Below are 144,179 nucleotides of genomic sequence, written 5' to 3'. Positions count from 1 at the left end.
TACAGAATCAGAGGATACTCCCCCTTGTTTTTTTTTTTGTTGTTGTTGTTTGTTTGTTTATTTCTCTTTGCTTCCCTTCACCTTTTTTTTCTTTTTTTCTTTTCTTCTCTCTCTTTTTTCTTTTTTTCTCCTTTTTTTCTTTTCTTCTTCTCCACCCCAAGATTGCTAGAACTCATACAGCAATTTGGTAGCAAGGCAGGACACAAAATCAATGCCCAGAAATCAATGGCATTTCTATACACTAACAATGAGACTGAAGAAAGAGAAATTAGGGAGTCAATCCCATTTACAATTGCACCGAAAAGCATAAGATACCTAGGAATAAACCTAACCAAAGAGGTAAAGGATCTATACCCAGAAACTATAGAACACTTCTGAAAGAAATTGAGGAAGACACAAAGAGATGGAAAAATATTCCATGCTCATGGATTGGCAGAATTAATATTGTGAAAATGTCAATGTTACCCAGGGCAATTTACATGTTTAATGCAATCCCTATCAAGATACCATGGACTTTCTTCAGAGAGTTAGAACAAATTATTTTAAGATTTGTGTGGAATCAGAAAAGACCCCGAATAGCCAGGGGAATTTTAAAAAAGAAAACCATAGCTGGGGGCATCACAATGCCAGATTTCAGGTTGTACCACAAAGCTGTGGTCATCAAGACAGTGTGGTACTGGCACAAAAACAGACACATAGATCAATGGAACAGAATAGAGAACCCAGAAGTGGACCCTCAACTTTATGGTCAACTAATATTAGAGAAAGGAGGAAAGACTATCCATTGGAAGAAAGACAGTCTCTTCAATAAATGGTGTTGGGAAAATTGGACATCCACATGCAGAAGAATGAAACTAGACCACTCTCTTTCACCATACACAAAGATAAACTCAAAATGGATTAAAGATCTAAATGTGAGACAAGATTCCATCCAAATCCTCGAGGCGAACAGAGGCAACACCCTTTTTGAACTTGGCCACAGTAACTTCTTGCAAGATACATCCACGAAGGCAAAAGAAACAAAAGCAAAAATGAACTATTGGGACTTTATCAAGATAAGAAGCTTTTGCACAGCAAAGGATACAGTCAACAAAACTAAAAGACAACCTACAGAATGGGAGAAGATATTTGCAAATGACATATCAAATAAAGGGCTAGTTTCCAAAATCTTTAAAGAACTTATTAAACTCAACACCAAAGAAACAAACAATCCAATCATGAAATGGGCAAAAGACATGAAGAGAAATCTCACAGAGGAAGACATAGACATGGCCAAAAAGCACATGAGAAAATGCTCTGCATCACTTGCCATCAGGGAAATACAAATCAGAACCACAATGAGATACCACCTCACACCAGTGAGAATGGGGAAAATTAACAAGGCAGGAAACTACCAATGTTGGAGAGGATGCGGAGAAAAGGGAACCCTCTTGCACTATTGGGACTGTGAACTGGTGCAGCCACTCTGGAAAACTGTGTGGAGGTTCCTCAAAGAGTTAAAAATAGATCTTTCCTACGACCCAGCAATTGCACTGCTGGGGATTTACCCCAAAGATACAGATGCAATGAAACGCCGGGAGACCTGCACCTGGATGTTTATAGCAGCAATGTCCACAATAGCCAAACTGTGGAAGAAGCCTCAGTGTCCATCGAAAGATGAATGGATAAAGAAGATGTGGTCTATGTATACAATGGAATATTACTCAGCCATTAGAAATGACAAATACCCACCATTTGCTTCGATGTGGATGAAACTGGAGGGTATTATGCAGAGTGAAATAAGTCAATCGGAGAAGGGCAAACATTATATGGTCTCATTCATTTGGGGAATACAAAAAATAGTGAAGGGGAATAAGGGGAAAGGAGAAAAAATAAGTGGGAAATATCAGAAAGAGAGACAGAACATGAAAGACTCCTAACTCTGAGAAATGAACTAGAGGTGGTGGAAGGGGAGGTGGGTGGGGGGTGGGCATGACTGAGTGGCGGGCAGTGAGGTGGGCACTCGACGGGATGAGCACTGGGTGTTATTCTGTATGTTGACAAGTTGAACACCAATAAAAAATAAATTTATTAAAAATTTTAAAAAGAAAAATAAATTTAAAAAAGAAAAGAATTTTGGTACTTCACATTCTTGGGGGCAGTCCCTGATTAAAAAAAAAAGAAGAAGAAAAAGAAATATTAAAGAGTATCCTGTAAGCAAAGAGAGAGCCCAAAAGGAACATAGACCAGAAAGAAACAGAGACAATCTACAAAAACACGGACTTTACAGGTAATACAATGACATTACATTTATAACTTTCAATAGGTACTCTGAATGTAAATGGTCTAAATGCTCCATTCAAAAGAAACAGAGTATCAAATCAGAAAAAAAGCAAGACCCATCCATAGGCAGTCGACCAAAGACCCATTTTAGACCCAAAGACTCCTCTAGATTTGAAGTGAGGGGGTGAAGAACCATTTATCATGCTAATAGACCTCAAAAGAAAGCTGCAGTAGCAATCCTCATATCAGACTAATTCTATTTTAAACCAATGACTGTAGTAAGGGATGAAGAGGGACACTGTATCATATTTAAAGGATCTATCCAACAAGAAGCTCTAACAATTATAAATATTTATGCTCCTAACTTGGGATCAGCCAAGTATATAAGCCAATTAATAACCAAATTAAAGAAACACATTGAGAATAATACAGTAATAGTAGGGGACTGCAACACCCCACTCACACCAATGGACAGATCAGCTAAGCAGATCAACAAGGAAACAAGAGCTTTGAATGACACATTGGACCAGAAGGACTTCACAGATATACACAAAGCATTCCATCCTAAGGCAACAGAATACACATCCTTCTTGAGTGCACATGTAACAGTCTCCAGAATAGATCACAAACTGGGTCACAAATTAGGTCTCAACTGATACCAAAAGATTGGGATTACTCCCTGATCTCTTTCACACAACTGTGCTTTGAAATTTGACCTCAGTCACAAGAGGAATTTGGAAAGAATTCAAAAATGTGTACGTTAAAGAGCATCCTATGAAAGAATGAATGGGTCAGTCAGGAATTAAAGGAGAATTTTAAAATTCATGAAACAAATGAAAGTGAAACCACAACTGCTCAAAACATTTGGGATGCATCAAAGGCAGTCCTAAGAGGGAAGTACATAGCAATACAAGTCTTTCTCAAGAATTAGAAAAGTCTCAAATACACAACTAACTGCACACCTCAAGGACCTGGAGAAAGACTAGCAAATAAAGCCTAAACTAAGCAGAAAAAGAGAAATAAAGAATAGAGCATAAATCAATGAAATAGAAGCCAAAAGGACAGTAGAATAGATGAATGACACTAGAAGCTGGTTCTTTGAAAGAATTAGTAAGATAAACCTCTAACCAGACTTATCAAAAAGGAAAAAAAAGAGAAATTTTATTAATTTTCAAATTAATAAAATCATGAATAAAAGAGGAGTGATCAAGACCAACACCAAGGAAATACAAATAATTTTAAGAACATTATGATCAACTATATGCCAACAAATTAGGTAATCTGGAAAAGATGGACACATCCCTGGAAATTACAAATTACCAAAACTGAAACAGGAAGAAATAGAAAACCTGAACAGGCCCATAATCAGCAAGATAATTGAGGCAGTAATAAAAAAATCTCCCAATAAACAAGAGTCCAGAGCTGAATGGCTTCCCAGGGGGATTCTACCAAACATTTAAAGAAGGACTAATATCTATTTTTCTGAAACGGTTTCTAAAAATAAAAATGGAAGGAAAACTCATCTTATGAGGCCAGCATTACCTTGATCCCAAAACCAAAGACCCCATCAAAAATGAGAATTACAGGGACACCTGGGTGGCTCAGTTGTTGAGTGTCTGCCTTTGGCTCAGGGCATGATCCTGGAGTCCTGGGATTAAGTCCCACATCATGCTCCCTGCGAGGAGCCTGCCTCTTCCTCTATGTCTCTGCCTCTCTGTGTGTGTCTCTCATGAATAAATAAATAAAATTGTCTAAAAAAAGGAGGATTACAGACCAGTATCCCTGATGAACATAGGTGCCACAATTCTCACGTAGATGCTAGCCAATAGGATCCAACAGTACATTAAAAGGATTATTCACCATGACCAAGTGGGATTTATTCCTGGGCAGCAAAGGTGGTTCAACATTTGCAAATCAATCAGTGTGACAGATCACATTAATCAAGGAAATGACAAGAACCATATGATCCTCTCAATTGATGCAGAAAAAGCATTGGACAAAATATAGCATCATTTCTTGATTAGAACTCTCCACAGTGTAGGGATAGAGGGAACATTCCCCAATATCATAAAACCCATCTCTGAAAAGCCCATAGCAAATACATTCTCAATGGAAAAAACTGAGAACTATTCCCCTAGGGTCAGGAACATGACAGGGATGCCCACTCTCACCATTGTTGTTCAACATAGTACTAGAAGTCCTTGCCTCGGCAAGCAGACAACAAAAAGAAAAAAAAAAGGCATTCCAATAGGCAAAAAGGAAGTCAAACTCTCACTCTTCCCAGATGACATGATGCTTTATGTGGAAAACACAAAAGACCCCACCCCCAAATTGCTAGAACTCATACTGGAATTCAACAACATGGCAGGATTAAAAATCAATGCACAGAAATCAGTTGTATTTCTATACACTAACAATAAGACAGAAGAAATAGAAAGTAAGGAATCAATCTCACTTACAATTGCACCAACACCTTAAGATACCTAGGAAAAACCTATCCAAAGAGGTAAAGAATCTGTACTCTAAAAACTACAGACCACTTATGAGAGTAATTGAGGAAGACACAAAGAGATGGAAAAAGTTCCATGCTCATGGTTTGGAAAATAAATACTGCTAAAACGTCTATACCACCCAGAGCAATCTACACATTCAATGCAATCCCTATCAAACATCAGCAGCTTTCACAGATTGGAACAAAGAGTCCTAAAATTTGTATGGAAATGACCTCAAAATAACCCCAAATAAAACATTAGAGAGGGAGACAAACCATGAGACACTCCTAACTCTGGGAAACAAAGGGTTGCAGAAGGGGAGGTGGGTGGGAGGATGGGGTAGCTGGATGACAGGCAATGAGGAGGGCACTTGATGGGATGAGCACTGGATGTTATACTATATGTTGGCAAATTGAATTTAAATTTAAAAATATAAAAAAGACACAGCAAATAGCCAGAGGAATGTTGAAAATGAAAACCAAAGTGGGGGGTCACATTTCTAGACTTCAAGCTATATTACAAAGCTGTAATCATCAATACAGTGTGGTACTGGCATTAAAACAGACACATAGATCAATGGAACAGAACAGAGAACCTAGAAATGGACCCTCGACTCTATGGTCAACTAATTTTCCACAAAGTAGGAAAGAGTATCCAATGGAAAAACGACAGTCTCTTCCATAAATGGTGCTAGGAAAATTGGACAGCCACACGTAGAAGAATGAAACGGGATCATTCTCTACACCACATGCAAAGATAAACTCAAAATGGATGAAAGGCCTAAATGTGAGACAGGAATCCATCAAAATCCTAGAGGAGAACACAAGCAGCAACCTCCTCCACCTTGGTGCAGCAACTTCTTTCCAGACAAAGGACACGGGATTTCCTCATCTCCAAAGACAAAGGAAACACAGGCAGAAATGAACTACTGGGACTTCATTAAGGTAAAAAACTTCTTCACAGCAAAACAAGAAAAAAAAAACAGTCAGCAAAACTAAAAGGCAACCTACAGAATGAAAAAGATATTTGCAAATATCAGATAAAGGTACAGGCACCCTGGAAAATGATATGGAAGTTCCTCTAGAAGTTAGAAATAGAGCTACAATATGATCCAGCAATTGCACTACTAGGTATTTAACCCGAATACAAATGTAGTGATCCGAAGGGGCACCTGCACCCCAGTGTTCATAGCAGCAATGTCCACAATAGCCGAACTGTGGATAGAGCTGAGATGTCCATCTACAGATGAATGGATAAAAAAGATGTGGTGTATATATATATAATGGAATATTACTCAGCCACCAGAAAGGATGATTAATTACCATTTACATCAACGTGGGTGGAACTGGGGGATATTATGCTGAGTGAAATGTCAATCAGAGAAAATTATGGTTTTACTCATGTGGAATATAAAAAATCAGAGAGAATCATAGGGGAAGGGAGGGAAAACTGAATGGGAAGTCATCGGAGAGGAAGAAAACCATAAGAAACTTTTTTGTATTTTTAAAGATTTTATTTATTTATTTGACAGAGAGTACAAGTAGGCAGAGTGGCATGCAGAGGGAGAGGGAGAAGCAGGCTCCTCACTGCTTTGCATCAGCCTCACTGATGCGGGACTGGATCCCAGAACCCTGAGATCATGACATGAGCCGAAGGCAGATCCTTAACCGACTGAGGCACCCAGATGACCCTCATGAGAGACTCTTAACTATAGGAAACAAACTGAAGGTTGCTGGAGGGGAGGTGGGTAGGGGGATAGGGTAATTGGGTGATGGGCATTAAAGAGAGCACAGAATGTGACGTACAATGGGTTTTATATGCAACTCTAAATCTGAAAATTATGATGTACTATATGTTGGCCATTGGATTTAAATTAAGGGAGAAAAAAGGAGCAAAGGCTCCACTTGATCATGGACACTCCCTGACCCATCTGGAAAAGAATGTCAAAACAAGAATGATGGACACCACACTGGTCATGAGTGTTTGAGTTGTTACTGGTTACTATCCCTAAATTAAGTAGTTGATGACATTCAATCATTTTTTAGGGCTGATGGTGATAGTGTTATTAATATACTACAATATGCCCCTGATCCTTTTTTTAAGTAGGCTCCATGCCAAACATGGGGCCTGAAATTATGACCCTGACATCAAGAGTCAAATGCTCCCCTGACTGAAACAGCCAGGAAACCTCCACTATGCTTCCAATTCTTATTATATTAGTGTCATGTCCTGAAAAGTGACTATGCCATGACACTGACCATCTCTCTATCTCAGCTGTACAGGAATAGCAATGAGGATAGTGAATACCAAGCTAACCATAAACTGATACTCTGAGTCTTACTTTTCAGTGCCCCAATGGTAGACTTACAGGATTTCAGTATTATGAGGGCTCACTCATACTGGCAATGCCATCAAATGAAAGAAATTCCCCAATTCTGACCAGATTGAGGTCAGATGCTGAGGAGTAGCCCAAAACTAACAGAGTTTGACCAGGGTGTCCTAAATGGTGCCTCCAAACTCTCAGAATCTTTGAACTGACCAGAACCCTGGCTTTGAACTGACCATGCTTTGGATTTCCTTTTCATATGAATTACCATGTCAAGATCTGTATTTTTATGGCTCAAGAGCTTCCCTGGGCAATCTGACCACTGAGACTACCCCGTAATGGTAGACAGTGTTGGGATTCCCCTTGCATCACATAATTCCTGACATACAGATGCTAAAGCTCCTTTGCACAGTAACCAATGATCCCATGGTTGAGCAATCACTACAGTTCAGCTCAGTAATTAGAGCATGAGCATTGGGACTATCAGCTTGGGTTCATATCCTGGCTCCTTAATTCAGAGTTCATGAACCTCATCTCTGTGCCTCTGTTTCTTCACTCGAGGAGGAGGGAGAGTCAACAAACCATCCCATATGTGTGTGATGAGCATTGAATGAATTGATGTATGCATGGAAAGTACCCAGTATATAGAAAGTGGTCAGGAAGGTTAATTAGAGGGTATATATCTTGTCTGATATCTCACAATTTCATAAGTTCCAGAGCTGGATTCAAGCCTGGGAGTCTGAGTTCCCAGACCATTGCCTTGTAACACACAGCTGCTTTGCCTAAATATAAGCATTTTGCCTCAACATAATTTAGTTTTGACAGAATCAGAAGCATAAAAAAAATATATGAATGACTTCCTGAATCCATTCTCTGGGGTCCTTGACGAAAAATACACATGATTCTTCTCTAAAATTATCCAGTTGCCTGATTCATGGTCAGCATATCAAATGAGATGAATACCAGCGTACAGGAAGGAAGGATCACTCTCATAAAGCCTTGTGTTTTAAAACATGTCAAACAATGTCATCGTGAATTATTTATTCCTCACACAAATATAAGTGCCTCAAAACAAAATAGTAGTTCCTGAGACCCTTGGCAAGTCAGAAAAAAACATAGTTTCACTTTTGGAAAGAGATCTGGAAGAAAGGTCAGAACTAAGAAACAAATTACATCAAAACCACTTTAATGAGGGCTCATTCTGTTTTCAAACGACAATCCTATATACAAATGTATGCAATATCTACATATATAAAATGACATTTCTCTACTCATATGTACATCACCTATTTTTCTTTGTGCATTACTAACAATCTATGTACTTGGTTATCTAATCATTAACCATTGGTTAAATCAATTCATTAACCAATGACAATTAACCATTGGTTAAATCATTAACCATTGGTTAAATCAATTCATTAACCAATTAACTATCTTTCACTGAATGTTGAAAGACTAGCTATTCATTGGGTTAACTGAGAGAAAAATATTGTATTTTCACCTTCATACCCCATGGATGCTGAATGGGAGGAGTGGTAGTATATAACTGATATCTCTGTAAAATGTAATTTCAGATAACACTCGAGGTATAAAAGTGAATGTGTGTTTGGGGGTCACAAATTGACACATAGACTCTCATATTCTCAGAGTCTCTTTTGGACAACTATTTATATGAATGAAGCAATATGTCCCCCCAAATACTGAACTCAATACCCATTTTGGCATAAAGAGTATATATATATATATATATATATATATATATATATATATATATAGGGAAGGCATATTTTTAAAAAGAACAAATACCTGAGGAATATTACTCAGCCATTAGAAATGACAAATACCCACCATTTGCTTCAATGTGGATGGAACTGGAGGGTATTATGCTGAGTGAAGTAAGTCAATCAGAGAAGGACAAACATCATATGTTCTCATTCATTTGGGGAATATAAAAAATAGTGAAAGGGATTAAGGGGAAAGGAGAGAAAATGAGTGGGAAATATCAGAGAAGGTGACAAAACATGAGAGACTCCTAACTCTGGGAAACGAACAAGGGGTGGTGGCAAGGGAGGTGGGTGGGGTGATGGGATGACTGGGTGATGGGCACTGAGGGGGGCACTGGATGGGATGAGCACTGGGTGTTATACTATATGTTGGCAAATCGAACTCCAATTTAAAAAGTATACATAGAATAAAAATTAAAAAAATAAAAATGACAACCCTCCATATCAACCATTCTGGATTCACAATAAATTTCTGGAATGAATAATTTGAATATATGATTTTGGAGGTTTAAAAAAACTTAAAATAGACATTGTCACATTTTCTGCCTATGAGGACATAGTGGTGACAAGTGAGGGGTGCAGGATATAATAGGAAGTAATATATTTTTCTAGAGACAAAAAAATTAGGTTAGCTAGCTTGGTAGAACAACCAAAATTAGAAATCATGGAATAAAACAAAACTATGAAACATATTTATAACTCTGGATGACAAATTAGAGAGAGGAAATTTTAAACGATGAGAAAATTAGTTGGAGAAAGAGTTAACTATCTAGTTGGTAGCAAACAGCATTCAGAAGATCTTTAGGAACCTACCACTGCAGCAGCAACAATTCAGATTACCCATCTTCAAAGATGCTAGGTGGAAAACTGAGAACTCACTCACAGATTTGAATTGCTCAGCTTAGAATGACAGTTGGAAAGGAAGGCAGAGGTGCACTTCTCATCACCATGGTGATGTGTCATCATAGACCCTTCAGAGTGAATGCAGCTGCACACTGGCCAACTGTCTAGACCAGTGGCTAGTGTGTGTCTAGTCAGGGGTGTGTCTACACAGACATGGGTGGCATTTGAGAGCTAATGCTTTGTTTCAATATAACCCAGGTCTCACAATTCTCATCTCTGTTTTTGAAAATAAATGGCACAAGGGGAGATGACCTGCCCCCTAAATATAGTGACTAGTCAACATTTCATGGAAAAGAGGGAGAAAACATTTTGAGAATAGAGACTTGATTTATTATTTTAGATTTATTATTTTAAGATTATATTTCTCTATTCATGAGACACAGAGAGAGGCAGAGATGTAGGCATAGGGAGAAGCAGGCTTCTCGCAGGGAGCCCGATGTGAAACTCGATCCCCGGACCCAGGATCACACCCTGAGCAGAAGGCAGATGCTTAACCACTTAACCATCCCGTGGTCCCTCCATTCTTTTTTATTTTTTAAGATTTTATCCATTTATTCATGAGAGACAGAGAGAGTCAGAGACATGGGCAGAGGGAGAAGCAGGCTCCCTGTGGGAAACCTGATGCAGGGACTCGATCCCAGGACCCCGGAATCACAACCTGAGTCACCTAGGGGTCCCTCGTCACTCCATTCTTGATTTAAAACAGTATCCCTACCCATTTATACCATCCTGAGTCACCAAACATTTCTAGAACAAAGTTTAAAATTGTCCCAGATTAAATAAAAAGCAGCATTAACAGAAATTCAATTTTTAAAGCCATATTTCTCTAAGAATAGACTAACGCAATTATATCACTCTCTCATTGTATATGTATATACTACCTACTTTTTCTCTGTGTGTAGCTAAGACTGGGTACTTAGTTATCTCTCAATATTATGAATTCATTGAGCAATTTTTTTAAGATTTTATTTTTTCATGAGATACAGAGAGGCAGAGGCAGAGGGAGAAAGCAGACTGCTCGCCAAGCAGGAGCCCAATGCGGGATTCAATCCAAGGACCTGGGATCACGACCCGAACCAAAGTCAGACGCTTAGCCACCTAGCCACCCAGGGACCCGTCCCCTGAGCAATTTCTCAGTCACAGTGTGTATGAAAAGCAGAGTCTTCACTGAGCAATTAAGAAAAAATATCACTGTAATGTCTCCACTGCATTTCTGCCAGAGTGAATGGATTGAGGGAAAAACATACCATTAATACCTTTCTAAACGAAGTATTTTATTTTTTAAAGAGATTTTATTTATGTGTTAGAGAGATAGAGAATAAGCAGGGCAGGGGAGGAACAGAGGCAGAGGGAGAAGCAGGCTCCTCACTGAGCAGGGAGCCTGACATGGGGCTCTAATCCTAGGACCCTAGGAGCATGACCCAAGTGAAAGGCAGATGCTTAACCAATTGAGCCACCCAGGTGACCCAATATGAGATATTTTAAATATCCCCCAGTCTATAGGATTAAAGGTGTGTTCTGGATCATAAATTGACACTCCACATACACATTGTTCTGTTCATGAAAACTAGCAATACAAAGGGAAGTAACCAGCCCCCAAATACATGAAACAAGTAAAAATTGCAGAACAGAAACAAGAGACATGTCATGTTTAAAATCAAGCAATTGTCCTTTGTGGTATAAAATGCTATACAGTCAGGGCACTTGGGCCACTGAGTCAGTTAAGTGTCAGACTCTTTATTTCAACTCAGGCCATGATTTTAGGATTATGAGATTTGAGCCCCACTTCATGCTCTGCACTCAGCTTGAGTCTGCTCGAAATTCTCTCTCTCCCTCTCTCTCTGTCCCTCCCCCCATGCCCAGAGGCATGCCTGCTCTCTCTACAAATAAATAAAATCTTTAAAAAGAATAAAATAGAATGCTATACAGTACCAATGTCTATCAATGTTGACTCACTGCAAGCTTCTAGAAATAATCAAATAAGATATTAATGAAGTAGAAAAATAGCATTAATATGGTTAGGGCCACATTTTCTCCAAAGAATATCAATTGAGGAACTAGTTGAACCCATATGGGAGGAAACAGGTAATACTACACTGGAGAATTAAAAATGGAGAATTTTGGCCCCAATTTGATGGGAAACTTCTTAAATATATAAATAAATGTGTACAGAAATATGAAGCAACTAGAAAACAGGTTCACACCTCTGAATGCCAAACTGGGGGAGAAAACGAAATAGTATTAAGAAGTTTGTAATGAAAGAAAAAAGAAGTTTGTAATGATGAATATCCACCATTTGCTTCAACATGGATGGAACTGGAGGGTATTATGCTAAGTGAAGTAAGTCAATCAGAGAAGGACAAACATTGTATGGTTTCATCCATTCAGGGAATATAAAAAATAGTGAAAGGGATTAAGGGGAAAGGAGAGAAAATGAGTGGGGAAATATCAGAGAGGGTGACAAAACATGAGAGACACCTAACTCTGGGAAACGAACAAGGGATAGTGGAAGGGGAGGTGGGTAGGGGAATGGGGTGACTGGGTGATGGGCACTGAGGGGGGCACTTGATGGGATGAGTAATAGGTATTATACTATATGTTGGCAAATCGAACTCCAATAAAAAAAAATACAAAAAAAAAAAAAGAAAGAAAATGAGTGGGAAAAATCAGATGGTGACAAAACATGAGAGACTCCTAACTCTGGAAAATGAACAAGGGGTAGAAGAAGGGGAGGTGGGCAGGGGGATGGGGTGACTGGGTGACAGACAATGAGAAGGGCACTTGATGGGATGAACTCTGGATGTTATACTATATGTTGGCAAATTGAATTTAAATTTTAAAAATGTTTAAAAATAAGTAAATCAGGGCAGCCCAGGTGGCTCAGCGGTTTAACGCCACGTGGCCTTCAGCCCAGGACTTACTTGATCCTGGAAACCCGGGATTGAGGGTCTCCCTGCATGGAGCCTGCTTCTCCATCTGCCTGTGTCTCTGCCTTTCTCTCTCTCTGTGTGTGTCTCTCATGAATAAATAATATCTTAATAAATAAATAAATAAATAAATAAATAAATAAATAAATAAACGAATAGAAATAATGCATATTAGCACAGATCTTCTGTCACAATAGTTAAGCAGTTAATCACTAAAAATGTTTAAATAAGGGATATATAAGCAATACCAGACATAGGGGGCAGTATGGTTTTTGAATCCTTAACTTTTTTCCCCTCAGGACTACTCATATCCTTTAATCAAACTGTTAACACACACATTAGGATTATTACTGATTTCCCCACAAAGCTATGAAAAAATGACAGGATTGTGTTACATGTCTTGTGAGGGAAATCAAGAGTAGAGATAGGTGCTTTCCATATGTAATAGAGATTCCACCTAAGGTTTGGCGTAGGTGGCGGGGGGACTTTGCACAAGCTCAGCAATCAAAAGCCCAAAGGAGGTGGGAAAGCACTGGGTAGGAAGAGTATAACAGTTGGTCACGCCTCCAAGGAATAGATGGCCCAAAAGAAACCAGTGTGTACCAATAACTGACTCTGCCCAGTGGCTCACCTGTGCCCAGAGCAGGACTCAGCCATCACTCTTTATCAGAGACCTACGAAGTCATTCTACTCTACAGTTAGGATTGAAGGTCATTGGTGCTTAAATTGCCAAAAGTCAGGTGATTTCTGCCTTTAATGGTGACCAACTGGATATCAATGATCTCTGAGTCCTTAGTGAGGAAGAGGGCGGTGGGGATCATTTCAGCATCCATGGGTTCACCTAGAGAATAGCTCTCAGCCAGGGTTCCAGATCCTTGATCTTGGAAACCAACTTCTCCTGCTGCCATTTGAGCCTGATTCCACTCTTTCAAGAGGTCACAGATCATAAAGGATCCCATGGGGGGGGTTCTTACGTAGTAAATTGGTGCAGTGGAGGTAGCAGATGTGTTCATGTTCAAGCTCGTGGGTGTGAGATATTTCCTGACACCGACCACAACCAATTCTCCAAATTATCCAACTGAGTGTCCAACAGTTCAATTCAATTCTGACACTAACCACCCAGAGTTAGTGTTAGATTCCACAGACCTAAGGGCTCAGTCCCACAAGACATCCCCACTGCAGATGCCAGTCACAAATGGAATATTCAAGCTACGCACACTTCTGTCTGATCACAAACTCAGGTATTCCCACAGACACCCTCTTTGGGGTTGATAATTTCGCTCGAATGACTCACAAAACTTAGGAAATCACTTTACTTACATCAACCAGTTTATTATAAAGGATACAACTCATCTATGGAAGAGATGCATAGAGCAAAGTAGATAGGTAGGGGTGAGTAGTAGTGGAAAGCTACCACGCCCACTCTAGGGAAAATCACCTTTCCAGAATATTAATTTGTTCACTAACCTGTTATTATAGCCCAATATTCAGCCCCCTTCCCTCACAGATGGCCAGTGGGTGGAGCTGAAAGTTCTAATTCTTAAATTGCAATTTGGTCCTTCTGGTGACCAGCCCCATTCTGATCCCATGTCTGAGATCACTTCATTAGCATCAGTTCTGGAGCAGTCTGTTGGAGAGACTCTCCTATAACTCAGGAAATTTCAAGGATTTTAGGAGTCTTGTGCCAGAAACCAGGGACAAAGAACAATTTATTTGTATATATTTTATACAAATATATATACATACATATATATATTTTTTTATATTTATATATATATATATATATATATATATATATATATATATATATATATATACCACAAAGCACTACTCCAGCAAGGCTAGGCACCTAAGACATTTGCTTGCCTCTTCAAACTATATACTTGTTTCCTGAAACCCTTTCATCCCTAAAGTGGAAATGTGTCCTAACTAAAGGTTCTTTCTAGTGCTAAGCAAGGAACCCACAAAATAAAGGGTACATGGTCTAAACCTAGAGACATCTGAAATGCCAGTTGGAATCAAAGTCTAGAATCCTCACTGGGCTTTGAGCTGAGATGGAAGAAGGATCCAGACTTAGGAGGATCTCCAGCTCTGCCTAGCAGTCCTGCCTGGTCAGGACATCAACCCTGAGCAGGATTGATTTAAGGAGGCCCAACAGGTCAGAATTATCCACCTTCTAGATCAGAGTTCTCCAATAAAAATATAATGCAAGGCACATATTAGTTTTGGATTTTCTAACAAGCATATTGGAAATAAGAAACATTAAAACAGTGAAGTAAATGTAAATGATGCTTTGGGTTTGGTTTTGTTTTTTAAGTAGGCTCCATGCCCAGCATAGAGCCTAACATATGGCTCAAATTCATAACTTTGAGATCAAAACCTGAGCTGAGATCAAGAGTTGGTTTCTTAGCTGACTGAGCCCCCCAGGTACCCCTAAATGATGTATTTTTAATTCACTATATCTCAAATGTGAAGATTTCCACATGTAATTCATGAAACGTGGCCACATTTCAAGGTCTTGAGAGCCACTCGCTGCTGGTTGCTACCGTATTGGACATCGCAGATATAGATCATTTACAAGACAGAATCATACTGGACAATGCTATTCAGGATATCCCAGGTTATCGGCATTTTGATTTATGAACATAATGAAATAATCTACTCCTTCAGACTGAGTACTGAGAGTCACACCCATGCCTGGTATTCCCAAACACAGAATCAGTGTGTGACAAAATTACATTCACGTTGCCAGGCATGGATTGGTTGGTGGTGGCTCAGTTATGGTTTAATCAAGAATGTCTAAATTCTCCATCTTGCTCTCTCCTTTGCCACCCTTTTTAGAATGTGAGCAACCAATTAATAGAATGAACTATTAATCATTTAAATTAATTAAAATAAATTAATTTAGGGCCCCCTTCTCCTCCCCTTGAATACTGGCCTCCAGACATATACACCGTGATGAAGCTTACATTGGAGTTCTCTCTCTCTCTCTCTCTCTCTCTCTCTCTCTCTCTTGCTCTCTCTCTCACTCACTATATTCACATCCTATCAATGCCTCTTTAGTCTGATGTTATTTTTACTTAATTAAGGTACATAATAGATATTGTACCTGGAGAGAATATCTTCCCAGTTCTCTGGGACATGTTATATTGGTTTCCAGGGGTCCCCAACCGGGGAGAATTTTGGACTCCAAGGGACATTTGGCAATGTCTGGGTATATTCAAGGTTGTCTACTGTGAGGAAGAGTGCTACTGACATTTGGTGGGTGGAGGCCAAGGATTCTCCTCAACATTCTAGAAGTTACCCTGCAAGCTCCCAGAGTTACCTTGCCCCAAATGTCAACAGAGCCAAGGTTCAGAAACCTTGTCTTAAGCTATATCTATTTAAGTCACTTTAAGAAAAATGGGGACTCCTAGGGGTGCCTGGGTAGTGCAGTCAGCCGGGCATCCAACTTTTGGCTTCAGTTCAGGTCACGGTCTCAGGGTCCTGGGATCGAGCCCCATGTTGGGCTCTGTGCTTAGCACAGAGTCTTCTTGAGATAGATATTCTTGAGATAGATATTCCCTCTCCTTCTGCCCCTCCCACTCACATTGTCTCTCTCTCTCTAAAATAATTAATCTTTTTTTAAAAAGAAAGAAGGGAAAAAAAAGAAAGAAAAATGGGGAGTTGTCCTGATCTCTTTTAACCAAATATTAAAGGATTGATATTCATCTGTATGGAATTAGTCACAGACCTTACTGATGTAAAAGGAATAAACATATTCTTATATTTAGACTTTTAAAAAGTAGCAAAAAGTGTTTTTGAGATGTGTTCTCGGAGAACTCACTCTATGGACCCAGTCACTTCCCCCCAACTATTTTTCTCTGTAATTGCAAATACATATTCTCAAGCAATATTAGACAAACTTTAACATGTTAAAAGCCACCTGATTGGACAATAGTCTTTCTTATTTGAAAATTTTTCTAGGGGATCCCTGGGTGGCGCAGCGGTTTAGCGCCTGCCTTTGGCCAGGGCGCCATCCTGGAGTCCCAGGCTCGAGTCCCACGTCGGGCTCCCGGTGCATGGAGCCTGCTTCTCCCACTGCCTGTGTCTCTGCCTCTGTGTGTGTGTGTGTGTGTGACTATCATAAATAAATAAAAAATTTTTTAAAAAAGAAAATGTTTCTAGAGAGTATAATAGAAGTGAGACATCTAATGTTGTCATTTCTGTGTCTTTTATCCAAACTAAGATTCATATTCACATAAAAATTATTACTGGTCATCCATTTTGCATGATTTTTCACCCCTTGTTAATCCTAATAAAGTGTATGAGTTTTGAATCTGTTGGTGGTTGACAATGTATGAACCCACAGCACTTACAGCCTGATAGAAGGGTGTACCTCAGAGTCAAACACAACACCATTTCTCAATATTGGCATTTTATGAATTTCATATTTGCTTTCTTTTCTTCACCATCAGTTTGGAAATGTTTGAAAATGTACAAAAATAATGAGAACTGTAGATTTTACTTCTGGAAGTTACAAATAATCTTTATATACACTTAATATTTCCCCTTCTTGATGTACCACAACCCAGTAAATTTCCTTTGTTTTATTCTTTGCATAAAGTACAGTCAAGTTTTCTCACTTCAATTATGTTACATTGTTTGACATTACCCTAGACAACCAGAAAAGTGTAGGGAGGATGAAAATCAGGAGATAATAAAGGAAATCTGATTGATTTCATGCTATTAAATTAAAACTATACGTCAATCCAATAATACTATTTGTTGTCTACTTTTTGCTGGATACTCCTTGTATGTGATATCCAAAATCAAGACCACAGACCCAGGTCTTTATTAAATTTGTCTCATTAAAGAAAATTTAAGACCACATGCAAATAAAAATAGTAATGGATTCTATTAGAAGCATTTATAAATTAGGGCACCTGGGTGGCTCAATCTGTTGGGCATGGATTGTCAGTTTTGGCTCAGATCATGAACTCAGAGTCCTGGAATCAAGCACTGCATCAGCTCCATGCTCAGTGAGGATTCTGCTTCTCTCCCTCTCCCTTTTCCCCTCACCCTACTTGTGCATGCTCTCTCTCTAAAGTAAATAAATAAAATCTTGGGACGGTGGTTGAGCATCTGCCTTTGGCTCAGGTTGTGATCCTAGGGTCCTGGGAATGAGTCCTACATCGGGCTCCCTGCATAGAGCCTGCTTCTCCCACTGCCTGTGTCTCTGCTTCTGTGTGTCTCTTGTGAATAAATAAATAAAAATCATTTTAAAAAATAAATAAAATCTTGGAGGAGGAGACGAAAAGGAGAAGCGTTTATAAGTTTTCCTGGAAGAGCAACATAAAAAAGGGATTTGTCTTGGAACAAAATGAAAAGTTCCTACAGGTAGGAACAATTGAGGGGACATTGGATTTAGCAGAGTTTTGCCATGCCATTAAGGATTAAGTTTCCTTTGGCACTCCTGGGTGGCTCAGTCATTTAAACATCTGACTCTCAGTTTTGACTCAGGTCATGATCTCAGGGTCATGAGAGTGAGGCCCTGCATCGGGCTCTGCCCTCTGCTGGAGTCTGCTTAAGATTCTCTCTCTTCACTGGTGCAGCCACTCTGGAAAACTGCGTGGAGGTTCCTCAAAGAGTTAAAAATAGACCTGCCCTACGACCCAGCAATTGCACTGTTGGGGATTTACCCCAAAGATTCAGATGCAATGAAACGCCGGGACACCTGCACCCCGATGTTTCTAGCAGCAATGTCCACAATAGCCAAACTGTGGAAGGAGCCTTCGTGTCCATCGAAAGATGAATGGATAAAGAAGATGTGGTTTATGTATACAATGGGATATTCCTCAGCCATTAGAAACGACAAATACCCACCATTTGCTTCAACGTGGATGGAACTAGAGGGTATTATGCTGAGTGAAGTAAGTCAATCGGAGAAGGACAAACAGTGTATGTTCTCATTCATTTGGGGAATATAAATAATAGTGAAAGGGAATATAAAGGAAGGGAAAAGAAATGTTGGGAAATATCAGGAAGGGAGACAGAACATAAAGACTCCTAACTCGGGGAAACAAACTAGGGTTGGTGGAAGGGGAGGAGGGCGGGGGGTGGGGGTGAATGGGTGCCGGGCACTGAGGGGGGCACTTGACTGAGTGAGCACTGGGTGTTTTTCTGTATGTTGGTAAATTGAACACCAATAAAAATTAATTTATTAAAAAAAAAAAAAAAAAAGATTCTCTCTCTTCCTCTTCTTCTGCCCCTTACCTACCCAAAACAGGACTAAAGGTTTCCAGAAAGAAAGAAGTCTGAACATTTTCTTATGAGTTTAAACGGCTATAATTGTAACAGTCTTGGGGAGAGCGGGTGATGAAGATACCCCTAGTTATCAGAAGACAAAATGTTTACTGAACTGAGCAGATGCAGGATCAGGTGGGTCCTTGCCCTCTGGTGGGCATTTCAGGAAGTAGGATGGATGCAGTAAGCCTGGATGAGGACAGGGAAGAGGGAAGAACTTTCCGAGTCTTTGACATAGCTCCACCTAGCGGGCAGCTGTGTTTATGGCCACTACCTTCACGAAACCTTCCATTTGCCTGCAACACTCACTCAAGAAATAAAGCCCTTGGAACGGGAGGGTATTATGCTGAGTGAAATAAGTCAATCAGAGAAGGAGAGTCATCATATGATTTCAGTCATACGTTGAATAAAAGAAATAGTGAAAGAGGTTAAAAGGGAAAGGAGGGGAACTGAGTGGGAAAAATTAGAGAGGGAGACAAACCATGAGAGAGACTCCTAACTCCGGGAAGCAAACTGTTGTGGAAGGCAAGGAGGGTGGGGAGGTTGGGGTAACTGGGTGATGGGCAATGAGAAGGGCACTTGATGGAATGAGCATTGGGCGGTATACTATATGTTGACAAATTGAATTTAAATTTTCAAAAATGTAATAAAAATTTAAAAATCCTTCAGAGTTTTCTCTATTTGAAGAATAAAGGCCAAAATAAGTAAGACACAAAAATAAAAACCCTTCACAATTATTGAGGCTTCACCAATAAGGATATTTACAATATGTATAATTTATGAACTGTTGTTATGTCCTTCCCATATTTTGAAATTCAAATATATTTAAAATGAGCTTCATGGTTTTTGATACACCTATATTTTTATATTTCACTGTGCAATAAAACATGATAGCAATGAGTGATTTCTTTTTGGGATCCCTGGGTGGCTCAGTGGTTGAACATCTGCCTTTGGCTCAGGGCGTGATCCTGGGGTCCTGGGATGGAGTCCCACATCAGGCTCCCCGGAGGGAGCCTGCTTCTCCCTCTGCCTATATCTCTGCCTCTCTGTGTCTCTCATGAATACATAAATAAAATCTCCCCCCCCCCAAAAAAAGAGATTTCTTCTTCCTAGTCACTGAGTTACAATAAAATCAAAGAGAAGAATCTATCTCATAGGATGCAAACTAAGCATAGCCAAATCCTATCCCCCCTTGGCTTGGTACCCAATGATTCCTTATCAAATAGGTTATGTCCATCAGCCTGAACCCACATATTCTAAATAGTTGAGCTAAAATGAATGAGAATTTATATTAGATATTAGTGAAGGATGAATATTAATTAGTAAAGCTGAAAGTTTTAATCTTAAAAAATATGAGTCAAATTAAAATGGGAATTTTTACCTCCCATGGTGTAGTTTAAAGATTAAGCATGAATTTTCTACAAATATACACATGGATTAATATATATGTAGTAATAGACATGTAGAGTAATATTAATGAAATTAAATATACATGTCTGATTTTGTCTAAAAGACAAGAAAAAGTACAATTACTGGACACAGGCAATTCTTGAAATTTGTAAATACTCAAATTCAAATTTTCTGAAAGTGTAGTTCCTTTTGAAATTTTGGTTCAATGTTGAATAGAAACATCCGTGGCAACCTTTCTGTCATCAGTAAAAATCTTTTCTCCCAGAATTAAATTAAAATATAATCATATTAAAGAAGTGAATGCTGGTAGAGTGGGAAGAAACCCTTTAACATAAAGAGCCCCTGTGGATTAATCTCATTCCAGAACTGAGTTATCTTTGGAGGGAGTTGGGGACCAGAGAAGAATCTCATGGAGGACAAGTCCAATTTTGTGCAATTTCTTTTTTACATCTCAGAGTTCTACAAAAGGCAAATATAAGAGAACAAGGTCTGGGGAATGAAGTATTTTATTGACACTGCGTGTGTTGGGACGCCTGGGTGGTTCAGTGGTTGAGTGTCTCCCTTTGGCTCAGGGTGTGATCCCCGAGTCCCAGGATCGAGTCCCACATGAAGCTCCCCACGAGGAGCCTGCTTCTCCCTCTGCCTCTTTCTATGTGTCTCTCATGAATAAATAATAAAATCTTTTTTAAAAACATAACCTCCTGTGTCGTATTACAGTATGGTGCTAAAAATGATTAAATTCAGGGAAATCCCTTAGAAAATAATTGTTGCTTCTTGAGTGCTCTGTAAGTGTTCAAGTAGTGGCTGCCTCCAGAGAGGGGGCTTGCACGGCCACAGAGCCAGGAGAGTGGAGGTTTACTCCTCATCCCTTGCACGGGGAGGATGCATTACCACTCCTACGGCATATTTATTGTCATCTCCTGTGACCTCCATGTCAGCCCTGTAGCATGTAACTCACACTGTAGAGTTCATGGCAATGAAATTTGGAGATATGCAGAGATTCACAATACTAATGTGTGAGGAGTCTGGGACAGGAATATAGTTAATTCCCTGAGGACAGGGGTCCCTGAACACCCAGGACCTCTAGGTCATGCCCTATACACAAACGAAGGGCTCCTCTACTCTTTCTCAAAATATTCTGCCCCAAGATTTCTACAGGAGACAGTTGATGACCCAAAAAAGTTTTCTGAGCTGAGAAAAGGGCTTAAACCCTGACTCAGCCTCCCACTTCTAGGTTTCAATCCCTGACCCAAAGCACAATGCAGTTATCCCCAAGTGAAGCCCCTCAGAAGGGTCAGGGGAAGCCCCACTATGGCCCTCCTCCCCAGTGTTCACGCTACCAGCTGTCTCACATGGAGCCTTCTCGGGGACCAGCTGACCGCTCTCAGTGACCAGTGAGTGGTCTGCTCAGCTCCCAACCTACTCAGAATCCAGGACCTTCCAAACCAACCTTCACACGAGGGCTCTGCCAAGAATTAGCTTCCCTTCAACTGACCAGCCTTGGCTGAGCAGCTACTGTGAATTAACCAGGAAAGTGGCCACCTGGGCTAGTGCTCTGATAATTTAATGAGTGGAGTCTGGGACCCTCAATGGCTCACTGACTATTGATCTGAGCAACCATCTGAGCAGCCTGGACTAAGATCTGGCTGACAGCGGGAGTGGGCTGCACTGGCTCTGAGTGGGCACCTCCTCTGCTCCTTCCCTCCTCCCCAAATCTAGTTTCTACAGACTCCTCATCCTTCCCTGGACCCTGCAGTGGCAGGGCACAGAGCCCCATCTCATATTAGAGGGACCCCTCCACCCTACCCCAGGACTCTGCTAATCCTCCAGACCCTGCTTCCTCTGTCACCGACAGGTATTTTTCCAAAGAAAACAAAAACACTAATTCAAAAAGATATAGGCACCCTCATGTTTATTGCAGCATTATTTATAATAGCCAAGATATGGAAGCAGCTCATGTCCATCAACTCAAGTGTCTACACACACACACACACACACACACACACACACACACAGGAATATTACTCAGCCATTAAAGAAAAAAAAACTCATGATATCTGCCATTCACAACAACATGGATGGACCTAAAGGGTATTATGGTAAGTGAAATAAGTCAATCAGAGAAAGACAAATACCATGTGATTTCATTCATATGTGTAATATATGGAAACAAAACAAACAAACCAGACTCTTAAATACAGAGAACGAACTGATGGTTGCCAGAGGGGAGGTAGGTAGGGCATGGGTGAAATAGATGAAGGGGATTAAGAGGTACAACTTCCAAATATAAATAAATAAGTCGGGCAGCCCAGGTGGCTCAGCAGTTTAGCACCTGCCTTCTGCCCAGGGCCTGATCCTGAAGACCCGGGATCGAGTCCCACGTCAGGCTCCCTGCATGGAGCCTGCTTCTCCCTCCCTTCTCTCTCTCTCTCTCTCTCTCTCTCTCAGTGGTTGAGCATCTGCCTTTGGCTCAGGTTGTGATTCCAGGGTCCTGGAATCGAGTCTCGCATCAGGCTCCCACAGGGGAGCCTGCTTATCCCTCTGCCTATGTCTCTGCCTTTGTGTGTGTCTCTCATGAATAAATAAAATCTTTTAAAAAAAGAATTATCAAATCAATATGTTGTGCACCTAAAGTTAACATAACATTGCATGTATATCAATTATATTGGATGTATCTCAATTATATTTCATAATAAAAAAGAAAATATATAAGATGATGAATTATAGGCAGCCTAGTTCCCGATTTATACTAGTGCTCTAAAACATCTGAGGGGGACACTTGATGGGATGAGCACTTGGTGTTATGCTATACATTGGCAAATTGAACTCCAATTAAAAAAATAAAAATAAATAAATAAATAAAATAAATAATATAAAAACATCAAAAACATAAAATAAAACAAAACATTTGCTAAAAACAAGATTTCAGGTTAGCCATTGTCGATACTGGAGTAAAAAGGAAAAAAAAAACTGGAAAAAGATGGTAAGCTGGTGATCTCCCTCACTGGTAAGTTCCAAAAGCTGTTCACTAGGTCACCTTTTATGTCTTTAACCCTAGCATCTGGATATGTTTCTGAGGTCAGAGAAGCCAAACCAGGGCTCAAAGTCTGAGTCAGTCTGCCAAATTCCTGTCCCTTAGTGGAGAAAGATATACTCTGGGGCCTGAGCTCAAGGACTAAGGCAGACAGAACATGCTAGTCTCCATAATTGCACTTCTAATCCTGACCTGCCCTCCAGCTAAATGTCCAGGCCATTCAAACAGGCAGCATCTCTTTGTCTTTGGACTGACTACCAAATTACCAAAGGATTTGCATCAAGCCTAACTCTGCAGAGATGAGACACATGGCGTTTCTAGTCTTTGTCATCACATACAAACCAACACACATAAATACGAATTCACATCCTTACTATAATGAACCCTGACAGTCAGGAGGGAGGTTAAGCATACAACTGACCCTGAAGTGAGTTTTGGGTTTGAGAAACACTCGCCACACATGAGCATCATCTCATTTGGCCTTTGCAACAGCCCAGCGAAGCAGAATATCTGTTATCACATCCGTCTTACAAAAGAGGAACTCAAGACCCATAGAGGTTAAGACACATAGTTAGAAAGAAGGGAAGTGAGAATTTGACCCCTAGCATCTTGGCTCAAGAATCTATATTGTAACCACCTTATTCTACTTTTGCTGGAGCAGTTCAGAGCACAGAGAGGAAAATAAACAGACTTTCCAAAAGGAAAGTTAGAAGCATGTGGTAAGGAAAATGATGGGGTCGTGGCGGCTTTCCAGACCCTAGAATGTACAGAGCAAAAACTGTGGCTTCAAGTCACATAATCTAAGCATGATGCAATCATTGTCAATTCTGTTGCATTGCAAATGTCTCACTTAACTCCTTCAAATCTAGATTTAGGCGTCCCCAGTTCAGTGGAAGAGTTGATATTTAGAGTCCTGAGGCAAAGACAAGTACCTATCACAGCCCCTAAGGAAATACTGAGTATCCAGCAAATGTAAATATCAGGGTAACTTTCCATATAATCCCTTTCACTATTTCTTATATTCCGTGTATGAGTGAAACCATATAATGATTGTCCTTCTCCGACTGACTTGTAAGGGAAAGGAGGGGAACTGAGTGGGAAAAATTAGAGAAGGAGACAAACCATGAGAGACTCCTAACTCTGGGAAACAACAAAAGGTAGTGGAAGGGGAGGTGGGTAGAGGGATGGGGTGACTGGGTGACCGGCACTGAGGGGGGCACTTGATGGGAGGAGCACTGGGTGTTATATGTTAGCAAATCGAACTCCAATAAAAAAATATACTAAATAAATAAATAATAAAATAAAATAATTTTTAAAATCTTGACAGTTTCAAAAATATATATACATATGTATTTTAATTTTAATATATCTTTTTTTAAAGATTTTATTTATTTATTCATGAGAGAGAGAGAGAGGCAGAGACACAGGCAGAGGGAGAAGCAGGGTCCATGCAGTAAGCCCAACATGGGACTCAGTCCTGGGTCTCCAGGATCACGCCCTGGCCGAAGGCAGGCGCTTAACCGCTGAGCCACCCAGGGATCCCTAATTTTAATATATTTAATTACATATACAATTACTCTGATACATATATGTGCATATGTACATATATAATTATATATATAATTACTCTGATACGTATATGTGTGTATATATATATATATATATCAGAGTAATTTCTTCAAAGATCCTTTACCCTGCCCTTGCCTACTCCCTGGACAAGAGCCTTTCCACACAAATTGCAAAATGTAGAGAATGAGACAAACAAACTCGCGTTTGTTTCCTGTTGATTGGAAAAAAGTGTTTGGTGACAGGTTCCAAATGGTTTACTTGTTGTTGGAGTTAGTTCCCAAAGCTTAACACAAACTTTGAAAGGGGATTATTGGGAGAAAAAAAAAAAGGTTCATTTGCACAGTAAACTCCCTGGCCAGGGACACAAGTTTCTGGAACACAGTTGTGACTTGGTGTCACCAAACAAACAAAATGTGTAACTTTAGAAGTCCTCAAAGTAGTTGTTCTCAGATTGACAAAAGGCGAAAGCTGCCAGAGTTGATGGTTTTAAAATGTTCACAAAAGTAAATTTCACCCTGTCTCAGGACACAAAAGCATAAACATGATTCTGTGTGAGGAAAATTTTTAAAAAGGCAAAACCCTAATCAACAACAGAAGGGACAAAAAAAAAAAAAAACAGAAAGGACAAATAGTACAGGAGAAGCTTCTTAATTCTCTGTTCTAAATGTAGCTGAAATATACATTTTGCAGCTGTATTTTAAATATATAACTTTTTTGGAAGCCAGCCCTCTGCCATCATCTGACACTCCACTTCTGCTGGAGTTTTAACATTTTCAAAATGTAATCTTCAATCCCCAAGTAAGAAAAATAGTCTAAAGGACATGAAGGCCATATGGGGATTCCTGTTTCACAGCAACATGAACTGAGATGAACTGCCAATGTCAGAGGGAGGAGGCGAGAGTGCAGATGCTTGTGTCAGACGGTCAACAACCGAGACAGCCATCCCCTTGGCTAAGATAACTGGAGTACTCTTCAGCTTGGGTTTCTCTGGATCCACCATTGTCAGGACTACCCAACTCAGCAGATAAGCCAATGCAGAAAAAAAAAAAAAAATGATAGGCTTAAGTGACTGCATGATTGCAGTCACTGCAAAATCTAGCCCGGGAGTCCTGGGCTAGATGCTCCATGTAATCGGACTTCCACGGTTTCCACCACCATGGTTATGCCAGATCTCTCTTCTTCCGTGTTGGTTTCATCATTCCAACAGAGGCCCAGAGTGGCTTTTAAAAACTCAAGCAAAAAAAAAAAAAAAAAAGTATAATTTGGGTATAATTCCCGTTGGTCTAGCTCAGAGTCACATGCTCAGGGATCTGAACATATCACTGTAGCCAGAGGGATGGCTGATGCTGATTGGTCACATCTGGGTCATGTGTTCACTGGTGGAGCTAGGAACATGTGTATTGCCCCATAAGCCTGGAAGGATGGGTGATTCCCCACAGGTCACCTGCTGTAATTGGAAGGAGGGAAATAGATCTTGGGCAGGCAAAAACAGAATTCATTCTATCTTCAACATGGCGTGTCCCAAGCTTTTTAAAATACAGCTGCAAAATGTATATTTTCAGGTACATTTAAAGCAGAGAAGCAAAGGTTTTCTCTTGTATCATTTGTCCCTTAAGGGTTTTTTTTAAAGATTTTATGTATTTATTCATGATAGAGAGAGAGAGAGAGGCAGAGACACAGGCAGAGGGAGAAGCAGGCTCCATGGCAGGAGCCTGACGCAGAACTTGATCCAGGGACTCCAGGATCACGCCCTGGACCAAAGGCAGGCGCTAAACCACTGAGCCACCCAGGGATCCCCATCCCTTCTGTTTTTAATTATGGCTTTGCCTTCTTTATTTTCCCAAGATGTTCGCATCTCCAGTGGTTCTCACGATGTTCACTTCCTCCTCAGAACTTCTTCTGTGTTTTCCTGTGATTTGCTCAACACTCTTAAGGCTGCAATTTTGTCTTTCACCTGAATCACCTCAACAATGGACACTCCCCCCCCCTTTATTGGCCAAAATGGCCCTATTATGCATTTTTGTGCATAATTCCTGCTCTGGGATGATTATTTGTGTCCCCCTCAACTCATATGTTGAAATCCTAACCCCCAGTGTGATGGCACTGGGAGGTGATTAGGCTATGAAGGTGGAGTCCTCACAAATGGGATTATAAGAGAGATCGCACAGGGGCACCTGGATGGCTCAGTCCATTAAGAAGTCAACTCTTTTTATTTTTTTTAAGATTTATTTGAGAGAGAGAGTGCATGAGCACAAGTGGGAAGGAGAAGCAGACTCTCCACTGAGCAGGGAGCCCAACACAGGGCTTCATTCCAGGAACCTGGGATCATGACCTGAGCTGAAGGCAGATGCTTAACCAACTGAGCCACCCAGGCACCCTAGTTGTCAACTCTTGATTTTGGCTCAGGTCGTGATCTCCAGGTCCATGCTCAGCACGGAGTCTACTTGAGGATTCTCTCTCTCCCTCTGCCCCTCCCCCCACCCAAATAAATAAATAAATCTTTTTTAAAAAGAGAGAGGGGACAACTGGGTGGCTCAGCACTTGGGCGTCTGCCTTGGGCTGAGTGCGTAATCCCAGGGTCTTGGGATTGAGTCCTGTTTCGGGCTCCCAGAGCCTGCTTTTCCCTCTGCCTGTGTCTCTGCCTCTCTGTGTCTCTCATGGATAAATAAATAAAATCTTAATAAAATAAAGAGAGAGAGAGAGAGATCTCACAGAGTTCCCTTATCCCTTCCACCATGACAAAGCAATGAACAAGGAAGGGGACTCTCACCAGAAAATGACCATGATGCCGTAGACAGCACTCCATCTGGTCTTAGGGTTAACTTGCTTCAAGTGAACATACTCTACTTGTTGACCTAAGGCCCTTGACCTGTAACAAAACTAATTTCCTTGCCTTGAGATTTACAAGCCACTCGCCTTAAAGAATAAAGAACCAGAACTTTCCCAGGGCACAAAGGCTATATCATACATATAATATATATAATGAAAAAACATATATATATATAATGGAAAATTACTCAACATAAAAAGGAATGAAATCTTGCCATTTTCAACAACATAGATGGATCTAAAGGGTATAATGCTAAGTGAAATAAGCCAGTCAGACAAAGACAAATACCATATAATTTCACTCATCTGTGGAACTGAAGAAACAAAACAAAGAAAGAAAGAAAAAGAGACAAGCAAAAAAACCAACTCTTAAATATACGGAACAAACTGGTGGTTGCCAGAAGGGAGTTGGGTAGGAGATGGGAGAAACAGGTGATAGAGATTAAGATTACACTTATCGGGATCCCTGGGTGGTGCAGCGGTTTGGCGCCTGCCTTTGGCTCGGGGCGTGATCCTGGAGACCCGGGATCAAGTCCTGCGTCGGGCTCCCTGCATGGAGCCTGCTTCTCCCTCTGCCTGTGTCTCTGCCTCTCTGTCTCTCTCTGTGTGACTATCATGAATAAATAAATAAAATCTTAAAAAAAAAGATTACACTTATCATGATAAGCACTGAGTAATGTATAAAATTGTTGAATCATGGGTCACCTGCATGGCTCAGTTGGTTAAGTAGCTGACTCTTGGTCTGAGCTCGGGTCTTTTTCTTTAAGATTTTTATTGTTTTTATTTTTATTTTTTTTTAATTTCTGTGGTTTTTTAAAAAAATTTTATTTATTTATGATAGTCAAAGAGAGAGAGAGAGAGAGAGAGAGAGAGGCAGAGACATAGGCAGAGGGAGAAGCAGGCTCCATGCACCGGGAGCCCGACGTGGGATTGGATCCCAGGTCTCCAGGATCGCGCCCTGGGCCAAAGGCAGGCGCCAAACCACTGCGCCACCCAGGGATCCTTCTTTAAGATTTTTAAAATTTATTTCACAGAGAGCCCAAGCAGGAGAAGCAGCAGAGGGAGAGAGAGAAGCAGACAGCCTGATACGGAGCTCTATCCCAGGGCCCTGGGATCATGGCCAGAGCCAAAGGCAGACACTTAACTGACTGAGACACCTAGGCATCCTTCGGCTCAGGTCTTGATCTCTGGATCATGCATCTGGGCCCCACATGGGGCTCCACACTGGTCATGAAGCCTACTTTTAAAAAGAAGAAGAATTGTCGAATCGTTATGTTATACACTGAAACTAATATAACACTGTATATTAATTATACTGGAATTTAAAAATAAATATGTATTTTTTTAAAAACTAGTGCCTCCCAGTGCAAATCAAAACCACAATGACATACCATTTTAAAACTACTAGGATGGGGGCTCCTAGGTGGCTCAGGCAGTTGGGCATTGGGCTCCCGATTTCAGCTCAGGTGATGATCTCAAAGTCATGAGATCAAGCCCCATATTGGCTGTAGAGATTACTTAAATAAATAAAACATTTTTTAAAAGAAATATATATAATGGAATATTATTCAGCCATGAACAAAAATGAAATTTTGAAGTATGTGATCATATGAATGGACCTTGAAAACATGCTTGGTGAAATGAGCCAGACACAGAAGAACAAATATTAGATGATTCCATTTACATGAAGTACCCAGAATAGTTAAGCTCATAGGACAGAAAGTGGGATAGAGTGACTAGGGGAGGAAAGAAGGGAGAGTTATTGTCTAATGGGTAGAAGTTTTAGTGGAACATGATGAATAAGTTTTAGATATACATAACAGTAATGGTAATTACATGACATTATTAATGTATTTAATGCCACTGAACTGTACACTTATGAATAATAAAAACAATAAACATTATGTTATGTATATTCAACTGCAATATTAATTAGTTGATTGATTGATTGATTGGCAACTCCCAAAATTTTGTCATTTTTGCTTTTGTTGTTGCTTTTTTTTTTTTTTTTACAGGAAAAAGCTATAAATAGAAATGTATTGGGATCCCTGGATGGCTCAGCGGTTGAGTGCCTGCCTTCAGCCCAGGGTGTGATCCTGGAGTCCAGGGGTCGAGTCCCACACCGGGCTCCCTGCATGGAGCCTGCTTCTCTCTCTGCCTATGTCTCTGTCTCTCTCTGTGTTTCTCTCATGAATAAATAAATAAAATCTTAAAAAAAAAAGAAATGTATTACCTGAAATGTAGGGACTTGGATATCACATATTAATACTACAGTCTGTGATCGTGCAAGTATTCATTACACAAGCATTTATTGAATACCTAGTGTGTGCAAAGCATACACCACGTTAGGAACTTAGGGAAGAAGGGTACAAAAATAAATGAGTTTCAGATTGTGCCCTGAAGATAGAATTGTTATATTTAGCAAATAAAAACAAAGGATTGGGATCCCTGGGTGGCACAGCGGTTTGGCGCCTGCCTTTGGCCCAGGGCGCGATCCTGGAGACCCAGGATCGAATCCCACGTCGGGCTCCCGCTGCATGGAGCCTGCCTCCCTCTGCCTGTGTCTCTGCCTCTCTCTCGTTCTCTCTCTGTGTGACTATCATAAATAAATAAAAAAAAATTAAAAAATAAATTTAAAAAAAAAACAAAAAAAACAAAGGTTTGCCCAATTACACTTGAAGTTCAGGTAAACAACAAATATGATATCCCATACAATATTAGGAATGTCCTTTTACTAAATGTTATTCATTGCTTATGTGAAATCAAAATTTTACATAATGAAATTTGTGAATTTTGTGAAATTTGTGAATGTCCTGCACTCCTGATAGAAGAAGTTTATCATCCAATTAGAGAAATAAGACATTTACAATCACCAGAATACAAAGTACAATGAGCTGAGCATCAAAAGGTCAAGGGCTGTGGGAATTTGGAGGTAGAAATTATATTTAATTGTAAATGGTCTGATATTTTGGTTTTTTTTAAGATTTTATTTATTTATTCATGAGACACACACAGAGAGAGGCAGAGGCATAGGCAGAGGAAGAAGCAGGCTCCATGTAGGGAGCCCAATGTGGAACTCAATCCCAGGACCTAGGGATCATGATCTGAGCCAAAGGCAGACACTCAACCACTAAGCCACCCAGGTGCCCCAATGGTCTGCTATTTTAGTATGTACAAATATATGTGAAGTTACTAAGTGGAGAAAACAAGGCTATTTTCAATACTTTGTTTTTCTTCTGCCCCTCGCTTTTTTGTTTACTCAACATTATTGCTGCTCCACAACCATCCGACAGATATTTGAGAAAAACTTTCCTGTTCCCAGAACTGCTCCAGGCACCAAGGGCAGACAGACATTGTCCTACCTTCATGGAGTTCACAGTTTGGTGGGGAAGACAGGCAACAACAGAAAAAAGTCAAAGAACAGAATTACTTGAGATAGTGATGACAACTATACAGAGAAGATGGGCTGAGTGTGGTGGCTGTGTCAGGGACTCCGGAAAGGGCACTCTGAGGAATGGACCTTGGGTGGAGACTTCAATGGTGTACAGTTGCCTGCCATGCACATGTGCCAGGGAAAAGTACTGCAGGCAAAGGGAAAAGTAAAAATCCTGAAGCAGAAACAAAAACGAAGTCAAATGCCTGGGGCATAATTACATGTCATACATTATCATTAAACAATTGCTTATTCTATAAGAAATAGTGAAAGGGACCATAAGAGAAAGGGGGGGAAACTGAGTGAGGGGAAAAAATTAGAGAGGAAGACAAATCATAAGAGACTCCTAACTCTGGGAAACAAACGAAGGGCTGCAGAAGGTAAGGAGGGTCGGCGGATGGGGTAACCAGGTGACAGGCACTAAGGAGGGCACACGATGGGATGAGTACTGGGTATTATACTATATGTTGACAACTTGAATTTAAGTAAAATTTTGTAAAAAGTTAACCGAGGATGAGTTTAGAGGGATAGAAGATGAAAGAGGCAACAGGGTAGGGGGAGTGTATGTATGTTGAGCAAGTGGAAAGGTTGCAATTTTAGAAAAGATGTCCAGGTAAGGGCTTCCTGAGAAGGAGGCATTTGTCAAAGGGTAATACAGTGTCTATTTCTTGGGCCTGTAGCGCAGATCTAATAAGAAAATGCACGGATTCATAGAAAAAGAAAAACCTTTGATAGGCCCAAAGTGGACCCAAGAGACTCCTATGGAAGGATGCCCGCCTGAAGCTCACAAAAGGGGAACGTAGTCACGGCGGAGTGGTGATCCAGAGGGACGTTGCCCCAGACAGAAGGGCGATCCCGCTGAAAATCGGCCCCGGCGGAAACGTTCGCGGAGAAGGACGGTCGCCGCGGGAGGAGCCCCAAGCGCCCAGGGCGTCTGGTTACCCTGGCAACAGCGCGTGCTGGGTGGGCGGAGACAGCGGCGGAAGGAGGCGCGCGGGCGGGGACGGAGGCGGGGCTTTGGGCGGAAGTGCGCCCTCCGCCGCTGCGGCCCGAGAAGATGCTGCGCCCCGTGTGCTGGTGGCTGAGCTTCGGCCTGGGGAGCTTCCTGGCGGGGCGGGCGGAGGCCCCGAGCCCCGCAGAGCCACCGGAGCGGAGCCGGCCCTACGCGGTGCTGCGCGGGCAGAACCTGGGTGAGCGGCGGGGGCGGGCGGGGCGTGCCTCGCAGTGGGCTCCCTGCACCTGCGCGGTTGCTTCAGCGACCTGGTGGCCGGGCCCCTCTTCTCTGGCTGCGTGGGCCCAGGCTGGGCCACAAGGGTCCTTTAATGAGAGAGCTGAGAATTGCAGCCCTGATTTGAAGGTGAAAGTGAAACTCAGGGAGGTGAGGTTACCTGCCCCCGTGTACACAGCTAGGATAGCGGTGCAAGCCGGGGCTGGTACCTGTCAGCCTACTTTTCGGGCGTTCTCGTTATTCCCCTTCGCTCCTAGGAAAAGACCCGAATGAGTATCTGTTTTCGGTAACCTAAAGAAACCCGAAGAGGATTTTTCGCTTTTGCGAAAAAAGTGAAAAGAGCGATAAGCAGGTTTTTTTTGCATTACACACCCGGAGCAGCCAGAGCGGCCCCACCAAACTCTGTCCCCGAGAGCGGCACTCGGCATCGTAGCATCGCGGCGATATAGCTTTGAAGTGTGTCTGTATCTGTTCCTGTTCTCGATTTTTTTTAAGGTTTATTTATTTATTCATTCATTTATGATAGAGAGAGAGAGAGAGAGGCAGAGGCAGAAGCAGGCTCCATGCCGGGAGCCCGACGCGGGACTCGATCCCAGGACTCCAGGATCGCGCCCTGGGCCAAAGGCAGGCGCTAAACCGCCGAGCCACCCAGGGATCCCCTCCTTTTCCGGATTTATTCTGGGTATCCTCTCTTAGCTAAATGTGTCTTAAGGTACCAGAAAAGCCTGAGGTTATTTTGGGGGTCTGGGAAGGCCAAAATTTTTTCCTTGTAAATTAATGGTAACTTTTTTCACTTTATGCCATTTCTGCTTACTAAAGCTTTCATAGGCACAGGATGTTCAGTGAACATGGGAAACCAGTACTAGACCTTAGGTTTTAAGGAGCTTGAAACGTACCTTTTGGGAGGAGCCCTAAAAGACACATATATAGGGGGATCCCTGGGTGGCGCAGCGGTTTGGCGCCTGCCTTTGGCCCAGGGCGTGATCCTGGAGACCCGGGATCGAATCCCACGTCGGGCTCCCGGTGCATGGAGCCTGCTTCTCCCTCTGCCTGTGTCTCTGCCTCTCTCTCTCTCTCTGTGACTATCATAAATAAATAAAAATTAAAAAAAAAGACACATATATATATACATATGGGTACTATACATGGCTTTGGAAGGGGTCTTGGAGCTTAAAGTTTGACAAAATTCACAGTAACCCTCCCTCTCATTCTGCCAAAGCCGCCCTTTCCACTGTGCCTCATTGATACATGTACCTCATTGATAACGTGTGTATCTCTATGCCACGTAGTGTCATTTTTGCATTATCTTGACTCTACATGAACTCTTGTATTGAATTTATGTATTGAGGGCAGCCTGGGTGGCTCAGCGGTTTGGCTCAGCGGCTTAGCGCTGCCTTGGGCCCGGGGCATAACGCTGGAGACCAGGGATCCCATGTCCCATGTCAGGCTTCCTGCATGGAGCCTGCTTCTCCCTCTGCCTGTGTCTCTCTCTCTCTCCTCTCTCCGTGTCTCTATGAATAAATTTAAAAAAAAAAAGAATTTATGTATTGAGCACTTACTGTGTACCTAGCACCCTGCTGAATGATTTCCATGTGCTCTGCTGCTCCATCCTTTGGAGCAGTTTCTCCACCAGGGTACTACTGACATGGTGGACCAGATGGGTCTTTGTGGACGAGGTGAAGTGAGGCACAGTATCCTGAGCATTGTAAAACGTTGAATGGCATCTGCGGCCTTTATCTGCTAGATGCCAGGACCACACTTAACTCCCTGTCTGGATAATCAGAATATCTGAAGACATTATCAGATGTCCACTGGGGGCAAAATCCCCCTGGTTAAGAATGACTACTGCAGAACAATACTATTCGAAGAGTGGTCTGGGGGGGACACCTGGGTGGCTCAGCGGTTGTGTCTGCCTTCGGCTCAGGGTGTAATCCCGAGATCAGGATCAAGTCCGCCATCGGGCTCCCTGGGGGAAGCCTGCTTCTCCCTCTGCCTATGTCACTGCCTCTCTCTCTCTTTCTGTCTCATGAATAAATAAATAAATCTTAAAACAAAAAAAAGCAGTCTGCAAACCGATGGGGTGTCCATACTATTTACCTGCAGAGAAAGGACCACAGACATTAAATGTTTAGGGATTTAACAGTTTGACACTGTTGCAACATCCAAGCAAGTAGACACCAATCCTATAGGAGCCCTGGACTGACAAGGACTGCTTACTAGTCATGCCCATAGTAATGGCCCGGGACAGGCTACAAGCTATAAACACTAGTCCTTTACCACAGATAGTTTGGGAAACACTACCCTACACCATCCTGTGCAGTGGGTGTTTTTGTCTCTGTCTTTACAGAGGAGGAAACAGAGATTGTGGAACTTAGGTGAGAACACAGCCTGTCAGTATAGATAGGAACCCAGAGAGTCTAACTCCAAACCCTGAATTCTTGACCACTGTGCTGTGCTGCCAGTTTTGGTCATAATGCCTTCATCTATCATGTGCATGTTATATATCCACACTCTAATGAGTGCTTTTCATAGGGTACCACAGTCAGGTTTCAGGAAACCCTTGTGAGGTGGGTTTCATTTGCCACTTGTGTAGATGTAGGAAATGAAGCAATGATGGGAAGTGACTAGTAAGGAAGGACCTAACTAGTCTTAGGTTCAGCCTGAGCCTGCCATTCAGGCAACTAATACCATGTGCAAAGTGTGGGAGAGGTAAAAAGATGAAGGCTGGGAGAATTTATCAATCCCCACATGGACATTATGTACCTAACAACCCGTGATTTTAAGCCTTTTCAAATGCTTTTTGAGGTTCCATTCTCCACTTCTAGTCCCCTGCATTACCTGCTTTGGGAGTTTGCTTGGGTTTTGGGAGGCGGTGTTTTCTTAAGAGCCCTTTCAGAATGTCAAATGCAAGAAAGTGGCTTAAAAGGAATAAGGCAACTTGAGATCCATTGCAGTGAGAACCTTAGAAATTCATAGAATTCAAGATTTTGATTTTAAGGGCAGGTTTTTAGGTAACAAGGCCTGTTTTGAGATGGGACATTTAGCGTGTATGAGTTGTAGGTTGTCTTTGTCACTTCCTGTGTTCTTTCTTTCCCTTCCTCACCAAAAAAAGTTTTTCTGTATGATCAGTGTTTAAGTAATAACTGGGTTCCATGTGGGGGCATTCTGTAGGAGTCACAGGTATCTCCAAATTACTGATTTAAGCAAAACAAAACTGTGGTCAAATCCTTTTTTTCAGTAGCCACACTAGAGAACAGCCATGGTTAGGCTCCCACTGGAACCTGGGATGGGCCCACACACTTGCAAACAAATGTACATTTGCTTGGTAAAAGGTAACATTTTGAACTCTCATAAGAGCTCTGAGGCAGTCACACAAAAGGGACTGCCCTTCACTTCATTGGGTTGCTGGTTATGTTAAAACCCCAGTCCTTGTGTCTAGTCTTGTACTGAGGCTCAACCAGAGTGATCAGTTGGAGGTCCCAGTTCTCACCTGAGCACTCTGGAGATTTTAGACGTGAAATTTACTCCAAATTGTCTCCAAGATGGAATAGATTTGTGACGTTCATTGCTTCTTGGATTAGAAGGCCTTTGTCTCATCCAGAGATTGAAATGCTTTACTCTTTTTTTCATCTCCAGTTTTAATGAATGGCTTTAAAAACGTTGGGTTCTCTGCTTCTGTTTTTGTCCCCTGCAGTCCGATGGTTCTCCATACAGCAGCCAGAGGGATCTGTTTTCCCAGCTGAATCAGATCATGTCATTCTTTGCCTTCGGCCCTCTCTCTAAACTTACAATAAATCCATGTTGCCCTCATGGTTTACAAGGCCCTGGATGAACTGGCTCCAGCCTTCCTCTGGCTTCATTTCCTGCCTTGCTTCCTTCCCCCTCAGCTATGCTTGCCTCTTTTCTCTTTCTGGGCTTGTCTGGCCCTGAGTGCTTTCTTTTGCTGACCTGCAGATCTTCCCATGGCTGGCTCCCTCTTTTCATCTTGGTCCCAGCTTGCATATTACCTCCTCAGATGCTTTCTCTACTGCCCTACCTACTATTACCCACCCCCCATCACCGTCACATTTCTTCAACCCCCAAAGATGCTCTCACTTGTTTACGTCTCTTCCCCCATGTATGTGGAAACATCCCAAGAGAAAATCTGTTTGTGACCATTTCCCACACACCTGGTGCTGTGTCTGGCACTGAGTGGCATTTGGCAAATCATCATCAATGAGTAGATGGAAGACAGGACCTGAAGCTGCCATTAGGAGGTAACATGTTTTCCTTTTGCAGTGTTGATGGGAACCATTTTCAGCATCCTGCTGGTGACTGTGATCCTTATGGCATTTTGTGTCTACAAGCCCATTCGGCGTCGGTGACAGCCAAGCAAACAAGTTCTTCCACAAGTACTGGAGAAAAGATCAGTTGTGTTGCATGTGGGTCATTGGAGAAGTTGGAATCAGAACTCTGCCACTTGGAAGTCCGACCACTTCAGTCTGGACAGTTGGTAAATGTGAAATGATTTAGAAAAAATATTAGGTAGTTTTTTGTTTGTTTGTTTGTTTGTTTTTTTCCTAACACTGTAATGTAAGTAACTGGGTCTGCCTCTTAGTGTTTCTTTGTATATCTGGCTACATTCAACACTTGTTACACCTTAAGACCTGAACCTCCCAGTTTCAGTGTAAAGATGGGAAAGCAGTTAACTAACTATGTGAGTGGTGTGAAAACCACACAGGAAAGGACTAATCCTGAATGTTGGAAAATATTCATAAGAGGAAGACTTAACATGTAGACATTCTATACTGGAGACCCATTTGGTCACAGTGGGGTTAAGAATCACATATGTTTTTAGTTATATTGAGTTGGCTTGGAATGCCCTCGTCGCAAAGCTGTGTCAGCTGTGGGGAACTTGGGCCACCACTCCTCATGCTGCATGTGGCTCTGTGCTCCAATGCCCCCAGTGAAGTCAGGGTCACATCAGGTAGGCCTATGACCATGAGCACCCTGGGGTTGGAAGGCTCTGAGTTGGACTAGAAATGTGACTGAGAAAGAACTCCATCCTGCTGAAACACGTTGATCTTCCTGGGGCTGCACTCAAGCCTTTCCAGCCCCTGGCCTAAAACATGTGGCAGCTTTTCAGATTTGGAATCTAAAAGAAATTCAGCAGGAACTCTTTTTAGCCCTGGGTGAGGAGGTCCTCAGAAGTATATGTTCTGGTAGGAGACCGAGTGGCAGGTGGGTGTGTGTTTACACAGATTTCATCTCAACCTTGAAAATGCTGCTGTTTTGCAATGTTGAACTGGATTTTTTCTTTCCTATTGAAATGATACTTTTGTACTTACAAAGTGGTTGTTATCAGTATTTATTTTAAAGATGCTAGGTTTAATTTGTTATTAAATTGAAATGCTTATCTTGTATTCCGTTCAGTAACTGCACTGACTTTTTTTTTAACACCCTGCACTGAATGTGAAACAAATTAACATGGGATACTGTAACTGTTGAACTTAAGGATTTTGTGTGTAACCCTAACATTGAGCCATTGAAGTGTTCACTGTTTTGTGCTTTGCACCAAGTGTCAATTAAAGTAAAATCTTACATGCTGTTTGACTCCTGGTGATTTTTTTTTTAAGATTTTATTTGTTTAGTCATGAGAGACACAGAGGTAGAGACACAGGCAGAGGGAGAAGCAAGCTCCACGCAGGGAGCCCAACGTGGGACTCGATCCAGGTACCCTAGGATCACACCCTGGGCTGAAGGTAGGTGCTAAACCACTGAGCCACTCAGGGATCCCCTGGTGATTATTTTCTAAGTGTCTAAAATGCAGGTGTGTGTTGGCCTTTGATCTACTCTCTCAGAGAAGCGCCGAGAAGTTAAATTTTTCTTTTTTTTAAGATTTATTCATGAGACACAGGCAGAGGGAGAAGCAGGCTCCATGCAAGGAGCCCGACGTGGGACTCGATCCCAGGTCTCCAGGATCATGCCCTGGGCCAAAGTCAGCACTAAACCGCTGAGCCACCCGGGCTGCCCAAATTTTAAAATTTATGTGTGAAATAAGACAGTTGCCCCAAGGCGTGAGATATTATTTCGGAGACTGAGCCATAAGTAATCTCCCAGGCCAGCCCAAGGGTCTGAAGACCTGGATTTGTGTCTCCACTCTTAACTACAAACAGGCGTAACTTCTCCAGAGCCTCAGTTTTTTCATCTGTAAAGTGGTGCTATACACTCCTTATCTTTCTTAATTATGGTGAAGATCAAGACACTGTGAAACCAATACCACCAGGGTGGGGTCGCCATCTTTGGCCTGTCCCTTAAAAGACCGTGGTTATTGATGGACTGCAGGGAGGAGGAGCAGGTGGGATTCTGAGAAACTGGCAGTGACAGCCAAGTCCCAAGAGTGCACAGCCCCACCTCATCTGGAGTGCCATGTTTTGATACACTGCCTAAAAATGTATTGCCATTTTTAGGATTTTAGAGGGGAACAGTAAAAACTTGGTAGGCCCATAAACCAACCTGGTAACCTACTGTTTGCTCAGGAATCACTGTGCATTTTACTTTTCTGAAACAACCTTGTGATAGTTACTCCATATACAAATCCAATACCCAGCCTACCTCTTCATTCCAATGTTACTGTCTGTTAAGTATGAGATTTCAAGCTAAAGTCAGGCAGAGTAATCTTTGTAGAAAAAGGCTTCTTGTAGAGATGAAGAAGGGCACAAACCTCAATTCTGGGAAGAGAGAATTCTAAAAACGTTTATGCACCAGAGACTGACTAGTATTTTTCAAGTGGCATTATTTTACCTTCATCTCTGGGAATATGGGGTATGGAGGCAGCCTAAACCTCATAAAATGAACTGTGCTCCGAATATTTACCGTGTACCCAAATGAACATATTCACTTCATTTATACCAGTCATGCAAATGACTTAGCATTAATCTTCACTTTCTTTAAATTTGAGATTAATAAATCTGCAAGTGCTTTTTGGGATCTCGGGGCTCAGGAAGTCTTAATTTTTTTCAGCTGGACCTCAATCTGACATCCACACATTTCCAGACATGGGCCTAGTTTGGATTTTGAACCCGATCACTTAACTGCATGTACTGCAAATAGTCCCATAAAGCAGTTGTCACACAACTTGTCCTCCTTGAAGTCTTCTGTGTTCAGCAACAAATTGGTTGTTACAGTAAATCTCTTTCCCATCATTTAGATTGGACTTCCCTTCCTTGACAGGCAGACATCTCATGTTATGTGTGGTGTATTGGACATGCTCATGGTGCAGTGTCAAGCACTTTGTTAGACTTAGTTCCTAGTAATGTCTTATAGAAATGGCTCAGTTTCCTGCTGATAACTGAACCACCTAAACTTTAGGGAACCTAAAGGTGAAGAAGCTATAGTTTCTTAATAATCCACAGGTATTCCATCTCTTGGCCTAAGGTGACTGAGTTTTCTTCATTATGCCCCACTGGCTTAGAGTATTGTGTACTTTCCCCCAAAGCATAGCAACTCCCTCACATCTTCCTGGAAATGCCAAGGCCTCATTTCTGGAGCCCAGATGTTTTTTACTGGTCACTGCTTCCGTTTTGTTTTTTTTAGAATTTTTTGAAATTGAAATAGCACAAGTTGGGTGAGGAACAGAGGGAGATGGACTCCCCACTAAGCAGGGAGCCCAGCACGGGATTGAATCCTAGGACCCCGGGATCATGCCATGAGCAGAAGGTAGACGCTTCACTGACTGAGCCACCTAGGCAACCCTCTCCCCTTTTTTGTTTTAATACCAAAGTAATTGGGTGTAGGATAAATCTGGAAGCCTAATTATCACCTGAACTTGTAAGAAAAGCCTCACAAGGACTTTACCCTCAGAGGGGAGAGCAGATTCAGTCCCACGAGAGATATGATGTTGGTGTGGCTTCCTGGACTCAAGAGGCAGCAGGATGACTGCCATCTCCCAGCAGCCCTGATGCTGGCTGGCTTTTTGTTTCTTGTGTGAAACAAGTAGCATGCTGTGTGCAGATTTTATGACCCAGGTGGGAAGACTGAGAGGAGCAGGTCACCTTTGTAATACGTGCAGAGTGTTGTGAGGCACTCCCATGTGCCAGTCACATACGTAACAGGAAGTATGGGGACATTCAGTGACTAGAAAAACCACATAAAAAGGAAAAAAGACTAAAAGGCTGTCTAGGATATTGTACAAGCACCCTCTTGGGAAGCAATCTTTATTTGCATTTTAAGAGAGTGAACACATATATGAAAAACGCTGCAACAGTTGACACAACACTCAGTCCCTTTTAACTGGCTTCCTGGGGAGTCCAAGACCTCAGTAAGCAGGACAATGGAATGCAAACATAGAAATCATTGATGATACACCTCAGTGTGTAAACAATGTGGCCTGACTGCAGCCATTCCCAAGAAGTGTCTTCACTCAGGGTAAACACAAAGTAAACAGAATGCCAAGCTGTGTATTTGAAACAAATGTGACACCACAGTATACTGGCCTTGTGTGCGCAATAGAAGGAATTCTGTCTGGTTGGACCATGACATAAAAGGCAGATAGATGGTTATGTGGAATCCAAAGCACAAATCTCTGTGACTAAGAATATTTTACTGGCAACACTAACTGGAGGATACAGATGCTAACTGCAGTGTAGCTTCTGTCTCTCTTCCTATCCTGAAAGCAGCACAGCAGACAGGAGACAGATGCAGAGCTGAGGAGGCCATTGTTACCAGGTTATGTCAGTGCAGCCTGTGGGAACGAATAGATGGGCCAGAGTGAGGGCGCCCTCAGCTCTCCTCCCCGGGATCTTCCGTGTGGTGTGCGGTTCTTATTTACAGAAGGGTCAGATAAAATCGTTGAACTACTAAAGGTATCCAAAAAAGGCCTGAGAAAATCTGGTTAAAATGTATAACCTTGTATTGCTACTGATGGGAGTAGTTGTTTTTATATCTTTCAAAAATAATAAAAAGATTCTGTTAAAAAATATATTTATCCAGAAAGATGTTGATTTTAACTCTAAAAAGCAATACAGAATCCTCATTTTCCCTTTTGAATACAGAGCTATTGAGTTCTGCTTGTAGCTCCCTTTCTAACTACAAGGTCACCCCTTCCTCTCTAGTGAGCCTAGGCCTGTAGTGGGGTCTTCCTAGGCGTCTCCATGGCAATCTGTCACTAGGGAAGGCGTGGAACATACTTGGTTTGGTTCCGTGCTGTCCAATGTTTTGGCCAGCCTGCCTGCTTCGAGAACAAGCCTCAGGCTCTCCTAGCTGCTCCTTCAGGGCCAGGATTAGCTGCCTTGGATTTAGCCTGGAGGATCCTGCTCTCAAAGGAACGGCCTTTATAAATTCAAATCAGACCCCTCAGTAAGTGGAGTGAGGTGGTTTGAAACTATTGGTAATTTTTAAGGCTAAGGCAACATCCGTGGTCATTTGTATATCCTAATGTGATGCAAGTAGTTAAGCCTAATCTAAAACATATCCTGTACATGTCTCCTCTTTAACTCTAGCTGGGGATGGGAGGAGTGGAGTAAGGTGGAGGAGGAGCAGTGATGGTGTTCTAGAAACCCTGTATAAAGGTAAAAACAAAAGAGTAGATCGGCACAGATTATCCATTTCTTTGGTGAACTGTAAAGAAGTGCCTCATAGATTCTCATAAACCATGCTCTAAAAAGGCTGCTGCTCTCATATAAAAGCACCCTGACTCTGCAATAACTTGTTTTGTTATCACTCCTTGATAAAAATTAATCTACAAACTTGCGGGGATTGGGGTGTTTGTCTAAAGCTGGTAGTAAGAACGTGACCTGCAAGCCAATACAGCTAATGGAAAGTGACAATGCTCTCCTCCCCTTAGCCTGGAGGCAGGGCGCCTGACAGTCCCCAGACCCACCCCCCCGCCCCCCGGGGAGTGTCATGGATGGGCCTGGGAGTTCCTGGTCTTGCACCTCTGTGTAAAAAAAGGGCAGCTGCTGTCTGCTGCATACATGCGAAGTGCGGTCCCTCAGCCCCGGGGCACTAGTAATGCAGCACTCCCGTGCAGCCTAGAACCTCTGCTTTGTGCAGCCCGTGAGCATGAGCAGAAAGGTCTATTTCTCAGTAAGAGACAGCTGTAAGACTTGCTGGAGCTCCTCCTCCTCCTCCCGGAGCCGGAGCTCCCGCTCCTCCAGCTCTCTGGCAGAGAGCTCCATGGCTAGCTGCAAGTCGCTGTCAAAACGGCTTGTCTCACTTGAGACACCAGGGCACAGACCTTCTGAGCTGGTGAGCAGGCTCTCCTGGATGGCCCTGTGATGGAAAAAAGCAGAAAGAAACCAATGACCAGCATCATCAGGCTAGCGGCAGCGTCCACATATAACCGCTCACAAAGAGCATACCACACCAGGCACCGGATGTGCACTCCATGGGCACGCTACCGTTCAATCCCATAGGACTCTAGAGGTGTGGGTGCTGCGCACACGTGAGATACTCAAGGCTCAGAGAGGTGAAGAAATCTGCCCAGGATCACCCAGCTGCTAAGTGATGGTATTAGGAACTGAACTTGGATCTATTTTAAAGCAAAATCCAAGTTGTTCTTCAATAAGCTTGCACATATGCCTGGAGTATGTGAAAATACTTCACAAAGTAAATCTTTGCAGTCTTTACCATCCCCTCCTTTGAAAAGATTATTTACTCATCTCTGTAGCTGCTCCTCAAAGTCCCCTCATTCTTAAACTTGTATATACTTCCCACTGAGGGTATCTAGACCCTGTGTGAGCATACATTCTTTGTAGAGGAACCAGGCCAATCAAAAAGGTGTCGTTTTCCCAACGGCACTGGCCTGGGAACTAGTCAACAACTGTATTGACACTAAGTGCCCGTGTTGGCCAAAGCTTAAGCCTTAAGAGTCATGCCAATTACCTCTCATACTGGGCGTCATAGGCATGTGTCTGATTGATCCCTCCATTTGAAGCTGGTCCTGAAAGTTCCTATGAAAAATAAACAAGATGGGCATGAATACCTCCTAGAAGGAACAGGCATCATACCATTAAGGAGATCAAAGCAGTGTGTTATTGATAGCACTGCATGAAAAACTGATAGGGACTTAGGCTATCTCAAAAATGACACCTAATGTCAGGCAGTATATGGTACACTACCCTGCTTAACGGCCACAGCCTCTCACGGCCACAGCCTCTCACGCTTGACACAGAATCTATCAAAAACAGCCCTGGGCAAAGTTTAAATGAATAAGGCAAGTAATTCTTGTAAAGCAAGACTGCAATACATAATTCAACATTTGTCATCTTTGGCCACTCCCCTTTGCAAAATTTATGGTCAATACATGCAGATATCAAGGGGGAAAATAAGCTCACCTACAGAAGGGAAAGAAAGGTGCACTGGAGGGAGGGACAGTGAGGTCCAGGGGCTGGGACTGCTCCCAGGAGGCCTCCCAAAGGGAATATGCTGGCTCTGGGTCTGGCCCTTGGCCCAGCAGCTTCAGAAAACTAAATGGTTCAAAGAATGGATTGATGGGAAGTGCAAGAGGGATAGGGCACACAATGCCCAACCTCAGAGCCTCAAGAATAAAACCAGAATACCAAACCTGAGCTTGGACACTGGAGTGTGGGTACCACTCTCAAAGCTTAGTGGGCCTATGAGTGCAGGGGCTGAGGCTGCTTCACCAAAGAATCCCTACTCTGCAAACACGTGCCAAACAAGTGACAGAAGGAAACAAGAAACCAATGAACAGACAGACAGCAGAGCCCAGGACACACCAAGAGGTAGTGGACACAGAAAGAGCCTCCACTCCAGCAGAGTCAGGAAGCCACAGCAGGGTGGAAATGAAAGGAGTTGATGGGTGGTGGGGGTGGCGGGGGGGCGAGGGGGGGGGGAAGAGCTCAGGCCCTGCACTGCCCCCAGGCAGGTGAGACCTGAAGGAAGAAAACACCAACTATTCTTAACGCTGGTCTGTCTGCTCTATCCTTAGCTCTACCCTTAGCCAGATACTCTGACAGTTTGGGATTATACCCCTTGCAACAGAATAAAACATAGGAGTAAAAAACAAATTTAACAAGGAATCAACCACCATTTTCATCGCACACTAAACAGCCATAACACAGTGATTAGTCTTTCTTGGGGAGGAAGCTGCGATTCAAAACCCATATGCCTTCTTACAAGACTATCAACACATGAACAGTATTTCAGAAAAAACAGGATGATGAAAACAAGCATGGACCTACAGTTTCAGTACCAGCAAATTGGACAGCATACTCCCAAAAATATGACTGTTGGCTGCATGGGTGAACTGAAGAGAAGGACAGTCTGTCAGGAAACATCCTATGAATGATACAGACTAGGGTTGTGCACATGGTGTCACATAAGAAGCTTCTGAGAGAGACCAGGTACAAAAAATAGAATCTCTCTAACACCATGAATACGTCCAATGTATGATGTACAGTGAGTCTTACAAGCCAGCTACAAATTAAACCCTCCCGTGCCCTGCCATTTGTTCTGCTAAATGCACCTGGCTCCTGCTGGACTCCAGTAAACTCTGCTGGATGGCAAACTGCATTATCTCGTAATCTTCATCTTGCAAATGCACATTTCTGCCATTGTCCTGAACGTGGTAAGATTCCGGAATTTCAAATACAGACTGATCAACCTCAAAGTTTGTGACGTGGGAAGCTGAAACACAAAAGGTGACAGTCCAGTGCCTCAATCAGTAAAATAAATTTCTCCTTCAAACTTATAATTTAAAATTTATAAAAATTTTTTCAATTAACAAAAGGATTAAAATGATTAAAATCAAGGTTTGCTACTACGTGAGAGTGATTTTGAGTAAGAATAACCTTGCCAGGGCAGCCTGGGTGGTTCAGTGGTTTAGCGCCGCCTTCAGCCTAGAGTGTGATCCTAGAGACCCGGGATCGAGTCCCATGACGGGCTCCCTGCATGGAGCCTGCTTTCTCCCTCTACCTATGTCTGTGCCTCTCTCTCTCGTGAATGAATAAATAAAATCTTTACAAAAAGAAAAAAGAATAACGTTGACACAGAAAAGTACCAAAATACAGCCATTTTCTTTTTGTCTTGTTTTTTTTAAGTAATAAAATTAACTCACAGTCATAAAAAAATAAAGATCTCTCTCTCCCTAAACTCTTTCTCTTATTTCCAAAGTCCAAAGGTAACCAGTGTTTCCTGTTTGTTTTTGAGGAATGCAGTGTATGTACATAACCACAACAAGGTCTCTTTGTATTTTTCCTTTTTATTATGAAATATAATAAACACATAAAGGAAAGTATATAAGATGTCTGTAAACTAAAATAAAAATGGTAAAATGGGGCACCTGGGTGGCTCGGTTGGGCATCCAACTCTTGGTTTCAGCTGAGGTCATGAGATTGAGCCCACTCTCATGTAGTAGCAAACCTTGATTTTTAAGCCCAATGAGGGGCTTCATGCTCAGCATGGCTTGAGATCCTTTCTCTCCCTCTGCCCCTCCTCCACCCCACTGGAACCATGCTCACTCTCCCTCTCTCAAAAACCAATAAAACAAATCCCTGTGTATCTTTCAAATAGTCCCAAACACAGAACAACATTTACCACAGTAAAACAAAACAACTAAAAAAAAAATTCAGTTATGTTTCCATATACTACCAATGACTAACTGGAAAGTAAAATTAAGTAAATAATCCATTTACAGTAGCATCCAAAAGATAATTTGGATGGACTGCAAGGGAGCCTGAGGAAATTTTGTGGGGTAATAGAAATGCTCTGCATCTTGATTGTGATAGTGATTACCCAGGTACCCACATTTGTCAAAATGCACTGAACTATCACACTTAATGTAGGAGAATTTTATTGTATATATGGTACACTTCAATAAAGTTGGCTTTTAAGACTATGTTTCCTTTAATACAAGTGGGGTCATATTCTCCATATGGTTTTTTTCACTGAATCTAAATGAAATCTAAAATTTTCATTCAGTGCAGAGATCTACTTCATAAGATACTCCAATGTCAAACTGAATAATTAGTATACTAACTGAATGTGTATTTTTCTTTTAAATCACAAAGCCCAACTTTTTTTTTTTTTTTTTTTTACCTGAATCAGGCTGGGTCCCTTCAACATTTTGAGATCCAGTTTCTTCAGCAGTGCTACAGCCATTAACATTTCCAAATGTAATCCGTGCATTTAAGACATGAAACAAGGGAATTTCTAACAAAATAAGAGCTTTTATAAATAAACTTTATGAGAATAACAATAGCCATCATTTACTGAGTGCTTACTATGCTAGGTCCATGTCAAATACATGAACATAACAACCCTTCCCAATATACAGATGAGAAAACTAATATTCAGAGGGGTTAAGCAACTTTTCTAGATCACAGTAAATAATTGATCAAGACTGCGCTGAATAATGTCACAAATATGCAACTATCCAAACTGTAACTCCCTCACAGATTCTATGTATTGTTTATGAGATTATGCATTCCAGTGCAGGCCCTAAAACATACTTCTGTATCAAAGGATCTTGGTGTCAACGGTCTTCCTCAAAAACAATCTAATTTGATGCTTAAATAAAGTGTGACATGAAAACAATGAATGCTCACATTTTTTATGCCTTTTTACATCTGTTAGCACCATCTGTGAATAGAACTGATGATCTCCTAATTTTGATATGGCAAGTGAACCAAAAGCCATATTAAACTAGAGCATCATTGTGACCTCCTCTGTTATGTCTACTCTCTGCTACTTTTGCCTAAAATGTTCTGGTGTTTCGAAGCACAATCTGTCACCCACAGAAACAGGCAGAACCTACAGGTGCTCCTGTGGTTTGGTAGAAAGTACCTATCTTGACAGGAAATCCAGGCGGGAATTCCAGTTTGATGAAATCTCTCAGCCGTGCAAAATGAGCGCTGGTTCGGGCCATGAGGTCAATGATAGGAATGACCTGCTCCACAAGAGAGAGGGGAAAGTCCTCACACATCCACAGCATTGCTTTAAACCTACAAGACGGACCAAGACAAGAGTGAGGCCATCACCCCCAGCCAGGGAAACTGAATGACTTCTATGCAGCCAGCTAGACAGCACTCCTCCTTACGCAGCCTTCCCAGCCACCGTACTTCTCTTAATGCGGAGCAGGAAAGAAACTAGACCCACACAACATTCCGATCACCATAAGATCTGGCTGTCAGGAGAAATGTCCTACAGTCTGACCTCCCCCTGCAGCAGCCAGAATTGAGAGCAAGCATGAAGGAATCAAGAGCTGGTGGATCATTTTATCTGATCAGCTGAAGCTTGCTGGCAGTAAAAAATACAAGGAATTTTATATCCCATCTCTACTCTATTTGGAGAAGGGCTAATTAGAAGGTGGGCAATTGGGATGCCTGAGTGGCTTAGTGGTTGAGCATCTGCCTTTGGCTCAGGGCATGATCCCGAGGTCCTGGGATCGAGTCCCACATCAGGCTCCCCTACAGGGAGCTGCTTCTTCCTCTGCCTGTGTCTGGGCCTCTCTCTGTTTTTCTCATGATAAATAAAATGGAAAGAAAGAAGAAAGAAAGAAAAGAAAGAAAGAAAGAAAGAAAGAAAGAAAGAAAGAAAGAAAGAAAGAAAGGAAGGAAGGAAAGAAAGAAAAGAAAGAAAGAAAGAAAGAAAGAAAGAAAGAAAGAAAGAAAGAAAGGAAAGAAAGAAAGAAAAGAAAAGAAAAGAAAAGAAAGAAAGAAAGAAAGAAAGAAAGAAAGAAAGAAAGAAAGAAAAAGGTGGGCAATCTGCTATTCGTTTTTCTCAGATAAAGTAACTTCCAAATTATTTTTAAAGGAAGGGGACACAAAAATGACAACATGACCCCATGAAACAGCAAAACTTCTGAAATAAGAATCCATCAGTTGAAAATGGCCACTGAGCCTCTTACTTTTGCGTTCTAATTGTCAGCTCTTTTGGCCTCCCGATGTCCCGGTCCTTCAGATCAAACTCTTCATTAAAATACTCGTCAGGCGTGATGGCTGTGGGGTTGTTGGCGGTGGCACATTCTGTGGTGAGGTCCTGCCGAGCCAGAACTCAGGGATATCAGAAATGCCTAATGGTGCTCACAAGTGGAGACCTACAGCATTCAGCCTCTGCAGTGGACACACTAACCAGCTATAGATCAGGAAATTCTAGTCATTTCTCCCCCAACCTCCACCCCCGACTTTTTTAAACTAAGTTACTGCAAAGAACAAGAAAATCTACAAAGGTGTGAGGATATGACATAGGAAGCCTAATAGGTCTCCATGTCAAACATTTCTCCACTCTCTTGCATTTTTATCTCCTGACTGTAGAAAAGAAAAAAGAAATACCTTGAAAGCATGTAAGATCTGGAAGACCTGGAGTTTAAGCTCCAGCTCTGTCAGGCTCTCACTCAGGACACTGGGAAGGAAATCTCATTTTTCTAACCCTCTGACAGCCATTATACTAACTCTACATAGTTCTCATAGGGATCAAGTAAGAAAATGTTTGTTAAGGTGCTCAGTTAAGGGGCGCCTGGGTGGCTCAGTCAGTCAGCATTTGCCTTTGGCTCAGGTCATGATCTCGGGATCCGGGGTCAAGCCCTATGTTGGGCTCCCCACTGAGTGGGGAAGTCTTCTCCCTATCTCTCTGCCCTTTCTCCTGCTTGTGCTCTCTTGCTAATAAATAAATAAAACCTTTAAAAAAAAAAAAGTGCTGGTCAAAATAGAAAGTCCTGAATCCTTTTTAAGTTTACAGATGAGAGAGAAAGCACCTGACTTCTATATCATGACCCTCCTCTAAAATCTTTAGGTATAAGACTCATCTGTTTCTCTTCCAAAAGAGTATCTCAGATTTCAGCTTGGGAATACTCTTCAGGCTTGCAGACAGAGTGGCCTGTTCAGATTCAGTAAATGCCATCACAGCACAGAAAAGTCATGTCCTTTCTTGAACCTGGGAGCTCACTTCTTCCACTTACCCCTTGAGCTCCAAACTGGTGTTCCACAGTTCCCAGCAGAGATTCCAGTGGGTTCCTGTCCGCTAAGAAATGGGGGGAAAGTTTAGTGTCTAATATTATACTTCATTTGTGACTACAGAAGGAGATTCTCATCCTATTTTCAAGTTCTGGATCCCAGCTACCTATATTAGGAAGTCTGTTTATGGACAGGCTGATAAAATCATCTACAATAACCATCAGCTAATCTATCCCTTACAAGACACTCTTTATTAGGGTCTCTAACCTAGATGAATAAGAATTACAAGAACTACAGCAGAAAGACTTTGAGTTTAGGACTGAACCTGGATGGGCCACAGAGTCCTCATCTGTCAAACTGGAGTCCTAGTAACAGTGGTGGTGGAGGTAGCCAACTACTACTGCGTGCTTGCTGCACTCTGCAGGAACCTTCCAAAGGTTTGCATGAGGAGACTCAACCCATTCTCCTGAGCACCGCCATTTCACTGCTAAGGAACCTGAGCCACAAAGGGTAGATAAGACCACATCACTGGCCACTGGTGGGTGGAACTGCCATAGAACAACTACGTATTGGTTGGGCTCAGAGCCCAAGTTCCATCCAGATCTTTCATGGTCAGAGTTTGGAATGAATCACTTATTCCAGTGAAAACTAGTCTCCAATACCCTCATCTACCGTTCCGGTCAAATCCATCTTTAGAACACAAAAACAAACCCTCCTGAGTGGCTTTAATTCCACTTGAAGCCAACTATAGGTAATACCTACAGGAATGGGCTGGACTAAGGAAGTTAGTTTTTCTGTAAAAAGGAAGTTAGGGTTAGGATGACCCTGACCTGACCACATTAACCCCAAAATTTGGTGAAGCCAATGAAGGCTCTCTCTTAGCTAAACAAAAGGGGAAGGATTACCTTTATATCTCTTTTTTTCTTCCTCTGTCAGATGTTCTGTCCGGATTTTGGTTATCACACTCACATTGTTTACTGTGTAAACCTTGAGAGACGTGTGCAAAAGAAAACAGTGACACAGGGAATCAAAACTCAAAAAATAAGCATAGCAAGAGCAAGAATGCTGAAGCCAAATTAAAAAAAAAAAAAAGAAAGAAAGAAAAAATTTCAGCAAAATAAAAATGGGAAATGGTTGACAATCATTAGGATCCTTCAGAGAAAATATACAAGCTATCAACTTAGAAATGCATCAGCAGTTAATTTGCATCTCTGACAGTTTTAAATACTGAGGAGTGAACAGGGACGCTGTGTCTTCCCGCCTGCCCTTTGTGTAACTAAACACCCTCAAACAAAGGTCCTGATACTTAGGCTTCCCAGCTGGATTGCTATCATGCTGAGGCACCCAAACCTGTATCCTGGGCTTCTGCACTGATCTGTGGTAATCTTATAACAGGACTGATTTAGCCAGCCATCTGCTGAAAACGGAATGAACACAAGGTTCTCTATACCTGCAAGACTTAACGAGGAAACCAGCAAATCACTAGGTAAAAGCTACTCCGTCTATGGACAAAAAGGTATTTGTCACCACCGGAGCCAGTGCTCTTTTCTCAAGGCCACCTGAGGAACATGGGTGGGAGTGGGGGGTCTGGAAGACCGACTCTCACGGTGAGCAGAATTAAGTGTACGTGCCGTACGTGGATTCCCCAGGATCAGAGACTCGAGGAAACACACGCAGCACCGGAGCCACTGTTTCTAAGTGCATCTTGTTGAGCATGATGGAAGCGTCTTGGCCCACTCGGGTCACCAGAGGATCCTGCAGCATCCCGCTATGGCTCCAGGAGCCAGCAATCCCTGCTGGACAGCAGGGCTACCTGAAGGCCAGCAAACAGAGCACTCCGGCTGACAAGATGGCGAGGACCCAACTGACAGCTGTCTCCACCCTGATGACTGTACTCTTAATGCACTGATGTCATGTGAGTGGGCTGTCAAGCCACTGGTTACAATTAGGCTGACTACGAAAACGGAGGCTCATTAAAGCTACTTTACTTTTCTTTTTTAACCCACTCAGGTTATAAAAAAAGATCAACATGCAGGTTTGAGTCTAATCCTTTCTTTTCCTCCTTAAAGAATGAAAGGAGCAGTCACTCCTTCAGGGACGACTGGCACCTGGACTCACTTCTCTACACCACCATTGATCTCTGGCATACCCAGGGGCCTCCTCGGGACATGCTAGCCTATTTTCTAAACATCAGGTAAGATACACATCCAAGTGAGAGACACTAAGCAGTACTTTATTCCCCAGAGCATCTCCACGGCACAGAGGCATGAAAAAATCTGAACAGACTCCTCATTTGCATAGAAGCTAAATAGCTATATTAAATCTTATTTTAAGAGTTTCCTTTTACCTTTGCTTCGTAACCATTAACAACTTCTGCTTTATCTGTCCTCCAGCCCCAGAATCCGGATTTAGTTCTGATAAAAAGTGAACACCACAAATTTCTACATGTACAATATGCTGACATTCAGATTTATCCCTGCAGCCTTTACAGTTTATTTCCCCCAGCTTAAGGTGGTGAAGGACACTTGATGATTATGGTCCTACTGTCCACAAAAGGATGTTCTCAGTGACAGATGGCTTAAGCATCCCCACCCCCTCCCACAGTTATTAATCAATTTGCCTCACCCCTGGCATAGAAAGCCTCCATTCTTGGCTTCTTTACAAAAACTGCCAGCATAGGCAACAAAGGTGGTGACATTGACTGGACTGCTGTCCTAAAGAAATGAGTGAAGATGACCAGTGTCCAAGGGCTCGCCAAAAGGTGGTATCTGGGCCAGAGCATTTATCTGGATCATCGTAACTGTGGGCAAGGACATCAGCAGTTCTGTCCCCATGAGCAGCCACATCTCAATCGAGGAATTCTTAGAACAACAAGGCACAGACCATCCTGCTCCTCGGGAGAGTGGGTGGGGCAGGAACTCATCACTGTGGTGAGCTGCTTGGAGAAGCCATTAAGGCCTGCAAAACAGCTCCGGAGTCACATGTTTTATCAGGTTTGGTGCAGTAGAAGAAAGATTATGTTAAAAGCAGTTTTTTAGCCCAGGCATGGATTCCAGGCCTGTGGAACTGCTTTTAAAGTAGCCCAGCATTCCAGTGGCAGCTACAGCATTGGTAAAGTGCCTGAAAACTCAGATACTCAACTTAACATACTCCTGGGCGAAAAATGCATTCAGAGGCAAGAACAGCCAAGAAGCTCTGGTTCTTTTTCAAAGCAGCTCACCCTGGGAAATACTACCACTCACAAGGGAGCCCTGACCAGCCTGGTCTGCCCTTTTGTCTAGGACATCACATCCTAGCTCCACTGTGACTGCTGCACTTAGCTCCACATAGAACAACTGTCTGCCTTCTGCTCTAACCCCAGAAGGGAGTGGGATGTCACGCAGGAAGCTCCAGGAACTGCCAGATCGCCCAACTCACAAAGAAGATACATGTCATTTGTATCTCGTGCTTTCAAACACCTTCATTAGTCCAGATGGGGTATGCAGTGTTTTACATGTATGTTTATAGCCCATCAGAGAAAGGAAGGACCAGAGCTTTACTCTTCCAATTAGTTGTCCACAATTAATGCAGCATGACCCGTGGAGGGAGATAGAGAAACACTAAAGGAATTACACCAAATGCCAGCTATTTCCACTTCACATTTCAGAAACAAAACTGCAATCCTGGGGGAAAGGGCTTAGGGTCCACACTGATTCATAAACCAGAGTCCTCTCTTAGCCATCAATAATTGAAAATCAAGATAGTCCTTTTAAGTTAACAGAGCCAGTCCTCAGTTCCTTGTCCTTCACCAAGTCACTTGATATTTTGGCCTAGGAAAGAACTGCTTTCTGGCACACAGTCTTCCAAGGTACCAAAGGATGACTCAGTCTGCTCTCCTTCATCCTGCGAGCCTGCTGGGGAAGCGGAGCTGTGTGGTTCTCCCTGGGGACCGCCATGCAGCTCACTCCTCTGCATCTGCTCGGCTGGCAATCCTGGCTGCTCCACTTCCCTTTCCATTCCCATTCTGACAGCTTGCTTATTAAATTCAGCGTCCTATTTTAAAACCCAAATTCTAATAACTCCTTGGCCCTTGATTAACTTTACAGGCAGAGACATCTGAAAATGACAGTACACCTAGCTCCCCCTCTGCCATTTTTACCTCTGCCTGTCTCCACTGAGACTGCCACACCAAAAGCCACTGAGCAAGCACTGTGGCTTGCAGGCTACTGAGCAATTCAGAGAAAGGCTCTGAGGGTGATAGGGAACATTCTGTTTAAGTCTGGCAGAGCATAATCTTTCAGAGAAGAGAAAAGCCCAGACTGCAGCCAGGGGGTACATACTGGCAGGCCAAAAACTCATGCAGGAAGCAGATGTCAGGATCTCAGATCAGAGGAGAGAGATGGACGAGAACGACTATCACAAGTGAGCACAACTTCCAAATTCAAACAAATACACACTCCCACCACCAGTTGAAAGGATGTGTACACACTTCTACAACTCAAGTGGCTCAAATCCTTGCTCGATGCACAAGAAACTCACTGACTGCATGCATTCTGAGCACCACAAAAAAAAAAAAAAAAAAAAAAAAAAAAAGCAACCATCTTCCAGAAACACTCTCTCCAAAACCAACCGTTGGTTTCAAAAGGAGGTTAGCTTGAACCTTCTGAAGACCTAGTGACCAAATACCAGATGTACCTTAGTCCTCCATAAAAATGGAATGTGCCCTCACGTACCATCTACCCTCACTGGGGCAGCTGCCAGTAATCGTCACACTCTTTGGAAATTACACTGGCAAACACAGACTTAAACAATGCTGCCAACAAACCAGAGGAACCAGGAGATCTTCTCATGACATCTTAGGGTCGTGGGGACTTTAGCAACGTCATTTCAAGATTCACTCCTTTCTTTCCTTCAAGGAAACTGAAAGCCGAAGAGACTGAGCCACTCCCAGAGCCGCAGGTACTTCAGCAGCCCTGTCAGTGGCATGTTCTTCCCACCCCTATCTCCACAGCTGGGCTGCAGGGGGTGCAGTGGGAGGGCCCAGGTTGGGAGGCTCCTCTATTCCCAGCTTCACCACAGAGCCCTAGCTGAAGATGCTCTGTCTACAGAGGGATGTGCCAAAGCCTCAGGGGTCTTCCCCAGGCCCTCCCAGGTAAAGCCACAGTCAGCTCCTAATAGATAGCCATCACCTGGCAAGGCCAGGGCGAGGAGGCTAATGACAAGGGGGGGGGGGGCAGCGATGACCCTGCCTCTTGGGGGTACCACTCCCCAAGCACCAGTGGTATCAAGACACCACACAAACTGGCATTTTGGTTTTATCTTCTGCTACTAATAGATGCCCTAATTCCTAATTCCTAAATCTGAAGAAAAATGCACTTCAGTCTTATGTCTGACTCAACAGAAAACTCTCATTCTTACAAATTTTCTGGAAACCAAAAAAAGAAAAAGAGAAGAAAGTCAGTACATTCATTAAGAGTAAAGCCAAAATCCAGGATAATATGTGTCCACGTTAGCTCAGGTTATGCTGCTTTGGTTTACAGAGCTGGATGTGACATCCTAGGCAAACGCTCAGGGCTCTTACTCCCTCAGCTCAATGTGTCCTGTGGTAAAAACACTCAGGCCAACAGCTCTGACAGCCTCTACTTCCATTAACATTCAAAAGCGCTCCATGCCTCTGCAATGCCCAGAGGCAGATGACCAGAGACAGTGCTGTCATCCAGGTTAACCAAGGCACAAACCTCTCCAGAAGCTTCTTCTGGTAGAATCTGGAATAGAACTGAAACACCTCCAGACTTTTGCTCTAAACTGTTAGTCCTCACAGAGGGAAAGGACCACACTTAACTATATGGTAAATGTGAATTTGACTAGCCAGTACAACCACAATCAACACTGGGTCAATTCTAGCTTCCACAATCTCAAAGCTGCATGGTTTGGGACTAGGGAGCCTGTGGATCTCCAAACACCAAAAAAAAAAATTCAAGTAAAATCCATTATAAAGGGCCCATAAAAGAATATGAAGCCATTTCTCCAAGACTTAACCAATGTGTTATAAAAATGATCTATGAAAGAGGATGTCAGCTATGGCTTCTACTTGGTTAGAACAGAAAGCAACATTAAAACCCTCTATGTTTATTATGCCATATTAGAAAAATCCCAATCCACCCATGATTTCCAATTCATATCTATATGCCACTAAAGATGGCAGTAAAGGGATTAGACACTAAAATGCAGAACCTACTGCGTACCTTTCAAAAGCAATATTTTTAGTATCGAGGCTGGTATTAATGACTGGGCTTGTGAGCCGCCTCTCAACTTCCCTGCCTTTTGGCTTCATCAAGTCCAGAGTGAGGCGCTCCATTTCCTGAGAAAGGTCAAAATGCTCAGTGGTGACCACTCTGTCATCATGGTTGACTTCCATCAGCTCTGCCCGGTTGTCTGTTAATGGAAACAAGAGTGTAACTAAGCACCATGCAAGGAAGATACAAAAACAAGGAAGCCTCAAAGTTAAAATACTGAATCATCTTTGACATTCCGCCCCCCCCCCCAAGTGCTATCAGATAAAACCTAAAGACTATTGATTATTGACTACCTACTTACATGGAGATTATCTGGCCAGTTTCCACAGCCCATAGGTCATCTTCCCCAAAGTTGCAGACATTTAAAACAATTTGCCTTCTTTGTTGGCAATACATCTGTGTACTTTTAAAAATGTATGATTTACCTAATTAATGTAAACTGTTTATGCACAACGCTGGACTGGCAATACCATTTTTCTCACCCTCCACTAGGAGGATCATGCCTTCTTATGGAGGGAATATACGGAGATACAAGACAGAGTCTCAAAATGAGTGGGAAAAATCAGAGAGGGTGACAAAACATGAGAGACTCCTAACCCTAGGAAACAAACAAGGGGTAGTGGAAGGGGAGGTGGATGGGGGGATGGGGTGACTGGGTGACAGGCACTGAAGGGGGCACTTGGCAGAATGAACACTAGGTGTTATATTATATATTGGCAGGTCAAATTCTAATTAAAAAAAATATACAAAAAAAAAAAAAAAAACTTTGCGCAGTGGCAGTATCGTAGCCAATGAGGTTTATCCGAGGCGCGAATATTGCTAATTGAAAACAAACAAACAAACAAAAAAGAGTCTCAAACTCAAGGCTCAAGAATGTGGGACAAAGACATGTCAAAAGAGTAATAGTATTGGGTGGTAAATGATACAGACAAGAAAATTAAGAGAACTATCCAAAAAGAATAAAATAGAGGAATTGAGAGCTGAAAGTTAATAGGAATAACCAAAAAAGAAAAAAAAAAAAAAAAAAAAAGCCCCAGACATGATCAGATAAAGTATAGAAATGCAAACACATTTTGATGGTTAAAAATCACTGTAACTCAGCATTAGGAACAATCATGAAAACAGAATAGAACCACTCACCTTCTCCCTTAAATATAAAACTACGCCTCCCTCTTATCCAGCTCATGTTCTCAAATCCCAGCAATGTGATATCCACACGCAGTTTGGCACCACTTTTCCAAATGCGACAGACATCATTAGGGCATATTCGGGAAACCAAGGGCACTGGAGAAGAGAAATGTACTATTGAGGAAAATCCTGAGGGCCAAGCAGAACACGCAGGCCCAGGAAATCAGCATTCGGAGTTTAACAAAATTATAGGAGTGGCACAACAGGGACTGACAGACCTAGGCTTGACTCCCACACTGAGAATATAGGAAGTCACTTTCAAAAAATAAAAGTGGACCTTCTGTTCTATAGCTCTTTATAAAGGTGCAGTTGTATGTCTTATCCAGAGAAAACCCTAAATGAATTTCCCAAGGGTATTCTTAATCCCAAAACTGAACCTCTCTTTCTGACGGTCGATCACCATTAGAGCTATAGTGTGTCCATCTGGCCTTCTCGCTCACATATGCTGTTCCTGCCATATGGCTGTGGCCTACCACATTGCCATACCCATCCTTTGAAATATCAAACCTAATACATCTAAGATCTGCTGCTGCTTCACCTGTGGGTATCTGCATTGGAAAAGAACTTGTAAGGTTTCCAAAAGAACCTGAAGTTCTCTTCTGTTGCGTACTCTTTACATCATTTAAAATGCTTCATTACAAATATGACTTCTTGCCTGACAAAGAAGTCAGAGTGAAACCTGGGAATTAAGAGCTGTCATTAACTAAGTTACTGGAAATAAAAGTGGAACACCTATGAAAATTACTGTCAGTCAATTTGCCTTACATAAGATTTTGGAGCAGTACATCCATTTTGTAAAAAAAAACCATGCTATCCCAACATTCATCTAATTTTCTTCCTTAGAATAACAAGTTTAAAAAAAGTTGAACCACATAAGAAAATGAGTAATAAATTATGGTAAATCTACTTACTAAAATCTTAAATCCATTTAAAGTGACATTAAAAAAAACTAATAATATGGACAGGTATCAGCTATTGAGTGACAAAAGGAAGAGACAAAATTATCTATATGTTATATTCACAGATGCTCAGGAGAAAAACCCTATGTGTTTTTGAAGGAAAATCTAAGAAGGAAAATATACAAAGTATTAATGGTAGTTGTACTTAAGTGGGACTATAGGTGCCAGTTTTTCCTTATTCTTTTCTAAGCATTTCTTAGATTAAAAAAAAAAAATACATTCAGCTTTTATAACGGAAAAGTAAACTTATATTCAGGCTCAATAAATTTGGAAACAAATAACTTATAAATCCAGAGCCACTCACCCCAACTGGTGAATTCCCATTTCATCTGCACATAGAAATCTGGAGCCTGAAGGACAAAAGTTTAAAGTAAATGACCCTTGGCACTATTAACTGAATACAAACATGGTAAGGGTTAATGAGGTTTTAAAGGAGGAGAAGAAGAGAGAATACAGAAAATAAGAAACATAAAATGCAAACCCATCAAAGTAAATGCCTATTTTATAGGCAGGCTATTATTTTCTCTTGATATAAAATATGTCTAGACTGTTAATAAAGTTAACTGAGAGCAACAAGGTTAGAGAAGGATAAAATCAAATCTGATTCAGGACTCAGTCTGGTGCCTAACAGTAGCAGAAAGATGAGCCTGGAAGATGGGCTTATGCACTGCCATGCAATGTGGATAACAAGCAATTCTGAACAAAGAGAAAAAACATCATTCCATCTATTCTGTGGGGGAGCTTGACTGAAAGGTTTTGTGTTCTGGGACATGCTTCATATTTACTGGGCCTCAAAACCAAAAGAGGCTGTCAGACATCACTTCCCCAGGGAGTTGGCTTTCCCTCCAGTTAACAGACATCTGTCCTCATTCTCCCCCTTAAACTTTTAGAATTTGGCTCTATAAAATTTTACATCACCAGAGCAGCCCTGTTTATTAGGACAGCTTTCTGACCTACTCTGAGTTCTTACAGAAGGTTCTTGGAGAGCTACTTATGAAATCCAACGGTTACCATCCAAGAAGAGAAATGCTACAAATTCCAGGTGTTTCTCTGTTCCCTCCCACCCCCATGGCTTTTTACAGAAGCACAGGACAGGAAGACCAAGAATCTAGCCTAGAGTAAAACCAGAATTCTAGTAATGGGTAAAGGCTCTCCACAGGGCAGCAGACAAGAAATTGGGCCTATTTTAAGGAGATAATGTTGAAAGACAAAACGTCAGCAACAACATCTGGCGCCACTGGGCACACAGGTCATTCATAGGCTGTCTCTAACTTCAAGCAAAACACAATCCAATGCTGTTTACTGCTCTAGATTAATACAGGTAAAAAAAAAAATCCTTTACATGGAATTTTTTAAATGAAGAGTGACTCCATGTTAAGTCAGTTTCTGTTTTGCAAGTGGGCAAATGTGTTTTTAGTTCCTCCTACAGTAAGTTAGATACGAAAACAATAAATCCACTTAATCTTCTGTCACACTGCTTAAAAACAATGCATACAACTATTTCATATTTCCTAGACGGTTTCATGTAGTACACGACAAAATGAGTTGTCTTCAGGAATGATTTTGCTTGAGTGTCACAGAAATACATTTTTAAAAAAAGAGTGCTCAGATAATGAGCAGTGATTGTCTTACTTACAGCAAAGTTCCTTTTCTCAACAGAGCTGTTCATTTTTCTTTTCCTTTTTTTTTGAGCTATTCGTTTTTCTGAAGAAATATGTTGACTAAAGTTGTAAAGTAGACTTATCTAACAAATACCTTTGGAGGTATTTTCACAAGTTCACTTATGTGCTTAAATTGAGAATAAATAACAGGAAAATGAAAGCACTGGTGCTTTTTGTCCCTTGCTGCCCTGAGAACATTGCACTATTGGCTCAAAAGATCATTCTTGCAGGTAACAGAGACTATATATATGAAGAATGGCAACCAGCATGCAAAACAGTCCATGAGCCTAGAAGCAAATTTTTACAAAAATGATCTCCAAAAAATAAAAATAAAAATAAATAAATAAAAAATACATGATCTCCAAGTGTCACAAAGCCCATACACTTTAATTCATTGATAACGGTCTTTACCAGCCAAAGAAACAATGTCTATAAATAAACTAAGCCAATGGATCAGAAGTCACAAAATCTAACAGCTAGGGTCAATAGGAATGGCAAGGAGAAAGTGCATACAAACTTCAGAGCCTCAGCAGGCCCTGGAAATCCCTGTACAGTAAGTAACCAATGCTCATAACAATTTCCTCAACATGACCTATGCTCAGAGGTGCCTGGGTGGGTCACTCAGGTAAGCGTTCAACTCTTGATTTTGGCTCAGGTCACGATCTCAGGGTTGTGAGATTAAGCCCTGTGTTGGGCTTCAGGCTGGGTATGGAGCCTGCTAAAGATTCTCTCTCCCTCTGCTCCTCCCTCCATCCCCCTGCCCTCATAAGCCTGTGCAAACTCTCTCTCAAAACAAAAAGATGACCTCTGTAAAGAAGGCCACTGTTAAGAAAATAGGCACCTAGACAAATCAATTGTTCGATGTCCATTTGTCTTATCATTTTTAAGCAGCACTCAAAAAGGTAGGTCTACTGACCTAGAAACATAACTTGTGAAAGACCTCATACATTTATTTTATTTTATTTTATTTTAATTTATTCATGATAGTCATACAGAGAGAGAGAGAGGCAGAGACACAGGCAGAGGGAGAAGCAGGCTCCATGCACTGGGAGCCCGACGTGGGATTCGATCCCGGGTCTCCAGGATCGCGCCCTGGGCCAAAGGCAGGCGCCAAACCGCTGCGCCACCCAGGGATCCCAGACCTCATACATTTAACAAATAAGTAATAATGTTCTTTGGTACTAAACATATTGTATTTACAATTAATAAAACTCTTAGGTAGGTACACGTGGATGTCTATGTCTCCAGCTATGCTGTCAGCATTTAGCTCAAAATATGGCATTGCCACATTTTTTTCGGATACCTCGAGAATCTTCTGGAGCAGTTCAGGAACTCCTTCAAGGGCCATGGATGTGTTGTGGTAGTCCCGATGTTGAAGAACGGTGTACACCATCTCAGGGTCACCAGTGCTTACAGCCTCGTGTAAAACTGGAAACCAAAAAGGTGACATTTCATCCCCCATAGTCTCATGCTTTGACAAATTCCTAAGCTAGTTTGAAGAGTCCAACATTTTCTTCAAAGAGGGAGTCTCACCTTACTCTTATGACCATAATTGCTTATCGCTAGCTCTTAACTGAGTGAAAAGAAAATTAGCACTCGTAGCCTCTTGATCAAACCAACTTCCATCCTCCCCCCACACCCCCTTTCTTACCACTAGTTCTGAAATCCTGACAGTGTCTTCAGAGAGCGGGCTTTACCTGTGTGATCACACAACTGTGGTTACATGTGGATCAGGCAGGTAGGGCTTATGTGTACCCTTGCTCAGCCAACATAGAATAACTGACCAATGGTAAGATAGCTTACAAGCAAGTGAAATGCCAGGATTTCACCAGAAAAGGCTACTTTTAGTCATACTTTTGTCTTGATTTTGCCTATCTCAACAGATTCACTGGAATTACCATCACATCCCTCAGGAGGAATCTGGCCTCCAAATTCATGTATGGTAGAAGGGTTTGCACTGAGAGCTGCTTTCTGGATAGGAGTCACCCTCCACTGAGGGCTGAGGGCCCAGGACACGGTTCGGACCATTGTGCTGCAGGTCAGCCAGTAGCCTCTGAGGCTCGCATCTCCTCACCTCAGCCCCTACTCCCAAGAGAGAAAGAGTCTTAAGATAAAGATAACTTGAGGACAATTATAATTGAGACTGACCTTTATTCAGAGAGAGATAACAAAACAAAAGGCTTTCAATTATTTTAAGAGTATACTTGCCTGTCCATCCCTCACGATTTTCTTTTGTAACATCTGCTTTATGTCGGAGCAACACTCTAGCAGATTCCAAATGTCCCAAAGAAACAGCAAGGTGCAGTAAGGTTCGACCTCGTGGATCCAGAGCCTCCACATTCTGTGAAGTAAACACTGGCATGTATATAATTGTATATATTACATCAAAACATGGAAGTGTGTGCGAGAGAGAAAATTTAGTATAAAAAATAGAAAATAGTATTTATACATTAATTACAGCAATATGTGGAAGAACGAATGTTTGCATGTGGGAGTGGTTGAAATATTAATTTGAGGGCTATAAATAAAGATGATAGTTATTGAGTTCCTTTTTCTATAAAGTTAAGTACCTAATAAATAACATTGGCTATAGGCCTCAGATCATCAGACATGTCCTATGCTCCCAGCAGCACTCAAATGAAGTCTAAATAAGGCCAGGGGCTTTCATGAATGCAACCACCCTGTGACACAGAACATGGGGGATTTCTCAAGCACTTATCAGCATTCAGGTCTAGAACAGGAAGTGGAGGACTTTAACCAAAACTGAAAATACAGAAGATAATTGGGTCAGAATAAAATTACATTCTCTAGCTGGATTCCCACCAAAACGCCACTCTCATTACTGTATGCTGAGTTCCAAGTACCCTGAAGTAGCAGCATCCACAGGTCCTACAATGAGCATGATCTGCCAGATGTGTATGTGGACATATTCATAGGTAAACATGAAAACAAACACATGCCATTTTGGTCCATTTCCCCTCAAAGGTTTTCTTCCCCATGCTAGACACAGCCATTTGGCTTTTACTCTTCATTCCTATTCCGACCCTTCTTCAGCCACCTGCACTGGGTGGAAAGCCAAGTGGCAGTTTCTCTGGCATGAGCTCAGTCTGAATGACTAAATGCTGCCTTTCTTCCAAAGATGACTCTGAACGTTCTTCCAAGGACACAATAAACTTTCATGGGACTTCTGGAATGTAAAACTTTAAAAAAAAAAAAACAACTTTTTAAGTGCTCAAACACTTCTTAGGAAATGTGCTTTCATCTTGATTTGAGATGCTAGTTATGGTGCAGGCATTAACTGCAGCCTCCAGAGATATCCAGAACATGCCACTTACTTGCCACAGGGGAGAAAGGAAGCAGAACTAAACAACTACTGCCCAACAGCTATTGAATAGACCTCCATGTTTTGTGAAGTGCATCATGACTGCCATACAATGAAGATAGGAACTGTTCTCGAGGAATGACAGCCGTGGCTGAAGACATTCTGCTAAGTGAGCACTTGTCCTCCTGGACCAGTCCCAGGCCTCACCGTTCTCTCAGGCACTGGAATACCAATACATCTTTTGGAATGGGGCCCACACTACCTCCCAGGATTCCCTGGCTTTCCCTAAGGGTATGACTTGTCTGTCTCACCAGAGAGACTGAGAATTCCAAAGAGCTGGATCCAAGTCTCATATTTCCTAGCTCCTGCCACCCGGTCTAATTGGCATTAAATCATGATTTTTTAAAAGTAATCTAGGTTGCAGAAGGGGAGGGGGTAAAGGGATGGGGTAATTGAGTGATAGGCATTAAGGAGGGCACATGATGAGATGAGCACTGGGTGTTATACTATATATTGGCAAACTGAATTAAAATAAAATTTTAAAAATAAATAATCTAGCTAAAGACTTTTAACTGAGTTGAAGTTTAGCAGGAAACAAATAATTAGCAAATTCATTACCTCCTTACATATCTGTTATATAGACTGTTTCCTCACCTAACAAGTTCAGTCTATGGGAAAGGTACTGGGTTTATTAGCACACTGCCTGACATAGAGGAGATGTTTAACAATATTTATCACACAAAAAAGGGGAAATTCTATTTAATGCAATTCACACCCCAGAAAGGGGTGTTAGAAGTAAACTAACATCTCAGACCAAGGACTGACACTCAAGCTCCTGAGCAAGCTCTAGATACGATGTGTAAAATCAAAGCCAGATACATTAAGTTGTTGACTTCTTCCTATTTTGGACCACAGGAAAAACTACATGTATGAACCAGACAGCAGCACATTTTGCATTGCTGATTGTAGCTCTTCAAGAGCATCCTGTGCCTCTTTCTCATTTGAAAAGAGAGAAGGGAGGGAGAATATTATATTATGGTGACTGGGATTAAAGACAGTGGGTGATTAAAGTGGAAATTAGCAAAACAGAGAATGACAAATCAATACAGAAAAAAAAATCAACAAAACTGAAAACTGGTTCTTGGTAAATATCAACAAAATTGACAAACTTTCAGCTAGATTGGCCAGGAAAAAAAATAAGATTCAAGTTATCAAAAGCAAGAGTGAAAGAGGATATTACTACCAACTCTACAGAAATACAAAGTGTTTAAAAGGAACACTATAAAAAATTGTATGCCAACCAATGAGAGACTTAAATGAAAGGCACATATTCCTAGAGTCAAAATAGCAAAACTAACTTAAGAAAAAGTAGAAAATCTGAATAAATTTGTAACAAGTAGAGATTAAAATCAGTAATTTTTTAACTTTATAAAAAGCTCAGGCCCAGACGGATTCACTGGTGAATTCTGCCAAATATTCAAAGAATTAAAATCAATTCTTCACAAACTCTTCCCCAAAAAATAAAATAATAGAAGATAAAGGAAAACTTCCCAACTCATTTTGTGAGCCCAGTATTATCCTGATAACACATTACAAAAAAGAAAACCATAAACCAATATCTCTAATGAATATAGATACAAAATCCTCAACAATATATTAGCAAAACAAATTTAGCAACACATAAAAAGGGTTATTAAACACCAGGACCAAGTGAGATTTATCCCAAATGCAAAGATGGTTTTAATATCTGATAATTAAGGACACTTGGGTGGCTCAATGGTTGAGTGTCTGCCTTTGGCTCACATGGTGATCCCAGGGTCCTGGGAGGAGTTCCACATCAGGCTCCCCACAGGGACCCTACTTCTCCCTCTGCCTATGTCTCTGCCTCTCTCTGTGTGTCTCCAATGAATGAATGAATGAATGAATAAATAATCTTTAAAAATATATCTGATAATTAATGTAACACATTATGTCAGTAGAATAAAATAAAATTAAAAACACATGATCATCTCAAAAGATGCATGCTGTGGTCTGAATGTGATCTAAATTCCTATGTTGAAATCCTAACTTTGAAAGATGATAGTATTAGGAGTGGAGCCTTTGTGGAATGCTTAGGGCATGAATGTGGGGCCCTCATGAATAGAACTAGTGCCTCAATAAAGGAGACCCCAGAGAGCTTGCTAGTCCCACTTCCACCATTTGAGGACATGGTTGGAAAGCTCCTGCTATGAACCAGGAAGAGAGGTCTCTAGCACATCAAATCTGCCAGCACCATTATCTTGGACTTAGAGCCTCCTGTACTGTAAGTAATAAATTTCTATTTTTTATAAACTACCCAGTCTACAGTATTTTGTCACAGCAGCCCAAACAAGAGTACGACAATACAGAAAAAGCATTTTACGAAATCCAACACCCCTTCATGATACAAAATAAAAACAAGAAACAACAAATAGAAATAGAAGGGAATTTCCTCAAAGAGCATCCAACTATCAACACCCACAGCTAACATTATACTTAATGGTAAAAGACTGGATGCTTTCCCCCCAAGACAAGGAACAAGACAAGGATGTTCTCTTCTATCCCTTTTATTCAACACTGTACTAGACGTTCTAACCAGGACAATAAGGCAAGAAGATGAAAGAACAGGCATCCAGATTAGAAAGGAAGAAGTAAAACTATCTCTATTCATAGATGACACGATCTTACATATAGAAAATCCCAAGGTAGCCACTAAAAAATTAGAACAAAGGAATTCAGCAAGGTTGCAGGATACAAGATCAATATACAAAAACCAATTACATTTCTCAGATTACCAGAGGGGAAGTGAGTGGGGAAATTAGTAAAACAGATAAAGAGGATTAAGAGATACAAACTTCTAGTTATAAAATACATTAAGGCACAGAGATGAAAAGTACAGCATAGGAAATATAGTCATAATATTGTAAATAACTTGTTTGGTGACAGATGATGACTATAATTATAGTGAGCACTGAGTAATATATAGAACTGTGGAATCAATATGTAATACACCTGAAACTAACATAAGACTATGCTAATTATACTTCAATTTTTAAAAATAAAACAAAATAAATTGTATCTCTATACACATACAACCACTCAAAATGAAATTATGAAAACAATTCTATTTACAATAACATCAAAAAGAAGGGCAGCCCCAGTGGCGCAGCGGTTTAGCACCGCCTGCAGCCCGGGGTGTGATCCCAGAGACTCAGGATCGAGTCCCACATCGGGCTTTCTGCATGGAGCCTGCTTCTCCCTCTCCCTGTGTCTCTGCCTCTCTCTTCGCTCTCTCTGAATGAATAAATAAATAAATCTTAAAAAAAATATATTTAGGAATAAATAACAGAAGTACAAAAACATATACTCTGAACTACAGCGCATTGTTGAAAGAAATTAAGATCTAAATAAATGGACCATGTTCATGGTTCAGAAAACTTAATATTTAAGACATCAATATTCCCCAAACTGAGCTACAGAGTCAATGTAATACTTATCAAAATTCTGGTGGCCTTTTGTGAATGGACAAGCTGATCCTAAAAATTCTTAAGTACAAGGAGACCAGCATAATCAAAACTATCTTGAAAAGAGCAAAGTTTGAAGACTCACACTTAACAATTTCAAAACTTAACTATATACAAATCTACAGCAATCAAGACAGTGTGGTACTGGCATAAGGACAGACATGTAAATCAATAGAATACAATTTAGAATCCACAAAGAAACTTATACACTCATGGTCAATTGTTTTTTTTTTTTTTTTAAAGATTTTCTTTATTTATTCATGAGAGACAGAGAGAGAGAGGCAGAGGCACAGGCAGAGGGAGAAGCAGGCTCCACGCAGGGAGCCTGACATGGGACTCGATCCTGGGTCTCCAGGATCACACCCTGGGCCAAAGGCAGGCGCCAAACCGCTGAGCCACCCAGGCTGCCCTGTTTTGTTTTGTTTTTTTAATTAATTTATTTATTTATGATAGTCACACAAAGAGAGAGAGAGAGAGGCAGAGACATAGGCAGAGGGAGAAGCAGGCTCCATGCACCGGGAGCCTGACATGGGATTCCATCCCGGGTCTCCAGGATGGCGCCCTGGGCCAAAGGAAGGCGCTAAACCGCTGCGCTACCCAAGGATCCCTGGTCAATTGGTTTTGAGCAAGGATGCCAAAATAATTCAGGGGGAAAGAATAATCTTATCAGCAGATGGTGCTTGAACAACTGGATATCCACATATAAAAGAATGAAGTTTTATATATACCATACATGAAAAATTAGCTCTAAAATGATCATAAACCCAAATGGAAGAGCTAAAACAAGAAAACTCTTAAAACACAGAAGTTCACCTTTGTGACCTTGGGTCAGGCAAAACCATCTTAGATACAATACCAAAAGCATAACAGACAGAAAAAAAAAAAAAATATATATATATATATATACAGATAAACTGCACTTCATCAGAATCGAAAATGTTTACTTTACAAGATACCATACTTTAAAAGATACCATAAAGAAAGTAAAAAGACATCCCACAGACGGTGAAAAAATATTTGCAAGTCATTTATCTGATAAGGGGCTAGTCAGTATCCAGAAAATATGAAGAACTTAAACTTCTGAAGAATAAAAAGACAACCCAATTTTTAAATGGGCAAAGGATTTGGAATAGACATTTCTTCAAAGAAGATATCCAATACAATAAGTACATGAAAAGAGGCTCAATTTCATTAATCACTAAGGAAATGTCAATCAAAACCACAATGAGATACCACTTCATATCCACTAGAATGACTACAATCAAAAAAATAACAAGCATGGACAAGGATGTAGAGAAACTGGAACCCTCATGCATTGCTGGTGGGAATGTAAAATGGTGCAGCCAATTTGAAAAATAGTTGCCAGGTCCTTCAAAAGTCAAACACAGACTAACCATATGACCCAGTAATTCTTCTCATGAGTATTTACCCAAGAGAAATAAAAGCATACATCCTTATGAAAACTTGTATACAAATGTGCATAGCAGCATTATTCAGAGCCAAAAAGTGAGGTGGGCAGGGGGACAAATATTCATCAACTGGTAAATGGATAAACAAAATGTGGTACACCCAGACAATGGAATACTATTCAGCCATAAATAGGAACAAAGTACTGATAGGTGCCACAGTGTGGATGAACCTCATGAACATGGTAAGTGAAAGAGGCCAGACACAAACGGCCACATATCGTAGGATTCCATTTATAGAAAATGTTCAGGATAGACAAATCTATAAGATGGCAAGTAGATTAGCGGTTGCCTGGGCTGAAGGGGTTGAGGGGAAATGAGGAGTGCCTAGAGTACAGGGTTTCTTTCTGGGGAGATGAAAATGTTATGGAATTTGCTGGTGCTGATGGTTGCACAACTCAGTGAAAACACTAAAAACTACTGAATGATATACTTTAATGGGTAAATTTTATGATTAGTGAATTATAGCTCAATAAAGATGTTTGAAAAAACCCACATATGTATGTGTTTTATGTAATACATAAAACGAATCTATCATCTATATACTGTTTGATGAGTTGCTTAATTTCTTCTGAGCTTCAGTTTGCTCCCTTGTAAACTGGGAACAATAAAAACACAGACCTTACAGAGTTCCTACAAGAATAAAGGCATAATACCTAACTAACACTGTAAGAAGCACTAAAAAGAATTAGGTCGTATTATCCTACACCCACATTATGGAGTGTATATAAGCTGTCACTTTCTTCCTAAAAGAGATCTGTTCAGATTTCATTTACAGTTAATAGTGGGGCTTAGGGTCTCTGACCAAGGACTTTAGTTCAGTGAGCAAAAGCTTTCAGAATAAAACTGGAATTCACACCGGAAGCTGATTTCAGTTTTTTCTTTGTTTCTTCAGTCATGAACTGTACCAAATCAAAAATACTCCTTTAAACTATAATAGTGCCCCCCAGAAAAGAAAAGCTATGAGATTTCTGCACGTCCCCATACTCATTGGTAATTTAAGCCCCTGGGGTTTGCTTGCTCAAAGCCTTGTTTACATCCTGCTGTCCTCCAGAGGTGGTAAAGGCCAAGCTTTGAGGGCAGGCTGCAGAGCCAGACAACAGGCCCACTTCCAGGACCCTGAAGAGCCTCAGGTGCATTACTCAAGCCTTCTGTACCTCGGTCCTCAGTTCGATGGGAGTGCTTCATCAACTATCAATGTTCCCTGGTTGGGGGCGTCCAGCAAGAGGCTGCTAACTGGCCTTCCATTCTCTCCAGAGTCCTCCCTCATTCCTGTGCATCTCAGGCTGCCCTGGTCCTCTGTAGCTGTGGCCCAAACTGACTCCCCCACCCCAAGTCAGGTGGGCAATGGTATCTGTAGGCATAGTTCCCTCAAGTGAGCCTGAGCCCCCAAGGGCCAAGGCGGAGGAGCACCTGAGAGCAGGCCTAGCTCCTCATCTTGAATGCTTGGCCCCTGGCTCCTGGTAGGCCTCCAGCCAACAGGCACCAACCTGAATGTGTGCCCAGTGCCTCACTCGGCCTGCTGGAGACTGGGGCATGAGCACAGCGTGGCTCCCCATCAAGCTCTGAGGACTGCAGCTGTCTAGAACATCCTCTTCCTCTTGCCCTGATGGTGTACTTTCACCTGCTGACTTCCTCACTAGGGGCTGGCCCTAGAGACAGGCCTCATCTGCCACCCTGCACCCTACTCGGTCCTGGGCTTCCCTCCATCTAAGGTGCACTCACCTTTGCATATGTCCCCTTAAGTGTTCATTCATTCTCCCAGCATCTGTAAGGCCAGACATGTTTAATAGACCTCTCTAGCTAAATGACAAACATCATAACCATGACACAAATCATTTCCACTGCACCTACTTCAAGGCCCCACTGAATATTAAAGACAGTAGAGCTGATGCGTTAAGAGGCACTTAATAAAGTGCCTCTGCTGAGCCAACATGGAAAGCTCGAAACAACTGCAGAGTTGGCAAACTCCACACTCCAGCTCTCAGCAAGACCTTGGGGTGGGGGCTGACTCACACACACTCAGAAACGTATCCTATCCTCTTCATCTGGATAAATCTGATTCTTTCTGTGCTGTTGTTCCTAGGACAAAATACAATTCTTACAGCTTACCAGTGGGCCTGTTTCAAGTCTCACTCGTGGGATGGAAGGAATGAAGGAAGAGACAGCAGAAGCTTACTGGCAAATAAATTGCTAAATGAAACAGCTGGTTGTATTGCTGGGGTGATATGAATTTTTTGTTTTTCACTATGCAGCCAATACATGTCCCTTGCCGTAAAATTGGAGCATACATAAAAGAAACTGAAAGCCCAGGAAGATTATAATAATAACAACAGCAATGATGATAAATGGGATTATTCTCAGTTACTATGTGCCTGCACGTTCAGATCTGTTCTCTGCCTTATCTTCCACAATTCTGAACTGGAGGGACTCTTACAAAAAGAAGCAAACTGAAAGGGTTTAAGCATACAGCATTACGGCAGAGTCCGACTTTCTGGGTTCACACCCTGGTTCAGCCACTGGCAAAGCATGCAACTAAGCCTCTCTCCACCTTATCTGGTTTCCTTATCTGTAAAACGGGAATCATAACACCATTCACTCCAGGGCACTGGTATGAGAATTAAATCTAAAATTGCATATAAAGCATTTCAGCACAATGCCTGACAAAACAGGCTTTCAGTGCTACTCTCCCTATTTTTACAGATGATAAAACAATTCAGCAAGGGTAAATAACTTGCCCAAGCTCACAACATAATCAGTATTAGCGCTAGCCATTAACCCAACTGCCTCCAAGTCATAGATGTATGTATATGTTTCATAATCAAGAGGATCTTGATAAATATGAAAGCAACAAAATATTTCCTGCCACATATTTTAATATCAATGATCAACTTAAACCTGAACCAGTTACATAACTTGCAGGGTGCAGTGAAAAATGAAAATGCAAGTCTCCTTGTTAAAAAAAGAAAAAAAAATTAAGAATTTCAAAATGGTAGGGGTGCTGGGTAGCTCTGTTGGGTAAAGGTCCAACTCCTGATTTCAGCACAGGTCATGATCTCAGGGTTGTGAGATCTAGTTCGGCTCGGTGCTCAGCAGGGAGTCTGCTCAAGATTCTCTCCCTCTGTTCCTTCTCGTGTTGTCTTGCTCTTGCTCCCACACTCGTTCTTTCTCTATCTTAAATAAATAAATAAATCTTAAAAAAAAAATTCCAAGACGGTGACAGCAGAGCATTAGACCAAGTACACCGCTTCTGAGCACAGGCAGCATGCCCTTGAAGCCAGCCCCATCTCTACCCCTTCAATGGCCAAGTTTCAGGATTCAGATTAGATTATGTGGTCACACAACAGTCAACCTTTCACGGCGAAGATGTTCTTTACGAATACACCTCAACTACTTCTTACTCAGAGGGGACTGGTATACTATGAAATAATCTACAGGAATAACCAATAACAAAGTCAAAACCAAGTAATTAGCAAGAATGAACATTCTTTGTTTGACCCCCTTGACAGTAAAAGTGTGAAGGATGAATTTACTCCAGGAAAATCTGCTGCAGAATTATAATTCTCTGATCACAAATATCCTTAATGGTTTTCAAGGTAAAAAGGCACAGAGAACTTCCAATGAACACTTTCATTACAGCTTACAGGAAAAGGAGAGAATACAACTATGCCACATCTTAGATTGTAAACCAAGACCGTGTTCTTATCTTCTCCTTATAGAAAAACTGCACCTCATTCAAGCTCTTTTCTTCTCCCTCGATGAATAGAAAGCCTGCTGTTTTCAGAAATCAGTATTGAAAGTCTGTGGCTTAATGATGGCAATGAACTTCTCTATCAAAAGGGACTTAATTCTGTGACTTTCTTTGTACTTTATCTCAATATTTCGTAAGAAGCTGGGGCAGCCCAGATACTGAGGAAGTGCAGATGCACAACACAGCAGGATTGTCTGGTCATTTTTCAAGTGTCCAAGATGAGAACACTTAGAGCTAAGAGCAAAATGATGGAGGATTCCCCTCTGCACCACATCTAGTAACAGAAAGCGAATGAAATCACCAGGTATATTGGTACATCTAATAGTGAATCATCTGCTCTGGGGGCGTCATCTAATTAAGACCAATGACTCTTACAATAAAAGTTTATTCTGTCTGGACAGAGGATTTAAATGAAAAAAGAGCAACTCCTGACTCCCAGCAAGTGCTCAACAATTTTTTTTACAAATATAGCAGGGTGCAAGAACACACTCACTTAGCAGTAACCAGTCACCAAACAGGGTGTTGCTGACCTTGCTCAATTTTTGCCAACCAAAAGTGCTCCTTTTTCTCTAAAATTTCTTGACAATTACAGTATCGATTTTGAGCCATTCAAAAATAGACTTCAGGGGCTGAAGTTGGCCCTGGGTGGCTCAGTTGGTTAAGCATCTGCCTTCAGCTCAGGTCATGATCCTGAGGTCCTGGGATGGAGCCCATGGTGGGCCCCCGGCTCGGCAGGGAGTCTGCTTCTCTCTGCCCCTCTCCCTGCTCATGCTCTCTCTCTCTCCTCTCTCAAATAAATAAATAAAATCTTGAAAAGAAAAAAAAAAGAAATCAGGACTTCAAAATCAACAAGAATTACACCAAATAATTACAAATCCTTATCCTAATTGCTAAGTGTGTTAGCTTATAACTTGAGGGCACCAATAACTCCCAGAATTGTTAAGATGCCTTTAAAAAGCAGGGTTTCTCATGCAGAACACTACTGACGTCTTGAGCCAGATAATCCTGTTGTCGAGAGCTGTCTTGTGCACTGTAGGATGGTGAGCAACATCCCTGGCCTCACGATAGTACCCATTCCCCACTAGTAACCACCAAAACTGTCTCCACGCATTACCACGGGGAGGGGGGCGGTAGGGAGGTGTACATCAAAAATCACCTCCAACTGAGATCCACCGCTTTCAAAAGATGGCAGCAAATCAATGACAAGGAATCAAAGCACTTAAGGACAGAAAGGGATTTTAAGGATCCCGGGCACCAGTGATTCTCAAAACTTTGGTATGTATCAGCCTCCCTAAGGCCACGGAGGGAAAATGCCTTGCCCAAGGTCACAGGGCGAGTTAGAACCTGGGCTCAAACCCAACCAAGCCCTTCCTGACAAAAGGGGTGGGTGGGGTGAGCGGCGTGTGCTGTTCTCACCTCTTTGGGAGAGGCAGTCGAGCCTAATTGGTTCAGAGAGTGCATCTGGAACCAGCCGGCCAGAGTTGTATGTATTAGGGAGGAGATGTTGCGCAAGGCAGATAACCTCTGAGAGCCTCGGTTTCCTTCTCCGGCAAATGTAAGAACAACAGTACCCACCTCCTAGGACGGCTGTAAAAGCCGAAAGACGCACCGTCCACCACAGCCCCGGCACAGCGCCTGGCACGCAGTCAGCACCCCCATACTCGTCCTCTTACCATCACCGGCCCTCGGCTGCAGGGCCCCGAGGCACAGGGCTGCAGGCGGGCTCAGCGGTGGGGGCTCAGCGACCCCCGCCCCGCCCCGCCCCCGCCCCCGCCGCTCACCTGGCCCCGCAGCTCCTTCTCCAGCTGCCGGTAGTCGTTGTTCCAGACCAGGAGGTGCAAGGGAAAGTGGCCGCTGCTGCCGCGGGCCGAGGACATGGCGAAAACGCCGCCGCCAGGCCCTCGCCGCCCGCTCGCCAAGCCTCAGCCCCGGCGGGGTCTCCGGCGCCCGCCTGCCCGCCCGCCAGGAGGCCGGCGAGAGAGAGAGCACCAAGCGGGCGAGCGAGCGAGCGACGGGCGCGGTAGGCGGCGGGGCGGCCTTCGGGCCGGGGGCGGGGCGCGCGGGAGGGCGGGGGTCGCGGGCCGGGTCGGGGTCGGGGTCGGGGTCGGGGTCGGGGACGGGGTCGGCCGCGCCCACCCCGCGCCCCGCCGAGCTGCCGCCCGCGCTGACAGCTCCCGAACCGACTTCTGCGGGCCGAACTGCCCCAAACAGGGAAGTGCGCGGGGCGAACCACCGCACGCCGCGGCGGGGGGAGGCGAGGCCAGCCACCCGGCCCGGGGCCGCCCCGATCCCGCCCGCCCCCGCCTACACACCGGGACACGCAGAGCCAGCCCAAAACAGAGCTAACGTCCTCGCCTTGATCCCGGGACCTCTACCCTCAAAACTCGGCCTGCCCGTCACCAGCCGCTTCCCCCCTGCTCCAGCGATCTCACATGGTTCAGTCCACAACTGGGCCTGTTCCATACGCTCGGCCTTCGGGGGGAGGCAGCTGGGACCCGGACCGAACCATTCCAGTTACTGACTCCCTTGCAGCCTTTTTGGAACAGGGCAGCGCTTCCACGATTGGCCAGAAGCCGTTTTGGAAGCGGGCAACACTAAACAATGTTAAAGGAGGAGTTCTAAACTCAGGGGAAGTGGCATTAAAGATCTGCAACGCCAGGGGATTGTTCTTTCTCAGGGTTTCTCAGCATGGGCACATTGGAAACTCATTTTATTTCTGGGGGCGGAGTGGGGAGGGGTTGTCCTGGGCTTTGTAGGATGCTGAGCACCATCTCTGGCCTTTCTGCCCATTAGATGCCGGAGCACTCCTCCGCCCGAACTGTCTCCAGACATTGCCAAATGTCCCCTGGATGGGGGAAAATCATCCACAATAGTTCAGAAACACTGTTCTGTGTGAACTCCAAACTGGGTTATAATTCAAAGGCACCTATGGGGGTTGTTTATTCCACATAAGAAGGTCATTTATTCTTGAAATTTAGCCACTTGAGTTTTGGATTATGGCTAAAAAGACTAATAGACAATACCCAGAATTGGACACATTCTGCAAATATTAAGTACATTCTTTGGGTTGCAAGCTCAGACACTACAGCTCTGTGATTCGATGAAGAGCCAAGTCAACTTAAGCTACTCACCAGCCTAAGCTATCTGCACAGTTGTCCACAACTAGACTGCACAGCTGGGTGAAGTTATTTAATGCATCCCGAAAGCATCCCCTCTGCCTCCCCTTGCTTGTGTGCATCCAGCTTTTCAGATGCCTGCAACAACAGCTGTTCAAGAATCCTGGCCTAATCCGTTCTCCACACGTGTTGAGTCCCCGAAGATTTGTGAGTCTGCGAACCAAAACAGGATATAGGGGCATCAGGATGGCACACAGGAGCTCTCGCCGTGGAATGTGTGGGAATGAAGCAGTGATTCTGACGCCACACATTTAACACAATGGAGAGATAGGCCAAAACCCAGGGCTTCCAAGTCCTATTCCAGTACTTCCTATTTTTCCAGAAGCTTTTGCAACTTCACCTTTCCCTTCATCCTTCAATGTTTATTGAACTCTCTCTTATTCATGAGTTGAAAAACTCCACAATGGCTGCTTACCAGAGTATCTAAAGTCAAAGCAGTGCCTGGCCCTTAAAAGGCATCCAGTATTTGCTGAATGGAGATCATGGCTGCGTTTACATATAATACATGCAATAAATATTCATTAGTATTAGGGTCACATGTCTTCTCTCCTTCACACTGATTAAATTCATCTCATGTGTTTATCTCACTCCAACCTGTGGATCACTGTAGATTATCTATTCTTATTCTCAAAAGCAAAAAGTTGTGATTAGAAAATAATCGTAATACCAAATACCAATAATAGTGCGAGCTACTATTACTGAGTATTTACTATGGGGCGGCACACCTTATGTTTCTGTAAATTATCCCATTTGTCCTTAGCTGGGTAGTAAATATTTAGCTTTTTGAAAAAAAAAAAAAAAACACATATGAGGTTTTTTTTCAGCTATTCTTCATCCACTTCCTCTTCTTCTCCTTTTTCTTCTTTACAACCCTTTATAAATGTAAAAATCATTCTTATGCAGCAAGACAAGCGAAAAAAATCGTGGACTAGAGGCAGATAACACATCCGTTCCATCTTGCACATGAGTCGAAAACTGCAGCCAAAGAAACACCTACTGTTGCTTATTTTATTTTATTGTAGATCTACCACAGCAGAATGTAAGCGCCATAAGAAAAAAAATTTTGTCTTCTTTGCTGTTATTTCTCTTGCGCCTGGAACAGTCTGTGGAATATAGTAGATGCTCAATAAATACTGGGCAAGCGAATGAATTTGACCAGTTATACCAAGTCACTTGACTATTGAATGCCTCAGGAAACTTGTGTCTGCAAAACCCTGGCCATTAGATTTTGCTGCTTCCCCTCGTATTAATCAGTACTGGGACTTGCAAAGAGAGAGAGAGAGAGAAACTCAAAATCAAAGAAAATACGCATAAACAGGGCAGAAGATGCGGGGGCACATATCTGCCCTCACTCAAGATGGCGGCAAGGTAGCGTGCCCTTTCCGGTCACATGATCTGCCTGTCGGCAAAGGGCGCCTCCCCGCGCGTGCGCGCTGCGCCGCGGCTGCGAGGCGCTGAGGGGAGAGGCGCCGCCGCCTGCGCCGCCGCGGGGACCCGTTAGAGCGGAAGCGCCGCCGCCGCCGCCTTCACTGTCCCGGGGACCCTGATTCCCGGCAGGTGGGAGGCGGGAGCCATGTCCAAGCGGCTTCGGAGCAGCGAGGTGTGCGCTGACTGCAGCGGGCCGGGTGAGTCGCACCGGCTGGGCCCGCTTCCCTCCGCTCGGCTCGGAGGGACCCCTGCCCCGGGGCCGCCCCCTCGGGTCGGGCGGGCCCCTGCGTCCGACCCCTACCCCCGGGGTAGCGAGGAGGAGGACCTGGGGCGGCCCCCGTGCCGGGCCTGTCAGAGCCGGGCGCGCACGGGGGCCGCCGCCCTCCCGCCCCTCTCCTCCCCTCTCGCCCGCTCTGTCCCAGGCCGGGCGGGGAGGCTGCGGGGTCGGGGCCGCTTCCCCAACAGGAAGGGGCTTGGGCAATCCGCAGGAGGGGCCGATTACACAAGTGGGACGCGGGCGTTCTCCCGGCCGCCGCCCGCACACGCTGCAGGTGTTCCCCTCCTCCCCGCGCGGCCCCCCGGCCCCGGCGCCGGCCCCGGCCCCGGCCCGCGAGGGGGCCCTGCCCGGGGTGGGCGCGCTCGCCGCTTCCGTCCACCGATAGTCTCCAGGGGAGGGGACCCCCGGGGCTGACTTCCTGCCCCTGACATCCCGGCGCCCGCTCCACCTCCGCCGGGGACGATCTCCGATCTCCGGGAGGTCGGGGTCCTGCAAGCTCAGCCAGCGCTCGCTTGGGAGGCGGTGCGTGTCTGGAGTTTGGGATCCGAACGGCCCGGGTTCAAACAGGGTTTTCTCTGTGGGTGACCTTGGGCTGGTGATTTCATTTGGCCCAGCCTTAGTTTCCTCATTTTTCCGACGGCCCGCACTGGGAGAACCACATTCAGTGGTAAGAAGAGTCCAGGAGTATTCTTAGGATCGTCTCATCTACGGTCCTTCCTTTTTCTTTTTCTTTTTCTTTTTCTTTTTCTTTTTCTTTTTCTTTTTCTTTCTCTTTTCTTTCTTTTTGTATTGCGTCGTTTAGTACAGAACCTTTGTGGTCTTTAAAGACAGACTCGAGGTTCAACATCATACATTAATTGCAACATACAAAACAAAATCGCTAGCAAATAGGTGCATTTGGGCATTCAGGCAGGATAGACAGGTGGGCGCGTGGAAAGGCCAAAACCATTCTCCACTTGCATGAGGGGCTTAGGGTTTTCAGCTTTAGAGTGTAGATCCCTCTTAGCAATTGAAACTGAGTTCACAGGTCTCTATGCTATTCTTGGTGCCTGGATTAACCTGCTTTGAAATTGGAAGTAATTCAAAGGTAAGATGGCCCCATTGGTTACAGTAGCTCCCAGTTAACAATCCTAAAGAAATCGTTGAAAAAAACCAGGGTTTTTTTGTTTGTTTGTTTGTTTGTTTTGCAACTGTTCTGAACTTCCATCTTGTTATATGGCAGTAGAGACGGATTTTAAGTAGTACTGTGGCAAGTCAGACCTTGTGTGGTTCTTTCATGGCCTGTGTAGTGCAAGTGGGGTTACCAGTTTCCTTTGCAGATTGAGAGGCGGGTGGGGGGGTGAGGGGGGTGTAGATGAGTTGAAAAAGAGAACCAAGTTAGTGTGGGTTATTACAGACTCCATTGTATTCTCTGAAAATGTTATTTGTTCCACTTCCTTATTTTCTTGTTTTCAGTTGAGCTTTCTGTGATGTGTTTGTTTCACATGAGTCTAGATTCAGACTTCCTCTTGGAATGCGTATTCTTTACTCATTAGGTGATGCGGACGAACGAAAACAGCTTCTCCATTGCCAGACTAATAACTGTCATGCCGTTCTGCAGCATTTCGTGCATAATTCAGAACATTTCTCTTCCATTGTATCATTTTCGGTGTTGTCTCAAGTGCCTAATCTACAGAGACTTGAGTCACTTCCTTCCTGTTTTGAATATAATTAGGCTACCTTGAAATGTTGTGTGAACTTGAGCAGCTAGGAATTTGTGCTGCCTTTTCTGCAGAGCCCCAATCAAAGAGTTGCCTCTTTCTTTTAGGAGTTCCTTTAAAGATTCTGATGACTGCTGAGGCCTTTTCCCCAGAAAATGCACATATAATCACTCTTTTACACAGAACTTATAATTTCTAAATGGGGCCATAGACATTTCTGAAGCCCAAGGAAGAAGCCCCAGCATAGAACATTTAAGTAATCTGGAAAGGTTTCACCCAGCATCATTCCTATGAACTCAATTTTGATTTTACTTTGTTGTGAACATTTTGATATTTTTTCCATGAGATTCTGATCCATGATATTAAAGCGACTGAGAACGTCACTTAATGTGCATTACATCCTTGTTGTCTAATTACCATTTAATTTTCTCCAGGAACACTGTGAATCCTCTGAATGATAGGTGAAAACCAAAGCTATGCTTCAGAATCGTCTTTTTTTTTTTTTTTTAAGTAGTAGTATGGGTATCAGACTACAAAAAGCAGTGTACTTACATATCTTTGTAGGGATTTTTCATCTTCGTGTTTTCAATCTTTGCATTTCCGAATAGCATAGTAGTATTGACGGAGTTATACTTACAATGAATTATTTTCTCTTTTATTTCAGGGCAAACCTTTAGCCATGACCACATTTTAGCAAATACTTTTCTTTTTTAATGACTTTAATTCATTTGGAATTAATTTTTATTTTATATATAGAGAGAAAGACAGCTAGTGTGCACTCACATACTCCTGCACACTTGCAGAGAGGGGCAGAAGGAGATGAGAGAAAATCCCAAGCGGAGTCTGTGCTGAGTGTGGAGACTGATCTCATGACTCTGAGATCATGACCTGAGCCAAAATCAAGAGTCAATCACTTGACCAGCTAAGCCACTGAGGTGCCCCAAACCTCATTCATTTTAAATAGCTCGTCCTCTGAACTCCAACTACCTGAAAACTCCGCTTGAGATTTTTCACTGTAGTAATAGTTCACCTGAATCATTTGATGTTTTAAGTATTGACAGTCAGAAACTTTTTCAGGGATGCCTGGGTGGCTCAGTGGTTGAGCATCTCCCTTTGGCTCAGGTCATGATTCCAGGGTCCTGGGATCAGGTCCCGCATCAGGTTCTCCACAAGAAGCCTGCTTCTCCCTGTCCCTGTGCCTATGCCTCTGCCTCTCTGTGTCTCTCATGAATAAATTTTAAGAAAATAAAAAAAACTTTTTCAGTTATCGAGAATTTCAGCGAGTCCTTGAAAATAAATATCTGAATGGTACTTAGGAAATAATTTAGAATAGTTATAACAGCTCACATTACTGAGTACTTACTATATGCAAGGAGTTTTACCCTTTATGTGCCCCCCTACTCTGACATATGCTATTATTCCCATTCGATCCATAGTGAGAGGATACTCATATAACTTGTCTGAGATCATTGTGCGAGAAGTGGCAGAGTTAGGGTTCCAACCCTGGACTGCTTGTCTCTTGAGCCACCCTCTCAACCACCACACCCTCTGACTCCCAGGATTTGTCTCTGATTGAAATCTCCTAACTTTTCATTATATGGTTGGAAAGGATTTGAATAAACTGTTAAAAATGGTAAAGATGGTGTAAATGCATTTTAGAGATTTTTGTGGACATTGAATAATTTTTAAATATAACTCTTAGACCAAGCAGCTTGAGTGGCACCTATTGTCACCCCATTGTGAGTCTGACGAAATCTGGGGTTTCTAAGTATGTGTTCAGTTTACTTGCCTAGTGTGGATTATTCTCACTGCTTACCAACTACGAATTATGTCTTGTCTCAAAGGATGTCTGCTAAAGCTCCATGAGACTTGGTGGGAAAAAGTATTGTACATGCACCAAAAATATTACTCACTTTTATTTTACATCTTTACCTCTTTGAGGTTGCTGTTGTTCCCACTTCTGTTCTTTCAGATCAGTTGCAAGGTTGAACTTAGCAGTTTATTTGAAATGACTAATGGATGTCATAGAACATTTCCTAGCAGAGAAGGCCAGGTTCCTCAGTGTGTCCTCCAAGCCACCACAACCAACAGTTTTACTGTTGTGTTGCTTGCAGCTTTCTGCTGAGCCCAGAGCCATGCAGAGATATGGCAGTAGATTAGGGTTACAGTCTCTTCACCATTTACTTCAGATAATGCTATGTGGATTTTTCACTGACATGGTTATGTTATCTTGCTGTTTGTGGAGATGGATTTGAAATGATTCACCTGTACCCTCTCAGTTTGTTTGTCTTATGTTGAGTGAAGGAGCATGCCTCTGAGATGGTCGATTATATTAGGTCTATAGACTGTAGCCCTGTACCAGAAGGAGACAAGACAACTGGTTATTTAGGGCTTCAGCTCATGTGTTTAGTCTCAATTAATGTGGTACTCGATCAGTCAAGATAGGTGGTAACATCAGACAGGCTCACCAGCTTTGTGTGTTGACTAGCATTCTAAAACAACAAATAAAAAAAATAAAAATAAAACAACAGAAATGTCTTGTTTTTCTGAAAAACCAAACCTCAGTCATCTTTGGCCATCTGGCAGTATAGCAGCCACCTGGTATCCTCGCCATTGAGATGTCATTCTTCTTTCCAGATCCTTCCTGGGCATCAGTAAATAGGGGAACTTTTATATGTGACGAGTGCTGCAGTGTCCATCGGAGCCTAGGGCGCCACATCTCTCAAGTAAGGCATCTTAAACACACACCGTGGCCTCCCACGTTGCTGCAGGTAAAGACTAAGAATTCTCACAGTTTGTAATTTGAGCTCTTCGGGCTCACAGTTTTAGGAACTAAAATTGCTCCTACTCCTTAAATCTTATAAAAATGTTTCAATCAGCTGAATAGAGGTGCTATGCCTATTAATGCTGTATGTAAGAACTGAATTTGTCATTTGAGATTTTTTTATCCCCCTTCCAGCAAATAAATCTTGTGCCAAAATCTTAATTATAGATACAAAAATAATTGTTAAAATTTCTTGGTAGCATTTTACTGCTCACTTTCTGGACTGTCACCAGAAATTATTTTTAAATAGTCCATCTTTTCTGTATACCACAATAAATGTTTCTGAAAGCTACAGTCTCAGGCTTTTCCTTACATTTCATGCTTTGATGGAAGCATGGACTGAGATTCCTCTAAAATTCCTGAAACATCTGATTTAAGTTTTCTTGAAGTTCTTGTTACAGGTTAAAGAGGATATTGAGTTAACATGTTTCGATTGAATGCCCTACACTGCTAAGTGTTAAGTGAGGTCTTTGTTTTATTTGGGGTTGAATGTCATGTCACCTGTACTTCTATTTTGGGGTGCACATTCTTCAAGTTTTATTTGGAAGTCAGAATTAAGCATGTGTTTCGCCTTCATTTGTCTTGAGTACATATTTTACTAAATCTGTGGCAGCTGCACAATGTGTCTCTTAAACTTGCCTGTATAAGCCAAGGGGACTAAAACAAGTGGGTCTGGGTCTCTGATGTGACAGTGTCTCCACTAATGCAGAAACAGAGATGGGACTGGATCAGGAGTCATGCTTTGAAATGAAATTGGGAAATACGGTTTATTAATAACTTTTACTCAGAAGTTTCTAACTCCTTCTCATGTGAAAGTGGGTATTTACTGCTGTCAGGTCTTTGTTTACAGATTTCATTATAGGGCCTGAAGAAAGTCCGGAGATGAGTAGTTTAAAATGCCAGGCTTGACCCTAAAAGAACAATTCTGAAAGTATGGCACATGAACCACCAGTGGTACTCAAAAGACAGATGTAGGTAATACGTATTTATTTTAATGGTTGCATTATTTTACTGTGTATTGGAAAACTTTAACTAGCACATCAAGCCATAATTGCTAGTAAAAGTTTTTTTTTTTTTTTTTAATGAGTAGATTTAAAGAAAAATATTAGATGGAAAGTCTAGACAGTACATGGGTTAAGAATCTTGAAAATAGTATTTGGATAATCAGGCTTACCCCAAAGTGTCAAAGTGCTCTTCCTTCATAATCTGTAAGAACAATCTAATCAAACTCTTTTAGGTACTTAGCCATCTTCCTGGTCAGACCTGAATCCTGCATATAGGTTCATCTTTCTCATTCTAGAATCTGAAAGCAATGATTTGTAAGACATCCTCGCTGTGCAGTGGGTCTTGGTTTTCCCAGTTCAGTCACTACAATTTCCAGTGAATATTTGTGGAAAGAAATTAAAATATGATTTTATACTGCTTGGTTTTTAGATGGTTGAAACTTTGTATAATAATGGTGCTAATTCTATATGGGAACATTCTTTGCTGGACCCTGCCTCTATTATGAGCGGAAGACGTAAAGCTAATCCACAGGATAAAGTACAGTGAGTGGAATGTTTATAAATACTTTTATTTCTTCATAACACTTGGGGCCCACTAAAAGGAGTGCAGCTACTTTGGACCAGCCCCCACAAGGGCAGCACAGGAGGTGGTTACACCCCAATTGTGCATTGAGCTCTCTGCTCTTAGGAATGCAGAACAAGGCCAGGCACAGGACCATCTCTTTTGCATGGTTGTACAGCACAAGTCAGTGGCTTCTCCAGTTTGACACTAATGCTCAGAGACTTTTAATGTAATCTGATTTAAGCTTAGGTGCTCAAACAAGAGGCAATCAGACCAAAAATCTCCATTCTGGGCTCTGGTCTGCCTGATGCCTCACCTATAGGATGGGATATAATGCTGCTTCCTCACAGGGCTGTAGGTCTGTTAAGAAAATTACAAAGAGAGAAGCTCTAAAAAGCAATTATTCTGCAGTCCTGGCCTTTAGAATGACTAATTGATGTTTTGAGACTTCAGGTCTTAAACTCCTGCTAGAACTTATTTCAGTGTCATTCATTTTCTTCTCTAGTAGGGGATATGGGTCACTTCCTTTTCTTTTTACAGCCTAAAGAATGGGAAATGTTGCATCTGAACTGCAAGTAAGCAGCTTTCTTTCTTTCTTTTTTTTTCTGGGTGGTAATCAGTCCTAATAAAGCAGAATTCATCAGAGCCAAATATCAGATGTTAGCATTTGTCCATCGCTTGCCTTGCCGGGATGATGACAGTATGACTGCCAAAGATCTTAGCAAGGTGGGTCACGCTTTTTAAAATCCCTAAAACTGCTGGATCAAATGATATATTGTTTTGTTTGAAAAAAACTTAAAGAGGAAGAAAAGAAAAACAAAACAGAAACTTTCTGTACTCTAAATAATTAATAACAACCTTTTTTGCAGTTGGTTACATCTTTAATTTTAGTTCAAATGGCAGCCATTCTATGTTAGTGGAGGTACAAGGAGGTACAAGGAAAAATAAGTATGTATCTAGAAAATTATTTATGTTTTTCAGAAATGGTTTTGAAATTATATTTCTTGAGGCAACTGGGTGGCTCAGTTGGTTGAGCACCTGCCTTCAATTCAGGATATGGCCCCCAGGATCCTCTGATTGAACCCCGCAGGGAACCTGCTTCTCCCTCTCCCGACTGCTCATGTTCTCTCTTTCACTATCTCTCTGTCTCTCAAATAAATAAATAAAATCTTTATCTCAAATAATTAAAATCTTTTTTAAAAAAGAGAGAGAAGGTGAGCACGAGCAGGTGGAGGGGCAGAGGGAGAGGGAGAAGCAGACTCCCCATTGAACTGATCCCAGGACCCTGGAATCATGACATGAGCCGAAGACAGACGCTTAACCAACTGAGCCACCCAGACACCCCTAAAATTATATCCCTAAAGGTTTTTCATTTAACTTTAAAATAGGAACCATCCCTTGAGTTTGTTTCTAGAAGGGACTAGAAAGTTCAAGGGACCTCTTTAGGTTTCTGGGTTGCATACTGAGTAGGATCTTCAGGAAGCAGGATGACTGAAAGCTGTAGTGCTTATGATTCTTTATTATACTTGTAAAATGAGTAGATGGTTTTCTTTATGTGGGCCTTTGCATGATTTTGAGAGATGCCATGAGAAACATGCATTTTTATTTTCAAAGCACTGCTTTTAGGAAATGTTCACACAGAGCTTGGACGCTCGCAATCAGAATTTTAAACTTTGCAAAAAAAAAAAGAAGAAGGAATTTTAAACTTTGCATAGAAAACATATATAACTGTTACTTCTGTTAATAAGGCTTGGCATGGGGTTTTTACCACAACTTAAGAATATTAAATACATTAATTGTAAAAATAAGTTGTGGATGTAGATGCTGGAGTAGACTTCTGCATTTTTATAATAAGGGTTATTGCATTTTAGACAATTCTAGGTTAGACTTGAAAAAAGCAGCTAATCTTCTGCATGTTTAAGAGCTTTTCTGCAGTGGTACAGAATTTGGTATATACCAGGCCTATTTCCCACCCTGAAAGATTTTGTTAAAGTATTGTATACAAGGCCAAGAATGTTGTTATGAAGAGGGTGTGCTATAAAGCAGAATCCAGTAGTTTACAGCATGTGGTACGCAGTCCTAAAGCCCTAGGTTAAATAACAACAAATAATAATGATGATTATAATAACAGCAGTTGTATTCTTTGAGTGTTTCCTGTATACTAGGCCCCATGCTGAGCATTTTGTTATATCTTTGACTCCTTACAGTAATCCTGTGAATAGGTGGCATTGTTTTCACCATTTTAGAGCTGAGAAAACTAAGGTTCAGATTGTTTAAAGAACTTCCACAAGGTCACACAACTTGAAGGGTATATGGTTTGAACTTCAGGTCTTTGAGACTTCAGAGCTGTGTTCACCTATCTTCTCATACCCCCTTTCACTTCAAGTCTAATTGTACCACTTAGATTGTGCATTTGGGCAGATCAGCCTTCCCCGTCCTTATTTCCTTATCAGTAAAATGGACCTGGCCCCACCTTAGAGCTCTGGGGTGGTTGTGACCAGCAAGGGAGAGGCTGATGCTTCCATCCTTACTGAGCTAAATAACTGATTATCACTAATATAATGTATATTAAAATGATCTGCCAGCTGCTATAGTATACCATTCTTTACACTTTTAACAAATACTTTTTTGGTTTGTGTGTTTTTCAGCAACTTCATTCAAGCGTGAGAACAGGGAATCTTGAAACCTGTTTGAGGCTGTTATCTTTAGGAGCACAAGCCAACTTCTTTCACCCTGTGAGAAAAGCATGAATTGATTCAGATACTAAATTGAAACTAAGTGGGTTGTGTTTGTTGTAGCCTTTAGTTTTATTTAATTTGCTTGTTTGTCTACTTTTTATTAATATTTCTCAGGAAAAAGGAAACACCCCACTCCACGTTGCCTCCAAAGCAGGGCAGATTTTACAGGCAGAATTATTGGCAGTATATGGAGCAGACCCAGGCACACAGGATTCTAGTGGAAAAACTCCTGTGGATTATGCAAGGTGAGAGACCTAGATTTCTTGTCACTGCATCTTCGGTTAGGGATTATTTATGTTGGGTATGATTCATTGTTGGTGGCTAAATTGTGTATGATTAACATTTAACCCCTTTAAGTTAAGGATATACATCTATTATTTTACAGATGAAGGCATTTCAAATACATAAGAGCTCAGAGCCTGGCAAAGTTGGAGGAGGTAGAACCATTAGCTTAGCTAATGTGCTTTAGCTTCCAGTGTGCTTAGCTTCCAGTCTTTCAAATGACTTCTAATGCAATGGTATTTGAGCCATAGTCCAAAGCAAGTATCAAGAATTGCAAAACCCACTCCTCAGTTTCTTAATATGTTTAGTCATTGCTTGAACTTAAAAAACAGAGCTATATAGATAGGTAGGCGATTAAACAAGTAATAGTAAAATGTTAATTATAGGTTTTAGGTAGCAGATGTCTGGGTGCTTGCAATAAAATTCCTTAAGTTTCTTCTTGTTTTAGAAACTTTGTGAAATGCTGGAAAAATAAAAAAATCCATGTTAGCCTTGAATATCATTTAAATGGTAGAAGATGGCTCATCTTTCTTTTTCCAAATTAATTTTTTATCAACTGCAAAGGATTCTACTGTTCTGCAGAGGATAAAATGGGTGAAATGCCAAAATTGTGCCTTCCCAGAATTTATTATCTAATGGAGGAGATGATTCATAAATACATGAAAGAGTTAAAGGAGGCAAGATAATGTGGAATTCATTGCCAAAATGGATAACTGGTCTTAAAAGGCATATGTAGGGTTTCTTCGTTGTGACCTAAGTTAGTAAGAAACTTCTTTACTTGGTCTTTAAAAAATGGGTTGGATTTGGGTGTGTGAAGGAGAAGCTAAGACATTCCAAGTAAAAGAGAAGGGTTGAGTTTACGTTCAGGAGGGAGGGATGGACAGGGCATTTTCAGCACAGCAGAGGAGTTTACTGGATGGAGCAGAGTGTGTCTAGGAATAATAAGAACTTGGGTATTGAGGAGTATGATATTTCCTAGATCTGAGACTCCACTGACTGTATGGGTCGTCATTATGTCACCTACCACTTAAGAACAACTTAGCTGATTAAATGATGATGTACCATCAATTGTAGTATACTTCCTGATTTCACAGCTATTTAAAAAGAATGAGGGAAAGAGATCCGTATCTCAGAAATCAAACGTGTGGTAGGTCAGAGGAATATTTTGTAGTGTCTTGAAAGGTGGGAAAAGAAAGTGGCAGAAACGAGACTTTAGCTTTTAAGAGGAAGAGAACCCTCAGTACATGATACTTAAATGTCACTTACTTTGGAGTTTCCTCATGTGTACCTTGCATATAAAATAGTCTCTCCGTGTAATAATTTATTTATATGCCTGGTTGCTAACAGGATTTCAAGCAGCTTAAGTATTTACTTGGTGAGTTAAGAAAGACAAACCTCATGTTTTCTCTTATAGAAATTGAAGTTAAGCAGGTAAACCTAGCTACAAGTGTGAGCTGTGCATTCTGTTGGTCTGTCTCTCCCTGAATTACAGACCTTGAAGTGGTTACTAAACTCTCATCTGGAATCAGACTGGCTGCATCAGGAACCCCTAAGGAAAGGACCTTCTTCAAAATTAACATTCACAATCGTCCTGTCCTGATTCAGAATTCCCACGGTTGGGGCCTGGATATCTACATGTTTTTTTAAAGCACACTAGTTAATTTTTGAGAACCTCTACTCTAGATAATTTATTGGTTTTATTTTCTACCTCATTAAATGAAATGATTCTTTATACGTCCCATAAGTCCTCCATTTCCTTATTAAGTATTCTGTTATGTAAATTAGGAAAGGAGAGGGGGTAGTTCAGACTATGAAAACAGTTTATAGAGGTGGGAATCAAAGTAGACTTTGACAATTTACCTCACACAAAAGGTTGATTATTCTAAGAAGTCACATTTGGTAAATTGCTCAGGTGTCTTGGAAGACATCTCTGTACTTTTTCATTTGAGAGCCAGTGGCTGGTAAGGCATATAAATGGTACTTTGTTTTCTCTTGGTAGGCAAGGAGGGCACCATGAACTGGCGGAACGCCTTGTCGAAATACAGTATGAGCTGACTGACAGACTAGCCTTCTATCTCTGTGGCAGGAAACCAGGTGAGTGAAAGGATAGCAGTCTCTCTACACCTTCAATCAGCCTCTGGAAAAACAAGTTGGAACACTGTTACCCAAGACCTCTACTTTAAGGTATCCTTGAGAAAATTGTAAATAAGGATTTTTTTATTTGAAATAACTAGCATTTTCAGTTATATGTGAACAAAACTCCTTGAATTTTAGTTTTTAAGACTTTAGCTCCAGAGGAGTAACTATTTCAACAATCAAAGAGCATAATCCAGCCAAAATTGAATGTGCACCATAGTTCTTGCACATAACAGGATTAGGAATGGAAGAGCATGTGCAGCCCGGGTAGCTCAGCGGTTTAGTGCCTGCCTTTAAAAGCCCAGGGCATGATCCTGGAGTTCCGGGATCAGGTCCCGTGTCAGGCTCCTGGCATGGAGCCTGCTTCTCCCTCTGCCTGTGTCTCTGCCTCTCTCTCACCCTCTCTCTCTCTCTCTCTCTCTTTCTCTCTCTCTGTGTGTGTGTGTGTGTGTGTGTATCATGAATAAATAAATAAAATCTTAAAAAAAAAAAAAGGAATGGAAGAGCAGAGCAATAACTTAGGTAGTTATCTGAAGAATTCTGCCAAGAAATGGAAAAGAGTCCAAAATGAACTTTGCCATTAGCCAACTTTACTTATGAAGTAGAACTGGGGTCAGCAAACCAGGGTCAGTGGGCCAAATCTAGCCTGTCACTTGTTTATTTAATTGAAGTTTTGTTGCAAGATAGCCATGCCCATTTGTTTACATATTGTGTGGCTGCTTTCACACTACTGCAGCAAAACTGAGTAGATTGAGGGGCTGGCTAGCTCAGTCAATAGAGCATGTGACTCTTAATTTGGGGATTATGAGTTTGAGACCCACATTGTGTGCAAAGATTACAGAAAGAAAAGGAAAGAAAAAAGAGTAGGTTGAGTAGTTGCAACAAAGACCATAGGGCTACAAAGCAAAAAATATTTACCGTCTGGCCCTTTACAGAAAGTTTGCCAATCCCTGACTAGAATATCCACATATACCTACACAGTGATTCACTTACCTAGTTGTATGGTAGAGTTAAGAGGCCCTGGTATGGTTCCAGTTCCCAGTGAGATGGGGTAAGCACACCCCACCTTTTCTTTCCTGCTAAATATAATTAAAAGCAAAAGCTGGACCAAAAGCATGAAGTGTAGCTATCTAAGGACTCTGGATGGTGTGTTAGGGAACTCAAAGTAACATCAAACTGGTGATTAGTGTCCTATTTTGCTTCTGATATGGCTTTCGTGATAGCCTGAAATCTGGAACTGTATAGCAGGTGCAAAGAAGGCTTCTCTTTCTGGTCTACAGTGCAGTAAATGAGATCCTACAGGACGGAGAATTGGAGGATTCCCCTAGCGTTTTTTTTTTTTTTTTTTTCCTCCTTCTTCCTTTTTCCCCCCACCCCAGCCTCTAGGCAATCCTGTGGCTGCAGCAGTGGTGGCACATCTGCCTAAATCTCTGACTTAGAGCAGGAGGAAAATCCTGATTGCTTTTATTTTTCTCTCTATCCTCTCACCACTTGGCCCAGGAGGCGGAACCTAACCTGGTCAGTTGTTGCTAAAACAAAAATTAACATTCTCCATAGAATTTAAAGAAGACTCAGCATCTCACAACAAAATTCTCAAAGCATCCAGAATATCAGCTATAATTATTTGACATATGAAGAACCAGGAAAATCCCAAAGACGTGGCAGGGGAAAAGATAGTCAACAAATACCAACCCCACATGACACAGATGTTGGAATTATCAAAGACTAAAGCAGATGGTAACATCATACTTTAAGAACTAAGCATGAATGTTCTTGAAGTAAATAGAAATATAGACTGTATATTTCTCAAATAGAAATATGGGGAAACAAAAGACATAAAAAGAACCAAATAGAAATGTTGAACTGAAAAATACAATAACTAAAATTTTAAAACTCACTGAATGGGCTTTTTTTTTTTTTTTTAAGATTTTATTTTCACTTATTCATGAGAGAGACAGAAGCAGAGACATAGGCAGAGAGAGAAGCAGGGAAGAAGCAGACTCCTCATGGGGAGCCCAATGTGGGACTCGATCCCCAGGACCCCGGGATCATGACCTGAGCCACCCAGGTGCCCTGCTGAATGGGCTTAAGAGCAGATTGGAGATGACAAAGAAAAGAGTCAGTGAATTGAAATAGATCACTAGAAATTACCCAGTCTGAACAAAAGAGAGAAAAAAGAGTGGGAGGAAAAAGAAACTGAATACAGAGCCCAAGGACCTATGGGACAATATCAGAATGTCATGTTTGTATCCTCAGACTCCCAGAAAGAGATCAGAAAGCCTGGTACAGATAGAATATTTGAAGAAACATGGGTTCAAAATTCTAGATTTGGCAAAAGACAATAGATTTATAGATTTAAGTAGCTCAGAGAATCCCAAATGGGATAAACTCAATGAAATCCTCACTCAGACACATCAAAATCAACCTGCTGAAAAACCAAAACATTTGAAAGCAGCCAAGGAAAAAAACAAGGTAACATGAAAAGTCAATTGTTTGAATGAATGTGGATTTTATTTTATTGTATTTTATTTTTTGAATGTGGATTTTATTTTTTTTATTTTATTTATTTATTTATTTATTTATTTTTTTATTTATTTATTTATTTATTTATTTATTTATTTATTTATTTATGATAGTCACAGAGAGAGAGAGAGAGAGGCAGAGACACAGGCAGAGGGAGAAGCAGGCTCCATGCACCGGGAGCCAGACGTGGGATTCGATCCCGGGTCTCCAGGATCGCGCCCTGGGCCAAAGGCAGGCGCTAAACCACTGCGCCACCCAGGGATCCCGAATGTGGATTTTAATTGGAAACAGTGGAGATGAAAAGTAGAACAACTTTTTATTTTTTTATTTTTTTTAAAGATTTTATTTTTATTTATTAATGGGGGCGGGGGGTGCAGAGAGCCAGGCAGAGGGAGAAGCAGGCTCCATACAGGGAGCCTGACATGGGACTCGATCCCAGGACCCCAGGATCATGCCCTGGGCTGAAGGCAAGCACTAAACCACTGAGCCACCTGGGCTGCCCTAGAACAACTTTTTAAACTCCTAAAAGAAAAGAACTTGTCAGTTTAGAATTCCACTTCCAGTGAAAATAACCTTCAAGAATGAAGGCAAAATAAAGGCATTTTAAAATGAAGAGAACTAGTTGCTCTAACAGAGATGCGAAAAAGTTCTTTGGATAGAAGGGAAATGATATCAGTGGGAATCTGGAACTTCAGGAGTGAAAGAAAAGCAACTGAAATGATAAATATATGGATAAGTATAATAGACGGTTTCCCTCCTAAATTCTTTGATATATGTATGACAGTTAAATGCTCATCTGGTGGAGTTTTCAACATATGTCAGTGTGATACATTTCATAATGACGACATAAAAGGGGAGCAGGTAAAAGAAATATGGAGGTAAGGATTTTGCATTCTTCATAACATGACAAAATATTCTAAGTAGATCAAAAGGTTATATATATACTATAATGCGTAGTACAACCACTAAAAACAGACTATGCAATGATAGGTGAACAGAACCTCTAGAGATAAAATGGAATGTTAAAAATTACTCAAATAATCAAAAGATACTTCAGAACATTCCAGAAAAGAGACAAAAAGAGAGAAAGAGGAACAAAAAACTGAGACCCAAACAGAAACTAAATAATAAAATCATGGCCTTAAATCCAAATGTGTTAATAATTACGTTAAATGTTATGTTAATGATCTAAATGTACCAAATGAAAAGAGATTGTCAAAACAGATTTAAGACAAAAAAATGATGGACAGCCCAGGTGGCTCAGCGGTTTAGCGCCGCCTACAGCTCAGGGCGTGATCCTGGAGACTGGGGATCGAGTCCCACGTCGGGCTCCCTGCATGGAGCCTGCTTCTCCCTCTGCCCCCCTCTCTCTCTCCTCTCTGTGTATTCTCATGAATAAATAAATAAATAATCTTAAAAAAAAAAAGACAAAAAAATGAGCCCTAACTATATGCTGTTTATAAGAAACTCACTTTAAATATAATGATAGAGGTAAGTGAAAAGCAGAAAGATATAAAAAGATAACCCCTGCAAACACAGTAAATGAAAGCTAAAGTGATTATGTTAATATCAAACAAAGTAGACTTTCAGGGCAAGGAAAATTAAGCAGGGATACAGAGGGACATAAGTTGGTGATAAAACAGTCAATTTACCAAGAAGATGTAATAATTCCAAATGTGTACACACGTAGCAACAGAGTTCCATCTTTCTCTCTCTCTTTTTTTTTTTTTTTAATTTTTATTTATTTATGATAGTCACACACACACACACACACACACACAGAGAGAGAGAGAGAGAGAGAGAGAGAGAGACATAGGCAGAGCGAGAAGCAGGCTCCATGCACCGGGAGCCCGACATGGGATTCAATCCCGGGTCTCCAGGATCTTGCTCTGGGCCAAAGGCAGACGCCAAACCGCTGTGCCACCCAGGGATCCCGCAACAGAGTTCCAAAATACAACAAATTTTGATAGAACTAAAAGGAGGAAAGGTCAAATCCACAATTCTTGGATATTCAATCATCTTCATTTAGTGTAACAGAAGGAACTAGTAGATAGAAAATCAACAAAAAAGGGGCACCTGGATGGCTCAGTGGTTGAGGTTCTGCCTTTGGCTCAGGTTGTGGTCCTGGGGTCCTGGGATCAAGTCTCATATATCAGGCTCCCTGTAGGGGAAATCATATTTCTCTGCCTCTCTCTGTGACTCTCATGAATAAATAAATAAAATTGAAAAAAGAAAATCAACAAGGATATGGGACACTTGGCTGGTTTAGTTGGTAGAGCATGTGACAGTTGATGTTTTTGGGGGTCATGAGTTCAAGTGCCACATTGGATATGGAAACTATGAAAAGAAATAAGTAAAACAAAATTTAAAAGAAGAAAATTAGCAAGGATAGCAAACTAAAACCAAACCATCAGCCAGCTGCGTTTAGTTGACATAGTGTATGCTCTACCCAACATTGTCAGAATACACATTCCTTTCAAGTACATGTTGAACATTCACCAAGATAGACCATATCCTGGGTTATGTAACAAACCTTAACCGATCTAAAAGAATTAAAATCCTACAGAGTATATTTTCAGACCATAATGGAATTAAGCTAGTGATAAATAATAAAACTATAACTGAAAAATACCGAAATGCTTGGAAATTAACAACAAAGTTCTAAATAATCCATGGGTCTAAGAGGAAATCTCAAGGAAAATTAGAAAATATTTTCAGATGAAAACTGGTGCAGAAAAAGTATTTAACAAAAACTTAGAATAGAAGGGACTTCCTTAACCTTATAAAGATTATCTGTAGAAACCCACAGCTAACATCATGCTTAATGATGAAAGATTGAATGCTTTTGTTCGAATATTAGAAACAAGGCCAGGATGTTCACTCCTACCACTCCTATTCAGCATTGCCATGGAAGTCCTAACCAGTGTCAAAAGGCAAGAAAAATAAAAGACGTACAGATTGAAATGGAAGCAATACAATTAGTCATAAGTAAAATGGTTCTATGTAGAAAATCCCAAGGAGTCTAGAATAACATTCTTGCAACTAATAAGTGAGTTTAGCAAGATTGCAGAATACAAGGGAAACAATCAAAAATCAATCATATTTCTATAGATTAGTAGTTGACAATTGGAAACAAGCTAGAAAAACACCACCATTTATAATAGCTCCAAGTTACATGCTTGTGTATATATCTGACAAAATATTCATGGGATCTACATGCTGAAAATTACAAAATGTTGCTGAAACAAATCAAGAAAGACCTGAATCAGTGGAGAGAGAACTGTGTTTATGGGTTGGAAACTCGATAGAGTTAACAAGTTGATTATCCACAAATTAGTTTGTAAAGTTAATGCAATTCAAGGATTTTCCTGTGGACATAAATGTGCTGATTCTGAAATTTACATGGAAAGGCAGAGGAACTACAATGGGACTGTTTTGCAAAAGAAGAATGTGAGCAGAATCACCACCCAATTTTAACTCTTGCTGTACTCAGACAGTGGATATGATAAAGAGATAGACATACAAGTCAGTGAGAATCCAGTAGAGAGAATCCAGAAATAGACCCACATAAGTGTGTTCAGTTGATTTTTTTGACAGTTGCAAAGGCAATTACATGGAAGAAGAATAGTTTTTTTAAGTATATCGACTGGACATCCATGTGCAGAAATATAAACTTAAGTACCTCTCACCTGGTATAAAAACTAACTCAAAATGAATCATAGATCTAAATGTAAAACCTAAAAGTATAAAAATTCCAGGAGAAAACAGGAAAGAATTTTTGTGATCTTGGATCAAGTAAAATACTGGTAAATTGGACTTCATCAAAATTGAATGCTTTTGCTCTGCAAAAACTACAATAAAGAGAGTGAAAAGACAAGCCACAGCCCGGGAAAAAATATTAGAAAATCCTATGTCTAACAAAGGACTTGGATCCAGAATATTTATACCTAAATACGTAAAACTCAACAGTAAGAATCCAGTACAAACCGGGCAAAGACTATCCAGATGCCAGATAAGCACATGAAGTGAGACGTTCAGCATCATTGGCCATTAGGGAAATGCAAGCTAAAAGCATGATGAGATACTGTTATACACCTATTAGAAGGACTAAAAATTAAAAATCTGCCAAAGAAAGTGACAGCATGAGTGGCAAGATGTAAAGCAACTGTACCTCTCTTACATTGCTGCCTGATAAACAAAATGATAGAGCTATTCTGTCAAAAAAGTCTAGCAGTTTCTTACCAAGTTTTGCATACATTTACCTAATAACCTCCATAACCTAGAAGTCCCATTCTTGGGTATTTACCCAAGAGAAATAAAGACTAATGGTTACACAAAAACCTAGATGTGAATATTTATAATGGCTTTTTATTCATTGGAGTTTGATCAACATCCTCCAGAAGCTAGATGGGGACTAGGTCAGTAAGCATTGCAGAGGGAAGCCGCATCTGGATATGCGAAGACCACCTGCCCCAGCCCTGATGGTTTTATGCTAATTGATTAATTTGAAGATGAGCCACCAGAGCCCAAGGGTGCTCCCCCATCCCACATGGAGTGCTGATAAAAGCCTGTTCTAAGCTAATTCAGCTCCCTAAAAGTTTTGTCCATGACTAAAGATCATCAGTTATACTGGGAATAAAATGTAGGATTAGCTTGAGTACAGGCTTTTGCTTAATGATGTCTAGACCTTTGTACCAAAAGAAAATGAGAATATGATTCTTTCTACTGGTCAGATCTTAGGGAGTTTGTAGCCAATCTGGCCACTTCTGTCCCCCCCCCCCAACACTTCCCCATAATTCATAACTATGAGAAACTACTAGTTGCAAAACGTAAATTGGGAAAATTATGATGGTGTTCCTTTATTGATATTACCAGTATTTATATAAACAAAACTTTGACTTGATTTCTGTTTCAGATCACAAAAATGGACAGCACTTTATAATACCTCAAATGGCAGACAGGTAAGGCCATTGAAATACCAATCAATTTTATCTGTCACTGTTATTTCCTTGGTTGTATAGTGTTTAAGCGTATTATATTTTGTATTTAACAAAGCCCATACATTTTTCTCTTTTATGGCTATACAATTTGGAAATAAGACGGCTGTAAGTAAACCACCATGTAAAACTTAAGTTTGAAAGAGTATGAGTAACAAATTTATTAGTAAAATTGAAGTCAGTGATAATTGTCACAGTTTTAGCCAGTCGTGACAATATATTATGTCTATAGGTTATATCACAAAGTATTTCTGTATAGTAAGAAAGGATATTCTTTGTCTATAACAGGGATTGGCAAAATTTTTAAGGGCTAGATGGTAAATATTTTAGGCTTTGTGGGCCATACAGTCTCTGTCACAACTACTCAGCTCTGCCAGTTGTAGAGGAAAGCGTCCATGGCATTATGTAAATGAAGGGCATATCAGCTGAAATAAAATTTCATTTCTGGACACTGAAATGTGAGTGTCATACAATTCTCATGTTAGGAAATATTTTTCTTTTGCTTTTTTTTTTTCCCTCAGACCACCTAAAAATGTAAAAACCATGCCTAGCTCATGGGCTGAACAAAGAAATGGGCTAAATCTGCTGGCCCCTGGTCTGTGAGGTTAGCTGAGTTCACATCTGCAAGAATGAACTTTAAAATCCTTATTTATCCAATTACCTTTGCACAAATACTATCAAGAGTTAATGAAACAATTAGCTGGAATTCCAGATACAATCTTGCCATTCTGGTTTTTCATATTCTGCCCTTTTCGTATTTCTTCCTGTCATGTTTTTTTTTTTTTTTTTTTTTTAGTGCTCAGGAATTGTGACCTCTCACATAAAGGGCCTGGTGATGAACCCGGCAATAGTTTTTGTCTTCTAGTTATTTAGTGATTATTTTTCTCTCTATCATGTTACATGAGTATGATGTTTCTAAAAGGAGTTACAAGTTCTTGTGTTCACATTTTTCTTACTCTAATGGAGTGTAGAATTTTTGTTTCTGACCCTGTCCCTCAGTGTTAATTAATGTCTTACGGCCTTGGCTATCTTAATCTTCTTCAGAGCTCCTAAAAATGGTGTTTATTTATTAGCTTATTAGTTTTGTACATTTTCTTAGCAGCCTGGATTTGTCTGAATTGGCAAAAGCTGCTAAGAAGAAACTCCAATCCGTGAGTATCTCTGTTTCCTAGTGACATTCAGTGTGGGAAGCCATGCATCCTGCTAATAATACCTGTCCTCCGCCCATTACCTGCTGTACCAGATGACTTTGTTTCATACTCTGAGATGTTGTAAAATCCTAAGGAGGGGATAAATTTAGTAGATCCAGTTTATTGCTTCAGGTAATGGCATTTTTCTCTGTCATTTTGAAAACGACTGTGCATTTGACATTAGGGAATTATTCTTCCTCCTGAGAGTTCCTAGTTTCCCTCAATGTCAGAGTGGGACTCACTCTTTTACAGGGTAGGGATGCCTTCCAGTAGCCTCCTAGGACACTAGGGAAAGACACGAGCTGATGTTGGAGTGGTGAGTGCCACAGATCCACTTGCTGCCATTTGAGATCAGGCCACAGTCGTCACTGTCTTGCGTAGCCTACCTGGTTCATCAGAGCTTAAGTGTATGCTTGCAAGGGCTGGTGGGCCTGCCCGGGGTGTGAGCTCAGAGCTCGCCCAGTTCTGCACGGCCCAGCCTCCCTCCAGTCTGCATACCTCTTCCCAGCCTGCCCATCTCAGCCTCAGTCAGGGCCCGAACAGACTAACTTCACTGGGCTCACTTCCTTTTAGTTTGGTCCCCACAGATGAGCCCTCACCAGGTTGCTTCCCCAGCCGCTTCCACCACCAGATTGCCTGCCTCGGGCTGTTCTCATAGCTCTCTGAATCAGAACCAAGATTCTTAACTTCCTGACATGACCTTGAAGGGTGCCATCCAGTGCTCACCATTCAGTTTTTCCCTGCTTTCCAACCAGTGCCCCTGCATGTGTGCATGCATGTGTACGAATGTTTTTATCTACTTCTTTTGGATTAACACTCTGAGGCCACCTTCAAGTCCCCTTCTGGGAATCCTCTCTTTGTGCAGTGCTCCCCTGTCCCAGCTTCTGGCCCTTTTGTCATTCAAGTAGCTGAAATCTGACCACCTGGACAGTGTAGGTGGGAGTTTCCCCAAGCCTGCCTCTGATATTGCATCTCCCCTAACGTATGACTTCCTCTTCATTTCTCTTTTTACAGAAGACCATTTACTAGCACTTCATATAATATTAAATACTAAATATTACATAAAATGAATTTATCATTACTAGTATTTAACTGTGATATGAAATAAATGTATTTTATGCAATTTGGTGTCTCTGTGTTCTGTATCTGTTTTGTGTGTCTGTGTGTTTTATCACCTTTCTTAAATTAAGGAGGTCATGTGGTAAAATTAAGGTGATAAACTTTAGAATCAGCACTAAATAGTCTGTGATTTCCTTTTAATTACTTGTAATATATAACCCAATTTTTATTTTAAATAATTCAAACATTATATGTAATACTCAAGCTCTCTTTGACCTGCATTTGCTAAGCTGAAAGCTGCATGAGGGGGGCGGGGGGTGGTCAGGTTTGTAATGTCTCTGGCATGTGGCAGGTGCTAGATAAATATGTAGAACAAAGTTGAGAACAGCCCTCAAGAACTTGGGCTCTGGTCAGACTGGTCAGGTACAGAGCTCATCTATGACAAGCTCTTTAGCCTCTCTGTGCCTTGGTGTTTCTCCTGGAAAGGGGACTAATGATCCATCAACAGCTGCAGATCTGAACTGCTCAGTGAGGATGGGCTACTGGGATTATTTGTTGACCCCACTCTGTAGTCTCCTCCTCAGGGGCCAGGCGGGGGTGGGGAGGTGGATAGCTAGATCAGTGCCACTTCAGTGTTTATTCTACAGTACCTCTCCCTCCTGGATGAGAAGCTGAAAGAAATAGAAGACTAACATATTTCTTATGTTAACATTTGCAGAGATTTAAACTTGGATCTTGGGTCCATCACTTGCTGGCTCTGTGACTTCAGGCCAGCTCCTAACTTCTGTGCTTTGATCTCCTTGTCTGTAAAGTGGGATAATAGTAGTTCCTATCTATCTTCATAGAGGTGTTGTGAGTATTAATGTGATGATAGCACAGTGCCTGGGATGTAAGCCTTCAGTTTTTTTTGTTTGTTTGTTTTGTTTTGTTTTAGCCTTCAGTATTGCTGTTGTAGTTACTGAGGAATAATAACCTCAGCTGGTAGTCCCTTACTGGAAAAGACTGGATATTTATGATGCAAGTTCAAGTTCCCAATCCTTCATCATCTTTCTAGCAAAAGGCTCTCTGAGTTTCTTTTCTTTTCTTTTCTTTTCTTTTCTTTTCTTTTCTTTTTTTTTTTTTTTTTTTTTTGAGATTTTATTTATTTATTCATAGAGACACAGAGAGAGAGAGGCAGAGACACAGGCAGAGGGAGAAGCAGGCTCCCTGCAGAGAGCCCAACGCGGGACTCGATCCAGGGTCTCCAGGATCACGCCCTGGGCTGCAGGTGGTGCTAAACCACTGCACCACCGGGGCTGCCCTCTGAATTTATTTTCAATCATAAATTAACCACACTAAAGAAAATGTGGGAAATGGACAGGGGGAATCATCTGCATTCACTATATATATATTTTTTAACATTTACTATATTCTTAATGGATTCAGGCTCAAGATTTTGATATATTTCTTCTAATTCTTGTTTTATATGCATATCATTTTTTTGAACAGAGGCTTAATCCTAATTATAGAATTGTATATGCTGCTTTTTTCACCCAACAGTGTGCCCTTTAACAAGCTTCCATAAGGTCTATGTAGCCAGCAGTTTAAATTGCCACATATAATACCTTCTGGTCAGCATGTGACTGGATGTTTACTGGGCCCCATCTCAGTGCCAGGTACTGTGTGTGGACATAAGGGACACAGTAGGGGATAAAACAAATCCAGTGTCAACTAAAAAGAGGCAGCCAGCAAGCATCAGGGTGTGTTTTATGAGGAAAAAGGTTCAGAGAGCTGGAGCCATGCTGGTGGAGGCTTAGCCTCACCCATCTTGAGGAAGACCCCAACTGTCCTCCCCCATCCCGGTGGCTACCCAGAAGTGTGGGGATTGTTTCATTGGCTGACACCGCACTGTGCGCTGATTAGACAAGCTGTCTTTTATTGGGGATGCTCAGTTTTTTCTGGAATTGGAGGCCTGCTTACTAAAGAATATAGCAAAGAGACTTACTGAAGTGTGGGTGGTGGATTCTGCAATGGCATGTTTTAACTTCTCAAAACAGCATGTCTTGGCATCTCTATCCCACCAAGAGTTTAGGATCTGGGGACACTGGCAAATGCCCAAGACCACAAGAGGGGACTTTAAACAGTCACGTGAAAAGTTGGGACCTGGACCCTGCTTTGTGATCATGCACTTCAGATGATTCTCCCCTCCTTTACAGCACACCCCTATCTACATTTCACAAAGGAGTGAGACTGCTGTGGGAGGCAGATAGTTCTAGAGGACCTATACTATTCTGGAAATACTATTGTCTGTTTAACAGTGGATATTTACTAAGCACCGGACTTGGATAAGACATTGGAGATTAAAGAGTGAATAAGTCGTAGTGCCCTCTCATTCTCCTAGTGTTAATCCTTGTCCCTTGTGTCCCTGATATTTTTTTTACTTGCAGCTAAGTAATCATTTGTTTGAAGAACTTGCCATGGATGTGTACGATGAAGTTGACAGGCGAGAGACTGATGCAGGTGACTGAACATGTGGCTTTCTCTTATAAGTTTCTGTTGTCAGTGGGCAGTGACTAGCTGCCCACCTCCATGTTTTACTTGCCCGATTCCTACTGTCCTGTTGATTCGTGTGTCCACATTTACTTTTGTGTATGTTGGTTTCGGAGTGTGCTTCCCCGAGTCTCCCTTGTGACGCGGGAGCTGTGGCTCTCAGAGAAGCAGTGGCACACCGGTGATGATAAGATTCTATCTCTGACTCTTTCCTCTGGCTAGTCTGGCTTGCCACGCAAAACCACAGCACCCTGGTAACCGAGACAACTGTCGTCCCCTTCCTTCCGGTCAATCCTGAGTACTCTTCAACACGGAACCAGGCAAGTGGCCAAGTCTGAGAAGTAACCAGTGGTGTTATTTTGGAAATGGCTAATGTGGTATTTAACTTTCCCAGGACAGGTATTTTAAATTTTTTTATTGATTTAAGTGTTAAGGTCCTTTATACACACAAACCCATAAAACTCAAGAAATTGGTAAGAAAGGCAATAAATATAAATAGAAGACTGAAAAAGAATATAAAATAATTCACAGAAAAAATATAAATGGCTTACAAATGTGAAGAAATGTTTAACCTTATTAGCAATCCAAGAAAGTAGCCTAAAGGCATTAATGAAAATTGCATCAATCAAATTAATAAAGAATGTAATAAAGGATACTCCAAGCTGGTAAAGATATAGCAAAATGGACTTTTTCTTATGCTATACTTAAGAGCTTACATTGCTATAGACTTCAGAAAAGCAATTTGTTAACTGATTTTAAAAGTTTCAAAATTAAGTCCATCCTTTCCTCACAGGTAATCCTTATTTAGGAATATATGCTAATAAAATAAAAGTAACAAAGATTTACGCATAGTGATTTTCATCAAAGTACTGTATAAAATAATAGAGCATTAAAAACAGCCTAAGCCTCTGTTAGGAGGAGAAAAGTTGTGTAAATTGGGAAGACCTTTAGATTTTTACTGACTACTGGCTGTATATGATGATGAAGTCCCAGCATCTAGGCTATCACTTTTTCTTGAAATTTTAAATTTTTCTTCCAAATTAATTTTTCATAACTGGGTCTACTTCAAAACTGAATTGATAATGGGGAAAAAAAGCATCAACTAAAAACATTTTGGTTTTGTTCACAAAAATAAAAGTGTAAGGCATTATTGAGATCTCTTAATATAGATGGCTCTAAACTGTGTGCAGGGAAGACATTGATGTGTGCCTTCCCTAGGCTACAGTGGTGCTTTGATCATACTTGGGAGGCTTTGCTTGGGAGCCTTGCTCAAGTCTAACAATCGTGTGACTGGTCTTATGTGAATATCCACATGTATATTTTCACATTAAGGAATATTTCCAATTATTTTCTCACTCTTAGGGCAGACAGAAACTAGCTCGGTTTAACGCCCATGAGTTTGCCACACTGGTCATCGACATTCTCAGTGACGCCAAGAGGAGACAGCAAGGCAGTCCTCTTTCTGGTTCTAAAGGTAACTCTTGCAAGGTGCTTAGTGCTTGATCCTCTGGCCTTCTAACTTGGCACAAGTATTAAATTTAAAATTATAAGTTACTTAAAGCAGTTGTCATGAAAAGTTGATCTTTGTGAGCCCTGATGAATTATAAATATTTCAATGTTGGGACACTGGGTGGCTCAGTTGATTAAGTGGCTGACTTCAGCTCAGGTTGTGATCCCAGGATCCTGGAGTTGAGCCCTGCTTCAGTCTGCTTGAAAGACTCTCTCCCTCTGCCCCTTTCCCTCCGTAGGCTCTTTTGCTTTCTCACTCTCTCTCTCTCAAATAAGTAAATCTTTTTTAAAAAATTAATGTCTGAACAGTAAGGTTATGTGCTGATCGGTTGACAAAAATCTTATGAGCAGAGGCTGGTTGGAACCTACACCCGTGTTTCCTCTCAGGATAATGGTTCAAGATTTGCTAAATCAGTCTCCACAGCAATTTTATAACCATACCAATGCAGGTAATGAAATGGACTCTTTATGTGTATATGTTTAGGGAAAAGACTGGAAAGGTATAGCACAAAATAAATCAATGGCTATGGTTGATTACCATTAGTTTCAGATTTTCTGTATTGAGTATTCTGTAAATCTGATGATACATGTATTTTACGTATTAATTTGAAAAATTAAAATTCATTTTGAGTAGCCATAATTTATCACCCAGATATTACCCATCAAAATATCCAGAAACAATATTGGAAATCAGAGATCAGCTTGAGTGAGTTGCCTCAGAGAGGAAGTTGGACAGACTTGGATAATTTGTGAAATCTTTTATTCAAAATGTGTTAGAGCCTATGGAATCATCCCTGCTCCCCTGTATGGTCTACATAGGTGTGTGTCCAGTGGGTTGTTCTATTTTTCCTTTCTCTCTGGTAGTCAGCCGAATAAGTGCCAGTGTGCCTGTTCTATGAGCACCAAGTTCCTAGGCTCCATTTTAACAGCCTCCTTTCAGTAACGTTACCTTGTAAACAAGTTATAGTTACAGTTGAATCACAGTTAATCTTACATTCGTTATGGCTTTAGTTCCCTGGTTTGGAACTACACTCTGTCCCCTCGGGAACCTGCCTTCTCAACCTGAGCAGCACTTCCATAAACCACCTAATTAATTTGCCCATATTTGGTGAGTGGCCCAAAGGGATGCTGAAATGCCTCTGTGATTGATAGTAGGTCCTCTGTCTGGTTGATGACTTGCTGTGTGATTCTTACATTGGTATGAATATAACATTGCTATTTCTGTCATTTTTCTCTTAGTCTTTGAATGGCTAAACCCAAAAATCCTCCCAGTGAATTTTGGGGGGAAAAGTTTTTTTTTAAGCCTGAAGAAAAGTTATTTGCTTCTATTGATAGACAATGTGGAGCTGATACTGAAAACAATCAGTAACCAGCACAGCATTGAGAGTCAAGACAATGACCAGCCAGACTATGACAGTGTGGCCTCAGACGAAGACACGGATCTGGAAGCTACTGCAAGCAAAGCAAACAGGCAGAAGGTGAGGTGACACATTGCACATAGAAGGGGAGAATATGTTTCTTTTTGGAATCATTCCTCCTGCAAAATCACCTTATTTGTAAATCACTGTGAAAGGTGCTCTGGGGGTAAAGTGAGGTTTACTACTAGCTTGGGCCAGCAAGGTAAATCGTTTTAAAATAGGGGGTCCTGTGTCCCTAAATTGATTGCTGAATCACAGCCCTGCCCCAACTGTGGTTTTATAAAACTTGTGAGGAGGGGCTGATGTGTTTTATTCCTTCAACAAATGTTTACCCAGTGACTTCTCTGGATCATACTCTCTTTAAGCCTAGTTCCTTTCCTGTGAGGCTCTCCCTGCCTAGTAGGAAAGAGAATTGCAGTCGGAAATACAAAGTGATAATGTCATAAGAAACACAAATAGAAGCCAGGGGTGGGGATGTGAGAGGAGACCCAGCCTGTTGACGAGGACAAGTGTCAGGGGAGGCCGTGTATGTGGAATGTCTGTTCATACGTACCTTAAAGGATGCATGGGATTAGGTAAGTGGAGAGGCAGGGAGGGTAGTCTAAGTAGAGAGAAGATGAAAGAGAGCATCTAGCAAAACCCACTCACATGTAGAGACAGCCTAAAAGGGGTGAGACTCAAAGCACAGAGCAGGTGTCACACCTGAAGGATCATGCCACCGGACTGAAGAGTCTACACCTTGGCAGACAATGTAGTGTCGGAAGCTCTGAGGCAGAGCAGGAAGGCAGTGGTCAGCAATTTTGGTTCCTCTCTTTTGGGAGGACTGTTCTTGCTGGGTCAGAGGGCAGAGGAAGGAAGCCCAGTTGGGGTACTGCTGAAGAGGCCATCCTGGAGCCTATGCGGAGAGGGTCCAGACAGAAGAGAAGTACAGTAGCAGAATGAGTGTGGGCCCAAGGAGAAGGCAGTGGAGGCCTGCTGGCCCACCCACTGCTAAGTCTCCAGGACCTCGCCCCAGACCTGACCCACAGAGGAGCTCAGCAAACATTTGAGAATGGACAAATAGGAAGACAGATAGACAGATCTCAACAATAACTTCGAATGTTTGAGGCAGTGAGGTAAACTTACAGAAGATGTGTCCAAAGTTGTCCAGCTCACACAACTGTGAGAAAGGTAGTGCCATGAACAGATACAGGGAATGTGAAGGGGACAGCAAAAGTCACTTGTCCTATCTGATACACCCCTGCCCAGTGTTCTCAGAAGCACTGAATTCAGTCAGAGCAAAAGCCAAAATCATGACAGGATCCTACCGATTGGCTGCCTCCTCTCTGCCTTGCATACCCTCTCCCTCTAGCTAAGCTTTGCTGCTGACTGGAACGTTCCTCCTCCAGACAGCCACTGGACTAATGTCCTTCCGGCTGCTACTCATGTCTCACCTACCAAGGCTTATCCCACCTGTCTAATTAAAAGGCACCCACCTTCACCCCTTCTCTCCCCAGCCCCTCACCCTGCTCCATTTTCTCTGTTTTCCACAGCACTTGTCATCTGTTGTCATACTGTGTAGTCACTTATTTTTATTTTGTCCTTTCCCACTCTGCCGGGGTGCAAACACCATGGAAGCTAGAATCTTTGTTTTCTTTTTTTATATATCCTGAGTCCCTAGAATACTGCCTGATGCTCACTACGAATAGCTGGAATGAAGGAATTACTGAAAGAATGAATTTTTTAAAAAGAAAAAGGAATGAGCAAGAGAAAGACAGGCAAAACAAGACAAATGCACTGAGAGTCCTCATCAGACTAGATTTGCTGACTGCACTCACTGTTCTCAGAAAATATTGACTCTGATATTTTTCAAATATTATAGTAACCCTACCTTTATGTTTTATTTTTGCATTCCTCCCAGAAGCCTTGATTTGGTTTGATTAACTTTGCAGTCCAGCTGGCATGGTCAGAATTTGAAATTCTTTAGCTGTGAGTCTTGAATGTTATCATCATCTCAGATTGTGAACATTTTCCCCAATTTATTTTTAGAGTCTAGATTCAGATTTATCAGATGGACCAGTCACTGTGCAGGAATTTATGGAGGTCAAAAACGCTCTAGTGGCTTCTGAGGCCAAGATACAGCAGCTAATGAAGGTGAATAACAACTTGAGTGACGAGCTGAGAATTATGCAGAAAAAGGTAACACGTTAATAAATGCCAGGATGATTGACTCTTTAACTTCATAGTATAAGGAAGAATCCCAGGCACAATGCTGGTGGGCAAAGGGGAGAAAAGCAGTTATTGTAAACAGACATAAAAACCTTTGGGCCAACCTGTCTTTTTAGAAGTAGTATGTATTTGAATATTTCAGACAAAGTGTTTTTGATTAGAAATAAATCCAGAGTGAGTTTCCCAAGCAGTTGACATGTAACAGCCCAGTAAGTGTTTATATCAGCTGCAGCTGCCCTTGCACTACTCCATGCTTCCTGGGAATCTAGATGCCCTTCCATGGATGCGTGTCTTCCTACTGCTCATTCTAAAGAATCACACCAGGAAGACAGAGCAGATAAAAGCCATGGACAGGTGTCTGTGTTTATCAGCGCTGCATGCAGGGGGTGCCATCCCTGCTCGCTCGTATTCTCAGTTGTTAACCCACCCAGCTCTGGCAGCTCTGTCCCACAACCCCCCTGTTTTTCACCAGTACTTACTAATTTATGATGTCTTCAGAGCCTAGAGCAGGGCCCATCACAGAGTAGAGGCTCCATGAATATAAGAAAACATTTTTGTTTGCACTAGTGAGAGCTGTACACTAGTAAGAGACAATCTCGTTTGCCCCGCATTTTCTCATTTGCTGCCTTTTGGGAGAGTCAGAAATATATGAATAAGCTAATCCCTAAAAGGAGTATAGCTAATAGCAGCAAAGAATATGCTTAAGAGGGCGATTATGTATGTAAGTCTTTATGAGAAGGCTGTGCCTGTCATCCAGTTCTCTCCAAAATGAGATTTTGTATACTTCCCTTAAACAGAAACAAAACGAAGTATGTATCTGTGTCTTAATTCTGCCATTTGAAGAATAATGTTTCAGAATCGTTATCAAGAACAGAGGACAAGGTGCACTCCCTTTGTGGCTGGGCCCTTCCCAATAATGTCCAAGGAAGGAAGGAGATCTGTCCCCTCTGCCTGTCAGGGAAGGACACTGCAGTGCACTCTCGCCCGGGGCTTGGTCTAGGTAGGATTCTTTTGCTATAGAGTTCTAGATCATTTTTTTTTTTTTTTGAGATAAATGTCTCCAAACTTAACGTACTACCTAAAGATCAACCAGATTAACATTTATCAACTCCTTGTTCTGGGCCAGTCTGACCACATCTAGGGCCAGTGTGCAGCTGTGAACAGGGCAGACCAAAAGCCCTTTAGCTGTATCATACAGGGCTTACTCTTCTTCTGTCTTTTCTGAAATATCTTTTGCTTAGTGAATGGCAGTTTGTCCCCATTAATTGAACTAATTTGTTGAGGTGACTTTTTCTGAAACATGCTGACTTTGCCAGTGTAAATCAGTCTGCTAAGCATCACTCTTTTTTTTTTTTTTTTTTTTTTTGCTATAATGCTCCCTTAGCATTTGTAGAAATTGTCAGAGATAACCTCATATCTCTGAAAAGCAAATGTTTTGAGCCTTAAGAAATGTAGAGTGAAATTATTTGCCATTGCTCATGGATTATCTCAATTCTTAGAAATGCTTTTGATTTCTGGAGCAATTGAATTATCTGTAACTTCTCATTTCCTTTTAACACTCCTTCCAAACAAAGAAATGTAGTCTGATTCTTATTAAGACTAGTATCACCCAAATTTATTCTAGGACATATCTCTAAATAGGAGGACTAGAATATTTTAGAATTGATACAAGGAACTTGTGCTCATCAAAACACATTCAAGTAAAATCCACTCTGGATGTTTTAGAGGTATGACAAGTATTAAAATTAAGTTTCAGATTTCAAGGCATTTTTTTAAAAAACTCTGAGAAGGTTTTTACATAGACAAGCACGTGACCAGATACCCTAGTCATTCATTGAGGGAGCATGTGCCACTTCTGCTCCTCACTCTCTGGATTGTGTCCCTTTCACTTTAGGGTATGGGCTCCCTAATAAATAGTTTGACAGGCACCTTATGCTTGTCTCTATCCTGGAATGTAGGAATTTTCAGTGGCTGCTTGTCACTTTGCAGCTGTTCTTTGGAAAATGAGTTACAGACAGAAGTTATACCCTGTAAGCCTTTGTGGTGTAGAAGCACGCTCTCATTCCTTAGTGGATCATACTTGGAAAAAACAGAAATGAGGGTATTTTTGTGGCAGAGGCTGTATCAGTCAAACTGTCACAAAAATTTGGCTCTATTACCATAAACTATGTAGAATTTGCTTATTTTGCAAAGATGTGTTGGTTTTATTTCAAAGTTAGGTTAAAGTTTGTGTGTGTATATAGTTGACAAAGTAGCATGATTTGTATCTGATCTTTCATATTTAACAGTTGCTTGGAAAAGATGCTAATTAATGAAGAGGAGCAGCCACTATTGGTGTACTATTCACAGATCGGTGCTTTCTAAATAAAAATTGAAAGTAACTCCTAACACTGAATGGGTTTGCTATTGAAAAAGTAATGATCTTCTGGTGCAAATACATTTGTTTATGGACTTAAGCCTTGGCCCTGGTGGGGAATTTGGTCAGAGTTTACAGTCTCTGTCAAAGAGTAGACAGCTGAACTTACACCACACCCAGCTTATAAAATGTCATGGAAGATGGAGGAGCACCAGAGGGGAAGGACATTGTGCAAACGGGACTCAGTTAATTGTGTTTCACATGCCAAACGCTAAGGAGTAACATGATTCCTTGCTGATCCCTTAACGCTAACTCATCAAACACCATGAAGCAGCCTGCATGTGAGGAATGGAAAGAGCAATCAGGGTCTCCAAGTGACAGCCTCTAACTAAAATAGGGTGGTACCAGGCAGATTAGAGTGTTTAAAGCTGACACCGCTGAGGTTGCATTTTTGGGTGACAAAGCCAAAGGAGAGAGAGAGGCCAAATATTCCAGCCCTGGCTGAAAGCTGACCAATCACCAGAGGGAAGCAAGCGTGCCACGTGGAGCGTTCAGATGAAGATGTTAACATAGCTCGATAGGCCTCCAGTTTTCTTCATGATATGTTAATATAGCAAACTTACCATGATTCGACCCCCTCCCTTTTTTAAGAAGTGCTAAATTGTTTGGAATATTAAGAGTATTCTGTAATAAAAATTTGTTGATCATGATTTTTCTTGTTGGCTTTTTGGGAAGCAGTAGCCCATCTGATTTTTCATAAGCTGAACTTCACTGTCTTTCTTGCTTTGCAAAGCAACTCTGGTTATCTTTGTGCTGCTTCCATGGTGTCTGCTGGCGTTTTTGGCATTTGCAAATTGCTTAGGGCTCATTTGAAAAGCAGGTTAGATTTTCAGGAAGCGATAGCTTCATGATCTCAAGCTCTTGCTGAAACGGCATTAGAAGAATCCAGAGTCCAGCTCGCCTGCAAACATTTCCCAGGCCCACTTTGACCAGTTTTTCAGTGGTTAAACATTTCATTTTTTAAAAACCCAAACTGTAACTTTTCTGCAGTGAGAAATCAAGCTGTTTAATTTGCTTGAGCGATGAAGTGAATTGATTGCGTGTCACTCATGCTAGGAAAGTAGGTTCTTGTTTGTAGTTACCTGTAACTTTCAACCCAGCTAGCTGTTACTGTTCTTACTGTTTAAAGCTGGTAGTTGTATGCGTTTACTTGGTGTTTGCTTTTTCTGCTTGCTATAGAAAAACACCGTCCCACTGCCAAACATTTCTTTCAGCTTCAAACACTCCAGAGTGAAAATTCGAACCTCAGGAAACAGGCCACAACCAATATATATCAGGTGCAAACTGGTTCTGAGTACACAGACACTTCCAACCACTCTTCCTTAAAGCGACGTCCGTCTGCCCGGGGCAGTAGGCCCATGTCCATGTACGAGACGGGATCAGGTCAGAAACCATATCTCCCAATGGGAGAAGTGAACCACCCCGAAGAGAGCAGGACAAGACTCCAGCCTTTCCCCACGCACGTAAGTAACACCACTGGCGCTTCTGCTATTCACTCTTTGTCCAGCCTGACCTCCTGCATTCCCTCTTCGGAACCTGCAGATTCCCATGTCTCTGCTTTGCAAAATTGGGCTAGAAGAGTTCTCCTGTGTTTGCTGTATTAACATGTCAACAGATGTTTATATTTCCATAAGCAGATAGGGCCATTAGCTGAAAGCTTTCCAGCAAAGTTCAGGATTCTGGCTTTTGTTCAGCTCCCCTCCCCTTTTCTCCCTCATATCCATAATATCTTTCCCAGACAGCCAGTACTGGAACTTTTTTTGTAACAGTCTTTTCCCCCCATTTCTAAAAACAAAAACAAATAGTAAAGGTGACCAGCAAAAAGAAGTACTGTCTTCTTTGAGATAGACAGGTAGGTGCCCCTCTGTGAAATTGAGCCCTTAGAATTCAGGGTGGCTTCTCTGCCACTCCTAGTGAAGCAGGCGGTATCTGCAGCCTGGGCATGCAGGGTAGGTCTAGAAGCCTCTAGCCTCTCCATGTGTGGTCAGCCTGCCTGCTTAGCTTCTGCATCTCCTCCTCCTCTTCATGGAGAAAATGTTGCTCTGTCATTTCATAAAAGGGAAATGTTAAAACCTCTGTACCGATTTTACAAGTATTGTGTGCCAAAGATTGCATTCTGTAACAGGCTGCTAACCATCTTGTTTTACAATGGGATAAGTATGGTATTGAGATTTTCAAATGTTATATTTCTTATGGATTAATTTATTTTAAATACCCATGTTTTGACAAAATGTTACATGTGGAACTCATGTTTTTTCAGAGAGTAGTATTTATCTTTTATAAACGTGAAAGTTGTTATTTTCTTCAGTCAAATTTTATAGAAGTTTCCAAAAAATTCTCAGAGTAAATGCAGAGTAAAGGATTTGGTCTAGTAAATTAAACTTTAGTTTAATTTTGTCAGGCTTCAGTGCAGTAAAATTTCAGCGTTGTTATACTGTAGTTGGGGTTCTGTTACTTCAACTTTTATAAGTTGTTTGGGCTAAAACATTCTAAGGCAATTGATCTGATACACTTGATGTAATGGAAATGCCATTGAACTAACTTAAAAATCTTACTTTTGTATAACTGAAAACAAAAGTTAAGAAAAACAATTTTGTCAACTTTCACAGTATACTTTTTTATTTTAGGAACATTTAGAATGTAATGTCATTTTATTGCTGAAGTTCTGTATCGATACTGAAGAGTAGATTGATAACCTTTACCAACCGAACCATTCATATAGTTTCTCATTTCAAGTATATCCTGATTAAAAAACAAATATTCGTTTAAAGCCATCCATTAAAAAAAAAAAAAACTATTACAAAATTAAATTCTCATAGGTGTTATCTTTTTTCATATGGAAAAATAGCTTTATAAATTCCAAGTAATTTCTGGGAGGCATCTCACTAAAGGAGTAACCATTTCTGAGGTCCTGTCATCAGCTAGCATGGCAGTGAGCTTGCCTGTCACAGAAATTTCAGCATTGATCTCACATAGTGAGTTGCTTTTTAAGATTCTTTTACTGGGAAACTCTGGGCTGAATCCAGGGTAGGTGGCGGGGGTTTTTTGGTTTGTTTTGTATTTTCCCGAGTGTGTTTTTTTTTTCCCCTTCCAGATCGGGAGGAGTGCGCTTGTGACCTCCTCTTCATCTCTGCCTTCCTTCCCCTCCACACTTTCCTGGTCGAGGGACGAAAGCGCCCGAAGGGTTAAGTACACTCTGACCCGTCTGCTCTCTGGAGGAGGGGCAGTGCTCCTGGGCGCTTTGTGCTTCTCCTGGTCCTCCTGTCCCTCCACTAACTGCCTTTCTGTCCCGCATGAGGCAGCGCTTCCCCCAGGTGTCTCAGCACAGCAGCATGCAGGCACACACGCGCACACGCACACACACATCCACGCGTGTCTGTAGGAGGCAGTCTCCCTCTTATCTAACCCCACATTGCTCAGTTTCACTTACTACTTAACAAAGTTTGCAATTCACCCTTTAACATTTATTTGGAGCATACTGTCTTTTTAAACAATCAAAAAATTAGCTGGCTGCTGGTTAAATATTGTAATAGGGGAAATGTGTTAAATTTATTCAGATATCAGATTAACACTAGTCTTTTTGGGCTAACTGAAACACTAAGACATCATGCTTTATTATTTTTTATTTTTCTGCCTGTTGACATTTTTGATGTCGATGCCATACCTGACACACTCCAGTTTTGTGGTACCTGTGTCCCGCATCAAATTGCCACACATGGCAGCATTGGAGGTGTAGGTGGTTGTTACTATAAAGCTGTTCATTTAATGAATTGGTCAAATCCAGCTTGCTGATATATAATTTACATTCTCTATAACAATACGTGATTTAGGTAAGCAAGCCCCTTTTAGAGTAGGCAGACAGCAGTATTTATTAAGCACTTCCTCTATACCCAACCTTTTGGTAAGTCAAAGGGTCCTAGGGACTTAGGTGACATTCCTGCTCCCAAAGGCACTGTCAGTTTAAAAAGTCCTTTCCTGGGGGCCTGGCTGGCTCAGTTGGTTAAGTGTCCAACTCTTGATCTCAGCTCAGGTCTTGATCTCAGGATTGTGAGTTCAGGCCCTATGTGTTGGGCCCATGTTGGGCATGGAGCCTACTTTAAAAAAAAAAAAATCCTTTCCTGCACGAGGAGTGCATGATGTCAAGCTGAAAAGGAGTAAGGAGCATGTACAGGCTTTGAAGACCTGCATTCAGGTCATGGCACACTCTTTAATGGAAGGATAGTGTAACCAACTCAAGAGGAGGAAAGGTGGCTGTGGATGGAGTTTGCACTGGGCTTTTTTCCATTCCCTCCACATCAGTAGGAATGACAGAGTCATACTTCTCCACTACTGGTGCCATATGGCCCATCAAGGCCTTCTGGGGGTTCTCTTCTGCACTTGGAGGTAGTCTATTAAAAGGAATTCTTGATGTATGATACTTAGTCTTCTGAACAATTCTGAAATTGAACTGTAGTGTTTTTATTATAATTTTTTCAGTTAAACTAAGGGACAGTTAAGTAGAAATGAAACAGCTCATTTGAAATTTTGTTAATAAGAGTCAAGTAAACCTCTTTTTCCCACTGTGAAATTTGTTTTTTTTTTTTTTTTTAAACAAAACCTATGTTGGTAGTTTTGAGAATCCTTGCAAGGACTGCTTGCTGAGACAGTTTTATACAAGATTAACAGTTACATCATTTAAACTGATAATCTTGATTGTTCCTGACAGCTTCATCATGAGTTTAGGCTTTTATGGCATGTCTGTATTCAGAGAATACTGCAAATCTATTCAGTAAACTGAACCAGCACCAGCTATAAAGTAACTTTTCTATTAACAGCTTTCAGAGAGCAAGCAGCACATTAACTAATAGGTCTTGATCCTAGCTCTGCATGTTTACAATAATTTTCATAAAATTAAATGCTGGCTAATTTGAAATCCTGTACTGTTTTTGTTGACAACGATGAAAGACTGTAAGTAACTGATTTTCTGGATGGCCATTGCTATAGTTTTCTGTGCTTAAGGAACATTTCCTGAGTACTTATTAGATATATGAGTTGTTACTCTTCTAAAATGTTTAAATGAAACCTGGTACTTTCGATCATTGTGGGGTAATGCATTTGATTTGTAATTACTACATTTACCTCAAGGAAAGCAAAAAGTTTAATTATAAAAATGTGAGATTTTCTGGGTTTAATTCTGTTTTCTAGATTTTTTCCACTGGAGCAGCTCTGGATGAATTTTCTAGAATAATTATTTAAATACAAGTTTTTTATGTTTCCTTTTTGTATGTGCATGTCTGTGTGTACCTGTGCACATACACATGCACATACAAATACTCATCCATAATGTATGTGCATGTATATATAAAAACTAGAGGAAAAGAAATGTAAAGATTAAGCATTTCCTGTGAAAGGTAAGATGGGGTATTTTTGTTTGGGGAGAGGTTTTTTTTTTTTTAAGATCACCTTTAGAAGTGCCTGGTTTCCCTGTTCCCTGCATAGGGTACAGTGCCTAGCTTTGCTCTTCAAGCTTCACTTCTAGTGTCCAGTAATCAACTGATGGATTCATAAAGCCAGGTCAAAATAAGGCAGCTGGTAAAGCAGAACTGCTTACTGGTAGGAGATGTAAACACAGGGATCCAGAAAGTTGTAGTAGATTTTATAGAACTTAGTTTTACAGACTCCCTGCATGGCTCCAAGCCAACACTTTAAATCATTTGCCAGATGAATTTGAGTGGGTAAAGCATGAGTTCACATTGAATTTTAGGAGCCCAGCAAGCACCTTTTTTTTTTTTTTAAAGATTTTGTTTTATTCATGAGAGGCCCAGAGAGAGAAAGGCAGAGACATAGGCAGAGGGAGAAGCAGGCTCCTTCTAGGGATCCCAGGACTCAATCCCAGAACTCCAGGATCACGCCCTGGGCCAAAGGCAGGCACTAAACCTCTAAGCCACCCAGGCGTTCCTCTGGTTAGGTTTTGAATCACCTTCTGCTGACTTCTGTACTAAATAAAGAAATTCCCAAAGCACTGTGGATAAAATAATATTGAGGGAAAATCATTTTTATTAAACACTCCAGAACTAACATAGTCCCCTTCAAGGGAATGTGGTCCCCTTCAAATTTGGCTACCCTGGAAGACCCTATGCTTCACCATGCAGACATTTGCCCAAAACATTTTTAGTATTCCTCTTTTGAATCTGTGTCTCATTTTTAATCTCCACAATTGCATCTTTATATCCTAAAGGTTAGATGTTTTAGGAAACATAAAAGTGGTTGGAAACCAAGGGTCAAGCTAGGTTACTCCATTTTGGTTCACAAACAACATGCAGCAATAAATTAATAATACTGGATTTTTTTTTCATGTGGCTCATACAAACTGTCTCTGCGTGCAATTCTTAGAGAGCCCTAAGTGTTTTGAGCAGTGACAGTCTTCAGGGCATCAGGCACAGAATACTGGAGAATGTAGGAGACAGGACCTAGGTTCATGGTGCTGATTTTCTGCTGACTCTGTGACCTTGGCTTTGTCCGCCAGCTCTTATGGACCTTCATTTTTCATCTGGTATTAGACTAGATAATCTGCCGCTGGCTTCCAGCACTGAAGGTCTGTGGGCATATAAGTGCTGGCCTGTGTGCATTATATTATAGTTAAACTCTATATTCCTTAGAGAACTAAATACGGGTGTGTTGCCTCACATGTCTGTGTTATTTTATACCAAGGAGCTGTTTATGGAGTTGCCACTGAGCTAAGAGGAAAATGATGGCAAGAGGGAGAGAAATCATTTCTGGATCTATGAGTCAACTTTTACTAAATTTTTTACTAAATTTTCAATAAAGGGCTGGCTTCTGTCCCAAGTGAGATTGGGGCCTGAAGGCCATGTAGCCTAATAGGTAACAGTTCCTAGGCAAGGCTCCCAGATGTTTTGTGCTTGAAACTAACAGGTGTTGCCTTTATCTCTTGCAGGCCTCCAGGCTAGAAAAGCAGAACAGCACGCCTGAAAGTGACTACGATAATACCCCCAATGACACGGACCCAGATGACACAGGGTACAGGAGGACTGCCCTGGGGTGGGCTCTCGAACCCAAGACCTAGCATCAGGAGATGCACTTTATCCCACATGTGCCTTCTCTCTATTTTCAGACCTATAAGATTATAAAACATGGAGGCATAAGTTCATAGTTTAACCTCCAAACCTATTATTACCCCAGAGGCCTGGTTTTCTTTTACCAGCCTATTACACACATCTCTGAGTAGCTAGAATGTGCTTAAAAATCAATACTTTTAAGTTAACATGAGGTCACATTCTACGTTTGTACCCCAGGGGATGAGCTGGCATAGGGAGGGCTTTATAACAACACATCCTTGCTGTTCCACTTGTCTGCTCCCTTTCCACGTCTTTACTCTTTCTCCAAGAGTCATAATTTCCAGCCCTATGGTAGCATGAAGCAGCCACCATGTGAGCTGTGGCTGCCTGTTGAGGAAACAGCCTCACTGTGAGTCTCCTGCCAGAGAGGATAAAGGAAACCACAGAAGCAGCCAGCTCAGGCACTCAGCAAATACACATGCACTAGCTCCTGGAAGCAGAGAAGCAGCTAATGAGCACTTGTCACATTTAGCCACTTCTTTGATGGTCACAGGTCAAGCAGAAAGGGAAGGCAGAGGAGTATGGTGTGGCAAGGCGATGGCTCAGTACCAGACACAGTGGAACCCCACACAGCCCCCAGCCCCATCCTCCCCAGCACGGAAGACGTCATCCGGAAAACTGAACAGATCACCAAAAACATACAGGAGCTCTTAAGAGCCGCTCAAGAAAATAAACATGACAGGTAAGGGGGTTTGAAAATCTTGCCTGGAAAAATATACCTGCTGTGGAAGAGATGTTGCTCAGTTCTAAACAAGGATTTTTTTCAGTATGCTTATTTTTTTAAGTTTTTGTGTTTTTTTTTTTTGTTTTGTTTTGTTTTGTTGTTGTTTTGTTTTTTTGTTGTTTTTTTTTTTTAATTTCAGGTTTGCATAACAGGCCTAAGAACAAATTTGTAAATTTCAGGGTTTTTTTTTTTTATTTGTTTTGTTTGGGTTTTTTTTTTTTTTTTTTAAGATTTTATTTATTTATTCATAGAGTCTGAGAGAGAGAAAGGCAGAGACACAGGCAGAGGGAGAAGCAGGCATCATACAGAGAGCCTGATGTGGGACTGGATCCAGGGTCTCCAGGATCATGCCCTGGGCTGCAGGCGGTGCTAAACCGCTGCGCCACCAGGGCTGCCCTTGTTTGTTTGTTTGTTTGTTTTCTTCGTACATGGTATTTTCCATGTTCTTATGAACTGCTCTGGAAACTGATGCCTCTAGAAATAGAATTGCAGTATATTTAGGGTTAGTAATATTGCTAGTGCTGGATGGCGAGAGGAAAGAAGGAAGCTACCTTAGAGCTCAGAGTTGACTCATCCAGCCCTTGTGCTCCCTGTGGTTTCCCTAGCTAGAGCAGAGTTCGCTGACATAAAAGGTGTCCTGACATTTGATTTCTTAGGTCTGCCTGGCATGCAGGTATATGTGTGCGTGTGTGCATGCATGTGTAAACATCTAGAAAACAAAGTGGTTTACAAATAAAAGTTGATCTACTCGACACCCAAATAATTCTATGCTCCTGAAATAAGAGTCTTCTTCCTCTGAGCAGAACCACATCCTGTAGAGTTCTGTCTTACGTTGAAGAAGGGACTAGCTCTTATTCTAGTTCATCCTTTTGTTCCCTGAGAACTTCTGGTGAGTTGTTAACTGTTCTGGGGGGCTGCCTGGGTTCATGTGGCTAACCCCATGCAGATACTCATGAACTATGTGACCCCTACCTGCTGAGTTTATGAAAACAGCAGAGGTCAGTCAAAATCCCAGAACGATCTCATTGTTGCCCGATTTCATTGTTGCCCGTGGGTCAGCAGAGCGTGGTGCTCCAGTGAGGAGCTCCTTCGCATGCAGTGCACTAACAGAACTTGTTCAAGGAACGCTATACCGCTCCTCCGTTGCCCTCCCTGTTCTCTCATTCCTCACAAAGCTGTACCAGCATCTTCTGCCTTCTCTGTGTCCTCAGCACCACCAGGCTAGATTCCCCTTCTCTCCCCTTGCCCTTTGTCCATACAGCTCTGACTTCCCCCAGTATCCCTGCTTCCCCTTAGTGGGAGAGGAGTGGACAGTGTCTAGGGGAGCAGGAGAGATGCTGGAGGATCCTCAGAGGAAAAAAGGAAGGCTATTGGTCAGCCTCCTTCCATGAGAATTACGTGGCTATTCGTCTCCCGCTCCTTCCCAGGCAGCCTCTCTGTCCCCGCCCCCCCCACTCGCCTCCCCACAAAGCCTCACAGGCTGCAGGTGCTTGGCAGCAAGCGCCTTCATGAGGTCACTGCATAAAGCAAGATGTGTCACAGCGTTCCGAAGGGCAGTCTTTAAACAACTCCCAGTACCAAGATGACCGCCCCCCCCCCAGGGCTCTCCCGCCAGTCGATGACAGGCTTTGGTTTTTGCTTACTCCAGTTCAGAAGTGCCATGCTTGTATTTCAAACAAAGATATGTTTACATTGCATTGTTCTCTTTGGCGGCTGTCAGAAGGATCTGCCTGGAGGCCATTTCTGGCCTCAAAGACCATAATACTGTGCTGGTTTTTCCTTTTTTTTTTTTTTTTTTAAGATGTGCAAATCCATTCAAAAAACATTCTGATCTGATTTTTTTTTTTAAATACCAGGAAAGGAAAAAAAAATAAGTAAATAAAATACCATGAGAGAATGATGCAGAGTTTAATCATTAGTTCACTCTTTTAGTTTAAATCAGAATTGATCTAGAGAATTTATATTTTATGAACTGATCAACATTCTGTTAATTTCTGTGGTTACTTACAAATGCAAGACACTTTCATTTAGAACTTTGCATTATACTGATTAAACCCATGCCTTTTCCTCTTGTTTTCCCCTCCTGTTCGTCTGTCGCTTATGCTCATCCTAAGTAGACCAGCAGCTCACACAGATGCATTCAGGTTGCGCCCTGGTCCCTTGAGCCAGGCAAGCTGCCCACAGCCCCTGACCTTCCCTCAACCTGGTCTCTCCCCTGGACCTCCAGCCCCATTCCCTGCCTGTCTCTGTCTCTTTCTCATACACACGCATGCATGATTACACAACTCAGGAGTACTACATTTTATGTACAGAAGCCTTTTTTGAGGAAATATAACAGCTTAAAGTTGTGGACATGAACTCCCCGAGCAAGAGGAGGTCAACTTTCTCATTAATCTGTATGTGCTTTCTTTTGTGTCTCATTGAGGACTTCCTAAACTGTTTTGTACTGAGTGAGTTTTTGGGAGGTGTCCATAGGAAAATTTGCCTCTGTGTAGCAGGGAGAAGGTTGAATTACATTTCTGGGTCAAAATGAAAATTCTAAGTAAAAAATTCTCAGGTTGATTCTCTGTTAATGTGTTATTAATAGACATACTGGTTCACACAAGGTTTATGGCTGAGACAGTGGTTGCTGTAGACACAGCCTTTTTTCTCTGAGTGTGTGTGTGACCAGATGGGTTCTTGCCAGTTCATATACTAGTGAAGGGACTCCTTCTGCCTTGGCTTTTTTGTTACTCTGTGGATTAAGGTTCTACTTGCTCACAAAGGTAAAAGTCAGGATTGCCTGTTTGAAGGTATTTTAGGATAATATAAACCAGTTCCTTGAAATGTAATAATGTAACTAAAATGTAGTCTTAATTAAAATAGTTTTGAGACTAGATTTCATACAAAGATGAAGTAGAGGTTACTTACTGGGACAGTCTTTAAGCAGAAGCCAACTTTAATTCGAGGACTTTAAGGGCTTAGGCTGGATACTGAACGGGATTTCGTTCCCTGTCTTGGAAATTTTAAAACACAGCCACATTGGTGATTGTGGAAGGCCACACCCACATATTCACATCGTATTTCCTAGCACGCCACAAACAGGCTGCTAATGAGCTTTTCTCCTATCCCATTTCCCTCCTGGGCTCTGTGGGTCATTTGTTCCAGAACCAGAACCCAGACCTGGTGGCAGCACGCTAGCTAAGAACTGTCATTCAATCCCATCTTGATAACATGTACTACCCAGGGTGGAAGCCTACTATTTTGAAGGTGAAAGAAACCAGCCCCATATGCTACACACCACAATGCCAAGACTAAGAAGCCTAAGTGAAGCCTAAGTCTCCATTCCTGTACTTCTCATCACCTAAGAAGTCAGAGTCACCAGTCATGAATGGAAAGAAGCCTGCTCTAAAGAAAGGCATGACTCTGTTGTGTCTCTGATAGCAGGAGAGGCCTTGTGGTGTGGTGGTGAGGGGCCCAGGCTCAGGGGCTAGCTGGCCAAGTTTGTGCTCAGCTTTCTTTCAACCATCTGCGGGACCTTGGACATGTTCTCTGCTTCTCCTGGCCTCCGTTTCCTCTTTTGAAAAAATGGGAACAGAGCTGGCACTCTGTCAGTGCTCATAAAGCCTCAGCTCTCGACTGTCATCTAGGGGACCCTTAGGAGGCCAGGTGGCCTGGAGGAAAGGATGAAGACAGGCAGAGTCAATGTGCTCGGTCTTTTTAGAGCTCATCAAGTGAGCCGAGAAAGTGCTGGCTATGCTCATAGCCCTTTATTACAAGCAAAGTCATGGCAGCTTCATGAGAAAGCGGGTAAGTGTCTGATCAAGTTCAAGAGTACACCTCAGTGTTTTCTCTTTACCCAAAGTAAAGGTTTCGATTCTCCAACAGTTGAGATGCTTTTGAATAGATGGATTTTAGAGGTGTTTATCAGTTTTAACCAACATGTGGGTGTTGAGGTGTAAGCTCTAATTCTAATTCTAAGGATTTTTTTTCAGTCCTTTATTTTTAAGTTCTGTGGCCTTTGCATGGAAATCCTTGTTTCTCTCTGAAGAAATGAAAAAGATGAAGCACGTAAGAACCAAATGACCCGCTGTAAGAGGTGTGACAAGCATCATAGACGGGCCATCTGTACCTTTCCCTGGGTAGTCTGTGTGTTGGCTACCTGGAGCTGTTTATAGCAGATTGAATGAACTTTCTGGAAGGGATGGGAACCCTGCTCATGTTGGCATGGTTTCTGCAGTTGGCTGGCGGCAGCCTCAGCCCCTTCCTTGGGGAAATATAAATGAAGCACATTCTGACCCTGAGTACTCTTCATCTCTGAAGTACTTTGTACTTTTGCTGTCTTTCAATAACCTCTTCAATATTCTTGCAGCTATATCCCCTGCTCAGAAAGGATACATGTAGCTGTTACCGAAATGGCAGCATTATTCCCCAAAGTAAGTCACTTCCTATTTACTTGGTTCAGATCCTTTTAAATGAACTGAAAGAAATTTTTTTAGAACCCATGATGTTATGTTAACCTTTCCATAGCACGAGTTTTAAGTATGCAATCAGTCATAGAGGACATGGAAATCATTTTGTCCTACATGAATATTGGTGGGGTTTTTTTTGTTTTTTTAAATATTTGTTTGAGAGAGAGTGTATGCATGTACATGTGTGTGTGAGTGGGAGGTGGGGCAGAGAGAGAGAATCTCAAACAGACTCCTCACTGAGCATGGAGCCTGACTTGGGGCTTGGTCCCAGAACCCATGAGACTGTGCCCTGAGCTGAAACCAAGAGTCAGACGCTTAACTGACTGAGCCACGCAGGCACCCTATGAATATTGGTTTTAATAAATAGGAATGTCTGAACCCAGTGCTAAAAGGCAAAGCATTCATAGATTAAAATTGTATCTGGAATATATCACCTGGGTAGGTTTTTCAAAAACCACCTAAGAATAGGTTGTCTTACTAAAATGACACTGCGTACACTTTGACCTTTGAGTCCGAGCACTTGGGCATCTCTGACACTGTGGGCCACACAGCTTGCCATGTCCCCAGCACCGCCACTGAGAAAGTGCATGACGAACAGCTCGAGCTGTCCTTGCAAGAATGGGTGTCCACTATGCAGCTCATGGCAGGCGACTGTGTTCTTCTGTTCAGAAACCCAAGTCTGACACGGTGAGGACTTCCCTGCGCCTGCTGACATCCAGTGCCTACCGACTCCAGTCAGAGTGCAAGAAGACCCTCCCCGGGGACCCCGGCCCGCCCACGGACATCCAGCTGGTCACACAGCAGGTCATCCAGTGTGCATATGACATTGCCAAGGCCGCCAAGCAGCTGGTCACCATCACCACCAAAGAGAACAACAACTGAAGAGCCCAGTGCCGGCCCTTGTATTTTCTAGGCTTTTTAAAGTCCACTTGCAAATTGAGATGTGGAATCCTGCCAGTTTTTACAGAAACATTTAATGAAAGTTTAAAACTTTTTTAAAAACTCAGTATTATTTTTGCATGTTTTCTAACAAATTTTTGACTATTAATTTAACCCACTTGCCTTATTTTGTGCCTGTTTGCCAGTTTCCTCTCTGATGTTCTATTGTGCTGCCAGTGATTGTTGTTGAGTTGATGGTCATAGTCATCCAAAAGCATAGTTTCATTGTTTCAAGTTTGTTAGAACTTTTCCATCCCTTTAAAACTGCCTGTCTAGGGTTAAAACTATAAATGAGATTTTTAGTGAAACATTTTCTGGAGAGAGTTGGGTTAAAAAAAAAAAAAATCCACCTCATCTCTTCCCTACAAAGCATTGTGCAGTAGTTTTCCAGCCCTAGTGCGAGAATCTGTAAGTTTGGGGTGTCTCCAAACATGGATGTAGAAAAAGGACTTTTGCCCTCTTTAAGAGTAGTATAACAGTCTCTTTTGGAAGGAAACAATGTACTGTTCCATTTCTTTTAACTGTTCTGTTAGATGTTTTTATATTTGATGTTTCTGTCTGGATCTTCTGTCTCTATTTTATTATCATCCTAAGGTCTCTGTGATGTCAGATAAGCACTCATCCCCCATGTCACGTGTCATTTGGCCCTGTCCAGGTAGGAGTGCTGCCACATTGTCACACGTGGCTCAGTGCTCTGCCTTCCCACAGGAAACCAGATGTGTCATTCCAAACGTGGCAAAGAGGAGCCACGTCCCACAAGCCATAGCTAATTTTGTGCCACCCCATTCAGATATCACTGCCGTAAACCGTGGGAAGAGAAGTCCTCTACTTCCTGACATGGTAATGTATCTCTTTCCCAGAAGTCTGTACTCTAACCACTTAAAGCTTCCTCACACAGCCTATTTGGCACATCTCATCACCTTTAAGGACGTCTTATAAGGTAAGGTTTATACAATCATCTGAGTTTTTTTCTCCTCCATTACCTCGCTGGTACTTAGAAATTAGACCTCATCTTTCACAAATTCCTCAGAGAGTGTGCTCTAGCTGACGTCCAGCTATCCCAAAGCTATGAAAGTATAGGTTTAAGTTCTGGAACATACTGACATTGGTTTTTAAACTAAAACGTTCTTGTTCTGAAGGCTACAGCATATTCCTGTCCCTGGTTCTTGCAACAGTTTTGTGAGTGGCTCAGACACTGACCTAGACCTGAGGGGCCAGACAGCACTGATGGAGATGAATGAAGTGGGCCATTGGGGGAACAGTGGCCTGCCCGGTAGAGACAGTGGCCTCCCAGCCCCACTCAGGCCACCCTGTGGAAAAGTGGGCCCGGGATTGGCAGAGGTTTTTTTTTTAAGAGACCCCAGAAATACGGATTTTTTTGTGCCATTTCTCTGTTATAAACGGTGATGAAACATTCTCGTAGCACACATGTGGGGGAAGTTAACCCTACCCTGTGTTAAGTTGCTGGTAGTCCTCATCTAACCCATATATTCTGTCCCTTAGTGCTCATTCATACACGTGAAGAAGTCAAAGTAATCACAGTTGCCTGAATACATGCTAAATAAGCCTGTATTTTCACAGAACTGTTTGACTCACAAAACATCTTTATAGCTTGACCGGATGCTGTCGTGAAGGAAGCACTCTGATGGTGTTTGGTTTACTAAGTCCTGCTGTGTGGATGCTTTTGCCAGATTTTGCTACGCTGAGTAGCATAGGGAAAGGGTCCACGTCTCCAAAAGACTCATCCGCTTGTCTGCACAATCCTAAGTGCCATGTTCCTGTTGGATGCTGAGGGGATGCCTTCTACCTTAAATTAAGTTTAAGCCCCATCTGGTAGCCTTTCCTGCATGCTGCACATACTTAGCTGTCCCTCTTTCTTGCAAACACCTGCCCTCGTGTTGGGCCCATGTGGGGGCCTTGGGAAAAGCCCAGTGGGCATCCTGAGTTGGTGCCTCAGCCTCCCAGGGAAGACAGGCTTCTAAGTAATGAGTCGTCTGCTGGGGGGTGAGGGGGTGATGGTGGTTCAGGGGACAGCGTGTAGCGGCATCTTTGCTGGAACACTCGAGGGCGGGTGATGGAGGACCTTGCCTCTGCGCCCCTAGAGAATGTCAAGGAGTGGGGACCAGAGAGCATCTCCGGTTATAAGAGTACCACAGATGTTTGCTCTGTGAACCCACAGTGCCGGCGCTGCAGAAAAGTTCTGGGTGGAGTGACACGGCCCCCTGCAGTGCCCTGCACATTTCCTTAGTCTCTTCCAAGACCCAGTCCTGTTGGCAAATCGCACCTTGTCTCAATGGATTCACTACTACCTTTGCACATGTGTTCCATAGCCTTTGCACTAATGCTCGCGCTCTGTAGCGTCCTTTTTTACTCTTAGTTCTCAAATCTCCCCCCTGCCCACACACACACAAGCTGATAGGACAGATGTGCACTTTATGAAACTGACACTTGCCGAAGGAGACAGCTCTGCCTTGCAGCTCCGTTAGCTGAAGACCTCCTCTGCCTCGGAACGCAAATAGTGCTTATTTGCCAAAGAAAAGGGAATCAGGCCCAAAGATCAAACACATCATTTCATACGATTGGAACCATAGACGCACACTTCAGGAGCTGTTACCCCATTCCTCCAGTGATTGAAGCTGCAGAACCAAGAGGGAGACTAGCGTGTGTCTATCCACAGCAGCTGTGAGCTCTCCAGTCATAGAATGTTCCTTCTTGTCCCCGTGAAGTTCAGCACCCTTGTTTTTACAAAAGAAAATGCTGCATAGGAAAAATGAAATGCCTTTCGTTCAAATGTTTTTTATCCACGTCACCCATTATTCTGTACTTCTGTGTATTGTACATTCTATTCCTGTAATTATTGTACAACCCTGTAAGCGTTGTAAAATCGTTTTGGAATTTGTGCCTGCTAGTTATGCAATAAACAGGCTCTATAGTGTCTTTGTAGTTAATTCTGTGTTTCTTGTCAATTAGGTGATATTTCCAGATTCTCTGTCAAAGTTTCAAGAAAGGTCCCCTCCCCTAAGGTAATCTTTAATAAAACAGTATTGAATATGTCGTCGTCCCCCTCTCCCCAGCGGCTCTTCTCAGTTTATAGCAATGAGGACCTTTTTTCCTCCTCCTGCTGATTGGCTTTCTTAAAAGAAATTCTACATCAAGATGTCCGCTCCACTGATCTTATCGTGTGTTCACTCCTGAAGTTTAATTGTTCAAATTCAGCAAAAGCCAGCTGGGCACGGTCCCCTTGTCTCCTCTATCAGAGTCTCAGAGCAAGGCCCATTGTGCAGGTTCCCACAGGGACGGTGGGGTATACCTGGGTTCATCAGGGCCACCCTCAGTCTCCAACAGTTGTCCTCTAGGGAGGTGACTTGGGGCTCTTCTCTCAAACAGAAGGAGCAGGGTCTATCACAAGGCTGGCGGAAATGGAGCATCCTCCCTGTGTGAGCCAGCTTGCCTGAGGCCCTGGACCCATCAGCTCACACCTGGAGGTCTCTCCTAGGCTAGGGGTGCTCACCAGCCCCCGCATCACAGCCCCAGGAACGCTCTCTGGAACACAGCCTCCCACTCCTACCACAGCCGGGCTCCTGGAATCCACTGCCCACACTCGAGAAGCTCTGCTGTAGACCAACTGTGGTCCCCTCCACCTCCTCGCCTGCTGCTTTTCAACATGTTTTCATAATTATAATTACAGTTAACTCGTATCAACTCTTGACTCCATAGGCACTGTGCTAGGGTCTGTCCGGGTATTAACTCTTTCGATCCTCGCCGCGTCCCTGTGCAGCAGGCGCTGCTCCACCGCGGGGATGAGGAGGACTGCCCCCAAGGAGCCACACTGAGGAGGGCCATGTGAGTTACCAGCAGTCCCGTTTGTCTTCCCTTTAATCTGCCCGGTTGGGTTTTCCTGCCCGTGGCAGGCCAGGACTGCAGTCTCCAAGAATGCAGCCTCTTTGGAGGTGAAACCAGGGGGCAGTCATGGTCCTTGACGGTCTAGACCAGACATCAGAGGGGGGCCCAAGCATGATGTGAGACTGTATGGATAAGTGGGGGTTGGCGTATGACCCCTCACACGGGGCCGCCAAGCAGGGCTGTCTCATGCTTGAGGCCTGGGTGCCTAGACCCCTCCACGGGTTCGCAAATAACTCCCGGAAGAACTGTCCGCTGGCTCCCAAGGACTGTGAGCAGCGCTTTCTCAGTCATGCGCTGCAGTGGGACAGGCTCACTCACTGCTTTCCAGGGCTTGGTCAGCTCACTGTGGAGCAGGTCCCTGGGAGAGGGGCTGCTGGGGACAAGGGGAGGCCTGTGGGAACCTTGCTCCTTCCTGCCTCACCCCATCTCCCCCCCTTCCCCGGCTCTTGCCATGCAGCTTCCTGACTGTGCTCCCTTTTCAGGCCCCAGAGATGGGAACACCTCTGCCCCAATTTCCCCCAAATGCACCTTCTCTCCAAGGACCCACCTCTCCTCCAAAAATCCATCTTCTCAGCCCTTCCCCTCTTAGAGGACTCCTCTTTCCTTTCTCCTCCCTCTCAGCACCCCCTCCCCAATTCTTGTAGCAGGACCCCTGTGTCCTGCCCTCCCCTCTCCCAGCTCTGCACCCAACCCCCTCAGAACCCCACCCCCAGCCATGGCCTTTCCCGGGGACTGAGGCCTGCAAGCCCCATCTGGCTCATGGGCCTGTAACACTTTACAGACAGGGAGGTTTTGATGTTTCACTTGGACCCCCACTCTGCCCCTGGATCTAAGGTGGGCCTGAGTGTCCCCTTGCACCACACTTGCCATCTGCTTCCCTCTTCCAGCCCTTTCCACACTTCCCCCCATACCCCCGTTATTCCTTCCTGAATGCAGGGGCTGAGTGATTATTAGCACATACTGCATGTGGCCACCATGCTGGGCACCACTTCATAAAGGAGGAACAACCCATCTTGCAGAAGAGGAAACTGAGGCTCGGGAGAGCTAAGGTGGGAGGGAGCTGTGGAGCAGGCTGGGTGGCCCCACTCTCCTACCATTCCTCCTGCCTGGGAGTGGCAGAGCAGGAAGGCCAAAGCTGGTGTCTGTGTGGTCCCCTTCCTGCCCGGCAGGCTTGAAGGAATGGGGTCTGGGTGGCCACATGTGTTCAGTCTTCCCATTCCTCACTTTTGCCACAAATATTTCCAATCTTTTTGGTCTGTTTCAAATTGAGACGCTTGGTAACTGCTGCTCAAGGCTGATCCGTGAGTGGAGGACGGAGTTGCCCATTTCACAGGTTTCAGTGACTCAGTGATCAGTTGAGACCTCACAGATTGCACGTGGCACAGTGACACACCCCATCAGCCCTTCTGGAAGGAGCAGCCCTGGACCTGCCGCTAGAAGCAGGGCTCCAGGGCCCACCCAGTGCAGGGGGGAAGGGGAGAGCTCCCCACTGAGGGTGGAAGCCGGAGTCTGGCCTGCTTCTGCCAAATAAAACAAGATGAAATCCTGCCCAAGTCCAACAACAGAGACAAGGGTGCTTTCCCCTGTAGGCAGGTTGTTTCCTGGGGGCAGGGAGGCCCCTTCTTGTCAGGAAAACAGGTCCATTTGGGCTTCCCGCTTTCTGTATTTACCTTACCGCATCCCCACATCGCCCTTGTCCACATTTCACAGGTGAAGAACTGGGCTCACAGAGGGGTCACCAGGCCTCTACTCAGGGGAGCGGCATAGAACCTACGTTGCGTGGGCACACTCACCTCCCATGTGATCCCTAAATATAGAAATAGTGTCTACCACGTCCACGTAGAATTCTAGAGTGACCACCTGTGTAGCCACAACCCAGGCAAGAAACAGAACACTGCCTTTCCCCCAGGAGCCCCCATAGACCCCACATCCCCTAGACTTCAGTGCTCACTGCTTCCTAGCTTTTGAGCGTGTAAATGAACCCTACTGTTGGATTCTCTTCTCTCAACATTCTGAGGCAACTAGGATGACATGCATGCCTCTGCTTCGATTTTCCTTGTGGCATAGCATTCAAGCAACGTATACACGATTCATTATCTAGTATTTTATTGATGGATGTTTCAGCTATTTTTAGTTGTTGGCTCTTAAGAAAAAACTGCTTTGAAAGTTTCTTTCAGTGCAGGTAGGACTGTATCTTGTAGGGGATATATACAGACCTGGATGGTGTGGAGCCTCCTGGGTCAAAAAGAATGTGCACCTCCAAACCTGTAACACTGTTTTTATCCCTTTTTCCAAAGTGTTGTACCAGCACACTGTGAAACTTCCCATTGTTCTGCATCTTCATGAACAGTGGTTTAACAGCTGTGTCCATTTTGTTGATCCCGGAGTACCTGGCTGGCTCAGTCAGTGGAGCAGGGGACTCTTGATCTGGGGGTTGTGAATTTGAGCCCCTCCTTGGGTATAGAGATTGCTTAAAAATAAATCTTTAAAAAACTTTGTCAGGCATCCCAGGTGGCTCAGCGGTTTAGCGCCGCCTTCGACCCAGGGCCTGTTCCTGGAGACCCGGGATCGAGACCAACGTCGGGCTCCCTGCATGGAGCCTGCTTCTCCCTCTGCCTGTGTCTCTGCCTCTCTCTGTGTGTGTCTCTCATGAATAAATAAAATCTTTAAAAAATTAAAATAAAAAAACTTTGTCAATACAGTGGGTTTGTGGTAGGATCTGCTTCATTATGCACTTCTCTGATTATAATATGGTTGAGTGCTTTTCTGTTTATTAGCCATTTAGATTTCCTCTTGTGAAGTGCCTGTTTGAGTGTTTATGCATTTTTTCCACTAGGTTCTATCTTTTATTAGTATTATTCTTCATAGGAATTTTTAAAATGTTCTGAACAATAGTCCTTTGTTGACTGTATTACAAACATCCTTTAACACTTTGTGGCACATCTTTTGAAATAAGCTTTTTTCCCCCTCTCTTCTTAAAGATTTTATTTATTCATTCATAAGAGACACAGAGAGAGGCAGAGACAAAGGTAGAGGGAGAAACAGGCTCCCTGCAGGGAGCCCGATGTGGAACTAGATCCCAGGGCCCTGGGATCATGCCCTGAGCCAAAGGCATATGCTCAACCCCTGAGCCACCCAGGTGTCCCTGAAATAAGCTTTTTAAATGCAGTAAAATTTATCAATCTTTTCCTTGTGTCTTAAGAAACCTCCCCTATACTGGACCATTGTTTGATTTTGAAATAATCATAGATTCACAAAATAGATGCAAAAAGAGTAGAGGTCTCCTGTGCCCTTTGCTCAGTTTCCCCCAATGATAACTTCTAACAAACTATAGTACAATATCATGATCAGGACGCTGATACTGGCACAATCACAGACCTTGTTCAGATGTTACTTTATATGCACGTGTATAGTTCTCTGCTGTCTTATCCACATGTTGATTCGCATTCCCATCATACCACATCACACCGCAACAGACAGACCTTCCACATCACCACAGTCATCTCCCTTATGCTACCCCTTAAGAGTCACACCTGTGCCCTGGCAACGATGACTCTGTTCTCCTGTTCTGTAATGCTGTACTTTCAAGAATGTTATACAAATGGAATCAGACAGCACGTGACCTCCTGACACTGCCTTTTTTTGTAATACCCATCCAAATTGTTGACAGACCAGGGGACTTGAGATGGGCCCCAGAAGCCATTGTAGGACTATGCCCTCACTAGAAACCTCCCACATCCATATTTGGGAAAGAGTCCTTAATTTTGTCTGCCAGAAGGTAGGAAATATCTCTTTAAGGGACAGAGGCAAAGTTGTTTAGTTTTGTTAGGTTGTTTTGTTAATTATTTCTAGCATTTGCCCTTTTCATTGAAAAAAAGAAAATTTCCTTGTTTCAGAGATTATGTTCTCTGTGTGAAATACAGAAAAGCACCCAAAATGAAAATGATTATCCCAACTTTTATTTTACTTTTAAAACTTTATTTATTCATGAGAGACCCAGACAGAGAGAGAGAGAGAGAGAGAGAGAGAGAGAGGCAGAGACACGACAGAGGGAGAAGCAGGGTCCATGCAGGGAGCCTGATGCAGGACTCGATCCTGGGACTCTAGGATCATGCCCTGAGCCAAAGGCAGACATTCAACTGCTGTGCCACCCAGGCGTCCCGATTATCCCAACTTTTAGAAATCCCAACAGAGTGTTACTTTTCTTAAGAGGGGAATTATACAAATATTGCTTTTGAATTTTATTTAAAACATTTTTAGGGATCCCTAGGTTGCTCAGCGATTTAGCACCTGCCTTCGGCCCAGGGCATGATCCTGGAGTCCTGGGATAGAGTCCCACATCAGGCTCCCTGCATGGAGCCTGCTTCTCCCTCTGCCTGTGTCTCTGCCTGTCTCTCTCTCTCTGTCTCTTATGAATAAACACATAATTTTTTTTAAATATTAAAAAAAATGTAAAGTAATCTCTAGCCCAACATGGGGTTCAAACTCATGACCTCAAGATCAAGAGTTACATGTTCTAAGCCAGCCAGGCATGCCACTTTTGGACAGCTTAATTTAACAGCATGAATATTTCTTAAAAAACAAAAAACAAACAAAAAAAAACCCAGTATTCCATTTTCCTTTTAATGTACTGCATAACATCCCAAATTCAAAGAGCCTCCTGGTATTTGACATCCAGGTTATCAGTTTCTGATATTGTAACTAATGCTGTGAGAAACACCTTTGTCCCAATCTGATTATTTCCTAGGCCAGGAGGCAGCACAGCACATTCAGGGAGGGACCCTGGTAGGCCATGGAAGCATTTGAGTCTTGGTCTAAATGCAGAGGAACCTGAAGAAGGTGGGAATTTTCATTTCAGGTATTTGTAAAAGATCTCTGACTGCAGGACGAAGAAGGTGAGGTGGATGGATGGTAGCCATGAAAGGCCTGGGCAGAGGGAACAAAACAAATAGACCTGGAGGTTGCTAGAGGTCAAAGTAGCAGGACTCAGTGCTCCTAGGTTTATGATTCCTACAGGTGGCAGAATGGATGGTGGTGCTGTGTACTTCATCTGAAAACACTGGAGAAGCGCCAGGTTGTTGCTATTGTTTGGTTAATGACAGGAGTTTAGTAGGAGAGATCATTTGATAGTTTTGTGCTGAGTTGGAGGTGCCTTTGAGATGCATATCAAAGTAGGGATATCATAGGGTTGGTGGATGTAGGAGTCTGGACTAGAGATACAGATCCAGAACGTACTGATGTGGAGATGGCGCTAGAAGCCAAAGGTCTGGCTCACATGATGTAGGAAGGCCTATGTGGTAACAAGAAGCCTAGACCTACAAACTGGCACTCCTTGGATTAGAACTGGCAAAGTCCAGAATGACTGCAAAAATGCTCAAAGAACCGCATTTGTATTGGCAACCCAGAGGGAGCAAAAAGTAAGTTAACTGTAAGTCTATTATATAATGTATATGTAACTGGTGTAGAATTAGAAAACAAGCAATCAGTAGAGAAAAATCAACAAAACCAAAAGTTCTTTACAAAGATCAATAAAGGGATTCTGTGGCTCAGTGGCTGAGCCTCTGCCTTTGGTTCAGGTCGTGATCCCAAGATCTGGGATCGAGTCCCATATCAGGCTTCCTGCGTGGAGCCTGCTTCTCCCTCTGCCTCTGTCTCTGCCTCTCTGTGTGTGTCTCTTGAATAAATAAATAAAATCTTTAAAAAAAAAAATCAGTAAAATCAATAAGCCTCTAGACCAAGATAAAAGGAGAAGATACAAATCATAATATCAAAAATGAAGAGGAAAAATCACTACAGGTCCCATGGACATCAAAATCAAAAGGACAATAAAGGAATACTATTGACCAACTTCACGCCCACAAATTAATAACCTAGAGGAAATGGACCAATTCCTTGAAAGACATAACCTGCCAAAAGTCACACAAGAAGAAACAATCTACACAGGCCTACATCAACTTACAAAATTCAATCAATAATTAATAACCTTCCAAAAATAAAGTATCAGGCTGGCCCAGCTGGATTCACTGGTGAGTTCTACCAAATGTTTACGGAAGAAAGTATACCAATTCTCTCTAGTCTTTTTCAGAAGATAGATGCAGAAGGAATACTTCCCAACCCCATTCTGTGAGACCAGCATTACCCTAAAACCAAATGTAGGCAAAGACATTACCACAGGAAAAAACTATAAATTAATCTCTCTTATGAACATAAATGCAAGAATCCTCAGCAAAATATTAGCAAATTGAATGAATCCATTAGTGTATAAAAGGAATTATATACCACAACCAGGTGGGATTTATCCTGGGTATGCAAGGCTGGTTCAACATTCAAAAATCAATTAATGTAATCCATCACATCAACAATCTAAAAAAGAAAAATCACATTACACCAATAGATGCAGAAAAAACATGCAAAAAAAAAAAAAATCCAACACCCATCCATAATAAAAACTCTTAGTGAACTAGGAAGAGAGGGGAACTTCAACTTGATTTAAAAAAAAAAAAATCCACAAAAACCTACAGTTAACATCATACCTAATGGTGAGGAACTCAAAGCTTTACCACTAAGGTCAGGTCCAAGGCAAAGATGTCCCCTCTCACCACTCCTTTTCAACACAGAAGTTCTAGGTAATGCAGTTAAGAAAAGGAAGTAAAAGATACAGATCGGGAAGGAAGAAATAAAATTCTCTTTGTTCACAAATGATATAATCATCTCATGTAGAAAATCTGAAAGAATTAACCAAAAAAACTCCTGAAACCAATAAGCAATTATAGCAAGGTTATAGGTTATAAAGTTAGTGTTATCATTTTTCTATATACTAGCAATGAAGAGGTGGAATTTGAAATTAAAAACAGTACCATTTACATTAGCACCAAAAAAAAAAAAAAAGAAAGAAAGAAAGAAATACTATAGGTATAAATCTTAAAAAAAAAAGAAAAAGAAGAAAGTACAAGAGCTACGGGAGGTACAAAATTCTGATGATGAAATTTTAGAAAGAAATATTCCATGTGGAATGGGTGACGGGCACTGAGGGGGACACTTGAGGGGATGAGCACTGGGTGTTTTTCTGTATGTTGGTAAATTGAACACCAATAAAAATTAATTAAAAAAAAAAAAAAAAGAAATATTCCATGTGGGACGCCTGGGTGGCTCAGTGGTTGAGCATCTGCCTTTGGCTCAGGGTGTGAGCCCGGAGCCCTGGGATCAAGTCCCATCAGGTTCCCCTCGAGGAACCTGCTTCTCCCTCTGCCTGTGTCTCTGCCTCTCTCTATCTCTCTTATGAATAAATAAAATCTTAAAAAAAAAAAAAAAAGAAAAAAGAAATATCCCATGTGGGATGCCTGAGTGGCTCAGCGGTTGGACACCTGCTGTCACCTCAGGTTGTGATCCTGGGATCCAGGATCGAGTCCTGCATCGGGCTCCCTGCGAGGAGACTGCTTCTCCCTCTGCCTATGTCTCTGTCTCTCTCTCTCAGTCTGTGTCTCTCATGAATAAATACATAAATCTTTTTTTTTTTTTAATACATAAATCTTTAAAAAGAAAATTCCATCCTTGTGGACAGGAAGATTAAGATGTCCGTTCTTCCAACTTGATCTATAGATTCAATGCAATCCTAGTCAAAATCCCAGCAACTGAGGCACCTGGCTTAGTGGAGCATGCAACTCTTGATCTTGGAGTTACAAGCTGGAGTCGCACAAGGGTGCAGAAATTACTTAAAAATAAAAAAGCTTAAAAAAAATTCCAGCAAGGTATTTTGTAGTTATTAACATACTGATTCTGAAGTTTATGTGGAGAGGCAAAGACCCAGAAGAGCCAGTACAATACTAAAGGAAAAGAACAAATGATAACTACTCATCTTCAAGACTTACAATAAAGCAACAGTAATCAGGACAGTGGAATTGACTACAGAAGTTTGTGGTACTGACAAAAGAATAAACAGGTCAATGGAACAGATTAAGGAGCCTAGAAATACACTGACAAAAATACAGTCAACTGATATTTGACAAAGGAGCCAAGATGATATGATGAGGCTAGTATTCTTTTAAACAAATGGTGCTGAAACAACTGGACATCTACATGCCCAAGAAAATATATACAGACACAGACCTGACACCTTCACAAAAATTAACTCAAAATATATGCTGAATGAGCAGAAAGAGTGGAAATAAGAATCACTTCTTATTTCCAAAGGCACCATCTGTTTTTTGTTTTGCTTTTTAAGATTTTATTCATTTATTCATGAGACACAGAGAGAGAGGCAGAGACACAGGCAAAGGGAGAAGCAGGCTCCATGCAGGGAGCCCGACGTGGGACTCGATCCTGGGTCTCCAGGATCAGGCCCTGGGCTGAAGGCAGCGCTAAACCGCTGAGCCACCCGGGCTGCCCAGCACCATCTATTCTAAAGGAACTGAGCTTCATAGAAGAATCTGTGAAGAATAATCCAAAACTCACTGATTTTATAAGAAACAGAAAAAGATGCTTAAAAACAACAAACCCAATAGACACACATAATCATGGTACAAACTATAAATGAGAGAAGAGGACTCTGGGCTATACTGGAACCAGTAAAGCAATGGAAGCTCTAAACTTACAAACTATTATTCTGACCAAGTTTAGAGAGGAAACATGTAAATGAATTAGAGAACCAGCGTCACACAGACTTTTAATGCTATTAAGGAATATTACTGGCAGGCCTCAAAAACAAGAAATAGAAAGAAATAAGAAATATTCAGTAAATATCTACATGCCTATTTACCATTTTGTCCACATCAAATCTATACTGGAGCTCAGACAGTATATGACTCCCAATAATTCCCTATGGTTTACTTAGAAGACGATCCAGTGAAAATTAGAGGGGAGACAACAGCACTTCTACAAGAAAAATGACTATAACCTAGAAAATGTGAGCAGTCCTAGGAAATAAACAAAGCTGTAGGAGAGTAAAAATCTTTCATTCTATGCAGCCCACTTTGCAACAATTACTAAAAGCAACAGTAACAAAGCTTAGAAAGCAATCCCTTCACACTAGAACTTTATTTCACAATAAATGAACATTTGAAATGGGGAAGCATATAGGAGCAAGCATAATGGAAGTGATGGAAGTGGTGCTCAGGGGATCATATCCAAAGAAATTCAAGACAAAAAAAAGAAAAACAGATTAAGGATACAGTTTGCTGCTCCATTTGTTTTTATAGTGCACAATGTATGTGGAAGGCAATGCAGCCCATTACACTCTGGACTTTTTTTTTAATAAACTCTGGTTTTTAATAACCTGGCACATAGCCCTTTAATTAGCTGTAATTTACTGAGATGTGCAACCTTAAATACAATATAATGAAAACTGAAGTCTCAGAGGAAGAATCTGGAAAAAAAAATACAAGTCATAAAAATATGATTATTGCTGCAGGGAACTTGTACTCCTTGCAGAGATTAATCTAGAACTGTGTCACAGTGGGAAGAGCAAGTTCTAGCCAATCTGGCTGAGTACAATCTACTTCCTTCAGGCTCAGGGCACACACATCCCAGAAGGCTGCATGGCGCTGAGACCTTCACAAGACACAAGAGGTCCAAAGTGTTATGCCAAAAAAAAAAAAGTGTCATGCCAAAGGTTAGCCACCCAGGTGGCCTTTTGAGGCCCCCTTCTGGGATTTAGTAACATACATGTTGGGATCACCTCACACAGGGTGATCTATGGAAATTCTATCAAATGATTCCTGAAGAGGAAAGACCTATTTCTTGCTGCCTTTCCGGAAAGCACTCATGGAGCACATCAGCCTGTCTCAGAGTTCATAGTTTTTTCTTCCAGAAAACAAGACGTGATCCTTTTGGGACCACTAAATTGATAAACTCTAAAATAAAGTGCACCAAGGCTTACCAATTTGTTCTCAACAGAACAGTGAAATTTAAATGGCAAGTTTAAAAACTGAGAAACTTCCTTCATCTCTCCAGCGGGAGTCTTCACTGGAGGCTGACAATTGGCATGAGGCAACAGGAAAAATATATCCTGTCACAGGACACACTCCACAGCTCCTAGCTGGGATGTGGAGTCTGACTTTCTAAGTCTATCATGGGACTAGGCGACAGCACTGTCGTGTGACTGGAAGAGACCCACCTTGGACACAAAAGGCAGGAAACAGCCTCCTGCTGGATGCTGCCTATCCACACCACCTTAGTCTGGTGTGACCCTTGCTCCGTTTAACTATGGACCCAAATAGGCTCACTGAACTGTTTTGCAGTGACCCAAACACTCAAACAGAACACTGTACAACCATCAGGCACCTGCGCATCAAAAGCCTCAGGGTCCCTGCTCTCTGTGCTTATGGTACCAACGAAGTCAGTTCCAAGCAATTCTGGGATGTCCGTAGGGCTGAGGAAAGAAAGAAAATACAAGTCTGATCAGATCAGCAGTGTCTGGAGCACTGGGGACTAATCCCAACCTAAATAAGAGCTAAAGTGCACTAGAAATGGCTGTTTTCATTTACCAGTGATAAAATTTTGACCCTAAGCCAGAATTGAGCACTTCATTAACTTTTTTATTTTTAAAAAGATTTTATTCATTTATTTGAGAGAGAGAGAGAGAGAAAGCACAAGCACAGAAGTGGGGGGAGCAGGAGAGGGAGAAGCAGACTTCCCCCGCTGAGCAGGGAGCCAGACATGTGGCTCCCTGGTATCATGACCTGAACTGAAGGCAGATGCTTAACAAACTGAGCCACACAGGTGGCCGTATTACCTTTTTTAGTGACATTTCCACATTTCACTGTGTGAAAGCCTGGTCCCAAGGCACTCACTGATCCATGGTCCATTGAGAACATGCTGTTCCCTGAACCTCAAGGGCCCCAGCCAGTCAGGACAAAACGGTTCTGCAGTCCGTATAACACCTGCTTCACCTGCCTCAATGGCTTCCCAGAGATACCTGCCTACAGAGGAGCCAGCCTCTTTGCATTGTTGCAGCATTTTAGAGCACCGGGGTGGCCAGAGCGGCCCTGGTGCAGGAGCAGCAGAGGTGATGTGCCTGTTGGGCCATCCCTCAGTTCCCAGGGGCTATAGTTATCAGCTCCCTAGGAGCACGGTGACAGCCTTTGCTTCTCTGTGTGCCCGGTGTGGTCCTGCACAGGGGTCACTCAAGTACTCTGAGAAACAGGGAAGGACGAAAGGAGAAAAGAGGATTGACAAGTGGGGAAGGGGCACACAGAGTTGCTGTGAGGAGGGAAACCAGGCTGCTGTCACCTGGATGCCACTGTCTACACAGCCAGGACCTAGCACCGCTGCTCCTTCACCTCCCCCCCGTGCACAGGGTGACGAACAGGCCCGGGACAGCAGGGGCCCATCACCTGCAGACTCCCTACCTGGGGCCGGTAGCCCCGCTCGGCCATCATCTTCGCCTCCTCCTGCAGCAGGGCGTCGGTGAGCTGCTCTGCCTGCCTCGCTTCCTCTTCCTCTTCCTCCTGCTGCTGGTCCTCCTCCCATGCCTGCAGCTGGCGCTCTGCAACCTGGCCACCAAGAGCACAGTCATCCAGGACCAAGCTTCTGGGGGCAGAGCCCTGCCTCGGGTCAGGAGGGAAAACCTGTGGATCTCCGCTGGCTGGAGAATCCCAGCTACGGAACAGTGACAGCAAGCGCCAGAAGAGGTAAGGGCATTTATGAGACTGGAAAGGCTGCGTGTAAAAGCTCCAGGTGCGCCCAAATGGTTGGAAGAATATTTTGTGCTCCCTATCAAGTACCAAACTGAATAAATAGGAACTGTGGCCCAGGGAACCAAAGGCATGCAGATGCAAGGTTGGAAAGAAACATGCTGGCTAGGCATGACAGCCTTGCTCCTATAGAGATGGGGGACCTGGAGTGGAGCTGGAGCTAATTAGGAGGGTCAGGGTTTCAGCTGGAAAGAAAAAAGGGTGCACTGAGCTCACAAATGTGGGTTTCTCAGAACAAGGTCCTAGTGATAGGCTGCAGAAATAAGTCAAGGGTCTCGGCCTCCAGTGCCTCGGTGGGGAATAGGGCCATAGCAAGGCCTGCTGTGGCCTTTGCCGAAGCTGCCTCCTCCCACCCCACCTGCCCTCTGGCTGAGCCCACCTGGGCCTCAAGCTCCTGTTTCCTGGCCGATTTCAGTTCCTCACTCTTCTCTTTCTCACGACGAGCTGACTCTCTTGCCTCCTCAAGATTTTGAATAAGCTGTTCCCTGTGTCTCAGGGACTCCTCTTGTGCCCGTCGGTTTTCTTCAAGCTTTTCTTGTATTTGTTGTTGTCTCCCTGTCAGAACCTACGCGCAGCAGGAAAGCAAAGGGCAGATTTCAGTGTGACACTCATAGGTAACCATGGCTGCCCCAAGACCCAGCCTTGTCCTCAGCTTCAGGCCTGAATATGCCAGAGGAAGGCGAGTCCAGACCACAGGACTGGCCCATGCAGTGTCAGCCCCACTTCCTACCCATCCTTGCCACACACAAAACACACACAGACTATGCATTTGGGAGAGGCGGCTGGGTGCCTACAAGGTCAGAGGAGGGGATGGAGCCCCCTCCCCAGGGCAGAAACAAGGTTGTGAGTCTCACTTCCCATCAGTTCTGGAAAAAGAAACCACAAGCTATGCAGATGACCAGAGACAGAGTCTGGGTCATCCCCTCAACCCTTTGGATTTAAATCTATTGCTCAGAGTAGCAGACACCTTCTGGGTTTGAGACCTGGCCACAGCACAGGACTACCTCAGGGCATGGTCAGGCCTCAAGAACCGGGAACTGTGGGAAGCCACCTGCCACAGCCCACAATTATGCTCCCTGGAGGGGATATGTAAAATGGCCACAAGGAGAAACATTTTGAATAGGCAAAATCAAAAGGTGCTGGAGAGTATCAATATCCACAAAAGCAGGAAAGCGCTACTGGGAACCCAACTTCCCATGAATTCCAAAATAACATGCACAAAATATAATTTCCATTTTAAATCAGTTTAACTTTTTTTTTTTTTTTTTTTAAGATTTTATGTATTGGGCAGCCCCAGTGGCCCAGCGGTTTAGCACCGCCTTAAGCCCAGGGCCAGATCCTGGAGACCCGGGATCGCGTCCCCCATCAGGCTCCCTGCGTGGAGCCTGCTTCTCCCTCTGCCCGTGTCTCTGCCTCTCTCTTTGTGTCTCTCATGAATAAATACGTAAAATCTTTTTTTTTTTTTTTAAAGATTTTACATATTTATTCATGACAGAGAAAGAGAGAGAGAGAGAGGCAGAGACACAGGCAGAGGGAGAAGCAGGCTCCCTACAGGAGCCTGATACAGGACTCGATCCCAGGATCCTGGGATCATGACCTGAGCCAAAGGCAGATGTTCAACGACTGAACCACCCAGGTGTCCCCACTTTAACTTTCAATACATGGATAATGAAGGCTTTTTTCTAAAAGATTTCCTTTAAGAAATTTTTTTTTTTTTATTAAGTAATCTCTACCCACATTGTGGGGCTCAAATTCATGACCCCGGGATTAAGAGGAACATGCTCCACCAACTGAGCCAGCCAGGAGCCCCTAAAAGATTTCTTTCTAAATGGGATATACCTTATGCATATGACTTACTTAAGTCCTGATAAAGAAAATAGTTACATTCCTCCATGAATCCACTTCTGGTATGCACCCCAAGAAAAAAAAAATCCTAAACATGGAAAATGGAAAGCCTTATGCATCAAGACATTCACTACAATGTTTCTTTTTTCTTTTTTTAAGATTTTAAGATTTTAAGATTTGACAGAGAGAAAGCAAGCACAAGCTGGGGGAGAGGTAGAAGCAGATCCTAGCTGAGCAGGGAGCCCAACACAAGGCTCAATCCCAGGACCCTGGGATCATGACCTAAGCCAAAGGCAGGCGCTTAACTGACTGAGCCACCCAGATGCCCCTGCAATGTTTCATGTAATGCCTCAAAATTAGAAAAAAAGAATACCCACAAGAGGGAAGTAGAGCACAAACTACAGTATACCCACATGACACAGTATGCAGATATCAAGATATCTAACAGGAAGATGTAAAAATATGTTAGAAGGTTTGAAATCAAATTGCACAGTATAACAGGGAATGCACAGAAACAGGAAGAGTCGAATGAAATCAATTACTGATGACAGTAGAGTCAGTGTAGATGAGTCTGGGTAATTCAGTTTTTACTTCCTGTACTTAGGAATCTTTTTCTGATAAGTTGATATTTCTTTCATAATGACATTAAAAGCCTCTTTAAGATAACCAGCAAGGCCGGTGTTCCGGAACATTTAGCAGGGTCAGTCCAAGCTCACAGCCGGGATTACCTCACTCATCAGTCTGTCTCGTGCGCTCCTCTCCCGGGCCCACTCCGCCTCTCTCTTTTCCCACATCTCCTTGGCCTCCTCCCTGGGAACACAGAGCAGATGACAGCAGGCTCCCTGCCACCACTGGGAGCAGAGAGCAACTAAAGGACCAGCAGGTACACACGTCTTCCATGGGGCCACCTTCAGACCAGTTTCTGCACCCAAACTGTTGACAGGTGACGAACTACGGATAAGCTCCCTGGGAGTACTCCCATAGTAAGGGCTTTAGGGTGCCTGAGTTTGCTCCCACCTCCTTACAAAATGCAGCTGCGATGACCTGCTCCCAGGCCATTCAGACACCAAGGCAACTGAAGCTGTCAGGACCCTGAAGGTGGAGAGGAGTCCTGACTGAACTCTGTCGCCCTGCCCCTGGGGTCACTGCTGGCTCGCCCTCCTCGAGTCCTGGTGACCTGAGTACCTACCACTCGGCTGGATGTCAGGATTCATAAGATGAGGATGGGAAAGTGCTTTGCCTAGTGTCTGACCCACAATCAGTGCTCAACAAATGTTACCTATTATTTGATTATTTCAATCTACCAGATTAATTTTTAGGATGCAGAACCATTTATGATAGACCTAAAAAGCATTCAGCATCTCCACAATTTATAACAATTTGCTTTAAATTTCTAAGATTTTAAATGAACAGATCCTTACTCTAAACCCTAATGACTCTAAAAATAAATAAACACACACAAAAAAAATAAATAAATAAATAAACAAATAAATAAACAAAACAAACCCTAATGATTTCTACCTTAAATAACTTCAGGGAAACCTCCCCGACAAGCCAGGTCCGACAGACAGATGTTTTAGTAACAACGGGAGACCCTCTGGGTGCCCCGTGGGGAGGTGAGGGACCAGAGCAGAGGCCAGGAGTGTCAGGCCCACACAGGTGCCACCTCTCACCTCAACAGCAGCTGCAGCTCTGCCTCCCGCTCCCTCTCCAGCTGCAGCTGCTCTTCAATGACCTGCTTCATCCAGGCCGCATCAGCCAGGGCCTGCTCCCGCCTGGCCAAGTGCATGCGCTGGTTCTCATCGTCCTTCTCAATGAGCGCCTGCAGGATACGTTTGTCCGCCTCCTGAAGGGTGGAGGAGGAAGCATAGTGGGCACGTTGCGAGCCTGTCTGCACCCCTAGCCCCACTCCCACAGCCCCTCCTTTCTGCACTCAGCCCTAAGAGCAGACATTTGTGATGCTTCCAAAGGTTCTCAAGACAGAGATGGGAAGATTCAGGGTATAACCACTTAGGTATGGTTAAAAACAACACAGGAGAGGCCCAGGGGCTTTACTCTGCCAAGGGAGACCCATCTGCCACATGTGCCCCTGCCTGTGGACATGCCTGGTAGCAGTTTCTGAGAACATAATTGGGCAGCAGTCTCACTTCTGCGAGCACAGACTGGACACCCGAAGGCACAAAGACATGTGCACAATATGCTCACTGCAGCTATTCTGTAAGAGGAAAACCCCAAAATGACCCAAACACACAATAGTAGGAAACCAGCTGTTATGCACATCTCTACAGTGGGGTGCTGTAAGGAATGAGGGAATTCTGGGGGGCTCCTGAGATGGGAAAGACATCCTCGGGAAGAGCTGTGTGCCGGCACCAGCAATGGCAGTGCCACACCCAGGCCACTCTGATGTAGCGGGCAAGGATGGAGGCAAATGGGTTTGCTCATTCACTCTCCCTGTTCCTGTGTCACTAGCAAGTCACAGACGTACGTAACAGGAATACCAAGCAGCTAGTAAAAAAGAACAAGCTCACGCCCAGTGTTTGAGGTTTACTGTTAGGTAAACATCATGAGGAACGCCGCTTTAATTTTTAAAGAGCTTCACCACTTCCCTCTGCATCGTGTAAATATATCTAGAAGGATACCGACGCAGACACTGCTGGGGAGGGGCAGGGATTGCAGGGCTGGTGAAGGCGGAATCTCCCCTGGTGTTTTATTATGAGGACACACTCAGCTACTGAGCAATGAAAACCATTTTCTTCCAAAAAGGGTGAAAGAAATGCCAGGCTGACTTAGACTCACCAGTTCCTCTTGGATCTGCTGTGTACGCCTATTGAGTTGCACATTATACTGATGTCGCAGGAAGCGTCTAGAAATGAGCAAAATAGGTGCTGCCTTCAGTGTCTTATAAACAATTAACAGAGGTCAGACAACTACTTCCTACAAACTGTATCCTTTCTGGTTTGGGACACCCACGCAAGACTGGCAAAGTGACAGGCTCTCCCGCCAGGCCAGGCCAGCCGTCCGGGGCCCTTCTCACACATACCCTAGCTCCGCCTTCTGCCGGAAGGCTGCCACTTGCTTCCTCTCTTCCTCCAGCCTCTCCAGCTCCCACCGCTGCTTCAGCAAATTCTCCTGCTCCTTCTTCAGTTTGGTGGCCTGTGGTGACGATGACAGTAACCCCAATTAAGGTCATCAGAATCACAGCTCCCTTCGTTCTTCATCTGCATTTTCAGCAGACACAAACCAACAGGGCTGGCCTGGCCAAGGGTGAGTAGAACCCCCACCCACATCTGGGCTCTGAGCCCCGTCTCACTCATTTCCTACAAGAGCCTTTCCTGAGCCTGTGGACAAGGATGAGACCCATGCTCCATGCTCCCACAGGACCCTGCACTCATCCACACCTTACTATAACTTAACCTGTCTCCCCAACTGACACGGCTCCTGCCATGAGGGCCAGGGCTGTGGGCCTGGCTCACTATCGAGCAAAGAGTGGGCACATTCAGGACCTGGTTCCTGAATCATTTGGGCTTGAGGAGGGATAGGCTTCCCTCATCCAAATGGGAAGATCCAGCCCAGGATTCTAGCTCAGGGAAAGTGCACACTATTTTCAGAATGGCCTCGGGAACCAAAGATCCTCACAGTTTATGCCTTGAGATCCCACACCTGCCAGCTGGGGAGAGCTGTAGCTATGTGCTAGAACATCAGACTAAGTCAAGTCTACTTAATACCTTGGAAAATCCAAGTTCTAAGAAGGCACTCACACAGCCGCTCTCAAAACACACCTAGGAGAGAATAGGTATTCTCTCTACATCGTGAACATTCTAGAATCTGGGCCTAAAACCCAGGAGGATGGAAAAGCCACAGCTGGGAATACATGTCAGAAGAGAGAACCTAGAATCATCCCCTAGTCCCTCAACAGGACCTATTCAGCAGTTTTTGAAATGCCTGTTTTATAATGACAGATGGCTGCAGTAGAGGCGGCTGTGTGGCCAGGGCCATGCCCTCACCTCCTTCTCCTTCAGCTTCAGCTCCTCCATCTGCTGGAGCAGCGCCTCAGCCTGGAGTTTGCCCTCCAACTGCCTCCTCTCCTCCTCCGCTTTCATCCGCTCCAGTGCTTCCCTTCGGGCCCGTTCATACTCATTTTCAGACCGTTTGTTCTCTTCCTCTTTAGTGGCTTCTTGCTACATGGACCCAAAAGAACGCAGGAGATCAGTATCTGTAATAAGGCCAGCACAGACCCAGTTCCCCGCCACTGTTCCTCATTTGGACATATCTACGCCAGAGTGGGTCATGCCACTTAGCAGCAGTGTGACCCTGGCCAAGGGTGCATCTTCCTGGGCTCTGCTCTCACGGTGGGAACCATGGGAGTGATGCTTCCCTCAGAGACGACGCTGGGGAAATTACTCAACACAGTGCCCGGCACAACAGAGGGGTTAAAAAGGCCAGGGTTCCTGCTCCTTCCAAAAGTCAGCAAAATACTCTCCAAAATCAACTCAGAGGCAATGCTGCAGCTCTACGCAGGTGTGGACTTTTGTCCCCAGAGGTGCTGCTGTGGGCCAAGGCTGAGAGTTTATGATGCAAACTACATCAAAAGAGACTGCCAGCAACAACAGCAACCTTTAAGATGCACATTCCCGCCAGTGGAATGGTCACCTGGTGTTACTTTGCCCCGAGAACGATCACAAAGGATTCCATACGTGTAAGAGCAAGCGCTGTTCAGCTTTAGCATGTTACGTAAGCTGAGATAAAGTCTATTCCTGGACTGGCGTCATTAACATCAAAAACAAGAAGACTTCAAAACCATGGAGACGTGGCACTCCGACCACAGCACGCAGGACTATGTCCAGAGCCATATACCACACCTGTTTTTTTTCTTCTTTCTGCATTTTCCAGGAGTTTATCACATGCTCCTTGTGAAGGGCTGATTCAATCTGAGGGTGAGAAGGCAGAGAAGATTAACTTCCTCACTGGTTCATCTGACAGATGCACACTGCACAGCGCAGTGCCACACAATGGCAGTGACCGTAAGTTCCCTAGGCATGGGAACAGGCGGAGGGGTCTTACAGGGGAGCACAAGGTGACCCCAACATATATACAGTCTGAATGCCAGACAGTAAACCAAAAGACCAGGCAGTTCTAAACTAATCTTAAGTGCTGTAACAAAGGAACACAAACTTTTCTCCCGGCACCCCTGGGGTTGAGCAGGAGCAGGTCAGTGTACACTGAAATGGAAATACAATCAGAAAGGCCACCCCTGCCTGCTCCAAAGCATGCCAGGCCCCAGTCAGCAAGAGCTGACTGAGGCACAGACGCTGCCTTGTACCTGTCTACTCAGAACTCCCTCTGCAAGGCAGAGTTGCATAAACATGTGTTCCCTGTAGCAATGATGCAACACTTCTGGGGTTAAGATATTTGGGGGGATGCCTGGGTGGCTCAGTCAGTTAAGTATCCAACTCTTGATCTTAGCTCAGGTCATGATTTTAGGGTCCTGAGTTCAAGCCTCCCATTTAAAAAAAAAAAAAAAAAGGAAGAGATTTGGGTTTAGAGAATCTTTTGGATCAGAAAATGAATTGTAGCACTGTCTAAAAGCTTTTGTTTGGGAAATCATTTATAAAAATTTTTAATTTCTAACATTTAATTAAGCGTCCTAAATAAACATTTCTGAGTAAAAGACTTTGGAGCACCCACCTAAACCCTCAAATGGCCAGGGAAAGTCTGAATGCTAGCTGCTCAAGACTCAAAAGCACCAAATTGCTCCATTACTTAGTGACTAGCAATTTCTAAATATAATTACGAATAAATAAACGCACACCACCAAACAGAGATACAAAGTTTGAGTTGAAATAAATTATTGACATCATCACGGATCATCTTCCCCTAGGCCAGTCTCTGTGGAAGGATGCCCTCCCTTGCCCCCAGGTCTTGCGCATTGCCCTCCTTTCTCCTGCCACCCCATTCTGGCCTCCACTACCACTGCCCTGGCCTCATCCCCTCCTGTCCA

The 144,179-nt window shown here is 42.5% G+C and overlaps 4 protein-coding genes and 1 pseudogene across 47 annotated transcripts in view; 3 read left to right on the top strand and 2 right to left on the bottom strand.

The window, feature by feature from the left end:
• The first annotated feature begins 32,235 nt into the window (after window positions 1-32,235).
• C10H12orf76 (chromosome 10 C12orf76 homolog) lies at window positions 32,236-38,067 on the top strand. Its single transcript, XM_072723085.1, has 2 exons — window positions 32,236-32,444; window positions 36,761-38,067. Exons 1-2 carry the CDS (start codon window positions 32,312-32,314, stop codon window positions 36,844-36,846), a joined length of 219 nt encoding a protein of 72 aa, XP_072579186.1. The 5' UTR covers window positions 32,236-32,311; the 3' UTR covers window positions 36,847-38,067.
• Window positions 38,068-40,645: 2,578 nt separating this feature from the next.
• ANKRD13A (ankyrin repeat domain 13A) lies at window positions 40,646-73,634 on the bottom strand. Its single transcript, XM_072723084.1, has 15 exons — window positions 73,320-73,634; window positions 61,666-61,798; window positions 60,761-60,885; window positions 58,101-58,146; window positions 56,790-56,933; window positions 55,599-55,788; window positions 51,722-51,788; window positions 50,280-50,361; window positions 49,380-49,441; window positions 48,330-48,460; window positions 47,267-47,424; window positions 46,520-46,633; window positions 44,949-45,109; window positions 43,346-43,413; window positions 40,646-42,733 (listed from the first exon to the last, which is right to left on the bottom strand). Exons 1-15 carry the CDS (start codon window positions 73,413-73,415, stop codon window positions 42,538-42,540), a joined length of 1,773 nt encoding a protein of 590 aa, XP_072579185.1. The 5' UTR covers window positions 73,416-73,634; the 3' UTR covers window positions 40,646-42,537.
• LOC112910516 (U4 spliceosomal RNA) lies at window positions 56,412-56,494 on the top strand (annotated as a pseudogene).
• Window positions 73,635-76,115: 2,481 nt separating the features above from the next.
• On the top strand, window positions 76,116-123,680 carry GIT2 (GIT ArfGAP 2). Of its 43 annotated transcripts, none has more exons than XM_025986665.2 (20): window positions 76,116-76,339; window positions 80,757-80,890; window positions 82,378-82,490; window positions 83,130-83,235; window positions 85,158-85,244; window positions 85,362-85,492; window positions 87,529-87,623; window positions 95,104-95,149; window positions 96,288-96,336; window positions 99,861-99,933; window positions 100,186-100,283; window positions 101,326-101,437; window positions 102,808-102,950; window positions 104,919-105,068; window positions 108,729-108,977; window positions 110,609-110,698; window positions 114,449-114,531; window positions 115,123-115,311; window positions 119,705-119,768; window positions 120,474-123,680. In XM_025986665.2, the coding sequence occupies exons 1-20, from the start codon at window positions 76,288-76,290 to the stop codon at window positions 120,684-120,686; spliced, it is 2,277 nt and encodes a 758-aa protein (XP_025842450.1). In that variant the 5' UTR covers window positions 76,116-76,287; the 3' UTR covers window positions 120,687-123,680. The 43 variants fall into 43 exon arrangements, 39 of the variants coding, with proteins under 39 accessions (XP_025842450.1, XP_025842449.1, XP_072579168.1 ...); XR_011994671.1 differs by having other exon boundaries at window positions 76,119-76,339; window positions 96,285-96,336; window positions 107,387-108,977; XM_025986664.2 differs by having other exon boundaries at window positions 76,119-76,339; window positions 96,285-96,336.
• A 9,980-nt stretch (window positions 123,681-133,660) lies between these two features.
• The window catches only part of TCHP (trichoplein keratin filament binding), a 14,650-nt gene continuing 4,131 nt past the window's right edge, over window positions 133,661-144,179 (bottom strand). For both annotated transcript variants that reach the window (XM_025986636.2, XM_025986637.2), the window contains exons 5-13: window positions 143,041-143,109; window positions 142,186-142,359; window positions 141,222-141,334; window positions 140,978-141,044; window positions 139,855-140,027; window positions 138,910-138,991; window positions 136,716-136,901; window positions 135,992-136,135; window positions 133,661-135,012 (exon numbers count right to left, since the gene is read on the bottom strand). In XM_025986636.2, coding sequence (XP_025842421.1) covers window positions 134,980-135,012; window positions 135,992-136,135; window positions 136,716-136,901; window positions 138,910-138,991; window positions 139,855-140,027; window positions 140,978-141,044; window positions 141,222-141,334; window positions 142,186-142,359; window positions 143,041-143,109 — 1,041 coding nt within the window. In that variant the 3' untranslated portion in view covers window positions 133,661-134,979. The remainder of the gene's footprint in view (window positions 135,013-135,991; window positions 136,136-136,715; window positions 136,902-138,909; window positions 138,992-139,854; window positions 140,028-140,977; window positions 141,045-141,221; window positions 141,335-142,185; window positions 142,360-143,040; window positions 143,110-144,179) is intronic.

This window comes from Vulpes vulpes, chromosome 10 (assembly GCF_048418805.1).
Source record: "Vulpes vulpes isolate BD-2025 chromosome 10, VulVul3, whole genome shotgun sequence".
Taxonomy (NCBI): Eukaryota; Metazoa; Chordata; class Mammalia; order Carnivora; family Canidae; genus Vulpes; species Vulpes vulpes.
Note: the sequence above shows the minus strand (reverse complement) of the source record. Positions and strands in the feature narration are given on the sequence as shown.

Excerpts from the sequence above, each read along its gene's own strand:
- C10H12orf76 (XM_072723085.1), top strand. The coding sequence starts at position 32,312 with ATGCTGCGCCCCGTGTGCTGGTGGCTGAGCTTCGGCCTGGGGAGCTTC. Across the intron at positions 32,445-36,760 it reads GCTGCGCGGGCAGAACCTGG|TGTTGATGGGAACCATTTTC; the intron begins GTGAGCGGCGGG and ends TTCCTTTTGCAG.
- ANKRD13A (XM_072723084.1), bottom strand. The coding sequence starts at position 73,415 with ATGTCCTCGGCCCGCGGCAGCAGCGGCCACTTTCCCTTGCACCTCCTG. Across the intron at positions 50,362-51,721 it reads TTAATGGTTACGAAGCAAAG|GTTTACACAGTAAACAATGT; the intron begins GTAAAAGGAAAC and ends ACGTCTCTCAAG. Across the intron at positions 48,461-49,379 it reads ACCAGTTTGGAGCTCAAGGG|GACCTCACCACAGAATGTGC; the intron begins GTAAGTGGAAGA and ends CTGGCTCGGCAG.
- GIT2 (XM_072723048.1), top strand. The coding sequence starts at position 76,288 with ATGTCCAAGCGGCTTCGGAGCAGCGAGGTGTGCGCTGACTGCAGCGGG. Across the intron at positions 76,340-80,756 it reads CGCTGACTGCAGCGGGCCGG|ATCCTTCCTGGGCATCAGTA; the intron begins GTGAGTCGCACC and ends TCTTCTTTCCAG. Across the intron at positions 85,493-87,528 it reads ACTCCTGTGGATTATGCAAG|GCAAGGAGGGCACCATGAAC; the intron begins GTGAGAGACCTA and ends TTCTCTTGGTAG.